Source organism: Gossypium hirsutum, chromosome D05 (genome assembly GCF_007990345.1).
Source record: "Gossypium hirsutum isolate 1008001.06 chromosome D05, Gossypium_hirsutum_v2.1, whole genome shotgun sequence".
NCBI classification, from domain to species: domain Eukaryota; kingdom Viridiplantae; phylum Streptophyta; class Magnoliopsida; order Malvales; family Malvaceae; genus Gossypium; species Gossypium hirsutum.
This window is the reverse complement of record NC_053441.1, coordinates 64500428-64641621: the sequence shown is the minus strand read 5'-3', so window position 1 is coordinate 64641621 and position 141194 is coordinate 64500428. Positions and strand designations below refer to the sequence as shown.

Below are 141194 nucleotides of genomic sequence, written 5' to 3'. Positions count from 1 at the left end.
TTTGTATTTCACTTGAACTCCCTAAAGAATGAAGAAGTGAAATAATTAGAATTGATGAGATTACAAAGTATAATGACTTGGCCTTGCTTCCTTTCTATGTATGAATGTGGAATTTGGCATAATGCCAACTTATTTTCCACGCAGAAGAAGAAATATGGTGCTCTATTCACTCCCTTTAACTTAGCAACTAAGGTCTAGCAAACAAGGCCACATATGACTTAATTCACGGGCAGTGGCCATGAAACAACAAGAAGGCCATAGCCAACCAACAAAACACGACAAAGACCCAGACTGGAATATATATATACATATATGGTCCCTAAGTGTGTAGTAAACAACACTTTAAAATTTTGGTCCCTAGCTGTTTTCCACCAGACTGGAAATTTTGTATTGCTGGAATTAATTGACTGTCATTTTCTATTATTTGCTAGAAAAATATTGTATTGCTTTAAATTCAAACAAGAAATAGGGGAAATTTTTACATGGAAAGAAATTTTGCTAATTAAATTTCCAAGTCTTTACACAAAGTTGGTTCTAAATTAAATTTAGAAAAAGAAAAGAGGTTTAAAGGTGCAAAAAGCCCTCAAACTTTTTCAAAAATAGCAACTAAACCCCTGTTCTTTTTATGCACTCATTTGGGTACTTGAACTTTCAAAATACATCAAAAAAGCCCTCAAACATTTTCAAAAAAAGCAATTAAGCCCCTACTTTTTTTCTTTTTGTTTTGCAGTCAATTGGGTACTTGAACTTTCAAAATGCATCAAAAAGACCCTCAAACTTAAAAAAAAAAGCAATTAACCCCCTAATTTTATTAAAAATTAGATAAAAAATTAAAATCAATAAAATCTATAATATTATTAAATTTTAATAAAAAATCAAATATTAAAAATTTATTAAAAATATATAAAATTGTAAAATTTTATAAAAATTTTAAAAAATTTTAAAATATATAGAAATATAAAAATTTATAAAATTTTATAAAGTTATAAGAAAATTAAACAAAATGTAAAGAAATATAAATTTTGTAAAAAAAATTTATAAAAATTATTCTACCAAAAGAAATATTTTATAAATTTTCTATAACTTTTATTGATTTTTACTTTTTTATCTATTTTCGCTACATGTCACGTTGAGTTGCGACACATAATGACTTTAATTGAAAAAAACTAGAGGTCGTTAACTTTAACGATCAATAGTTAAAGTTAATTGTTAAAACTTTTTGATGGATTTTATAATTTTTTATTTTTTGACGATTTTTCTAAAAAAATTCTAATTTTTAATCAAATTTTAAATTTTTATTAAAATTTAATAAATTTTTCTAAAATTTATTATTTTTATGATTTTTTTTCTAATTTTTAATAAGAGTAGGGGCTTAATTGCTTTTTTGAAAAAAATTTAAGGCATTTTTGATGCATTATGAAAGTTCAAGTACCCAATTGGCTTAATTGTTTCTTTGAAAAAAAATTTAAGGTTCTTTTGTTTCATTATGAAAGTTTAAGTACCCAATTGAGCGGAAAAAAAATAGGGGTTTAATTGTTTTTTTTTTGAAGAACTGTAAAGATATTTTTGATACATTTTAAAAATTTCAATTGAGTGTAAAAAAAAGAGGGACTTAAAATTTTATTTTATGTTTTGAAAATTTTGAAGTGTTTTTACGCCCTTAAGCTAATAAAAAGAACATGTATTAATTTTGATTATAATTTCAATAATCAAGAAAGAAGACATACATAGTTGCACCATACAAGATGTTACACTCGAACTAAACCCTTACAAATAGTACGAAATGCAATGAATTACAGAGGAATTGGTACAATCATAAAGACAGACACATACCAATGCAACTTTTCACCATAGGAAAAACTTTCTGACAGACTACTAAACAAGAAATTATGAAGACACAGCACAAATGCTTTAACTTCATTTGCACCAACTAGATCCTTCTTCATCCATTGATGCGATTGCTATATTTTGGTTTTCTTCTTCGCCTCTTCTCATGTTGGTCTTCAACCAAATTCACAAACCTTTTCGCCTTACCGGTTTGGAAAACAACACATCCCATGGCCGTTCCAGACACTACTTTCCAACCAAAAGCAATGTATCGAGTATTGATACCCGCGCCGAAGTATCGATACCAAATCTTTTTTACCATATATTTTTTATTCACAAAATTGGATACTTTTTTTTTACCAAAATTTTGTATTTCATTTGAACTCCCTTAACAATTGAGAAAATTAAGATTGATGAGATTACAAAGTAGATTGACTTAGTCTTCTTCCTTATAATACATAAAGAATGTGAGTGTCTATTTACTTATAATATGTAAATTCCTGTATTATTAAAAATAATCAAACCCATTCAAGTCTTCTTCCTCACACTACACCAACATCATCATACTTATAAAAATACGAAGTTGACTTACAATTTTCAAGTTTATGTACCGATTTAGATACTAAGTAGAAGTTGCCAACTTTAGGTATCACGATATATATGAACCCTTTTAAAAAATGCTATTTACTATTTAACAAAGTCACATTTTAAAAGTTTTTAATGATTTTGTAGATATTTTATTTGGATTGAACTATAAAAAACAATAATTTGATGTCATTTTCTAAAACAATAAATATTAATTTTATTTAATTCTTTTTATTAATATAAAAATTAAAATCATCCATTTTGATAATAAAAAATTAATTTAATCCAACCTCTCTTTCTAAGTATTTCACCTAAATACCAAACATGCACACACAATATTACAAGTTATTTTCGATTCTCATTCTTATTCATGAAGATCTAACATGAATAGTAACACTTTTTATTAATTTATTTGGCAATCACAAACATACATAACTTGAAATTCAATTGGCAAGCCGTACAATCAACCAATAAGTGTTACATGTAAAGATGATATTAATGCAGTGGTCTCATCATCATCATCATCTATTTGCTCATGCCTTTTTCTACCGCTGGAGCCATTGCCAGCCCTGGGTTCTTCTCCACATTTGCATGCCAACCTGCATATATAAATATACCCCCACAAAATGAATGACCTCAAACAATAATTTATCTCATCATTACCAACATATTTATTCGGAGATATTTGTTTACAGCTACTCAATTAATATACTTGAAGTTATATTAAGAATAATTAAAAGGGGTATAATATTGGTATGTAGACATACCGATACACATGTCGAATCCACGGTTCTGGAGCTCACGATACTCTTGTGTCAAAGCACAAGGCTCGCAGCAGATATGACGCATGCAATCGCCACAATCGCCTCCTTTCAAGTTATACTGCTTTCTCAGTTTGGATCGGTAGCAGCAAGAATATAAGCACCCACACCCGGTGATGAACATTATTAATGTGTATAGTGCCCCACTTGCCCCACATGCTGCACCATCCAACAGTGTTTTTCAACATTATTATTAATTACATAATATCTCTTTAAATATATATATGTCTGCAAACCTAAGATGATAAGATTTCAATTTAGAAATTAATAACTTACAAGTCGACCCTTTATCAACAATCTCAGCAATCTGGCCAAAGGTGATGCATGGGCACCAGTATGAAATGCAACCTGAAATGTCCATATATTTAATTGATAAACTAATTCATATAATTAAAAAGACACAACTGATATTGAAGAAAGAAGAAAGGGTTACAAGTTTTCAGGTCAGAGCAACAATCGCAGAATCCGGCGGACCAAGGAAGTTCATTTTGAGGCTGTCCTGATGGGTGGTTCATGGTTGAGGAATTTAGGCAGGATAAAGTTGCAATTCAAAATGAAAGAGATGAATATGAAAAGAAGGAATTTGAGCTTGTTAATTTTCTATGCATTTATGAAACTGAAGAAGACCCTTATTTATAGATGGATGAAGGAAGCTGGTGATTTAAATTGTTAGAGAGAAATACAGGTCAACAGCCGCCAGCATTGAGTGCATCTATTCCCCTGTTACACAAAGCCTCGGTGTCCCACCTCGTCTTGGAACCGTTTGCCATTGCCACTAGTTTAATATCTTCTATCAAAAAGCTTTTCGTCAATTAATATAGTTACAAGTTGCACAATCTGCCACTCACACTTGTCGACTGCTAGAGTCACCAAATGGTTAGATCTATTGGTTCCGCCTGTTGAACAGGTCAATGCTATCTTGATAGTAATCATAGTAATTTATATATTTAAGGTTTGTTTACCTTATATTATATTTTAATCACTTATGTTTGAAATGTTACGTTTTAGCCACTTACATTATCGTTTTGTTACGAAGTGGTTACTCTACTGTCAAACTCCGTTACCTCCCTAACGGCAGTCCTACGTGGCAGTCTAAATGGGTTTTAAATGCAAACTTGAATGTCCGGTTGCTGAGATGAAAATAGATTTTTAATTAAATAAATTTAATTTGGACAGCCACGAAAGACATTGAAGTTGGCATTTAAAACCCATTTGGACTATCACGTAGAATCGCCGTTAGAGAGGTAACGGAGCTTAACGGTAGAGTGACCACTTCGTACCAAAACGATAACGTAAGTGACCAAAATGTAACATTTCAAACATAAGTGACTAAAATGTAATATGAGGTAAATAAAAGTGATTGTTTTTATAGTTTATCCTATATTTAATGTAATTATATATGCTTTAATTAATGATAATAATTATACATGCGTCCTTACTTCCTATCTCTGTGGGTAATTGGATGCCTCAAACAGTTTTGGTTTTCATCACTTAATTTACAAGCAATGTGGAAATTTTGGACATTTGGGCCACAATGAAAAATACTTCCACACCATTTGCAGTATTGACTACGTTTACTTGAGGGAAAACAAAGACATGAATTCTGGAAATTTTAACTAGTTTGTACCGTCAATGAAGCTACGTACCTAAAAGCCATTTAGGATATCAATTCCTGTAATTGGATTAATCTCATCGTTGCTGCAATCTTTTGACAGTGTAATCCAATCGTAAATATGTTACTCTGCAATGCTATTGTAAATATTACTCTTAAATTTGCCGATAGATATATAGGTAAATGCAACATAAACGCATATTGCAAAAGGGCTCAAACCATACCTTTTGTTCATGAATTCTCATCATCACATGTTTATAAATGCAACTCAAACTTGAATAATTGAATCTTTTGTAATTCTACATGTATTTTTTTTATGGTGAGCAGTATAATGTTTACTAAAAATTGAAATTCAAGAAAGAAGACATACATAGTTGCACCATACAAGATGTTACACTCGAACTAAACCCTTACAAATAGTACGAAATGCAATGAAATACAGAGGAATTGGTACAATCATAAAAACAGACACATACCAATGCAACTTTTCACCATAGGAAAAACTTTCTGACAGACTACTAAACAAGAAATTATGAAGACACAGCACAAATGCTTTAACTTCTTTTGAACCAACTAGATCCTTCTTCATCCATTGATGCGATTGCTATATTTTGGCTTTCTTCTTCGCCTCTTCTCATGTTGGTCTTCAGCCAAATTCACGAACCTTTTCGCCTTACCGGTTTGGAAAACAACACATCCCATGGCCATTCCAAATGTTGGAAAAGGATTACCCCTACAGTTATATTTTGTCTCCTCTCATCAATGATATTGCGATACCCAAAGTTTGGTATCGCGATATCCACAACAGTCTTGGGGGATCCTTGAAAGTTTTGGGTATCGCGATATCTTATGACCGGTATCACGATAACACTGTTGATGGCTCAATCTTCCTTGTTTTTAACATTGTTATGGGTATTACGACTTTCATGCTTTGAAATGCGATACCCTCTTTCTAGGTAACATTTTCGCTCCTTCCGGGCCACCATGGGCCCTCTGCATCACTCACCAACCTCATTAGATTCCCCGGGTGCCATTTGGCCATCTCAGGTCTTAAAATAGCATCAAAATGCACACTAATCATTTATTAATATAAACAACTAAAACAAAATAAAAACGCAACAAAGATATCTAAATTGCTCGAAAATAAACTTTTAAGTGTGATGGAGAGCCTAATTTGACATATCAATTTACAGCAAATCATAAACATTATTTGCGGAACTTGTTAAAATTTCAGATTTCTTTATTAGTTTTCTTTCAATATTTTGTACAGTACATTTGTAGTAATATATTGCGCAGATCATAGGCTAAATTGCTTTATTAGTTTTCTATTGTTGATCTTTTTTATTATTATTAACACTACTTCCTTTTTACCATATAATTTTTATTCATAAAAATGAATAGTTGATTTACTCAAAATTTGTATTTCATTTAATACATCAAAAAAGCCCTCAAACATTTTCAAAAAAAGTAATTAAGCCCCTACTCTTTTTTTTTTTTTGCACTCAATTTGGTACTTGAACTTTCAAAATGCATAAAAAATACTCTCAAACTTAAAAAAAAAAAGCAATTACGCCCCTATTTTTATTAAAAATTAGAGAAAAAATTAAAATCAATAAAATCTATAATATTATGACAGATGGATTGTTACAAAAGTAAAGACAGATGCATGGCAATGCAACCTTTCACCATAGGAAAAAAATTGAAAGACTTCAAAACAAGAAATTATGAAGATACAACATCAACACTTGAACATCATTTCCACTAACTAGATCCTTCTTCATCCATTGCTGCGACTGCTATCCTTTGACTTTCTTCTTCGCTTCTTCTCATGTTGGATTTCAACCAAATTCACCCATTTCGGCTTACCAGTTTGGAAAACAACATATCCCACGGACATTCCGAACACCACTCCGCATCCATAACCTATCAACACCACTTTCCAACCAAAAGTAATGTTTGATTTTGAGCCATCTTTTCCAAGCACATTTGGAGGTGCTGGCTCAATGATGTTGCAACCTTTCGAGACTGGAAATCCACATAATCCCTTGTTTCCTTCATATGAATCATTTCCAAATGTGTTGAACTGTTTGCCTTGAGGAATCTGACCATGGAGTTGATTTTGAACAGGTCACTGAAGGACGAAAGAAATGGCAGATCTGCCAATCTATTTGGAATCGTCCCAGACAACCTGTTTGAAGATAGGTCCAACCATTCAAGACTTGTCAAATTCCCTATTGAGGTGGGGATACCACCATTAAGGTTATTATGAGAAAGGTTGAGCCCTTTCAGTAAGTTAAGCTTCCCAAAAACCTTTGGAATACCCTTCAAACTGATTGTTTGATAGATCAATGATCATCCACATGGTGAAAATTTTCACCAATTCCATATCTTGTCCTCTCATAACAATTCCAATGGAATAGGTATAGAAGCCACCACCTCCAAGATCATTCAACCCCATGTACGACATTGTACTCTCAATCTTCTCTAGATTTATGATAGCCTCGAAGCTGTTGATGTATCTCACTGGTAGGGGTCCAGAAAAATAATTACTCGAGAGATCAAAAATTTGGATTTTAGAGAAAAAAGGGCTAGACTTGGAGCTATTGAGACATAAGGAACCATGCATATGATTTGACTTCAATACAAGAACTTGAAAAAACGGAAGACTTCCCAACCAATGAGGAAATGTATCATTGATCTTGTTGCTACCAAGATCTAGCGCTTCCAGATCATTACAATTAAGGATGGATGGTGTCAAAGGCCCTTCTAACAGATTTCCATTTAAGTTGAAATTACTCAATTGGCATCCCTCTGCAAATGTTGGAGGAATTGTCCCATAGAACTTGTTCTTCTTCAGATTCAAGAATTGAAGGCTGTTGCTCAAATTTCCAAAACATTGCGGAATTGTTCCACTCAAGTAATTGTGGGACAAATCAAGAACTTTAATATAAGTGGCATTGCATATTAAAGAAGAGACCTCTCCATTGAAACTATTATTTGAGATCAGAAAGATTCTGATTGTCGAAGCTGGAATCGGAAGATTTCCACTGATCAAATTGGAGCTTAAGTCAAGAACTGCAATATTATTCCATGGAAAGTGCTCAACTTCTGTCAAAGAGTTGTGAGATACGTTTAAGTAAGTCAAAGAGCCATTCCCCACCTCTTGCATCCACTGTGGAATCTTGCCTTCAAGTTTGTTGCAAGAGAGGTCTAAGCTTTCCAAACTTTTAAGCCCTTTCAAAAATTGGGGGAATTCACTAAGATTGCAAGATGACAAAAATAAGCTTGTAAGATTAACAGTAGAAGTAGTATTAGATGTTAAGGATAGGCTGTTATATGAAAGGTCAAGATATTCGAGATTTGGAAGGTTTGAGAACATGCTAAACTCTATGACACCACTAAGATTATTTGAGGATAACTTGAGTCCGGTAAGATTGAGAAGTTGGAATATTGAAGATGGAAGAGGACCTTGGAGTTTATTATTCTCTAACCATATCAATTCTAGTGATTTGGATTGGAATTCTTTGATATGTCCACTGAATTGATTTTTAGAGAGATCTATTCTCTTTAAGGGGGGAGCAGTATACAACCATGACGGAAGTATTCCATTAAGTAAATTGTTATCTAAGTAAATATATTAAATTAGGAAAAGCGGTTACCTCATCTGGAATGGAACCTTCCAATGAATTTTCAGATATTTTCAAGTATTCCAACTGCGTTAGGTTTAGAATTGACGATGGAATTTGTCCACTAAATTGGTTCCCCGACAAGTCTAAATGAGTGAGTTGCAAGAGATTCCCCAGTGATCTTGGAACCGTTCCTGATAAGTTGGAATAGGAGAGATCTAAAAACTTCAAAGACACAAGATTCCCCATCGAGCCAGGCAATCCTCCAAAAAAATTTGCGTCTCCAGTAAACAAGTACCCCGATTTTGTTTTTGAGACAGACAATCGTTGAGAGAAAAAATGTCCTGATAGATCTAAGTACTTTAAGGCCTGTAGATTATCAACTGAATCAATGAATTCTGTAGAGAAGGACATGGACGACAGATCCAAATGTTCAAGATTGCTCCTCCGATTCAACTTCAAAGGATCAAGACTGAGGATTGGGTTGCTTCCCAAGTTGAGGAGATTGAGGTTTGGCAAATCAAAAATGTTTTTTGGGAATTTTCCTTGCAAATCACAATAAGCAAGACTGAGAGACCTTAGAGAAGAGGATAGATTCATGAAGACATGAGCATTAACAGAAGACATGTCCATTCCATCCAAAAACAGATGTCTGACCTCGGATAGGTTGTGAACAAGTCCCTCCAGAGCATGTTTGTCAATTGTAAATTTCTCATAGTCATAAATCGAAGAGGAGATATCAAGTGAAACCAATTTTGACAGGTGGGAGACTTGGGATGGGACTTGTCCTGCAAACCCTGTATGAGAAAGGTTGAGGTAGAATAGGCTTGTAAACCCACCGAACTCGGATGGAATTTTGGAAAGATTAAAATCATTGTAGGCAAGGTTGAGTTTTTGAAGGTGAGGAAGAAGGAAGAGAGTGGTATTGGAAGGGAAGTTGTCATGTAGCCAACAGCAGCTCAAGTCAAGGGCAATAACATGAGCATTTAGGTGGTCACAAGTGACCCCATCCCATGAGCAGCAATCTGTACCCTCCTTCCAGGAATTTGTCTTGGGATAAGATTTAAGACCAGCAATATGATCGCAATACAAAGCAGCAAACTTTGTCTGATTGATGGAAAAAGAATTCTTGAACTGGGCTAGGGAAGAACAGGAGTGAGATGCTGAAGAAGAAAAAGAAGCATAAAGATGGGGAAAGAAGCGGAATAGGCAGAGAAAGAGATAGGAGGCCATGTTATGTTGGTAGAGGAAGATGAAGGATAGGAATGGTATTTCTAGGCAACAAATAAAACCACAACATTGGTGTTACAGTCTTTTTTTTCTTTTACATTGAAAAGTTATGGATGCTTTTACCATATATTTTTCATTCTTAAAATTGGATGCTTTTTCTTTTAGCAAAATCTTGTATTTCATAAAAATGTGTATACTTATATATAGCCTTATATTAAATATATAATAATACTATAAAACATTAAAATTAACCAATTAAAAATTGACATGTAATAAAAAAAAGACTATTATTATTTATATATATAAATAGAGAGAACTAGTTCAACTAGTTTTTTTAGCTTAGTTCAACCGATTTGTTTTTGTTCGCAAGTCAATGATTCAACCCCTATTTTCGGTCCGATTTCCTATCTAACCAGTTGAATCAGTCTGTTTTTGAAAACACTAGTTTTGATCAATAAAAGAACATTTTGTATCTCCTTAGGTCAAAGAAGTAGGTGGTGAAATTCAAAACCAAAATTAATCACCAGCGTTTCGACCTCAAGTGGGCCCATTTCAAACATTATCGGCATTGTCAAAATAAAAAGTAACGGAAGAACAGTTTTAGTAGTACTTATGGCCAAAATAAAAAGTAGGTACATTGGAAAAAAGAGCATTGTTTTAGGCATTAATTTGTTGTTCGAGTCTTTCTTTTTTAAATAGACTTAACGGTTTAACTAATGAAGATACTAATTTGAAAGAGAAAAAAGTAGTTTATGTACCACTTATGACCCTAAAAATATATTATTTTAAGCATAATGACATACCAACTTGTTATTTCTACATATACTTGCTAAATAATCAATTAATTAACAGCAACTCTCATTCTGCATCAATATTGAAATTTCAAAATTTGAAAAGTATAAAGTCTTAAAATGACCCAATTGAAAAATATGGATTAAATCTATAACTGTCTACAGAGTACAAAACTAATAATTGAATTTAAATAAGCATATTTAATTATTATTTGAATTTAAATCTATAACCGTCAATGAAGCTACGTATACTAAAAGCCATTTAGGATATTAATTCCTGAAATTGGATTAATCTCATCGTTGCTGCAATCTTTTGACAGTGTAATCCAATCTTAAATCTGTTACTCTGCAATGCTGTTGTAAATATTACTCTTAAATTTGTCGATTGATATACAGGTTTGGCACAAAATTAAGAATACACAAAGGCAGGTTGAATTATTCCATGTTTGAACATCTGCAACATAAATGCATATGGCAAAAGGGCTCAAACCATACCTTATGTTCATGAATTCTCATCATCATCACGTGTTTATAAATGCAACTCAAACTTGAATAATTGAATCTTTTGTAATTCTACATGTATTTTTTTTATGGTGAGCAGTATAATGTTTACTAAAAATTGAAATTCAAGAAAGAAGACATACATAGTTGCACCATACAAGATGTTACACTCGAACTAAACCCTTACAAATAGTACGAAATGCAATGAAATACAGAGGAATTGGTACAATCATAAAAACAGACACATACCAATGCAACTTTTCACCATAGGAAAAACTTTCTGACAGACTACTAAAGTTGAATAAGAAGTCTTGCTTCCTTTCTATGTATGAATGTGGAAATTGGCATAATGCCAACTTATTTTCCACGCAGAAGAAGAAAATGGCGCTCTATTCACTCCCTTTAACTCAGCAACTAAGTTCTAGCAAACAAGGAAACAACAACAAGGCCATAGCCAACCAACAAAACACGACAATGACCCAGACTGGAATATATATATATATATGTATGGTCCCTAAGTGTGTGTATATATTAATAGATTTTAAAGTAAACAACACTTTAAAATTTTAGTCCCTATATTCAAACTTATGCCTTAAAAGTTGAAGAATGGTACTATCTAAGAACCAAATTTTCCACCTGACTGGAAATTTTGTATTGCTTGGAATTAATTGACTGTCATTTTCTATTACTTGCTAGAAAAATATTGTATTGCTTTAAATTCAAACAAGAAATAGGGGAAATTTTTACATGGACAGAAATTTTGCTAATTAAATTTCCCCAGTCTTTACTCAAAGTTGGTTCTAAATTAAATTTAGAAAAAGAAAAGAGGTTTAAGGGTGCAAAAAGCCCTCAAACTTTTTCAAAAATAGCAACTAAACCCCTTTTTTTTTTTGCACTCATTTGGGTACTTAAACTTTCAAAATACATCAAAAAGGCCCTCAAACCTTTTCAAAAAAAGCAGTTAAGCCCCTACTTTTTTTTTCACTCAATTGGGTACTTGAACTTTCAAAATGCATCAAAAAGACCCTCAAACATAAAAAAAAGAAGAGAAGAAGCAATTAAGCCCCTACTTTTATTAAAAATTAGAGAAAAAATTAAAATCAATAATATTATTAAATTTTAATAAAATTTAAAATATTAAAAATTTATTAAAAATATATAAAAATTGTAAAATTTTATAAAAATTTTAAAAAATTATAAAATATATAGAAATATAAAAAATTATGAAATTTTATAAAGTCATAAGAAAATTATACAAAATGTAAAGAAATATAAATTTTTTATTTTTTGACTATTTTTCTAAAAAAATTTCTAATTTTTTATAAGTTTTTAAATTTTTATTAAAATTTAATAATTTTCTCTAAATTTTTTATGATTTTTTTTTCTAATTTTTAATAAGAGTAGGGGCTTAATTGCTTTTTCGAAAAAAATTTAAGGCCTTTTTGATGCATTATGAAAGTTCAAGTACCCAATTGAGTAGGAAAAAATAGAGGCTTAATTGTTTCTTTGAAAAAAAATTAAGGTCTTTTTGATGCATTATGAAAGTTCAAGTACCCAATTGAGTAGAAAAAAAATAGGGGTTTAATTGCTTTTTTTTGAAGAAGTGTAAAGATATTTTTGATACATTTTAAAAGTTTAAGTGCTCAATTGAGTGTAAAAAAACGAAGGACTTAAATTTTTTTATTTTGAAAATTTTGAAGGGTTTTTACGCCCTTAAGCTAATAAAAAAAACATGTATTAATTTTGATTATAATTTCAATAATGATTTCAACATATCGTTAATTTTGTGTTTAAAAATTATGTGTTTGATTGTCAAATGATTCATCATCGTCCACCACAAACTATCTAAGCTTGCAGTGTGAAAGCAGGTACTTCCATAAAGAAATTACTAAGGAGATGGGATCCACCAATTTTGCCTAAACTCGCATCAACATTGTTTAGTGCTCCCTCAATTTCACATCAATGCATTCAAATTGAAAAATGATTTAATTTGATAAAATTGAAGTAAGGACCAAAATGAAGTAAGGGTTTGAGTAGTGAAATCTGAAACATTGATGTAGTAACTAAATTATATGATCAAGAAATATGAAGATTTAGAAAGTTGAGCATAAAATAGTAAAGTTTGAAACTATAAGGGATTAAATTGTAAAGATTTCAAAACTTGAGTTTTAGGACTAATTTACAAATTGAGACTAAAAAATGAAAGTCATGAAACAAGACATAAATAGTTGAGCCATACATAAATAGTACGTAATGCAATGAAATATAGATGAATTGTTACAATAATAAAGACAGATGCATGGCAATGCAACCTTTCACCATAGGAGAAAAAATTGAAAGACAAATTATGAAAATACAACACTAATTCTTGAACATCATTTGCAGTAATTAGATCCTTCTTCGTCTATTGCTTCGATTGCCTTTCTTTGACTTTCTTCTTCGCCTCTTCTCTTGCTGGTTTTCAACCAAATTCACCAACCATTTCGGCATACCAGTTTGGAAAACAACATATCCCACGGACATTCCGAACACCACTCCGCATCCATAACCTATCAACACCACTTTCCAGCCAAAAGCAATGTTTGATTTTGAGCCATCTTTTTCAAGCACATTTGGAGGTGCTGGCTCAATGATGTTGCAACCTTTCGAGACCGGAAACCCACATAGTCCCTTATTCCCTTCATATGAATCATTTCCAAATGTGTTGAATTGTTTTCCTTGAGGAATCTGACCATGGAGTTGATTTTGAGAAACATTGAAGGACGAAAGAAATGCCAGATCTGCCAATCTATTTGGAATCGTCCCAGACAACCTGTTTGAAGATAGGTCCAACCATTCAAGACTTGTCAAATTCCCTACTGAGGTGGGGATGCCACCATTAAGGTTATTATGAGAAAGGTTGAGCCCTTTCAGTAAGTTAAGCTTCCCAAAAACCTTTGGAATACCCCCTTCAAACTGATTGTTTGATAGATCAATGATCATCCACATGGTGAAAATTTTCACCAATTCCATATATTGTCCTTTCATAACAATTCCAATGGAATAGGTATAGAAGCCACTACCATTCCCACCATACACCCCCATGTACGACATTATACTCCCAATCTTCTCTAGATTTATGATAGCCTTGAAGCTGTTGATGTATCTCACTGGTAGGGGTCCAGAAAAATAATTACTTGAGAGATCAAAAATTTGGATTTTTGAGAAAAAAGGGCTAGACTTGGAGCTATTGACGCATAAGGAACCATGCATATGATTTGACTTCAATACCAGAACTTGTAGCTGTGGAAGACTTCCCAACCAATGAGGAAATGTATCATTGATCTTGTTGTTACCAAGATCTAGCACTTCCAGATCATTACAATTAAGGATGGATGGTGTCAAAGGCCCTTCTAACAAATTTCCATTTAAGTTGAAATTAGTCAATTGGCATCCCTCTGCAAATGTTGGAGGAATCGTCCCATAGAACGTGTTCTTCTTCAGATTCAAGAATTGAAGGCTGTTGCTCAAATTTCCAAAACATCGCGGAATTGTTCCACTCAAGTAATTGTGGGACAAATCAAGAATTCGAAGATCACTGGCATTGCAGATTAAAGAAGAGACCTCTCCATTGAATCTATTATTTGAGATCAGAAAGATTCTAATCGTCGAAGCTGGAATCGGAAGATTTCCACGGATCAAATTGGAGCTTAAGTCAAGAACTGCAATATTATTCCATGGAAAGTGCTCAACTTCTGTCAAAGAGTTGTGAGATACATTTAAGTAAGTCAAAGAGTCATTCCCCACCTCCTGCATCCACTGTGGAATCTTGCCTTCAATTTTGTTGCAAGAGAGATCTAAGCTTTCCAAACTTTTAAGCCCTTTCAAAAATTGGGGGAATTCACTAAGATTGCAAGATGACAAAAATAAGCTTGTAAGATTAACAGTAGAAGTAGTATTAGATGTTAAGGATAGGCTGTTATATGAAAGGTCAAGATCTTCGAGATTTGGAAGGTTTGAGAACATGCGAAACTCTATGACACCACTAAGATTATTTGAGGATAAGCTGAGAAGGGTAAGATTGAGAAGTTGGAATATTGAAGATGGAAGAGGACCTTGGAGTTTATTATTCTCTAACGCTATCCATTCTAGTGATTTGGATTGGAATTCTTTGATATGCCCACTGAATTGATTTTGAGAGAGATGTATTGTCTTTAAGGAGGGAGCAGTATACAACCATGATGGAAGTGTTCCATTGAGTAAATTGTTATCTAAATATAAATATATTAAGTTAGGAAAAGCGGTTACCTCATCTGGAATGGAACCTTCTAAAGAATTGTTAGATATTGTCAAGTATTCCAACTGCGTTAGGTTTAGAATTGACAATGGAATTTGTCCACTCAATTGGTTCCCTGACAAGTCTAAATGAGTGAGTTGCAAAAGGTTCCCCAATGATCTTGGAATTTGTCCACTCAATTGGTTCCCTGGCAAGTCTAAATGAGTGAGTTGCAAAAGGTTCCCCAATGATCTTGGAATTTGTCCCCTCAATTGGTTCTGCCACAAGTCTAATTGAGTGAGTTGCAAGAGATTCCCCAATGATCTTGGAATTTGTCCACTCAATTGGTTCCACCACAAGTCTAAATGAGTGAGTTGCAAGAGGTTCCCCAATGATCTTGGAATTTGTCCACTCAATTGGTTCTCCGCCAAGTCTAAATGAGTGAGTTGCAAGAGGTTCCCCAATGATCTTGGAATTTGTCCCCTCAATTGGTTCTGCCACAAGTCTAAATGAGTGAGTTGCAAGAGGTTCCCCAATGATCTTGGAATTTGTCCACTCAATTGGTTCTCCGCCAAGTCTAAATGAGTGAGTTGCAAGAGGTTCCCCAATGATCTTGGAATTTGTCCACTCAATTGGTTGTATCTCAAGTTGAGGAGATTGAGGTTTTGCAAATCAAAAATGTTTTTTGGGAATTTTCCTTGCAAATCACAATAAGCAAGACTGAGAGACCTTAGAGAAGAGGATAGATTCATGAAGACATGAGCATTAACAGAAGACATGTTAATTCCATCCAAAAACAGATGTCTGACCTCGGTTAGGTTGTGAACAAGTCCCTCCAGAGCATGTTTGTCAATTGTAAGTTGTTCATAAGTCCAACCGGAGAGATCAAGTGAAACCAATTTTGACAGGTGGGAGACTTGGGATGGGACTTCTCCTGCAAACCCTGTACATGAAAGGTTGAGGTAGAATAGGCTTGTAAACCCACCGAACTCGGATGGAATTTTGGAAAGATTAAAATCATTGAAGGCAAGGTTGAGTTTTTGAAGGTGAGGAAGAAGGAAGAGAGTGGTATTGGAAGGGAAGTTGCCATATAGCCAACTGCAGCTCAAGTCAAGGGCAATAACATGAGCATTTAGGTGGTCACAAGTGACCCCATCCCATGAGCAGCAATCTGTACCCTCCTTCCATGAATTTGTCTTGGGATAAGATTTAAGGCCAGCAAAATTATCGCAATACGAGGAAGCATCCTGTGTTATGGAAAAAGAGTCCTTAAACTGGATTACTGAAGAGCAGGAGTGAGATCCTGAAGAAGAAAAAGAAGCATAAAGATGGGGAAAGAAGAGGAATAGGCAGAGAAAGAGATAGGAGGCCATGTTATGTCTGTAGGGGAAGAAGAAGGATAGGAATGGTATTTATAGGCAACAAATAATACCACAACATTGGTGTTACAGTCTTTTTTGTCTTTAACATTGAAAAGTTATGGATGCTTTTACCATATATTTTTCATTCTTAAAATTGGATGCTTTTTCTTTTAGCAAAATCTTGTATTTCATAAAAACGTGTATGCTTTTATATGCTCTTTCTTTTAACAAAATCTTATATTTCATAAAAATGTGTTTTCTTTTATATATATATATATATAAATTTTGATTTATAAATTCAAATTTAAAATCTCATTTGTTATAAATTCTGATAAATTTATTTGTGAATAATTATTTTTCATTCGTTAATTATTTCTCTTTTAATCAAGTAAAAAATTAAAACTAAAAAGACATAATAATTTATTTGGCATTTTTTAACTTTACAAACGAAAAGTTATTTTAGCTTTCCATTTTTTTTATCTCTTTTAGCATTAAAACAAAAAGACATAATGATATATTTTGATTTTAGCTCATCTAAAAAATCAAAGGGTGAGACAGAGGATTAGAAATATTTTTTAAATATATATATTAAAATTTTTAGAATTAGAACTAAATTGCTATTTTTTGAAAATATTAAAGGTTAAATTTATTAAATTTTTTAGAATTTGAACTAAAATGACAAGTTTTGTTAATATTCAGGGCTAAATTTGTTGATTTTTTTTATATTTACGATCAAATTGATAGAATGTGTAAACATTGGAGGGCTAAATTTGTTATTAGACTAATAAAAAAAGCTCACATTAGCTTTCCGTCACTCATTTAACAACAACTAATAGGAGACTGACTAAAATATTTACTTTTGAAAAGGTTAACAACTAAATCGAAAAAATTAATAGTTGAGTAACAACTAAAGCTCAAGCCCAGCCCGGCCCGTTTTTAAGTGTATAATACTTTATATTATATAAATTAGAACATATTAAAAAAATACTTATACTAAATATATAATAATACTATAATGTAAACATTAAAATAATGTTAAAATGACTATAAAAAATTTTAATAAATAAAAATGTTTAAATTATTAATTAATATAATATAATATAAATATTTAAAAAAAATTAAAAATTATATAGGCATGCTTAAAATGAGCTTGGGTTAGTCTTTTGCAAATATGGATGAGTTCAGGCAAAATTTTAAGCTCATATTTCAGGCCGAGCCAAGCTTGAGCAAGTATAAAATACATTAATATCATACTTAGGCTTGACCTGGCTCAGCCCATGAGCACCTCTATAGTTGAGTGACTAGAATAGAACCAAAGGAATAGTTTAGTGATTATTTTTGTAATTGACCCATATGAAATTTAGGTTAATTTCTGCTATTAGTCCTTGTACTTTGCAAAAGTTGTGGACTTAATCTTTATACTTTAATTTGGTCATTTTAGTTCATGTACTTTTCAAATTTTAAAATTTTAGTCATCACCAAACAATAATCGTTAAATTTCATGTACTTTTCAAATTTATCAAATTTTAGTCATCACCTATCAACACCACTTTCCAACCAAAAGCAATGTATCGATAAACTTACCCTGAGTATTGATACCCGAGCCGAAGTATCCATACCAAATCCTTTTTACCATATATTTTTCATTCACAAAATTGGATACATTTTTTTCCCAAAATTTTGTATTTCATTTGAACTCCCTAAATAACTGAGAAAATTAAGATTGATGAGATTACAAAGTAGACTGACTTAGTCTTCTTCTTCTTAATACGTAAACAATGTGGGTGTCTATTTACTTAGAATGTATGGCTGTCAAGCAATGTAGAATTTTGCACACAAACGAACAAAATTGTGGACTACTTAAATATTCAAAGCATGTGTGGCCTATATTGATTTATTTTATTGCATAAAATTCAAGGCATGTGTGTTGAATAATTTTATCCAAGAAGCATATTTTCCACAAAACTTGAATGATTTAAGAATAGTAGAATTAAAGTGAATGGGTATTTAATATTTTTTGTGAAAGTTCAAAGACGGATTATTTATGAGATTGGATGTGGAAAAATTTGTATTTCACTTGAACTCCCTAAAGAATGAAGAAGTGAAATAATTAGAATTGATGAGATTACAAAGTATAATGACTTGGCCTTGCTTCCTTTCTATGTATGAATGTGGAATTTGGCATAATGCCAACTTATTTTCCACGCAGAAGAAGAAATATGGTGCTCTATTCACTCCCTTTAACTTAGCAACTAAGGTCTAGCAAACAAGGCCACATATGACTTAATTCACGGGCAGTGGCCATGAAACAACAAGAAGGCCATAGCCAACCAACAAAACACGACAAAGACCCAGACTGGAATATATATATATACATATATGGTCCCTAAGTGTGTAGTAAACAACACTTTAAAAATTTGGTCCCTAGCTGTTTTCCACCAGACTGGAAATTTTGTATTGCTGGAATTAATTGACTGTCATTTTCTATTATTTGCTAGAAAAATATTGTATTGCTTTAAATTCAAACAAGAAATAGGGGAAATTTTTACATGGAAAGAAATTTTGCTAATTAAATTTCCCAAGTCTTTACACAAAGTTGGTTCTAAATTAAATTTAGAAAAAGAGAAGAGGTTTAAAGGTGCAAAAAGCCCTCAAACTTTTTCAAAATAGCAACTAAACCCCTGTTCTTTTTATGCACTCATTTGGGTACTTGAACTTTCAAAATACATCAAAAAAGCCCTCAAACATTTTCAAAAAAAGCAATTAAGCCCCTACTTTTTTTCTTTTTGTTTTGCAGTCAATTGGGTACTTGAACTTTCAAAATGCATCAAAAAGACCCTCAAACTTAAAAAAAAAGCAATTAACCCCCTAATTTTATTAAAAATTAGATAAAAAATTAAAATCAATAAAATCTATAATATTATTAAATTTTAATAAAAAATCAAATATTAAAAATTTATTAAAAATATATAAAAATTGTAAAATTTTATAAAAATTTTAAAAAATTTTAAAATATATAGAAATATAAAAATTTATAAAATTTTATAAAGTTATAAGAAAATTATACAAAATGTAAAGAAATATAAATTTTGTAAAAAAAATTTATAAAAATTATTCTACCAAAAGAAATATTTTATAATTTTTCTATAACTTTTATTGATTTTTACTTTTTTATCTATTTTCGCTACATGTCACGTTGAGTTGCGACACATAATGACTTTAATTGAAAAAACTAGAGGTCGTTAACTTTAACGATCAATAGTTAAAGTTAATTGTTAAAACTTTTTGATGGATTTTATAATTTTTTATTTTTTGACGATTTTTCTAAAAAAATTCTAATTTTTAATAAAATTTTAAATTTTTATTAAAATTTAATAATTTTTTCTAAAATTTATTATTTTTATGATTTTTTTCTAATTTTTAATAAGAGTAGGGGCTTAATTGCTTTTTTGAAAAAAATTTAAGGCATTTTTGATGCATTATGAAAGTTCAAGTACCCAATTGAGCGGAAAAAAAATAGGGGTTTAATTGTTTTTTTTTTTGAAGAACTGTAAAGATATTTTTGATACATTTTAAAAATTTCAATTGAGTGTAAAAAAAAGAGGGACTTAAAATTTTATTTTATTTTTTGAAAATTTTGAAGTGTTTTTACGCCCTTAAGCTAATAAAAAGAACATGTATTAATTTTGATTATAATTTCAATAATCAAGAAAGAAGACATACATAGTTGCACCATACAAGATGTTACACTCGAACTAAACCCTTACAAATAGTACGAAATGCAATGAAATACAGAGGAATTGGTACAATCATAAAGACAGACACATACCAATGCAACTTTTCACCATAGGAAAAACTTTCTGACAGACTACTAAACAAGAAATTATGAAGACACAGCACAAATGCTTTAACTTCATTTGCACCAACTAGATCCTTCTTCATCCATTGATGCGATTGCTATATTTTGGTTTTCTTCTTCGCCTCTTCTCATGTTGGTCTTCAACCAAATTCACAAACCTTTTCGCCTTACCGGTTTGGAAAACAACACATCCCATGGCCGTTCCAGACACTACTTTCCAACCAAAAGCAATGTATCGAGTATTGATACCCGCGCCGAAGTATCGATACCAAATCTTTTTTACCATATATTTTTATTCACAAAATTGGATACTTTTTTTTACCAAATTTTGTATTTCATTTGAACTCCCTTAACAATTGAGAAAATTAAGATTGATGAGATTACAAAGTAGATCGACTTAGTCTTCTTCCTTATAATACATAAAGAATGTGAGTGTCTATTTACTTATAATATGTAAATTCCTGTATTATTAAAAATAATCAAACCCATTCAAGTCTTCTTCCTCACACTACACCAACATCATCATACTTATAAAAATACGAAGTTGACTTACAATTTTCAAGTTTATGTACCGATTTAGATACTAAGTAGAAGTTGCCAACTTTAGGTATCACGATATATATGAACCCTTTTAAAAAAATGCTATTTACTATTTAACAAAGTCACATTTTAAAAGTTTTTAATGATTTTGTAGATATTTTATTTGGATTGAACTATAAAAAACAATAATTTGATGTCATTTTCTAAAACAATAAATATTAATTTTATTTAATTCTTTTTATTAATATAAAAATTAAAATCATCCATTTTGATAATAAAAAATTAATTTAATCCAACCTCTCTTTCTAAGTATTTCACCTAAATACCAAACATGCACACACAATATTACAAGTTATTTTCGATTCTCATTCTTATTTGTTGCTGAAAGGATCGATTCGAGAACTCCGATATGACTACAAGTAAATTGACCGGAACGAAAAATAAAGTGAACACAAGGATTTACGTGGTTCGGCTTTAATGCCTACGTCCACGGGCAGAGGCGAAAAGAAATTTCACTATAACAAGATGAAGATTACAAGTGTTTTACACTCAAGACACAACCCGAGAACCTCACAACTCTCAACCCCTATAGAAAACCCGAAAGCTAAAATCCTAGCTTTCAAAGAACAAGCTTTGCTCTCTCTTTGTTTGGGATGATCAATATGGCTAATGAACCTCTCTATTTATAAGAGAGTTCAAGGACATAATTGTCCAAAACTTTGGCAAAGATTTGTGGTTGAAAATGGACACCAACAACCATCCACTAATCCACTACCACCAACAACCCACTACCAACAACAACAATCCACTACCAATTTTAAGCCATTTCTTAACAAATCTCCACCTTGGCTTGAAATTTACCAAGCTGAACATCATAGTGAATTCCTCGAACTGGATCACCTCTTCCAAACGCCTCTCTGGCGCTAATCAATCCCGAATACCTATCAAGTCCAAGCAATGCTTGAACTTATATGCAGGGATCACCTTAGTTAACATATCTGCAGGATTCTTCTCGGTAGCAACCTTGCTGATAACAATGTCACCTTGCGTAACATGTTCCCGAACAAAATGATATCTGACATCAATGTGTTTGGTCCGTTCATGAAACATCTGATTTTTAGTCAGATGTATGGCACTCTGGCTATCGCAAAATACAACAGTGAAATCCTGTTGTAAACCCAAACTGCTTACTAGACCTTTCATCCACAATGCTTCTTTCACTGCTTCTGCTAACGCCATATATTCCGCCTCAGTCGTAGATAAGGCTACGGTAGACTGTAACACAGCTTTCCAACTAATGGCTCCTCCAGAATAAGTGAAAACATAACCCGTCAGAGATCTTCTTTTGTCCAGATCTCCAGCATAATCAGAGTCCACATAGCCCGTGACACTGCTAGTGCAGTCACTCTGATCATATACCAAGCATAAATCTGCAGAACCTCTCAAGTACCTGAGAATCCATTTCACGGCCTGCCAGTGTTCCTTGCCAGGACAACTCATGTATCTGCTGACCACACTAACTGCATGTGAAATGTCTGGACGAGTGCAAACCATTGCATACATCACGCTTCCAACTGCACTCGAGTATGGAATGTGAGACATTTGCTGCTTTTCTTCATCAGATTGTGGTGACAACTCTGCAGAGAGTTTGAAATGTGGTGCCAACGGAGTACTCACAGTTTTCGCTTTATCCATGCCGAAGCGTTGAAGAACCTTTTCAATGTAGTTCTTCTGCGACACACGAAGCTTGCCCGCCTTGCGATCTCTGTGAATATCCATGCCCAAAATTTTCTTGGCAGCACCCAGATCCTTCATCTCGAACTCACCACTCAACTGCGACTTTAACTTGTTGATTTCCGACATGTTTTTGGAAGCAATTAACATGTCATCAACATACAGCAACAAATAAATGTGCGAACCATCTGAGAGCTTCCGATGATAGACACAAGCATCATAGTCACATCTTGTGTAACCATGCTGAATCATGAAGCTATCAAACCGCTTGTACCACTGCCTTGGGGATTGTTTCAATCCATATAAAGACTTCTTTAATAGACAGACATGGTCTTCTTTACCAGGAACTGTAAAACCCTCTGGTTGACGCATGTAGATTGTTTCCTCGAGCTCACCATGCAAGAACGCCGTTTTTACGTCAAGCTGCTCAAGTTCTAGATCAGACTTGGCCACCATGGCAAGTAATACACGAATGGAAGAATGCTTTACGACTGGGGAGAAAACTTCATTGTAGTCAATCCCCTCTTTCTGAGTGAAGCCTTTAGCAACCAATCGTGCCTTGAATCTAGTTGCTTCAACCTCTAGGATGCCTTCCTTTTTCTTGAAGACCCATTTGCAACCAACTATCTTCTGGTTACTTGGCGGCTTAACCAACTCCCAAGTATGGTTCTTGTGAAGAGATTCTATCTCCTCACTCATAGCAATTGCCCACTGTGCCGACTCATCACACGTGACAGCCTCATTATAACTGGAAGGTTCTATACCAATGGACTCCGCCACACTGAGCGCGAAAGACACCAGATTAGCGTAACGCGGATTTGGTTTGATTTGTCTCTTCGTTCTTCCAGTGGCAATGCTATATGGTTTTTCTTGAGGTGACTCATCTTCATCGGAATCTTGCACCTCAACTTGATCATCCTGGACTGAAGTACCTTCCGTAGGAATTGGAGCGTCCACCTGACACTCCACCTGCTTCTCAACACCGTGATCTCCCATTCTATCTGACTCCTCCTTTTCCCGGGAATTTGTGGTGGATCGAAGCATGGATGACTCATCAAAAGTCACATCTCTGCTGATGATGAACTTGGACGAAACCGGATCAGGACACCACAACCTGTATCCTTTCACCCCTTGGCCGTATCCAAGAAATATGCATTTCTTCGCCCTCGGTTTGAGTTTTCCCTCATTTACATGAGCATACGCAGGGCAGCCAAACACTCTTAAACCAGAGTAATCAGCAGGAGAACCAGACCATACTTCCTCAGGAGTCTTCAGCTCAATAGCTGTTGACGGAGATCTGTTAACCAAATAACAAGCAGTATTAACAGCTTCAGCCCAAAATTCTTCACCGAGCCCAGCATTTGATCGCATGCAACGAGCTCGCTCCAAGAGAGTTCTATTCATGCGTTCTGCAACTCCATTTTGTTGTGGTGTTCGACGAACAGTGCGGTGTCTCACTATTCCTTCATTTTTGCAGAACTCATTGAATTCACCTGAGCAAAACTCCAAGCCATTATCCGTCCGGAATCGCTTGATCTTCTTTCCTGTTTGATTTTCGATCAAAGCTTTAAATTGCTTGAAGTTGATGAGAACCTCATACTTGCTCTTCAGAAAATACACCCAAACCTTTCTCGAGTAATCATCGATAAAGGTAAGCAGATATCTGTAACCACCTTTAGAAATTGTCGGAGAAGGCCCCCAAAGGTCAGAATGGAAGTAATCCACTGTGCCTTTTGTCTTGTGAATCCCAGTGCTGAACTTTACCCGAGTCTGCTTACCGAAGATGCAGTGCTCACAGAAATTCAACTTTCCTGTACACTGCCCAGACAATAATCCTCGTTTGCTTAGCACCGATAAGCCTCTCTCGCTCATATGCCCGAGCCGCATATGCCATAACTTCGTGGTGTCAGAATCTAGATCATCTGATGATGACACTCCCGCAACACCTGTAACCGAGGAACCATCGAGGAAGTAAAGGCCCCGCTCCAAATTACCACGTATCACAGTCAAAGCACCCGAGAATACCTTGAGAACTCCACCTTCAGCAGAGTACCGAAAGCCTTTCTTGTCCAACGTACTCAAAGAGATTAAATTTTTCTTCATTTCTGGAATGTGCCGAACATCAGTTAGAGTTCTAACAATACCGTCAAACATCTTTATACGAACTGTGCCAATCCCCATGACTTGACATGCGTGGTCATTTCCCATTAGTACTGAACCAGAATGCTTCTCGTATGTTGAGAATGCATCTTTCGAAGTACTTATATGAAATGTAGCTCCCGTATCAAGAATCCATCTCCCACCAGCGTAAGAGTCGGATACTGCAAGAACGATCTCGGCATCACTTGAAGAATCTGCATCAGCTACATTCGCACGATCATTTTGTTGCTCCTGTGATTCTGATTTCTCCTTCCTTTTCGGACAATCTACCTTCATGTGCCCGTACTTCTTACAGTAGTAGCACTGTATTCTCTTCTTGGACTGCGATCTAGGATGGCTTTTACTTGAACTTCCACCCTTTGCCTTGGATCTTCCTCGAGCAACCAAGCCTTCGCCTTCATTGTTTTCGACCACCTTACCAGTGATTTTCTTCCTCAACTCACTGGAACTTAAGGCATTTTTCACCTCCTCTAGAGTCAGGTCATCACGACCGTACATCATTGTATCAACAAAATTCTCATACGAGGGAGGCAAAGAACACAAAACAATTATTGCTTGGTCCTCATCATCGATTTTGTTATCGATATTATTCAAATCCATGATAATGGAATTGAATTTATCCAGGTGCTGGGAAACAGGTGTACCTTCCTCCATCTTCAGGGCATAGAGTCTTTGCTTGAGGTAGAGCCGGTTCGTCAATGACTTCGTCATGTACTTGCTCTCTAACCGGAGCCACAAACCGGACGCGGTTTTCTCATCCGCTACTTCTCGTAGCACTTCATCTCCTAGACATAGCAGAATAGCACTATGTGCTCTTTCTAGCATGTCATCCTTTTGCTCTTCCGAAAGCGTGCTTGGTAATTTATCTTTACCAGACAATGCTTTTAGCAATCCTTGTTGAACCAGCACTGCCCGCATCTTGATGCGCCATAAACTGAAACTATTTTTCCCGGTAAATTTCTCGACATCATACTTAGTCGATGAAACACTTGTAGCCATAATTTGGAACCTTTGAATGAATGATAATATTTTCTTCCTGATGTGAAAGATCAGACAAAGCTGCAGTCACAGGGCATTTCAGAAAATATTATCACTCCTTCAACTACGCTCTGATACCAATTTGTTGCTGAAAGGATCGATTCGAGAACTCCGATATGACTACAAGTAAATTGACCGGAACGAAAAATAAAGTGAACACAAGGATTTACGTGGTTCGGCTTTAATGCCTACGTCCACGGGCAGAGGCGAAAAGAAATTTCACTATAACAAGATGAAGATTACAAGTGTTTTACACTCAAGACACAACCCGAGAACCTCACAACTCTCAACCCCTATAGAAAACCCGAAAACTAAAATCCTAGCTTTCAAAGAACAAGCTTTGCTCTCTCTTTGTTTGGGATGATCAATATGGCTAATGAACCTCTCTATTTATAAGAGAGTTCAAGGACATAATTGTCCAAAACTTTGGCAAAGATTTGTGGTTGAAAATGGACACCAACAACCATCCACTAATCCACTACCACCAACAACCCACTACCAACAACAACAATCCACTACCAATTTTAAGCCATTTCTTAACATTATTCATGAAGATCTAACATGAATAGTAACACTTTTTATTAATATATTTGGCAATCACAAACATACATAACTTGAAATTCAATTGGCAAGCCGTACAATCAACCAATTATGGAAAGCCAAGGAATTAAGTGTTACATGTAAAGATGATATTAATGCAGTGGTCTCATCATCATCATCATCTATTTGCTCATGCCTTTTTCTACCGCTGGAGCCATTGCCAGCCCTGGGTTCTTCTCCACATTTGCATGCCAACCTGCATATATAAATATACCCCCACAAAATGAATGACCTCAAACAATAATTTATCTCATCATTACCAACATATTTATTCGGAGATATTTGTTTACAGCTACTCAATTAATATACTTGAAGTTATATTAAGAATAATTAAAAGGGGTATAATATTGGTATGTAGACATACCGATAGACATGTCGAATCCACGGTTCTGGAGCTCACGATACTCTTGTGTCAAAGCACAAGGCTCGCAGCAGATATGACGCATGCAATCGCCACAATGGCCTCCTTTCAAGTTATACTGCTTTCTCAGTTTGGATCGGTAGCAGCAAGAATATAAGCACCCACACCCGGTGATGAACATTATTAATGTGTATAGTGCCCCACTTGCCCCACATGCTGCACCATCCAACAGTGTTTTTCAACATTATTATTAATTACATAATATCTCTTTAAATATATATATGTCTGCAAACCTAAGATGATAAGATTTCAATTTAGAAATTAATAACTTATGAGTCGACCCTTTATCAACAATCTCAGCAATCTGGCCAAAGGTGATGCATGGGCACCAGTATGAAATGCAACCTGAAATGTCCATATATTTAATTGATAAACTAATTCATATAATTAAAAAGACACAACTGATATTGAAGAAAGAAGAAAGGGTTACAAGTTTTCAGGTCAGAGCAACAATCTCAGAATCCGGCGGACCAAGGAAGTTCATTTTGAGGCTGTCCTGATGGGTGGTTCATTGTTGAGGAATTTAGGCAGGATAAAGTTGCAATTCAAAATGAAAGAGATGAATATGAAAAGAAGGAATTTGAGCTTGTTAATTTTCTATGCATTTATGAAACTGAAGAAGACCCTTATTTATAGATGGATGAAGCAAGCTGGTGATTTAAATTGTTAGAGAGAAATACAAGCCAACAGCCGCCAGCATTGAGTGCATCTATTCCCCTGTTACACAAAGCCTCCGTGTCCCACCTCGTCTTGGAACCATTTGCTATTGCCACAAGTTGCACAATCTGCCACTCACACTTGTCGACTGCTAGAGTCACCAAATGGTTAGATCTATTGGTTCCGCCTGTTGAACAGGTCAATGCTATCTTGATAGTAATCGTAGTAATTTATATATTTAAGGTTTGTTTACCTTATATTATATTTTAATCACTTATGTTTGAAATGTTTACCTCCCTAACGGCAGTCCTACGTGGCAGTCTAAATGGGTTTTAAATGCGAACTTGAATGTCCGGTTGCTGAGATGAAAATAGGTTTTTAATTAAATAAATTTAATTTGGATAGCCACGCAAAACATTTAAGTTGGCATTTAAAACCCATTTGGACTATCACGTAGAATCGCCATTAGGGAGGAAACAGAGCTTAACGGTAGAGTGACCACTTCGTACCAAAACGATAATGTAAGTGACCAAAATGTAACATTTCAAGTATAAGTGACTAAAATGTAATATGAGGTAAATAAAAGTGATATATTTAATGTAATTATATATGCTTTAATTAATGGTAATAATTATACATGCGTCCTTACTTCCTATCTCTGTGGGTAATTGGATGCCTCAAACAGTTTTGGTTTTCATCACTTAATTTACAAGCAATGTGGAAATTTTGGACATTTGGGCCACAATGTACAATACTTCCACACCATTTGCAGTATTGACTACGTTTACTTGAGGGAAAACAAAGACATGAATGCTGGAAATTTTAACTCGTTTGTACCGTCAATGAAGCTACGTACCTAAAAGCCATTTAGGATATCAATTCTTGTAATTGGATTAATCTCATCGTTGCTGCAATCTTTTGATAGTGTAATCCAATCTTAAATATGTTACTCTGCAATGCTATTGTAAATATTACTCTTAAATTTGTCGATAGATATATAGGTAAATGCAACATAAACGCATACGGCGAAAGGGCTCAAACCATACCTTTTGTTCATGAATTCTCATCATCACATGTTTATAAATGCAACTCAAACTTGAATAATTGAATCTTTTGTAATTCTACATGTATTTTTTTTATGGTGATAGCAGTATAATGTTTACTAAAAATTGAAATTCAAGTAAGAAGACATACATAGTTGCACCATACAAGATGTTACACTCGAACTAAACCCTTACAAATAGTACGAAATGCAATGAATTACAGAGGAATTGGTACAATCATAAAAACAGACACATACCAATGCAACTTTTCACCATAGGAAAACCTTTCTGACAGACTACTAAACAAGAAATTATGAAGACACAGCAGAAATGCTGTAACTTCATTTGAACCAACTAGATCCTTCTTCATCCATTGATGCGATTGCTATATTTTGGCTTTCTTCTTCGCCTCTTCTCATGTTGGTCTTCAGCCAAATTCACCAACCTTTTCGCCTTACCGGTTTGGAAAACAGCACATCCCATGGCCATTCCACATGTTGGAAAAGGATTACCCCTACCGTTATATTTTGTCTCCTCTCATCAATGATATTGTGATACCCAAAGTTTGGTATCGCGATATCCAGTCTTAGGGATCCTTGGGAGTTTTGGGTATCGCGATATCTTATGACCGGTATCACGATAACACTGTTGATGGCTCAATCTTCCTTGTTTTTAACATTGTTATGGGTATTATGACTTTCATGCTTTGATATGCGATACCCTCTTTCTAGGTAACATTTTCGCTCCTTCCGGGCCACCATGGGCTCTCTGCATCACTCACCAACCTCATTAGATTCCCCGGGTGCCATTTGGCCATCTCAGGTCTTAAAATAGCATCAAAATGCACACTAATCATTTATTAATATAAAGAACTAAAACAAAATAAAAACGCAACAAAGATATCTAAATTGCTCGAAAATAAAATTTTAAGTATGATGGAGAGCCTAATTTGACATATCAATTTACAGCAAATCATAAACATTATTTGCGGAACATGTTAAAATTTCAGATTTCTTTATTAGTTTTCTTTCAATATTTTGTACGGTACATTTGTAGTAATATATTGCACAGATCATAGGCTAAATTACTTTATTAGTTTTCTATTGTTGATCTTTTTATTATTATTATTAACACTACTTCCTTTTCATATAATTTTTATTCATAAAAATGAGTACCTGATTTACTCAAAATTTGTATTTCATTTGATACATCAAAAAGGCCCTCAAACATTTTCAAAAAAAGCAATTAAGCCCCTACTTTTTTTTTTGCACTCAATTGGGTACTTGAACTTTCAAAATGCATCAAAAACACTCTCAAACTTAAAAAAAAGAAGAAGAAGCAATTAAGCCCCTACTTTTATTAAAAATTAGAGAAAAAATTAAAATCAATAAAATCTATAATATTATTAAATTTTTATAAAACATTCAAATATTAAAAATTTATTAAAAAATTTATAAAAATTGTGAAATTTTATAAAAATTTTAAAAAAATTATAAAAATATATAGAATTATAAAAAAATTATAAAATTTTATAAAGTCATAAGAAAATTATACAAAATGTAAAGAAATATAAATTTTGTAAAAAAAAATTATAAAAATTATTGTACCAAAAGAAATATTTGATAATTTTTCTATAACTTTTATTGATTTTTACTTTTTTATCTGTTTTCGCTACATGTCACGCTGAGTTGCGAGACATAATGACTTTAATTGAAAAAACTAGAGGTTGTTAACTTTAACGATCAATAGTTAAAGTTAATTGTTAAAAGGACTTTTTGATGGATTTTATATTTTTTATGATTTTTATAAAATTTTATAATTTTTTTTTATTTTTTTGATGATTTTTCTAAAATTTTTTTCTAATTTTTAATAAGTTTTAAATTTGTATTAAAATTTAGTAATTTTTTCTAAATTTTTTTTATTTTTATGATATTTTTTTCTAATTTTTAATAAGAGAAGGGGCTTAATTGCTTTTTTGAAAAAAATTTAAGGCCTTTTTGATGCATTATGAAAGTTCAAGTACCCAATTGAGTGGGAAAAAAAATAAAGGCTTAATTGTTTCTTTGAAAAAAAAATTAAGATCTTTTTGATGCATTATGAAAGTTCAAGTACCCAATTGAGCAGAAAAAAATAGGAATTTAATTGCTTTTTTTAAGAAGTGTAAAGATATTTTTGATACATTTAAAAAGTTTGAATGCTCAATTAAGTGTAAAAAAAAGGGGGACTTAAATTTTTTTTCTACAATAGAGTTGTAATTCACTAGTTATTCTAGATGCTCACCAAATCTGAAAAAATCAGAGGTTATTTGTATTCCTCGGAAACCCCCACCCACATCGCCATTCAAGATTTCTTGGCCCACTATATATTGGCCAAACCACCTAGGCGCTAGGTCCAATGTGAGTATGATCGTTGAGCCATGCTTCATAATTGGAAAAACGAGCACCATGGAAATACATGCCGTTCAGCCAAAGAAAGATGATGGAGAGTTGGCCGAAATGGGCACTAAATATTTTGCGAGAGATCTCCTCCAAATCACAGGTATGGCTATCGAAATCGTGAGCATCGGCATGTAGGTTCCAGATCCAAGTGGTAGTATCGGGTCCCTTAGCTATTGTTCTTGTTTTTTTTTTTAAAAATTTTGAAGGGTTTTTACGCCCTTAAGCTAATAAAAAGAACATGTATTAATTTTGATTATAATTTCAATAATGATTTCAATATATCGTTCATTTAAAAAAAAAAAGGAAATGCAACTTAGTTTTTTAAAAAAAATTAAAGAACATGGACTACTTGATGATTAAATAAAAAAATGTAAAGCCAAAAATCTAGATTAGAATTGTATTCAAAATAATAAATAGAATGCATGTGTGCAAAAAGAACTCCATTAGTAATGTCGAATTTCAAAGACAAAGGAGGATGCTGTTTTTGTCGTGACATAACATAAATAGTAGACTACGTGGGTGGCCACATACAATGCTTCAAAGGTTCACTCTCCACCAATCCTACATGATTTGGCTTTTGCCTTATCTGATTTGGAACCAAGTTTTCACTCCATATTTACATATATGTTTCTCTGTTTCATTCTCATACACATATAATTTGCCTTGTGATATCTCCTCTTTAACAAGCTACTCCATGCCCAAAAAACATTGCCTCCTCTACCTGCCTCTAGCAAAGACCTATGGGGAATGACATTTTCCTTTTAAGAACTGCTCAAGTTGAAACTTTGAATTAGCTGCCAAGGGGGGAAAAATAACTAAAAAGATGCTTCCATGGAATAAAGGAACTGAAGAGTGTTTGGTAGGATAGAAAATCCTCACTTGTTCAAAAATTTAGTTATTATATTTTGTATATTTAACTTTCATTAAATATGTGTGGATGCAAGAGGAACCATGTTTGTAAATGTTTTCTGGCATGGGGTAGACTGAGTGCTGGATTGAAGAGGAAGTTGAGATAGGCTAATGGGTAAAGGTCTAATTGGGTTTTTTTGGGTGCTAATGGATCACATCACTGATCCAAGCTGCTTCAAGAAAATGACCAAAACCAATAATGCAAATATAAATTTACCATTTTTATATCTTATATATGTTATGGTGTAAAAAATATACATGTATAAATTTTGTTTTATCTTACTTGGATTCGATTTCGTTTTAGGTTATGTCAAAATCTAAATTTCTTTTCGAACATTTAGGGCCCTAAGTCAAGTCCATGACTTTGACAAATTTTACGATCCACTTCCATGTTCATCCATCTCATTCTTTATCATTTGGTATCAGATGTGGACGTTTTAGGTGTTCTTTTCATTTTTATAAACTGATTTCTGGGAAACAGACTCAAATTAAATAATTTTTTTACCCCGACAGTTTTTGAAAAAAATATTTTTGTCGGTAAATGATTTTCAAATGATTTCAAATTTTACATACTATTTCTTGACACTATTTTAGAGTATAAAAAAGTATTTCCCACAAAAAAAGTGATTGAAAAAGTGAAAAAATAAAATAAAATATGAAAAAAATAAAAAATAAAAAAATATTCTATGGGTTGAATTTTGTGCCAAAACTTTCCAGGTCAAATCTACATTATTTTAGAAGGTTCCAATTTAAATTTCGTGATTTTTGGAAATTGGAAACACCTCAAAAGGAGTTTGTCAATTTGCTTCGTAAATTTTCAGGTTTTCGAGTTTCAACAATTTTCATTGACTCATAATGCTATTAGGTTTGCTTTGATAGTTTGATTCAAATACATTCTGACTAATTGATATAGACACTTTTTAAAAGACTCACAAGATTAATTCTAACCTCATTGAGAATTTGGTTTTTTTTCTGAGTGCATAACAGTGAGGTTTGCTTAATTTTTCCTTTCTTGAGTGTTGTGTTCTTTTTAGGCTTTCATAATGTTTCACAATACTATGACTAGGAAGTTGAGAAGGGATTAAGAGGTTCAAAATGCTAGAGATCAGTAACGTGACACTATTCTAGACACAATTAGCAAAAATTTAGAACGTCTACATACTAAAATTGAGTGTCAGAATCGTAATTGAGAAGATAAGGATGATTAGCCTCGTCTTTTTGCAAATAATGCTCAACGTGTCTCTCATGCAAATGACGAGACTTTGGTTAATAATGACCATAGGCAACATTTTTTAGCTAAACCGAAGATCAACATTTCACCATTTCGTGTAAAGTATGATCCCGAAGCATATTGTGAGTGAGAATCAAAAATTGAACTTATGTTTCGCTACTATAAATGCTAGGAAGAGGAAAAAGTTCAATTGGCGGCCCTTTGATTTTCAGATTATGCGTTGAGTTGGTGGACTCAACTTGGAATTGATTGTCAAAGAAACCACGAAAGGGTAATTGAAACATAGGATAAGTTGAAGCAAATGATGCGAAGACATTACATTCCTTCTCATTAATAGAGAGAGATCTCAACGAGACTTCAACGCCTTATTCAAGGTAATCAATCTGTTGATGAATATTTTAAGGAGATGGAGATGTTTATGCAAAGAGCAAATATACAAGAGGATGAAGAAACTACCATGGTGCGAACATTTTGGTAGCCAATGCTCTTAATCTTCAAACTTACATTGATCTTGAGGAGATAGGACACAAGGAAATTGAGATTGAGCAACAATCTCAGCAACATCAATCTCGTCCATTTGGCGCATCACACTATTATCGAGGTACAAGTTCTAATTCTACTTTCAAGAATTTGAAACATTCTTATGCTACTAATAAGTTGCTGCCAAAACATGTTGAGACTAAACCTTTTGAGTGGAAAAGTGAGGCTCCTACAAAACATTCTTCTACATCTTTCAAGCAACTCAATTCTATTAATTTTCACCAAAACAACAAAGAGCTCTTAACATTGTAACATTGAATGTTTTACGTGTAAAGGGAGTGGACATTATAGTCGTGATTGTGCCAACACGAGACTTTCGTTGATCAAAGAAGATGGTGAACTTTGTGAACTAGAAAAAAGTGATAACGAAATTTTTTTCCCTGGATCTATAGAGTTAGATGAAATAGAAACGTAATGTTCTCCTACTGATATATATTGTACTGAATTGAATATTCATAATACTTGTGAGGGGACATGAGAAGTGAGGAAAATCATGTGGAAAGACAGAGAGAAAAGAGACCTTTAGTGATAAAAGTCTACTTAATGGTCCAAATTTGGTAAGTAAAATTCATATGAGGTAAAATTGGAGAGATCTCAAGTGAAAAAAGAAAATAAAAAGCAAGAAAATACTCATAAAAAATTGAGGAATGATTATGTTTTAACTAACTCTAACTTAAATTTGTTTAGTGGTGTTTCTTTGTTACAGGATTTCAAGGATCCATTAATGGACTCTCAATTATATTACTCTATCATTTATAGACGATTTTACTTGTGGGAAAAAGCTAAAGATTTAGGGACGAACCTTCTAGAGGAAAAGGGGAATGATGTGAGTCTCAAGGCACAATTTCAAACCCATGAATGTAATGGGTTTACAGTACCTCAAGGTCCAACAACAATGTCAAAGGCTAAGCAATCAAATCAGAATTCGATCAAATACAATATTCAAGGATGAATCTTTTTTAGGAAAAGGAGAATGATACATGCATGGATGGAGTGAAATTTATTAAATTCCAATCAGCAAAGCTTCCAATTTTTAGGCTTTGGAAATTAATAGACTTGTGACGACTTTTTGGATAGGATCTTGAAATTTCCGAGTTAAGATATCTCATCGTGTTTGAAGATATATCTCTTAGCTTCTAAATGCATTTTGAATCACTTGATTTTGAGTTAGGGAGCTCAAGTTATGACAATTTTAATGAGAACTGCATGAGCAAAATTTCTGAACGGGATTACGATAGGAATTACAAATTTTGAGCTTTTAATTCAAGTTTAAATCATATTGGGTTCGGGTTTTAGACTTAATTTTTATTATATATGATCCCAATATTGTATTTATCAGCTCTTATTATTTTATTATTATTTTATTTCAAATTTTTATAATTATTAAGTATTTTATGTTAACAAGAAAATTTAGTTTAAAACTACTTTTTGTTTAAATTAAATTAGAGTTCTAGTATACTTTTATTTAGATTTATTTAGCTAGCCTATATATAGGCCTTTGCATTGTACACAATTCACACAATTCATTATTATTCTATTTCTCTTTAAGTTAATAAATCCTCTCTTTGTTTTTTTTTTCAAGAATTTCTCTTGTTCTTTTAGAAGAGTTTTAACAAACTTTTCAAATTGTGGGGATAATCTTCTAACTTTTTCTTGCCAAGATTTCTATCTTGGTGGTGAAATTAGAGCTGCTTGAATGGGGTTGTGGATTCTTCGTGTTTCTAAGTCTTCTTAAGACTTACATTTTATCTTTCTATTTATTTTCTTTATTCTTTCCTTATTATTTGTAATCTTTGATTTATTTTTTTATTTTAGTTATTTATTTTAATTGATTTATTTAATTTTGATTTTATTTTATTTTAGGTTTTGTCAAAATCTAAATTTCTTTCCAAACGTCTAGTGCCCTAAGTCAAATTCACGACTTAGACAAAATTTATGATCCGCTTCTGTGTTCATCCGTCTCATTCTTTATGAGGAAGACTTCCCAACCAATGAGGAAATGTATCATTGATCTTGGTGTTACCCAGATCTAGCACTTCCAGACCTTTACAATTAAGGATGGTGTCAAAGGCCCTTCTAACATATTTCCATTTAAGTTGAAAATTACTCAATTGGCATCCCTTTGCAAATGTTGGAGGAATCGTCCCATAAAACTTGTTCTTATTCAGATTCAAGAATTCAAGGTAGTTGCTCAAATCTCCAAAACACTGCAGGATTGTTCCACTCAAGTTATTGTGGGACAAATCAAGAATTCGAAGAGAACTGGCATTGCTTATTAAAGAAGAGACCTCTCCATTGAAACTATTATTTGAGATCAGAAAGACTCTGATCGTCGAAGCTGGAATCGGAAGATTTCCACAGATCAAATTGGAGCTTAAGTCAAGAAATGCAATATTCTTCCATTGAGTAGATTTTCAATTAAGATTAAAGATATTAGATCAGGAAAAGCGGTTACTTCATCTGGAATGGAACCTTCTAATGAATTTCTAGCTATTTCCAAGTATTCAAGTTGCGTTAGGTTTAGAATTGACAATGGAATTTGTCCACTCAATTCGTTCGATGACAAGTCTAAAAACTTCAAGGATTCAAGATTCCCCATCGAGTCAGGCAATCCTCCACACATATTTGCTTCTGAAATAATCAAGTACTCTAACGATGATAAATTTGTGATTGAGACAGAGAATCTTTGAAAGAAAGAATTGCCTGATAGATCTAAGTACTTTAAGGCCTGTAGATTACCAACTGAATCAATCAATTCGGTGGAGAAGGATATCCACGACAGACCCAAATGTTCAAGATTGCTGCTCCGGCTGAACTTCAAAAGATCAAGATTCAGGTTTTGGTTGCCTCCCAAGTTGAGGAAATTGAGGTTTGGCAAATCAAAATGTTTTTTTGGGAATTTTCCTTGCAAATCTCAACCAGAAAGACTGAGAGACCTTAGAGAAGAGGATAGATTCGTGAAGACATGAGGATTAATAGAAGACATGTTGATTTCATCCAAAAACAGATGTCTGACCTCGGTTAGGTTGTGAACAAGTCCCTCCACAGCATGTTTGTCAATTGTTTGTTCATTAGCCCAACAGGAGAGATCAAGTGAAACCAATTTTGACAGGTGGAAGACTTGGGATGGGACTTCTCCAGCAAATTAACCATGTATAAGAAAGGTTGAGGTAGAATACGCTTGTAAACCGACCGAACTCGGATGGAGTTTTGGAATCATTGAAATCATCGAAGGAAAGGTTGAGTTTTTGAAGGTGAGGAAGAAGGAAGAGAGTGGTATTGGATGGGAAGTTGCTATATAGCCAACTGCAGCTCAAGTCAAGGGCAATAACATGAGCATTTAGGTGGTCACAAGTGACCCCATCCCATGAGCAGCAATCTGTACCCTCCTTCCATGAATTTGTCTTGGGATAAGATTTAAGGCTAGCAAAATCATCGCAACACAAAGCAGCATGGCCTGTCTGAGTGATCGAAAATGAATTCTTGAACTGGATTAGAGAAGCAGCTTCGTGGTGAGAGCAGGAGTGAGATCCTGAAGAAGAAGAAGCATAAAGATGGGGAAAGAAGAGGAATAGGCAGAGAGAGAGATAGGGGCCATGTTATGTTTGTAGAGGAAGATGAAGGATAGGAATGGTATTTATAGGCAACAAATAGAATCCAATATTAAACAAAAGATTTGATGATTAATACCACAACACCACTGTTACAGTGTTGTTTCTTTTATGGTATAAAGATTGTTATTGGAAGAGTTTGAAATGCTGACATTGAAAACCTATATTTTTCAATACTCATCAACAACCACTTCCTTTTTACCATATCTTTTTCATTCCCAAAATTGGATACATTGTTTTACCAAAATTTTGTATTTCATTTGAACTCCCTAAACAACTGAGAAAATTAAAATTGATGAGATTACAAAGTAGATTGACTTAGTCTTCTTCCTTATAATACGTAAAGAATGTGAGTGTCTATTCACTTAGTATGTATGGCTGCCAGAAAACTATCCGGTAAACTGCATCTTCTTCTTTAATCATCCCAAAATGGATTAAAAAATTAACATTTGTTAACTTTATTGACGAGACATATATATCGATATCATATAAACAATTAATTGATTTTTAAATTTTAAAATTTTAAAATAAAACATATATTAAAATTTTCTAAGCATTGCAGAAGAATGTCCAATAAACAAATTAACGCAACATTTTAGTTATTGTCTACTGTCCAATAATGCCATGTGTATTAGTACAAACATCCCCATTTCACTTTTTTTTCAGTTTCCCAAAAACTCATTTCACTCTAAGCTTTATAAAAAAAAAATTATTTTAGTCCTTAATTTATGCTGTTTTGCCTAGAAATTGTTTTGCAAATTTATTTTGTTTTATTTATTTCTAAAACCATATTTCTTTTCTACAACCCCAATTATTAGATTGTTTAGGGTTTTGACTAACTTTTGATTTTGGAATTTTAAATTTTTTAAATTTAAATATGAAGTGCCCTTCTTCTTCTCCAAACCCACAGTTTTTTTTTGCCAAATTTCAACTCAATGTTTTACTTTCAGCTATAAATAAAACATATATTATATTTATAATGATCCAAGAATAGTAGAGTCGACGCAGATCTACATGAAAAAGGAAGAAAAAAAAAAGGCAAAGAAAGATAATATGAAGAGAGCATAAATCAATAAAGCAAATGAAAAACGAGCAGAATTAAAGTAAATGGGTATTTAATATTTTTTTGTGAAAGTTCAAAGATTGATTATTTATGAGATTGGATGTGGAAAAAGTAGTTGGAAATTTTTTTTTTCTTGCACCAATTGATTTTTTATATAAAGTTTTTATTTATTTTCAGATTTTTAAATTTTGTTACAATTATTTTTATGAAAATTTAAAAATATAAAAAATACTTTTTGAACTATAATTTAAGGATCAAGTTAGCTATTAATCATTTGAATAAATAAAACATACACATGGATTAATGAATTAATCCACAAGCAATGTTGGACATTTTCATAATGCCAAATTTCACTTCAGATTTAGTTACCCATAATCATATTTAAACAAACAAAAATACAACAATCACACAAAATAGGCATAACTAGAAAACATGAGAAAAATGAGAAAAGCTTGAAAACAATTACAATGGTAGCAAAGGAAATGTAAAAAAAAAAAAAAACACTTAAAAACCAGATTTTTAATGATGAAGGGAATTGATTTATATTAAAACCAAGGATTAAGCTGAAAATACAAAGAGTTAAAGGTACTAAACAAGCAAATAAATCCTAGCTACAGTGATAATTAACTTAACTAACTACTATTATTGGAACCAAGAAAAACTAAAAGAAAAAATGAATTAAACCCTAGAGTTGTGGAGAAGAAAACTAAAACTCTAAAAATAAAGAGAAAAATTGAAAACCATGAAATGTTAAGTGTTGCCTTTTGTTCAGCCAATTTTTTGCCCTTTCTAGCAAATTACAGATCCAAAAATAGTGACCAAATTGTCCTTGATCATCTAATTTTGGTTAGGGGACATGTTGGAAAAGGATTACCCCTACTGTTATATTTTGTCTCCTCTCATCAATGATATTGTGATACCCAAAGTTTGGTATCGTGATATTCACAACAGTCGTGGGGATACTTGGGAGTTTTGGGTATTGCGATAACTTATGACCGGTTTCACAATAACACTGTTGATGGCTCAATCTTCCTTGTTTTTAACATTGTTATTACGACTTTCGTGCTTTGATATGTGATACCCTCTTTCTAGGTGACGTTTTCGCTCCTTCCGGGCCACCATTTGAACTCCCTAAAGAAAGAAGTGAAATAATTAGAGTTGATGATATTGACTTGGTCTTGCTTCCTTTATATGTATGAATGTGGAATTTGGCATAGTGCCAACTTATTTTCCACGCAGAAGAAGAAAATGGTGCTCTATTCACTCCCTTTTAACTTGACAAAATACAAGATATGCGATCCACCAATGAATGGTTGGATTCAATTTCAATGTGGAAATTGAGGTTTGACTATCTCCATCTCACTTTTTATTAATCAAGGAATATAAACTTACTATTTCAACATTTCATAAGCAAAAGATAAAATAATATTTGTTTATATATAGCTTATAAGACAAAAGTTAAAACAGCCTTCAGTTCATCTACATTCCACCTCAAATCTGCAAGCATCAAATATTAACCTTTGAACTCCATAATAATAACACCAATTTCTAACAATTGCAGAAGAATGTCCAGTCATTCCACACAAATCAACAACAATTTGCAGCATCCACTACATTCATATCAATTCCACACAAATTAAGACTGCAAATTCTAACTTGTTTATGCCCTCAATGAAGCTACCTAAAAGATATGAATTCCACTGCAAATTTTGTATTGTTTGGAATGAATTGACTGTCATTTTCTATTACTTGCCACAAAATTTTGTATTGCTCTAAATTCAAACAAGAAATAGGAGAAAAAACTACATGGAAAGAAATTTTGCTAATTCAATTTCCCAAGTCTTTACTCAAAGTTGGTTCTAAATTAAATTTAGAAAAAGAAAAGAAAACATGTCTTACTTTTATATTATACTGGTCATTCATATTATCAAGTAATAATATAAATTTTTATATGATTAATTTCTGTATATTATATTAATCAGTTTTGTTACCTTGGAATTCTGATAAGTTTATTTTGGTTAAATTGGAGTGAATATTACTATTTCCATTTTTGGAATTAAAGCAACCTATATGTACCCTTTTACAGTCTGCATTGTTCCATGTTTCAATTCATTATATCATTCCTTCAACTCTGCTATACATTATTTCTCCATATAACCAAACCTTTTACTGCTAACTTGTAAATAAATTATGAAAATACAACACAGATCATTGAGCCATTTTGTTCTCCTTTCTCCTTTACTGAGTAGTAGCAAAGATTATCGAGACTAAATTGAAAGTCATGAAAGAAGACATTACAGATAGTACGAAATGCAATGAAAGACAGAGGAATTGGTACAATAATAAAGACAGACACATACCAATGCAACCCTTCACCATAGGCAAAACGGTCTACAGACCAAGAAATTATGAAAATACAACACTAATTCTTCAACATCATTTGCACCATATGTTTTGCATGTGTGAAATAACATAAAAGTGATATACACATGATTTGAAGAATAGATCCAAGTTTATAACTCAAAAATCAGACACCTGAAATTCATAAAAACGAAAATGCATGTATAAGTCCAAAAGAAAAGAAATCTTCACCTTTTGCATATTGATGCCACTAGCTTTGCTGCGAAGTTTCTAAGTTCCCAATGATTGTCGGTGAATTTATTTCCTAACCTTTTTGCAACGAGGCAGGTAATAATAGAAGGCATCAACTGGTGTAACTGAAGAACATTTTAAAAAATCAGATAGGTGGAAAATAAACCACTAGCATATTTGCATTAGTTCGTGTACTTCTAAATGATTGAAATAATAAACTCACGTAAGGTTCTATGTGTAAGTGTTCATTCTGGAGAAGACTCCGGGCAACACGCATCAAAGCAAGCATGAGAGGGAAATTATTCAAATTCCGTGCAACCTGAGTTAAATGTGACAAAAATGTAAGCTTGAGATAACCAACCAAAAGTTCTTTGCAACACACATATATAACGAGGTATGAAAGATCTTTAAGACAACCTCATCCGCAATGAAATATGTAAAATAAGGAACTAAAGGATGTAATCCCGAGTCTGTTGCCAAACTCAGTAATGCTTGTTTAAAGAGAACTGAGACTGATTTATTCATGGTAATGTCCACGATCTTGTCAAAGTAAAGCTGCATGACAACCAAATTAGTCTTTTAATATCATTCTGTGCAAAATGTATTTTAACATAAAAATGTTGCTGAAGATGTACAACATACTTGAAGCTCTCTAGATGATACATGCTTAACAGGTAATTTGACATCAACGGAAAGCCCATCTTCTTTGTATTCAGCCTTTTTACCATCAGAACCAATTCCATGTAGAATTGAAGATAATCGAATTAGATTAAAGTGATAAAACCAGAAAAGAACATGAACCATGAGAGTCTTCAACACAAATAGCTTCGAGAGAATATTTAGGTTAGCTAAGACGGTACCTTCAATTGAAGCATTTTCTGGAATTGCTGGTTGAATGCCTTCAATCACAAGCCAGTGGGATGTAACAGATGTATCATGTGGTGCTTTTGGCAAAGGTGACTCAAGAACCTACATACGTAAGGCAACATAGAAGAATTTAAGTGAAGACTTCTTTAATAAGGCAACATACAACAGAACCTCGAATATTGTTGATCAGTTCTTACTTCTTTAAACTCCACATCTTTGTCATCAATGTAGAACAAATCCTTATGCCCAGCGGCTTTCTTGAATCGTAGTGCATCACGAGAGGCAAATCCACATATCGGCTGATGCCAGAGAAACACATAACACAAGCCAATTAACCAAAATGCAAAATCTAAAGCAGGAGGTTAAACTTAATATTCAAACTTCCAAAACTAAGTTTTCAAAATTCCACTTTTGATAAAATTTATGGATTAATACACATGAAGTAGAAATTATCACATTAGCCTAACAAATCAAGATATAGTACATCATGAAAGATTCATAAGATTCTAACAAAATTATACTAACAAATAACATTAATTAGCACTATTTTCAACTAAAAAGGAAAAAGAATAATAAAAAAATAAAAAAATTATGAGAGAAATACTGAGCACTGTTAGAGGATAGGCAAAGATTTTAGCTCCACAAAATTAAAAAGTTATAAAATTTTAAGTTAGTATAACAAATTTTACTCTTTTAAAAATTTATAATTCAATTTTAAACTTTCTAACTTCACCTATATATATTATATATGTTTTTTTTTGTTTATTAGTAGGTTAGTAGCAAAGGCTGAATTTGGGTTCCATTCTTAGCATTGAAAATCTTTGAATTAATTAGTATTAATTATTGTGGATACTTGATTTTGGTTAATAATATTTTGTAAATAATAGTTTCAAGAAATACAATTTCTTTCGATAAATAAAAGTGAAGTTGTTGGAGTTGGTGTTATGGAAAAAAAAATACATGCAAATACGTAAATGTTGTGTAGCTAGCCTTAGAAGGTTGCAGGATTCTTGGATTGCAACTATGCAAAGGTTGTAGAGTTAGTCCCGAAAGATTGGTATAATTATTGAATTGCTCCTCTATTGAGATGCCTTAAGTGCATATCTTGGAAGCTCAAAACACAGACATTGTTAAGAAGACACTTCTTAACACTTTCCTCTAATACAAGTTCTTCCCTTTCTCGTTAAACAGAAACCATATAAGTAATGCTTTGCTTACCATAAATAAGACGTGAGTGTAACCTCATTATGATATATGTGTTTTTCCTTCTTTTTGGAAACACTAAACCCTCTCAATTCTCTCCATAAACTTGAGTATTCTAACAATTCTCTCTGTACGTTTCTTTCTACAATCACGACAATCATTGTAGCTCTCACTTTTCTCAGCCCTCTATTGCTTCCAGCATCTTACTTACAACCACACTTATTTTTCAAGGTTTGTTTCAATTTTCCTCTCTATCATTTCTTCACGATACTTTATTTTACTGATTCGTAATGTTTTTTTCACTCAAGTAATAAAATTCTCTACAATTTTGAGAATTACTTTTGAGTTTATCTTATCGAAAATATTTGTTGGAAATATATATTATGATTTTTTTAATTGTCCATATCAACAAAACTAAGCAACAAACTTAAGTGATTTAACTACTTTCAGACTAAATTGGGGTTAGTTTATTACTAGATAGGAATAACTACAATTTGATATGTTAAGAAATGGCTTAAAATTGGTAGTGGATTGTTGTTGTTGGTAGTGGGTTGTTGGTGGTAGTGGATTAGTGGATGGTTGTTGGTGTCCATTTTCAACCACAAATCTTTGCCAAAGTTTTGGACAATTATGTCCTTGAACTCTCTTATAAATAGAGAGGTTCATTAGCCATATTGATCATCCCAAACAAAAAGAGAGAGCAAAGCTTGTTCTTTGAAAGCTAGGATTTTAGCTTTCGGGTTTTCTATAGGGGTTGAGAGTTGTGAGGTTCTCGGGTTGTGTCTTGAGTGTAAAACACTTGTAATCTTCATCTTGTTATAGTGAAATTTCTTTTCGCCTCTGCCCGTGGACGTAGGCATTAAAGCCGAACCACGTAAATCCTTGTGTTCACTTTATTTTTCGTTCCGGTCAATTTACTTGTAGTCATATCGGAGTTCTCGAATCGACCCTTTCCGCAACAAATTGGTATCAGAGCGTAGTTGAAGGAGTGATAATATTTTCTGAAATGCCCTGTGACTGCAGCTTTGTCTGATCTTTCACATCAGGAAGAAAATATTATCATTCATTCAAAGGTTCCAAATTATGGCTACAAGTGTTTCATCGACTAAGTATGATGTCGAGAAATTTACCGGGAAAAATAGTTTCAGTTTATGGCGCATCAAGATGCGGGCAGTGCTGGTTCAACAAGGATTGCTAAAAGCATTGTCTGGTAAAGATAAATTACCAAGCACGCTTTCGGAAGAGCAAAAGGATGACATGCTAGAAAGAGCACATAGTGCTATTCTGCTATGTCTAGGAGATGAAGTGCTACGAGAAGTAGCGGATGAGAAAACCGCGTCCGGTTTGTGGCTCCGGTTAGAGAGCAAGTACATGACGAAGTCATTGACGAACCGGCTCTACCTCAAGCAAAGACTCTATGCCCTGAAGATGGAGGAAGGTACACCTGTTTCCCAGCACCTGGATAAATTCAATTCCATTATCATGGATTTGAATAATATCGATAACAAAATCGATGATGAGGACCAAGCAATAATTGTTTTGTGTTCTTTGCCTCCCTCGTATGAGAATTTTGTTGATACAATGATGTACGGTCGTGATGACCTGACTCTAGAGGAGGTGAAAAATGCCTTAAGTTCCAGTGAGTTGAGGAAGAAAATCACTGGTAAGGTGGTCGAAAACAATGAAGGCGAAGGCTTGGTTGCTCGAGGAAGATCCAAGGCAAAGGGTGGAAGTTCAAGTAAAAGCCATCCTAGATCGCAGTCCAAGAAGAGAATACAGTGCTACTACTGTAAGAAGTACGGGCACATGAAGGTAGATTGTCCGAAAAGGAAGGAGAAATCAGAATCACAGGAGCAACAAAATGATCGTGCGAATGTAGCTGATGCAGATTCTTCAAGTGATGCCGAGATCGTTCTTGCAGTATCCGACTCTTACGCTGGTGGGAGATGGATTCTTGATACGGGAGCTACATTTCATATAAGTACTTCGAAAGATGCATTCTCAACATACGAGAAGCATTCTGGTTCAGTACTAATGGGAAATGACCACGCATGTCAAGTCATGGGGATTGGCACAGTTCGTATAAAGATGTTTGACGGTATTGTTAGAACTCTAACTGATGTTCGGCACATTCCAGAAATGAAGAAAAATTTGATCTCTTTGAGTACGTTGGACAAGAAAGGCTTTCGGTACTCTGCTGAAGGTGGAGTTCTCAAGGTATTCTCGGGTGCTTTGACTGTGATACGTGGTAATTTGGAGCGGGGCCTTTACTTCCTCGATGGTTCCTCGGTTACAGGTGTTGCGGGAGTGTCATCATCAGATGATCTAGATTCTGACACCATGAAGTTATGGCATATGCGGCTCGGGCATATGAGCGAGAGAGGCTTATCGGTGCTAAGCAAACGAGGATTATTGTCTGGGCAGTGTACAGGAAAGTTGAATTTCTGTGAGCACTGCGTCTTCGGTAAGCAGACTCGGGTAAAGTTCAGCACTGGGATTCACAAGACAAAAGGCACAGTGGATTACTTCCATTCTGACCTTTGGGGGCCTTCTCCGACAATTTCTAAAGGTGGTTACAGATATCTGCTTACCTTTATCGATGATTACTCGAGAAAGGTTTGGGTGTATTTTCTGAAGAGCAAGTATGAGGTTCTCATCAACTTCAAGCAATTTAAAGCTTTGATCGAAAATCAAACAGGAAAGAAGATCAAGCGATTCCGGACGGATAATGGCTTGGAGTTTTGCTCAGGTGAATTCAATGAGTTCTGCAAAAATGAAGGAATAGTGAGACACCGCACTGTTCGTCGAACACCACAACAAAATGGAGTTGCAGAACGCATGAATAGAACTCTCTTGGAACGAGCTCGTTGCATGCGATCAAATGCTGGGCTCGGTGAAGAATTTTGGGCTGAAGCTGTTAATACTGCTTGTTATTTGGTTAACAGATCTCCGTCAACAGCTATTGAGCTGAAGACTCCTGAGGAAGTATGGTCTGGTTCTCCTGCTGATTACTCTGGTTTAAGAGTGTTTGGCTGCCCTGCGTATGCTCATGTAAATGAGGGAAAACTCAAACCGAGGGCGAAGAAATGCATATTTCTTGGATACGGCCAAGGGGTGAAAGGATACAGGTTGTGGTGTCCTGATCCGGTTTCGTCCAAGTTCATCATCAGCAGAGATGTGACTTTTGATGAGTCATCCATGCTTCGATCCACCACAAATTCCCGGGAAAAGGAGGAGTCAGATAGAATGGGAGATCACGGTGTTGAGAAGCAGGTGGAGTGTCAGGTGGACGCTCCAATTCCTACGGAAGGTACTTCAGTCCAGGATGATCAAGTTGAGGTGCAAGATTCCGATGAAGATGAGTCACCTCAAGAAAAACCATATAGCATTGCCACTGGAAGAACGAAGAGACAAATCAAACCAAATCCGCGTTACGCTAATCTGGTGTCTTTCGCGCTCAGTGTGGCGGAGTCCATTGGTATAGAACCTTCCAGTTATAATGAGGCTGTCACGTGTGATGAGTCGGCACAGTGGGCAATTGCTATGAGTGAGGAGATAGAATCTCTTCACAAGAACCATACTTGGGAGTTGGTTAAGCCGCCAAGTAACCAGAAGATAGTTGGTTGCAAATGGGTCTTCAAGAAAAAGGAAGGCATCCTAGGGGTTGAAGCAACTAGATTCAAGGCACGATTGGTTGCTAAAGGATTCACTCAGAAAGAGGGGATTGACTACAATGAAGTTTTCTCCCCAGTCGTAAAGCATTCTTCCATTCGTGTATTACTTGCCATGGTGGCCAAGTCTGATCTAGAACTTGAGCAGCTTGACGTAAAAACGGCGTTCTTGCATGGTGAGCTCGAGGAAACAATCTACATGCGTCAACCAGAGGGTTTTACAGTTCCTGGTAAAGAAGACCATGTCTGTCTATTAAAGAAGTCTTTATATGGATTGAAACAATCCCCAAGGCAGTGGTACAAGCGGTTTGATAGCTTCATGATTCAGCATGGTTACACAAGATGTGACTATGATGCTTGTGTCTATCATCGGAAGCTCTCAGATGGTTCGCACATTTATTTGTTGCTGTATGTTGATGACATGTTAATTGCTTCCAAAAACATGTCGGAAATCAACAAGTTAAAGTCGCAGTTGAGTGGTGAGTTCGAGATGAAGGATCTGGGTGCTGCCAAGAAAATTTTGGGCATGGATATTCACAGAGATCGCAAGGCGGGCAAGCTTCGTGTGTCGCAGAAGAACTACATTGAAAAGGTTCTTCAACGCTTCGGCATGGATAAAGCGAAAACTGTGAGTACTCCGTTGGCACCACATTTCAAACTCTCTGCAGAGTTGTCACCACAATCTGATGAAGAAAAGCAGCAAATGTCTCACATTCCATACTCGAGTGCAGTTGGAAGCGTGATGTATGCAATGGTTTGCACTCGTCCAGACATTTCACATGCAGTTAGTGTGGTCAGCAGATACATGAGTTGTCCTGGCAAGGAACACTGGCAGGCCGTGAAATGGATTCTCAGGTACTTGAGAGGTTCTGCAGATTTATGCTTGGTATATGATCAGAGTGACTGCACTAGCAGTGTCACGGGCTATGTGGACTCTGATTATGCTGGAGATCTGGACAAAAGAAGATCTCTGACGGGTTATGTTTTCACTTATTCTGGAGGAGCCATTAGTTGGAAAGCTGTGTTACAGTCTACCGTAGCCTTATCTACGACTGAGGCGGAATATATGGCGTTAGCAGAAGCAGTGAAAGAAGCATTGTGGATGAAAGGTCTAGTAAGCAGTTTGGGTTTACAACAGGATTTCACTGTTGTATTTTGCGATAGCCAGAGTGCCATACATCTGACTAAAAATCAGATGTTTCATGAACGGACCAAACACATTGATGTCAGATATCATTTTGTTCGGGAACATGTTACGCAAGGTGACATTGTTATCAGCAAGGTTGCTACCGAGAAGAATCCTGCAGATATGTTAACTAAGGTGATCCCTGCATATAAGTTCAAGCATTGCTTGGACTTGATAGGTATTCGGGATTGATTAGCGCCAGAGAGGCGTTTGGAAGAGGTGATCCAGTTCGAGGAATTCACTATGATGTTCAGCTTGGTAAATTTCAAGCCAAGGTGGAGATTTGTTAAGAAATGGCTTAAAATTGGTAGTGGATTGTTGTTGTTGGTAGTGGGTTGTTGGTGGTAGTGGATTAGTGGATGGTTGTTGGTGTCCATTTTCAACCACAAATCTTTGCCAAAGTTTTGGACAATTATGTCCTTGAACTCTCTTATAAATAGAGAGGTTCATTAGCCATATTGATCATCCCAAACAAAAAGAGAGAGCAAAGCTTGTTCTTTGAAAGCTAGGATTTTAGCTTTCGGGTTTTCTATAGGGGTTGAGAGTTGTGAGGTTCTCGGGTTGTGTCTTGAGTGTAAAACACTTGTAATCTTCATCTTGTTATAGTGAAATTTCTTTTCGCCTCTGCCCGTGGACGTAGGCATTAAAGCCGAACCACGTAAATCCTTGTGTTCACTTTATTTTTCGTTCCGGTCAATTTACTTGTAGTCATATCGGAGTTCTCGAATCGACCCTTTCCGCAACATGATATGATAATCATGTATTAGAAATGGGGCATTCTTTCCCAAATTTGATGATAAATTACTACAATGACAAAAATGGACTAAAAAGAACAAGTTTATTAATAATAAATAAAAATAACAAATCTTCATCGAAAATATACAAAAATATCTTTTCATAGTTGAGTAACTAAGAAATTTATTAATAGTTGGGTGGCTACTAATATAGTTTACCCTTAAAATTTTCGGACCATTTCTGGCCCGAAAAAATTTTGGGTTGTTTAGAGTTTTAATTTTGTATTGTGTTTTCTTTTCTTTGTTGTATCAGAGAGTGCAGAAAAACATGGTAATTATGAACAAGCACATCAATGGCGGATTGTCGTGTATGTGCATGCCTTTAGCTGTCATTGGAATTGTGGTTCTGCTTGTCCTTATATACCTACTCATCAAATACTTGTAAGAGATAATATCACATTTCGTAATGGTAATTTCATAGAATGTTTAATGTGTATCTAAATTATTAATATGTGTTCTATTATAGTACATGTATTTTTTATAAAATGTCTAATGTAGTATTCGTACTTTGAAAATGTCTAATGTGGTACATGAACTATCAATATATGTTTTATTATGGTACTTAATGTTAACACCATTAATGAATTGTTAGACCAACAAATGAAAATTTGACACGCAATTTTTCTTTTTCTAATTCATCAAGTCCACATGTATAAAATAACATTATGTGAAAAACTAAATAAAACAATTAAATTAAATTTACATAACCAAAAATATTATATTCTCCATTTAAGCAAATGATCATCTTCTCCAAAGAGTTTTCCCTTTAAAATAATATTTTCAATTGATTTTTAAATAATATTTTTATTATCTTTGAAAGTACGGGTTTTTTTTATTAACCATATGTTTAGTTATTTGTTTTTTTAATTTCATTTAATTATTGTTTTATTTAGTTTTTCACTATTATATTATCCACGTGGACTTGATAATTAAAAAAAGGGTTCTATGTGTCAAATTTTCATTAGTTGATTTAGCAATTTTCTAATAGTGTTAATACCAAGTACCAATGGCAGATACTGGGAGTTGGAACTAGGTTTTTTTTTGGGGGGGGGAGGGGGCAAGTAAAATTTTCTAAAAATTTAATGGTTTAATAAGATTTTTAAAAAAAAATTTTGGGGGGTCTAATAAAAAATTTTAAATTTTTGTGAGATTAATGAGAATTTTCAAAATTTTAAAAGTGCTTAATTAAAATTTTCAAAAAAAATTAAAAGGTATAATGAAAATTTTCAAAAATTTTGGGGGCTTAATTGAAATTTTCTAAAAATTTCAAAGGAAAAAACAAAATTCTCCAAACTCTTTTTTTTTTTGCAGGGGAGACGGGACAAAGAGCCCCCTAAGCCACCATAATAGTCCGTCTTTACCAAGTATCATAATAAAACATCTATTGATAGTTTAGGTACCACATTAAACATTTTCAAAGTACATGTACCATAATAATAACACATATTGATAGTTCAGGTACCACATTATATATTTTCAAAGTACTTGTACCACTAAACATTTTATGAAAGTACAGATGCCAAAGGTGACATTATCCCTGCTTATAATAATAATATCAAAGTTAAAAGATGCTTTTAGTCCCTATATTTAAAAGGTTAGAAATTAAGTCTTTCGAACTTTTTTATTTAAAAATCTTGCAATAATCATTAAACTCGTAAGTATTTTCTGTCAAAATTTAGTAATTTAACATGTTGATAAGCTAACGGAAACTACAACCATCATAAATAATTAAACTAAAATTTTTAAATTAAGAAAAATTAACTTTTAAAGTACAGGGACTAAAACTCAAATTCTATAAACCATTGTTGTTTTATGCATGTCGTGAATGTACGGAATTTGTTTTCAATTCTGAAAAAAGCTTGTTACTTTCTATTTGGTTTTCTCTGATTTTCTCTTTACATCATTTCATTTCATGCTTTTTAATTAGGTGGTTATGATTGATTTTAGGTGGTGTGAATTTGGCTCGGGTCAATTTTAATTTAAAAATTTTCGGGTTATTTCGAGTTTATATTATATAAAATTTGGGTTATTTTAGGATTAAATTATTTTGGATTTGAGTCGGTGTAAGGTTTTTTTTTCTTTCATAGTTTAGTTCACTTGATTTGTGTTTTTGGATTGCATCATTTCGAGTTTTGTCGTTCGGGTTTGACAATTAATTCAAATCATTTCAAGATCATGTGATTTTGGATTCAAATTATCAGTTTTTATAATCAAATCGAGTTGAGTTAAGTTTAAATTCAAATTAATTAGGTTGTATTTTTATGATTCTGATATACCGGACATTTTTATCGATTCAATTTTACTACTTACTAAAACTTATGTTTCTCAAAATACTTTTTTCAAATTAAAATTTATTAATTATTTAAATTAAGATGTTATTTTTTATTCTTTATATATGTTTTATAGTCCGTGTTCAAGATCCGTGGATACCCCACACAACATTGTTATCTCCAACGCTTGAATATGCATTCTCCTTGAATTGCTTTGATTTTTTTAAAAATGGACCAATTTACTTAATATCAAAATTGAGAGGGACTAAAGAGGGTTTTCACCATCTAAAATGTTATCTAATACAAAAAACTTAACAACTATTTTTTCAATTATGAAAGGGTAAACTACATAATTAGCCACTAAACTATGGGTAAATCTTCGTTTTGGTCACTTAACTAAAAAAATTACAATTTGGTCACCCTATTGTTAAATGACACTTTTTAGTTAATATAATAACAATTTTAGTATTCTATGTTTATAATTCTTTTTGCCAATTTACCTCGATTCTATATAAAAATTATAAAAAAACTCAAAATTATTTAAAAAATATAAACTTCTATATAAAAATTCTAGAAAAATAAAATCTCGAATATGTTGTTGTTGAAGAAGTAATATGAATGGGAAATAAAAAAAATTATCATTCAATAGAATCTCATAACAAATTAAAAATAGAACAAAACAAAAAAAAAGGTTAGATCATTATATGCTTCCTCAATGTTTTTTGCAACCAAATTAGTAAAATTTTCAAGTTGAGTTTCATGCCCTTGAAGAACCTCCGTAACTAATATTACAAAAGCTTACAAAATCAACTTTGATGCCATTTTTCAAGCAAAAATATAAAACATGCCACAAAATTTTCTTTTTCAAACTCAATTCGAATTTTCAATTCATTTAAATTTATTATTAAAAACCCAAATTATAAAAGCAGATTATATACAGATAATTTTACTTAATCTTTTTTTTACTTTTTTCTATATTTTCTAAAAGAATGGATATTAGATATTTTTTACAGATAATGTAAAGAAAATTTGGAGGGTTTAAAAATAATATTTTCCTCATTTTCTCTCACTTTATTTATATTTGAAATTTTTATCTACTTTCATTTAATTTTTAATTTTTAGAATTTTGTAAAATTTAAAAAGAATTTTACTTTTGTAATCATTTTATATAATCAGAGTTAAATTGACAGAAAGTATAAAAAATTGAGGACTAAAATTATTATTATTATACCAACTAAAAAGTGTCACTTAATAGTCAGGTGACCAAAAAAGTTGTAAACTACAAAAATAGTCACCCAACTATTAAATTTTCCAATTTAGTTGCTAAACTTTTTGAAATTAAATATTTTAATCACTCTCCCTTTAGTTTTCATTAGATGAGTGACGGAAAGCTGATGTGGGTTTTTTTTATTGATCTAATAACAAATTTAACCTCTAATATTTACACATTCTATCAATTTGATCCTAAATATAAAAAATTAAACAAATTTAGCGCTTTTTACAAAATTTGTCATTTTAGTTCGAATTCTGAAAAAAATTCAATAAAGTTAGCCTTTAGCATTTACAAAATTTGTCTAATTCAAATTCTAAATTTTTAATAAAAATAAAAATATTTTTAAAAAAATCATTTTTTAACCCTTTTTACTCACCCTTTGATTGTGGCACCCACTTAGAATCTTCGAAGCTAATAAGCAGAAACCTAAATTGAAGTAAAAAAGTAAACTAAAATTGGTGAAATCACCTTAACTCAAAGAAGAAAATAATCGCTGACATGGTAGCGCCACGCCATCGCCCATTGATGACATATTAACCTTTGAGTTAAACTCAAATTACTCTTTCTTTGTTATAAATTAAGAGTATAACGAATTTTGATAAGAATGGTTACTTTTTATTAACTCAGTTTAAAGGACTATAACACGTAAAGTTTGGTCTATTGCAGAATTCACATGCAATGCGGGACATTTACATTATGCAGAATTCAACACATATATTGGAATTTTTGTATTTCCACAATTATCATGTTGTCAATGAAGCTACGTACCTAAAAGCCATTTAGGATATTAATTCCTGTAATTGGATTAATCTCATCGTTGCTGCAATCTTTTGACAGTGTAATCGAATCTTAAATGTGTTACTCTGCAATGCTGTTGTAAATATGACTCTTAAATTTGTCGATAGATATTTAGGTTTGGCACAAAATTAAGAATACACAAAGGCAGGTTGAATTATTCCATGTTTGAACATCTGCAACATAAATGCATATGGCAAAAGGGCTCAAACCATACCTTATGTTCATGAATTCTCATCATCACGTGTGTTAAGAAATGGCTTAAAATTGGTAGTGGATTGTTGTTGTTGGTAGTGGGTTGTTGGTGGTAGTGGATTAGTGGATGGTTGTTGGTGTCCATTTTCAACCACAAATCTTTGCCAAAGTTTTGGACAATTATGTCCTTGAACTCTCTTATAAATAGAGAGGTTCATTAGCCATATTGATCATCCCAAACAAAGAGAGAGCAAAGCTTGTTCTTTGAAAGCTAGGATTTTAGCTTTCGGGTTTTCTATAGGGGTTGAGAGTTGTGAGGTTCTCGGGTTGTGTCTTGAGTGTAAAACACTTGTAATCTTCATCTTGTTATAGTGAAATTTCTTTTCGCCTCTGCCCGTGGACGTAGGCATTAAAGCCGAACCACGTAAATCCTTGTGTTCACTTTATTTTTCGTTCCGGTCAATTTACTTGTAGTCATATCGGAGTTCTCGAATCGATCCTTTCCGCAACAAATTGGTATCAGAGCGTAGTTGAAGGAGTGATAATATTTTCTGAATTGCCCTGTGACTGCAGCTTTGTCTGATCTTTCACATCAGGAAGAAAATATTATCATTCATTCAAAGGTTCCAAATTATGGCTACAAGTGTTTCATCGACTAAGTATGATGTCGAGAAATTTACCGGGAAAAATAGTTTCAGTTTATGGCGCATCAAGATGCGGGCAGTGCTGGTTCAACAAGGATTGCTAAAAGCATTGTCTGGTAAAGATAAATTACCAAGCACGCTTTCGGAAGAGCAAAAGGATGACATGCTAGAAAGAGCACATAGTGCTATTCTGCTATGTCTAGGAGATGAAGTGCTACGAGAAGTAGCGGATGAGAAAACCGCGTCCGGTTTGTGGCTCCGGTTAGAGAGCAAGTACATGACGAAGTCATTGACGAACCGGCTCTACCTCAAGCAAAGACTCTATGCCCTGAAGATGGAGGAAGGTACACCTGTTTCCCAGCACCTGGATAAATTCAATTCCATTATCATGGATTTGAATAATATCGATAACAAAATCGATGATGAGGACCAAGCAATAATTGTTTTGTGTTCTTTGCCTCCCTCGTATGAGAATTTTGTTGATACAATGATGTACGGTCGTGATGACCTGACTCTAGAGGAGGTGAAAAATGCCTTAAGTTCCAGTGAGTTGAGGAAGAAAATCACTGGTAAGGTGGTCGAAAACAATGAAGGCGAAGGCTTGGTTGCTCGAGGAAGATCCAAGGCAAAGGGTGGAAGTTCAAGTAAAAGCCATCCTAGATCGCAGTCCAAGAAGAGAATACAGTGCTACTACTGTAAGAAGTACGGGCACATGAAGGTAGATTGTCCGAAAAGGAAGGAGAAATCAGAATCACAGGAGCAACAAAATGATCGTGCGAATGTAGCTGATGCAGATTCTTCAAGTGATGCCGAGATCGTTCTTGCAGTATCCGACTCTTACGCTGGTGGGAGATGGATTCTTGATACGGGAGCTACATTTCATATAAGTACTTCGAAAGATGCATTCTCAACATACGAGAAGCATTCTGGTTCAGTACTAATGGGAAATGACCACGCATGTCAAGTCATGGGGATTGGCACAGTTCGTATAAAGATGTTTGACGGTATTGTTAGAACTCTAACTGATGTTCGGCACATTCCAGAAATGAAGAAAAATTTGATCTCTTTGAGTACGTTGGACAAGAAAGGCTTTCGGTACTCTGCTGAAGGTGGAGTTCTCAAGGTATTCTCGGGTGCTTTGACTGTGATACGTGGTAATTTGGAGCGGGGCCTTTACTTCCTCGATGGTTCCTCGGTTACAGGTGTTGCGGGAGTGTCATCATCAGATGATCTAGATTCTGACACCACGAAGTTATGGCATATGCGGCTCGGGCATATGAGCGAGAGAGACTTATCGGTGCTAAGCAAACGAGGATTATTGTCTGGGCAGTGTACAGGAAAGTTGAATTTCTGTGAGCACTGCGTCTTCGGTAAGCAGACTCGGGTAAAGTTCAGCACTGGGATTCACAAGACAAAAGGCACAGTGGATTACTTCCATTCTGACCTTTGGGGGCCTTCTCCGACAATTTCTAAAGGTGGTTACAGATATCTGCTTACCTTTATCGATGATTACTCGAGAAAGGTTTGGGTGTATTTTCTGAAGAGCAAGTATGAGGTTCTCATCAACTTCAAGCAATTTAAAGCTTTGATCGAAAATCAAACAGGAAAGAAGATCAAGCGATTCCGGACGGATAATGGCTTGGAGTTTTGCTCAGGTGAATTCAATGAGTTCTGCAAAAATGAAGGAATAGTGAGACACCGCACTGTTCGTCGAACACCACAACAAAATGGAGTTGCAGAACGCATGAATAGAACTCTCTTGGAGCGAGCTCGTTGCATGCGATCAAATGCTGGGCTCGGTGAAGAATTTTGGGCTGAAGCTGTTAATACTGCTTGTTATTTGGTTAACAGATCTCCGTCAACAGCTATTGAGCTGAAGACTCCTGAGGAAGTATGGTCTGGTTCTCCTGCTGATTACTCTGGTTTAAGAGTGTTTGGCTGCCCTGCGTATGCTCATGTAAATGAGGGAAAACTCAAACCGAGGGCGAAGAAATGCATATTTCTTGGATACGGCCAAGGGGTGAAAGGATACAGGTTGTGGTGTCCTGATCCGGTTTCGTCCAAGTTCATCATCAGCAGAGATGTGACTTTTGATGAGTCATCCATGCTTCGATCCACCACAAATTCCCGGGAAAAGGAGGAGTCAGATAGAATGGGAGATCACGGTGTTGAGAAGCAGGTGGAGTGTCAGGTGGACGCTCCAATTCCTACGGAAGGTACTTCAGTCCAGGATGATCAAGTTGAGGTGCAAGATTCCGATGAAGATGAGTCACCTCAAGAAAAACCATATAGCATTGCCACTGGAAGAACGAAGAGACAAATCAAACCAAATCCGCGTTACGCTAATCTGGTGTCTTTCGCGCTCAGTGTGGCGGAGTCCATTGGTATAGAACCTTCCAGTTATAATGAGGCTGTCACGTGTGATGAGTCGGCACAGTGGGCAATTGCTATGAGTGAGGAGATAGAATCTCTTCACAAGAACCATACTTGGGAGTTGGTTAAGCCGCCAAGTAACCAGAAGATAGTTGGTTGCAAATGGGTCTTCAAGAAAAAGGAAGGCATCCTAGGGGTTGAAGCAACTAGATTCAAGGCACGATTGGTTGCTAAAGGCTTCACTCAGAAAGAGGGGATTGACTACAATGAAGTTTTCTCCCCAGTCGTAAAGCATTCTTCCATTCGTGTATTACTTGCCATGGTGGCCAAGTCTGATCTAGAACTTGAGCAGCTTGACGTAAAAACGGCGTTCTTGCATGGTGAGCTCGAGGAAACAATCTACATGCGTCAACCAGAGGGTTTTACAGTTCCTGGTAAAGAAGACCATGTCTGTCTATTAAAGAAGTCTTTATATGGATTGAAACAATCCCCAAGGCAGTGGTACAAGCGGTTTGATAGCTTCATGATTCAGCATGGTTACACAAGATGTGACTATGATGCTTGTGTCTATCATCGGAAGCTCTCAGATGGTTCGCACATTTATTTGTTGCTGTATGTTGATGACATGTTAATTGCTTCCAAAAACATGTCGGAAATCAACAAGTTAAAGTCGCAGTTGAGTGGTGAGTTCGAGATGAAGGATCTGGGTGCTGCCAAGAAAATTTTGGGCATGGATATTCACAGAGATCGCAAGGCGGGCAAGCTTCGTGTGTCGCAGAAGAACTACATTGAAAAGGTTCTTCAACGCTTCGGCATGGATAAAGCGAAAACTGTGAGTACTCCGTTGGCACCACATTTCAAACTCTCTGCAGAGTTGTCACCACAATCTGATGAAGAAAAGCAGCAAATGTCTCACATTCCATACTCGAGTGCAGTTGGAAGCGTGATGTATGCAATGGTTTGCACTCGTCCAGACATTTCACATGCAGTTAGTGTGGTCAGCAGATACATGAGTTGTCCTGGCAAGGAACACTGGCAGGCCGTGAAATGGATTCTCAGGTACTTGAGAGGTTCTGCAGATTTATGCTTGGTATATGATCAGAGTGACTGCACTAGCAGTGTCACGGGCTATGTGGACTCTGATTATGCTGGAGATCTGGACAAAAGAAGATCTCTGACGGGTTATGTTTTCACTTATTCTGGAGGAGCCATTAGTTGGAAAGCTGTGTTACAGTCTACCGTAGCCTTATCTACGACTGAGGCGGAATATATGGCGTTAGCAGAAGCAGTGAAAGAAGCATTGTGGATGAAAGGTCTAGTAAGCAGTTTGGGTTTACAACAGGATTTCACTGTTGTATTTTGCGATAGCCAGAGTGCCATACATCTGACTAAAAATCAGATGTTTCATGAACGGACCAAACACATTGATGTCAGATATCATTTTGTTCGGGAACATGTTACGCAAGGTGACATTGTTATCAGCAAGGTTGCTACCGAGAAGAATCCTGCAGATATGTTAACTAAGGTGATCCCTGCATATAAGTTCAAGCATTGCTTGGACTTGATAGGTATTCGGGATTGATTAGCGCCAGAGAGGCGTTTGGAAGAGGTGATCCAGTTCGAGGAATTCACTATGATGTTCAGCTTGGTAAATTTCAAGCCAAGGTGGAGATTTGTTAAGAAATGGCTTAAAATTGGTAGTGGATTGTTGTTGTTGGTAGTGGGTTGTTGGTGGTAGTGGATTAGTGGATGGTTGTTGGTGTCCATTTTCAACCACAAATCTTTGCCAAAGTTTTGGACAATTATGTCCTTGAACTCTCTTATAAATAGAGAGGTTCATTAGCCATATTGATCATCCCAAACAAAGAGAGAGCAAAGCTTGTTCTTTGAAAGCTAGGATTTTAGCTTTCGGGTTTTCTATAGGGGTTGAGAGTTGTGAGGTTCTCGGGTTGTGTCTTGAGTGTAAAACACTTGTAATCTTCATCTTGTTATAGTGAAATTTCTTTTCGCCTCTGCCCGTGGACGTAGGCATTAAAGCCGAACCACGTAAATCCTTGTGTTCACTTTATTTTTCGTTCCGGTCAATTTACTTGTAGTCATATCGGAGTTCTCGAATCGATCCTTTCCGCAACAACGTGTTTATAAATGCAACTCAAACTTGAATAATTGAATCTTTTGTAATTCTACATGTATTTTTTTTTATGGTGCTCTATTCACTCCCTTTAACTTAGCAACTAAGGTCTACCACACAAGGCCACATATGACTTAGAAACAAAGACCAGAGGCAGTGGAAACAACAACAAGGCCATAGCCAACCAACAAATCACGACAAAGACCCAGATTGGATGTGGAAAAATTTGTATTTTCCACCAGACTGGAAATTTTCTTTACACAAAGTTGGTTCTAAATTAAATTTAGAAAAATAAAAGAGGTTTAAGGGTACAAAAAGAAACGTTTTCAAAAATAGCAACTAAACCCCTGTTCTTTTTTTTTAACACTCATTTGGGAACTTGAACTTTCAAAATACATCAAAAAGGCCCTCAAACATTTTCAAAAAAAGCAATTAAGCCCCTACTTTTATTAAAAATTAGAGAAAAAATTAAAATCAATAAAATCTATAATATTATTAAATTTTAATAAAAAATTCAAATATTAAAAATTATTAAAAAATATATAAAAATTGTAAAATTTTATAAAAATTTAAAAAATATATAGAAATATAAAGAATTATAAAATTTTATAAAGTCATAAGAAAATTATACAAATTGTAAAGAAATATAAATTTGGTAAAAAAAAATTTATAAAAATTATTGTACCAAAAGAAATTTTTTATAATTTTTCTATAACTTTTATTGATTTTTACTTTTTTATCTATTTTCGCTATATGTCACGTTGAGTTGCGACACATAATGACTTTAATTGAAAAAACTAGAGGTCGTTAACTTTAACGATCAATATTTAAAGTTAATTGTTAAAAGGACTTTTGATGGATTTTTTTATGATTTTTATAATTTTTTAGTTTTGACTATTTTTCTAAAAAAATTCTAATTTTTAATAAGTTTTTAAATTTTTATTAAAATTTAATAATTTTTTCTAAAATTTATTATTTTTATGATTCTTTTTATAATTTTTAATAAGAGTAGGGGCTTAATTGCTTTTTTGAAAAAAATTTAAGGCCTTTTTGATGCATTATGAAAGTTCAAGTACCCAAATTGAGTGGGGAAAAAATAGAGGCTTAATTGTTTCTTTGAAAAAAAATTAAGGTTTTTTTTATGCATTATGAAAGTTCAAGTACCCAATTGAGTGGAAAAAAAAAGGGGGGTTTAATTGCTTTTTTTGAAGAAGTGTAAAGATATTTTTGATACATTTTAAAAGTTTAAGTGCTCAATTGAGTGTAAAAAAAAAACAGAGGGACTTAAATTTTTTTTTAAAAATTTTGAAGGGCTTTTACGCCCTTAAGCTAATAAAAAAACATGTATTAATTTTGATTACAATTTCAATAATGATTTCAATATATCATTAATTTTGTGTTTAAAAATGGTATGTTTGATTGTGAAATGATTCATCATCGTCCACCACAAACTATCCAAGTTTGCAGTGTGAAAGCAGCTACTTCCATAAAGAAATTACTAAGGAGATGGGATCCACCAATTTTGCCTAAACTCGCATCAACATTGTTTAGTGCTCCCTCAATTTCACATCAATGCATTCAAATTGAAAAATGATTTAATTTGATAAATTTGAAGTAAGGATTTGAGTAGTGAAATCTGAAATATTGATGTAGTAACTAAATTATATGATCATGAAATATGAAAATTTAGAAAGTTGAGCATAAAATAGTAAAGTTTGAAACTATAAGGGGTTAAATTGTAAAGATTTCAAAACTTGAGTTTTAGGACTAATTTACATTATTCGAGAATTTACAATTTTGAACAATAGAATACGAAAGTTTAACTGTTCAAAATCAATGGCTAATTTTTGAAAATTTTGACATGGTCTTGTTTCCTTCCTTGATATGTATAGCTGTCAACCGAAGGTAATCTACCAGCATTGTGGAAATTTGCAGAATGCCAAATTATTTTCCACACGGAAGAAATTGTGTTTAACTCGAGAAAAAGATGATGAGATGAGCATGAAGATTATTGATCCACCAATTAATAAGCTGACAAAATCTTGAATGCAGAGATTATTGAGACTCAAAAATCAAAGTCATGAAAGAAGACATAATACTGCATAATGCAGTGAAATATAGATGAATGGTTACAATAATAAAGACAGATGCATGGCAATGCAACCTTTCACCATAGGAAAAAAATTGAAAGACTTCAAAACAAGAAATTATGAAGATACAACATCAACACTTGAACACCATTTCCACTAACTAGATCCTTCTTCGTCCATTGCTGCGGCTGCCATCCTTTGACTTTCGTCTTCACTTCTTCTCATGTTGGATTTCAACCAAATTCACCAACCATTTCGGCTTACCAGTTTGGAAAACAACATATTCCACGGACATTCCGAACACCACTCCGCATCCATAACCTATCAACACCACTTTCCAACCAAAAGTAATGTTTGATTTTGGGCCATCTTTTTCAAGCACATTTGGAGGTGCTGGCTCAATGATGTTGCAACCTTTCGAGACCGGAAATCCACATAATCCCTTGTTTCCTTCATATGAATCATTTCCAAATGTGTTGAACTGTTTGCCTTGAGGAATCTGACCATGGAGTTGATTATCAGAAACATTGAAGGACGAAAGAAATGGCAGATCTGCCAATCTATTTGGAATCGTCCGAGACAACCTGTTTGAAGATAGGTCCAACCATTCAAGCTTTGTCAAATTCCCTATTGAGGTGGGGATACCACCATTAAGGTTATTATGAGAAAGGTTGAGCCCTTTCAGTAAGTTAAGCTTCCCAATAACCTTTGGAATACCCCCTTCAAACTGATAGTTTGATAGATCAATGATCATCCACATGGTGAAAATTTTCACCAATTCCATAAATTGTCCTTTCATAACAATTCCAATGGAATAGGTATAGAAGCCACCTTGAGGATCATTCATCCCCATGTACGACATTGTACTCCCAATCTTCTCTAGATTTATGATAGCCTTGAAGCTGTTGATGTATCTCACTGGTAGGGGTCCAGAAAAATAATTACTTGAGAGGTCAAAAATTTGGATTTTAGAGAAAAAAGGGCTAGACTTGGAGCTATTGACACATAAGGGACCATGCATATGATTTGACTTCAATACAAGAACTTGTAGCTGTGGAAGACTTCCCAACCAATGAGGAAATGTATCATTGATCTTGTTGTTACCAAGATCTAGCACTTCCAGACCCTTACAATTAAGGATGGATGGTGTCAAGGGCCCTTCTAACAGATTTCCATTTAAGTTGAAATTAGTCAATTGGCATCCCTCTGCAAATGTTGGAGGAATCGTCCCATAAAACTTGTTCTTCTTCAGATTCAAGAATTCAAGGCTGTTGCTCAAATTTCCAAAACATTGTGGAATTGTTCCACTCAAGTTATTGTGGGACAAATCAAGAATTTGAAGAGAACTGGCATTGCATATTAAAGAAGAGACCTCTCCATTGAATCTATTATTTGAGATCAGAAAGACATTGATTGTCGAAGCTGGAATCGGAAGATTTCCACTGATCAAATTGGAGCTTAAGTCAAGAAATTCAATATTCTTCCATGGAAAGTGCTCAACTTCTGTCAAAGAGTTGTGAGATAGTTTAAGAAAGTCAAAGAGTCATTCCCCATCTCTTGCATCCACTGTGGAATCTTGCCTTCAATATTGTTGCAAGAGAGGTCTAAGCTTTCCAAACTTTTCAGCCCTTTTAAAAACTGGGGAATTCACTAAGATTGCAAGATGACAAAAATAAGTCTGTAAGATTAACAGTAGAAGTAGTATTAAATGTTAAGGATAGGCTGTTACATGAAAGGTGGAGATATTTGAGATTTGGAAGGTTTGAGAACATGCTAAACTCTATGACACCACTAAGATTATTTGAGGATAAAGCAAGCGATGTAAGATTGAGAAGTTGGAATATTGAAGATGGAAGAGGACCTTGGAGTTTATTATTCTCTAACCATATCCGTTCTAGTGATTTGGATTGGAATTCTTTGATATGCCCACTGAATTGATTTTGAGAGAGATATATTGTCTTTAAGGAGGGAGCAGTATACAACCATGACGGAAGTGTTCCGTTGAGTAAATTGTCAGATAAGCCTAAATATATTAGGTTAGTAAATTGTCAGATAAGCCTAAGTATTCAAGCTGCGTTAGGTTTAGAATTGATAATGGAATTTGTCCACTCAATTGGATCCCCGACAAGTCTAATTGAGTGAGCTGCAAGAGGTTCCCCAATGATCTTGGAATTTGTCCACTCAATTGGTTGCCTCCCATGTAGAGGAGATTGAGGTTTGGCAAATCAAAAATGTTTTTTGGGAATTTTCCTTGCAAACCACAACCAGCAAGACTGAGAGACCTTAGAGAAGAGGATAGATTCATGAAGACATGAGCATTAACAGAAGACATGTCCATTCCATCCAAAAACAGATGTCTGACCTCGGTTAGGTTGTGAACAAGTCCCTCCAGAGCATGTTTGTCCATTCTATATTGCATAGAGAAAGCAGGCCAAGAGGAGAGATCGAGTAAAACCAATTTTGACAGGTGGGAGACTTGGGATGGGACTTCTCCTACAAACCCTGTATAAGAAAGGTTGAGGTAGAATAGGCTTGTAAACTGACCGAAATCGGATGGAATTTTGGAAAGATTAAAATCATTGCCGGCAAGGTTGAGTTTTTGAAGGTGAGGAAGAAGGAAGAGAGTGGTATTGGAAGGGAAGGTGCCATATAGCCAACTGCAGCTCAAGTCAAGGGCAATAACATGAGCATTTAGGTGGTCACAAGTGACCCCATCCCATGAGCAGCAATCTGTACCCTCCTTCCATGAATTTGTCTTGGGATAAGATTTAGGGCCGCAAGACGAATAAGCAGCCTCTGTTATGGAAAAAGAGTTCTTGAACTGGATTAGTAAAGAGCAGGAGTGAGATCCTGAAGAAGAAAAAGAAGCATAAAGATGGGGAAAGAAGAGGAATAGGCAGAGAAAGAGACAGGGGGCCATGTTATGTTTGTAGAGGAAGATGAAGGATAGGAATGGTATTTATAGGCAACAAATAATACCACAACATTGGTGTTAGTCTTTTTTTTCTTTAACATTGAAAAGTTATGGATGCTTTTACCATATATTTTTCATTCTCAAAATTGGATGCTTTTTCTTTTATTTCATAAAAACGTGTATACTTTTATATGCTTTTTGTTTTAGCAAAATTTTGTATTTCATAAAAATGTGTATACTTATATATATATATAGCCTCATAATTCAAATCTAAAATCTCATTTGTTATAAATTTTGATAAATCAAAGGGTGATAAATTAGGCCCGTTTAAAATATGAGCTGGGTTTAGGCTTGAACATTCAAAGCTCGAGCCCAGCCCGGCCCATTTTTAAGTGTATAATACTTTATATTTTATAATTTAGAACAGATTAAAAAATAAACTTATATTAAATATATAATAATACTATAATGTAAACCTTAAAATAATGTTAAGATGACTATATAAAAATTTTCAATAAATAAAAAATATTTAAATTATTAAATATTAAAATAATATAATATAAATATTTAAAAAAAAAACTAAAAATTATATGGGCATGCCTAAAATGAGCTTGGGTTACTCTTTTGCAAATATGGATGAGTTTAGGCAAAATTTTAAGCTCATATTTTGGGCCGAGCCGAGCTTGAGCAAGCATAAAGTACGTTAATATCATGCTTAGGCCTGACCTGGCCAGGCTCATGAGCACCTCTATAGTTGAGTGACTAGAATAGAACTAAAGGAATAGTTTAGTGATTATTTTTGTAATTGACCCATATGAAATTTAGGTTAATTTCTGCTATTAGTCCTTATACTTTGCAAAAGTTGTGGTCTTAATCTTTATACTTTAATTTGGTCATTTTTAGTTCATCTACTTTTCAAATTTTAAAATTTTAGTCATCACCAAACAATAACCGTTAAATTTATTAAGTTTTGTTATTTTCAAAAAATGATGCGACAAATATATTAGGCTTAACTCATAAATCGGTATCTAAATTATACTCATTTTCCCATGTTGGTACCTAAACTTATTTTTGGTCACAAGTGGTACATAAACTACTTTTTTTTCCCAAGTTACTACTGCCATTAGTCAAAAGTCTATTTTAGAAATAGGCTTAACCCATAAATTGGTACCTAGACTAAAATTTGGTACCTCCGTCATTAGTCAAACCGTTCAGTTTATATGAAAAAAAAAATTAACCAATTAAAAATTGACATGTAGTAAAAAAAACTATTATTATTTATATAAATATAAATGGAGAGAACTAGTTCAACCGATTTGTTTTTGTTCGCAAGTCAATCGATTCAACCCCTATTTCCGGACCGATTTCCTATCCAACTAGTTGAATCAATCTGTTTTTGAAAACACTAGTTTCCCTCAGGTCAGAGAAGTAGGTGGTGAAATTCAAAACCAAAATTAATCACCAACGTTTCGACCTCAAGTGGGCCAATTTCAAACATTATCGGCATTGTCAAACATTATAAAGGAATAAGAAAGAAAAATATAAAAAATTAATTAATTAATAATTATTTTTAAAAGTTTATATGACATACAATCTATTATTTGTTGGAATCTTTTTAGCCGATATAACATTTTGGTGTAAAATGAGTAATGGAAGAATAGTTTTAGTAATACTTATGGCCAAAATAAAAATTAGGTACCTTGGGAAAAGGAGCATTGTTTAGGTATTAATTATTATTAATATTATTTGAATCAAGACTAAAATTTCAAAATTCAAAAAGTAAATGGTTTAAAATTGACCAATTCAAAAAATACAATGACTAAAATTGATCAAATTAAGGTATAAGGACTAAATCCATCATTTTCGTAAAGTACAGAGACTAATAGCAGAATTTAACCTAAATTTTAATATAAATAAAATCCAAAGTAGAATATATTTTTTGATAACTACAATACATTTATGAGCAAGGAAAAAAGGAAGACTTACAAAGATAAACACAGTAAGAATGAAAAGAATATGGGGATAATTTACACAAATTCCTTCAAAAACCATAGCTTTTGGAGGTGAAATTTAATCAAAGGAAGAATGAAAGCTCAGGTTTGGGAGTAAATGATAACATACTTTCACCAAAAAGTTCAAATAATGATGCTAACAAGTTCCCCGGGTCTGTGTCTTCCTTCCAAGCCTGAGCTAGAACGGTTGATGTCTTTGAAACTCGACCCCCAACCTCCCTTCCTAGCATGTTTTCGTTTGATAACGGCCGTGACATTGATGATACACCGATATTGGAACCTCCTACGGTGGTAGAAAAGCCGCTAACTGCCCCTTGTAAATCAGTTTGCGTGGAATTTATCGGCATCATACCTATTGCACTCTCAGTTGCTATTTTCTTGGCAGGTGGTTGCTGCTGCATCAAGGTGTCCGTGCTTGCTTTTCGTTTATCTTGATTGATCAGAAAAAGGAATATCGTAAAGGGGGAGAAGAGACTTGTGGATTAAGTGTAAATATGATGGTTCGAAGAAATCATACTTGTCGCAACTTTGTTGTTGCTTTTCCAGATGGGACGAGTTGGGGGTGCTAGCAAACTGGGGAACATTTTAAGCCGATCATACATGCACAGTCCAGCTGCACGCTGTTAGTGGAAATTTTATGCAGTGTTGTTAGTTCTACAGCAAATAAATGAAACGATGCTCATAAACTGGTACCAAATTTGATGTTAAACTTACCAGCAGGGCCCCATAAACACACCAGGCCTCGTGTCTTTTTATTTCAGGTTCAAGAAGCTGCAAATACGCTTCAAAGCAAACATGAGAGGGAAATTATTCAAATTCCGTGCAACCTGAGAAATGTGGCAAAAATGTAAGCTTGAGATAACCAACCAAAAGTTCTTTGCAACACACATATATAATGAGGTATCAAAGATCTTTAAGACAACCTCATCCGCAATGAAATATGTAAAATAAGGAACAAAAGGATGTAATCCCGAGTCTGTTGCCAAACTCAGTAATGCTTGTTTAAAGAGAACTGAGACTGATTTATTCATGGTAATGTCCACGATCTTGTCAAAGTAAAGCTGCATGACAACCAAATTAGTCTTTTAATAACATTCTGTGCAAAATGTATTTTAACATAAAAATGTTGCTGAAGATGTACAACATACTTGAAGCTCTCTAGATAATACATGCTTAACAGGTAATTTGACATCAACGGAAAGCCCATCTTCTTTGTATTCAGCCTTTTTACCATCAGAAGGTGCTGCATGGAAAGCAAACTACCAATTCCATGTAGAAATGAAGATAAGTCGTATTAGATTAAAGTGATAAAACCAGAAAAGAACATGAACCATGAGAGTATTCAACACAAATAGCTTCGAGAAAATATTTAGGTTAGCTAAGACGGTACCTTCAATTGAAGCATTTTCGGGAATTGCTGGTTGAATGCCTTCAATCGCAAGCCAGTGGGATGTAACAGATGTATCAAGTGGTGCTTTTGGTAAAGGTGACTCAAGAACCTACATACATAAGGCAACATAGGAATTTAAGTGAAGACTTATTTAATAAGGCAACATACAACAGAACCTCGAATATTGTTGATCAGTTCTTACTTCTTTAAACTCCACATCTTTGTCATCAATGTAGAACAAATCATTATGCTTCTTGAATCGTAGTGCATCACGAGAGGCAAATCCACATATCGGCTGATGCCAGAGAAACACATAACACAAGCCAATTAACCAAAATGCAAAATCTAAAGCAGCAGGTTAAACTTACTACGATTGGATTGCATCATTTTAACCAGCGTTTTTGGATTGCATCATTTCGAGTTTTGTCGTTCGGGTTTGACAATTAATTCAAATCATTTTAAGATCATGTCATTTTGGATTCAAATTATCACTTCTTTATAATCAAATCGAGTTGCGTTAAGTTTAAATTCAAATTAATTCAGTTTTACTACTTACTAAAACTTATGTTTCTCAAAATAATTTTTTCAAATTAAAATTTATTAATCATTTAAATTAAGATGTTATTTTTTTATTCTTTATATATGTTTTACAATTCGTGTTCAAGATCGGTGGATACCGCACACAACATTATTATCTCCAACGTCTGAATACGCATTATCTCCTTGAGAATGTAATATGATTTGCCACTACGCCAAACACTTGTTGGTATCTAAAATGGATAAAAACACATTTCTCGTCCCTCTCAATTTCTATATTGAACAAATTGATTCCTCTCAGAAAATTAGAGCAATTTAATCATTATCAATTTTGAATGGGAGCAACTAAGAACAATTAATCATTGTGTTAATACTTTCTGTAAATTGTATATATTTTTTATTGATATAATAACAAAATAAGCTCTCGATGTTTATATATTATATGTAAATGTTAATAGAATATGTAATTGTTGCGGGATAAATTTGTTAAATCAAGATCAAATTAACAGAATATGTAAACAAGTTTATAAACTTGTTATTATACCAATAAAAATATGTACAATTGATGGAAAATATTGACATTGTGATTAATTGTTCTTAGTTGCTCACTTTCGAAATTAACAAAGATTAAATTGCTTTAATTTTTTTTAAAATGGACCAATTTACTTAATATCAAAATTGAGAGGGACTAAAGAGGGTTTTTACCATCTAAAATGTTATCTAATACAAGAAAAACTTAACAACTATTTTTTAATTATGAAAAGGTAAACTACATAATTAGCCACTGAACTATGGGTAAATCTTCGTTTTGGTCACTTAACGAAAAAAGTTACAATTTGGTCACCCTATTGTTAAATGACACTTTGTAGTTGCTATAATAACAATTCTAGTATTTTGTTTTTATAATTTTTTTTGCCAATTTAAAAAATATAAACTTCTGTATAAAAATTATAAAAAAAACTCAAAATTATTTTTAAAAAATATAAACTTCTATATAAAAATTCTAGAAAAATAAAATCTCGAATATGTTGTTGTTGAAGAACTAATATGTATGGGAAATAAAAAAAATTATCATTCAATAGAATCCCATAACAAATTAAAAACAGAACAAAACAAAAAAAAGGTTAGATCATTATACGCTTCCTCAATGTTTTTTGCAACCAAATTAGTAAAATTTTCAAGTTGAGTTTCATGCCCTTGAAGAACATCCGTAACTATATTACAAAAGCTTACAAAATCAACTTTGATGCCATTTTTCTAGCAAAAATATAAAATATACCACAAAATTTTCTTTTTCAAACTCAATTCGAATTTTCAATTCATTTAAATTTATTTTTAAAAACCCAAATTATAAAAGCAGATTATATACAGATAATTTTACTTAATCTTTTTTTTTTTACTTTTTTCTATGTTTTCTAAAAGAATGGATATTAGATATTTCTTTACAAATAATACAAAGAAAATTTGGAGGGTTTAAAAATAATATTTCCCTCATTTTCTCTCACTTTATTTATATTTGAACTTTTTATCTACTTTCATTTAATTTTTAATTTTTAGAATTTTGTAAAATTTAAAAAGAATTTCACTTTTGTAATCATTTTATATAATTAGAGTTAAATTGACAGAAAGTATAAAAATTGAGGATAAAAATTATTATTATACCAACTAAAAAGTGTCACTTAATAGTCAGGTGACCAAAAAAGTTGTAAACTATAAAAATAGTCACCCAACTATTAAAATTTCCAATTTAGTTGCTAAACTTTTTGAAATTAAATATTTTAATCACTCTCCCTTTAGTTGTCGTTAGATGAGTGACGGAAAGCTGATGTGGGTTTTTTTTAATTGATTTAATAACAAATTTAACCTCTAATATTTACCAATGCAACTTTTCACCATAGGAAAAACTTTCTAACAGACTACTAAACAAGAAATTATGAAGACACAGCAGAAATGCTTTAACTTCATTTGAACCAACTAGATCCTTCTTCATCCATTGATGCGATTGCTATATTTCGGCTTTCTTCTTCGCCTCTTCTCATGTTGGTCTTCAGCCAAATTCACGAACCTTTTCGCCTTACCGGTTTGGAAAACAACACATCCCATGGCCATTCCACATGTTGGAAAAGGATTACCCCTACCGTTATATTTTGTCTCCTCTCATCAATGATATTGCGATACCCAAAGTTTGGTATCGCGATATCTACAACAGTCTTGGGGATCCTTGGGAGTTTTGGGTATCGCGATATCTTATGACCGGTATCACGACAACACTGTTGATGGCTCAATCTTCCTTGTTTTTAACATTGTTATGGGTATTACGACTTTCATGCTTTGATCTGCGATACCCTCTTTCTAGGTAACATTTTCGCTCCTTCCAGGCCACCATGGGCTCTCTGCATCACTCATCAACCTCATTAGATTCCCGGAGTGCCATTTGGCCATCTTAGGTCTTAAAATAGCATCAAAATGCACACTAATCATTTATTAATATAAAGAACTAAAACAAAATAAAAACGCAACAAAGATATCTAAATTGCTCGAAAATAAACTTTTAAGTGTGATGGAGAGCCTAATTTGACATATCAATTTATAGCAAATCATAAACATTATTTGCGGAACTTGTTAAAATTTCAGATTTCTTTATTAGTTTTCTTTCAATATTTTGTACGGTTCATTTGTAGTAATATATTGTGCAGATCATAGGCTAAATTGCTTTATTAGTTTTCTATTGTTGATCTTTATTATTATTATTAACACTACTTCCTTTTTACCATATAATTTTTATTCATAAAAATGAAGAGTTGATTTACCCAAAATTTGTATTTCATTTGAACTCCCTAAAGAATGAAGAACTGAAATAATTAGAAATTATTTTGACTTGCTCTTGCTTCCTTTCTATGTATGAATGTGGAAATTGGCATAATGCCAACTTATTTTCCACGCAGAAGAAGAAAATGGTGCTCTATTCACTCCCTTTAACTCAGCAACTTTGTAATCATTCTATATAATCAGAGTCAAATTGACAAAAATTAGTATAAAAATTGAGGAATCAAATTATTATTATGCCAACTAAAAAGTGTCACTTAATAGTCAGGTCACCAAAAATGTTGTAAACTATAAAAATAGTCACCCAACTATTAAATTTTCCAATTTAGTTGCTAAACTTTTTGAAATTAAATATTTTAATCACTCTCCCTTTAGTTGTCGTTAGATGAGTGACGGAAAGCTGATGTGGGTTTTTTTATTGATCTAATAACAAATTTAACCTCAAATATTTACACATAGGAAAAAAATTGAAAGACTTCAAAACAAGAAATTATGAAGATACAACATCAGCACTTGAACATCATTTCCACTAACTAGATCCTTCTTCGTCCATTGCTGCGACTGCCATCCTTTGACTTTCTTCTTCGCTTCTTCTCATGTTGGATTTCAACCAAATTCACCAACCATTTCGGCTTACCAGTTTGGAAAACAACATATCCCACGGACATTCCCAACACCACTCCGCATCCATAACCTATCAACACCACTTTCCAACCAAAAGTAATGTTTGATTTTGAGCCATCTTTTTCAAGCACATTTGGAGGTGCTGGCTCAATGATGTTGCAACCTTTCGAGACCGGAAATCCACATAATCCCCTGTTCCCTTCATATGAATCATTTCCAAATGTGTTGAACTGTTTGCCTTGAGGAATCTGACCATGGAGTTGATTTTCAGAAACATTGAAGGACGAAAGAAATGGCAGATCTGCCAATCTAATTGGAATCGTCCCAGACAACCTGTTTGAAGATAGGTCCAACCATTCAAGATTTGTCAAATTCCCTATTGAGGTGGGGATACCACCATTAAGGTTATTATGAGAAAGGTTGAGCCCTTTCAGTAAGTTAAGCTTCCCAATAACCTTTGGAATACCCCCTTCAAACTGATTGTTTGATAGATCAATGATCATCCACATGGTGAAAATTTTCACCAATTCCATATCTTGTCCTTTCATAACAATTCCAATGGAATAGGTATAGAAGCCACTACCACGAGGATCATTCACCCCCATGTACGACACTGTACTACCAATCTTCTCTAGATTTATGATAGCCTTGAAGCTGTTGATGTATCTCACAGGTAGGGGTCCAGAAAAATAATTACTCGAGAGATCAAAAATTTGGATTTTAGAGAAAAAAAGGCTAGACTTGGAGCTATTGACACATAAGGAACCATGCATATGATTTGACTTCAATACAAGAACTTGCAAAAATGGAAGACTTCCCAACCAATGAGGAAATGTATCATTGATCTTGTTGTTACCAAGATCTAGCACTTCCAGACCAATACAATTAAGGATGGATGGTGTCAAAGGCCCTTCTAACAGATTTCCGTTTAAGTTGAAATTAGTCAACTGGCATCCCTCTGCAAATGTTGGAGGAATCGTCCCATAAAACTTGTTCTTCTTCAGATTCAAGATTTCAAGGCTGTTGCTCAAATTTCCAAAACATTGCGGAATTGTTCCACTCAAGTTATTGTGGGACAAATCAAGAATTCCAAGAGAAGTGACATTGCAGATTAAAGAAGAGACCTCTCCATTGAAACTATTATTTGAGATTAGAAAGACATTGATGGTCGAAGCTGGAATCGGAAGATTTCCACGGATCAAATTGGAGCTTAAGTCAAGAAATTCAATATTCTTCCATTGAAAGTGCTCAACTTCTGTCAAAGAGTTGTGGGATACATTTAAGTAAGTCAAAGAGCCATTTCCCACCTCTTGCATCCACTGTGGAATCTTGCCTTCAATTTTGTTGCAAGAGAGGTCTAACCATTTCAAACTTTTAAGCCCCTTTAAAAATTGGGGGAATTCACTAAGATTGCAAGATGACAAAAATAAGCTTGTAAGATTAACAGTAGAAGTAGTATTAGATGTTAAGGATAGGCTGTTATATGAAAGGTCAAGATCTTCGAGATTTGGAAGGTTTGAGAACATGCGAAACTCTATGACACCACTAAGATTATTTGAGGATAAAAGGAGTTGGGTAAGATTGAGAAGTTGGAATACTGAAGATGGAAGAGGACCTTGGAGTTTATTATTCTCTAACCATATCAATTCTAGTGATTTGGATTGGAATTCTTTGATATGCCCACTGAATTGATTTTGAGAGAGTTTTATATCCTTTAAGGAGGGAGCAGTATACAACCATGACGGAAGTGTTCCATTGAGTAAATTGTCATATAAGTCTAAATATATTAGATTAGGAAAAGCGGTTACCTCATCTGGAATGGAACCGTTTAATGAATTTTCAGATATTCTCAAGCTTTCCAACTGCGTTAGGTTTAGAATTGACGATGGAATTTGTCCACTCAATTGGTTCTGCGACAAGTCTAAAAGAGTGAGTTGCAAGTGGTTCCCCAATGATCTTGGAATTTGTCCACTCAATTGGTTCCCCGACAAGTCTAAATGAGTGAGTTGCAAGAGGTTCCCCAGTGATCTTGGAACCGTTCCTGATAAGTTGGAATTGGAGAGATCTAAAAACTTCAAGGACACAAGATTACCCACCGAGTCTGGCAATCCTCCAAAAAAATTTGCGCCTGAAATTATCAATTGCTCCAAAGATGATAAATTTGTGATTGAGACAGACAATCCTTGAAAGAAAGAATTTCCTGATAGACCTAAGGACTTTAAGGCCTGTAGATTATCAACTGAATCAATGAATTCTGTAGAGAAGGACGTCCATGACAGATCCAAATGTTCAAGATTGCTGCTCCGATTCAACTTCAAAGGATCAAGATTGAGGTTTTGGTTGTTTCCCAAGTTGAGGAGATTGAGGTTTGGCAAATCAAAAATGTTGTTTGGGAATTTTCCTTGCAAATCACAACCAGCAAGACTGAGAGACCTTAGAGAAGAGGATAGATTCATGAAGACATGAGCATTAACAGAAGACATGTTCATTCCATCCAAAAACAGATGTCTGACCTCGGTTAGGTTCTGAACAAGTCCCTCCAGAGCAAGTTTGTCAATTGTAAATTGTTCATCACCCCAATAGGAGAGATCAAGTGAAACCAATTTTGACAGGTGGGAGACTTGGGATGGGACTTCTCCTGCAAACCCTGTACGAGAAAGGTTGAGGTAGAATAGGCTTGTAAACCGACCGAACTCGGATGGAAATTTGGAAAGATTAAAATCATTGTAGGCAAGGTTGAGTTTTTGAAGGTGAGGAAGAAGGAAGAGAGTGGTATTGGAAGGGAAGGTGCCATATAGCCAACTGCAGCTCAAGTCAAGGGCAATAACATGAGCATTTAGGTGGTCACAAGTGACCCCATCCCATGAGCAGCAATCTGTACCCTCCTTCCATGAATTTGTCTTGGGATAAGATTTAGGACCTGTAATATGATCGCAAGACCAAGAAGCACCCTCTGTTATGGAAAAAGAGTTCTTGAAGTGGATTAGTGAAGAGCAGGAGTGAGATCCTGAAGAAGAAAAAGAAGCATAAAGATGGGGAAAGAAGAGGAATAGGCAGAGAAACAGATAGGAGGCCATGTTATGTCTGTAGGGGAAGAAGAAGGATAGGAATGGTATTTATAGGCAACAAATAATACCACAACATTGGTGTTACAGTCTTTTTTGTCTTTAACATTGAAAAGTTATGGATGCTTTTACCATATATTTTTCATTCTTAAAATTGGATGCTTTTTCTTTTAGCAAAATCTTGTATTTCATAAAAATGTGTATACTTATATATATATAGCCTCATAATTCAAATCCAAAATCTCATTTGTTATAAATTTTGATTAATTTATTTGAGAATAATTATTTTTCTTTCGTTAATTATTTTTCTTTTAATCAAGTAAAAAAATTAAAACTAAAAAGACATAATGATTTATTTAGCATTTTTTAACTTTACAAACGAAAAGTCATTTTAGCTTTTCATTTTTTTTATCTCTTTTAGCATTAAAACAAAAAGACATAATGATATATTTTGATTTTAGCTCATCTAAAAAAATCAAAGGGTGTGACAGAGGATTAAAAATATTTTTTTAAATATATATATTAAAATTTTTAGAATTAGAACTAAATTGCTAATTTTTGAAAATATTAAGGGTTAAATTTATTAAATTTTTTAGAGTTTGAACTAAAATGACAAGTTTTGTTAACATTCAGGGCTAAATTTGTTGATTTTTTTTATATCTAGGATCAAATTGATAGAATGTGTAAACATTAGAGGGCTAAATTTGTTATTAGACTAATAAAAAAGCCCACATCAGCTTTCCGTCACTCATTTAACAACAACTAACAGGAGAGTAACTAAAATATTTACTTTCGAAAAGGATAACAACTAAATCGAAAAAATTAATAGTCGAGTAAACTTGTTCTTGAGTTGGGCTACTTGCCAAGGCCCAAGGGCCTCCCAAAATTTGGAAGGGTTTGGATAAAAATATTAGGCCTGAAAAATGGGTTAATTTGGATAAAAAATTAGGCCCGTTTAAAATATGTGCTGGGTTTAGGCTTGAACATTCAAAGCTCGAGCCCAGCCCGACCCGTTTTTAAGTGTATAATACTTTATATTATATAATTTAGAACAGATTAAAAAAATAAACTTATACTAAATATATAATAATACTATAATGTAAACATTAAAATAATGTTAAGATGACTATATAAAAATTTTCAATAAATAAAAATGTTTAAATTATTAAATATTAAAATAATATAATATAAATATTTAAAAAAACTAAAAACCTTATGGGCATGCCTAAAATGAGCTTGGGTTAGTCTTCTGCATATATGAATGAGTTTAGGTGAAATTTTAAGCTCATATTTCGGGCTGAGCCTAGCTTGAGCAAGCATAAAGCACGTTAATATCATGCTTAGGCCTGACCTGGCCCGGCTCATGAGCACCTCTATAGTTGAGTGACTAGAATAGAACCAAAGGAATAGTTTAATTAGTGATTATTTTTGTAATTGACCCATATGAAATTTAGGTTAATTTCTGCTATTAGTCCTCGTACTTTGCAAAAGTTGTGGACTTAATCTTTATACTTTAATTTGGTTATTTTTAGTTCATGTACTTTTCAAATTTTAAAATTTTAGTCATCACCAAACAATAACAGTTAAATTTATTAAGTTCTGTTATTTTCAAAAAATGATGCGACAAATATATTTTTCATATATTTTGGTCATGTTGTTAGTGATCAACAACTACTTCCTCTTTACCATATATTTTTCATTCATAAAATTGATTACTTTTTTTTACTAAAGAAGTAAAATAATTAACATTCATGAGATTACAAAGTCTTCTTCCTTATAACACGCCAAGTTTGGTCCCAAATAATTTTCCACACAAAAGAATAAAGAGGAAGAAGACTGCTACAGATTTAACTATTCATTGTCTATTGACTATACTTTTAACTCGACAAAAAAAGACTAAGACTATCAATTGTCTATTGACTTCACACTTGCTGTTGCTTCCTCCCATCTCTCTCACCCAAACTTAATTTACAAGCAATGGGGAAATTTTGGACATTTGGGCCACAATGTACAATACTTCCACACCATTTGCAGTATTGACTACGTTTACTTGAGGGAAAACAAAGACATGAATGCAGGAAATTTTAACTCGTTTGTACCGTCAATGAAGCTACGTACCTAAAAGCCATTTAGGATACCAATTCCTGTAATTGGATTAATCTCATCGTTGCTGCAATCTTTTGACTGTGTAATCCAATCTTAAATATGTTACTCTGCAATGCTATTGTAAATGTTACTCTTAAATTTGTCGATAGATATATAGGTTTGGCACAAAACTAAGAATACACAAAGGCAGGTTGAATTATTCCATGTTTGAATATCAGCAACATAAATGCATATGGCAAAAGGGCTCAAACCATACCTTATGTTCATGAATTCTCATCATCATCACGTGTTTATAAATGCAACTCGAACTTGAATAATTGAATCTTTTGTAATTCTACATGTATTTTTTTTTATGCTGAGCAGTATAATGTTTACTAAAATTGAAATTCAAGAAAGAAGACATACATAGTTGCACCATACAAGATGTTCCACTCGAACTAAACCCTTACAAATAGTACGAAATGCAATGAAATACAGAGGAATTGGTACAATCATAAAAACAGACACATACCAATGCAACTTTTCACCATAGGAAAAACTTTCTGACAGACTACTAAACAAGAAATTATGAAGACACAGCAGAAATGCTTTAACTTCATTTGCACCAACTAGATCCTTCTTCATCCATTGATGCGAGTGCTATATTTTTGCTTTCTTCTTCGCCTCTTCTCATGTTGGTCTTCAACCAAATTCACGAACCTTTTCGCCTTACCGGTTTGGAAAACAACACATCCCATGGCCATTCCAAACACTAACCCGCATCCATAACCTATCAACGCCACTTTCCAACCAAAAGCAATGTATTGATAAACTTACCCTGAGTATTGCTACCCGGGCCGAAGTATCCATACCAAATCCTTTTTACCATAAATTTTTCATTCACAAAGTTGGACACATTTTTTTTTCAAAATTTTGTATTTCATTTGAACTCCCTAAACAACTGAGAAAATTAAGATTGATGAGATTACAAAGTAGATTGACTTAGTCTTCTTCCTCATAATACGTAAACAATGTGGGTGTCTATTTACTTAGTATGTATGGCTGTCAAGCAATGTAGAATTTTGCACACAAACGAACAAAATTGTGGACTACTTAAAAATTCAAAGCATGTGTGGCCTATATTCATTTATTTTCCACAAAACTTTAATGATTTAAGAATAGTAGAATTAAAGTGAATGGGTATTTAATGTTTTTTTGTGAAAGTTCAAAGACGGATTATTTATGAGATTGGATGTGGAAAAATTTGTATTTCACTTGAACTCCCTAAAGAAAGAAGAAGTGATGAGATTAGAAAGTATATTGACTTGGTCTTGCTTCCTTTATATGTATGAATGTGGAAATTGGCATAATGCCAACTTATTTTCCACGCAGAAGAAGAAAATGGTGCTCTATTCACTCCCTTTAACTTAGCAACTAAGGTCTAGCAAACAAGGCCACATATGACTTAGAAACAAAGACCACAGGCAGTGGAAACAACAACAAGACCATAGCCAACCAACAAAACACGACAAAGACCCAGACTGGAATATATATATATATGGTCCCTAAGTGTGTATATATTAATAGATTTTCCACCAGACTGGAAATTTTGTATTGCTTGGAATGAATTGACTGTCATTTTCTATTATTTGCTAGAAAAATATTGTATTGCTTTAAATTCAAACAAGAAATAGGGGAAATTTTTACATGGAAAGAAATTTTGCTAATTAAATTTCCAAGTCTTTACTCAAAGTTGGCTCTAAATTAAATTTAGAAAAAGAAAAGAGGTTTAAGGGTAAAAACTTTTTCAAAAATAGCAACTAAACCCCTGTTCTTTTTATGCACTCATTTGGGTACTTGAACTTTCAAAATACATCAAAAAGGCCCTCAAACATTTTCAAAAAAAGCAATTAGGCCCCTACTTTATTTTTTGGCACTCAATTGGGTACTTAAACTTTCAAAATGCATCAAAAAGACCCTCAAACTTTAAAAAAAAGCAATTAAGCCCCTACTTTTATTAAAAATTAGAAAAAAAATTAAAATCAATAAAATCTATAATATTATTAAATTTTAATAAAAAATCAAATATTAAAAATTTATTAAAAATTTTAAAAATTTTAAAAATTTTAAAAATATATTGAAATATAAAAAATTATAAAATTTTATAAAGTCATAAGAAAATTATACGAAATGTAAAGAAATATAAATTTTGTAAAAAAATTTATAAAAATTATTGTACCAAAAGAAATATTTTATAATTTTCCTATAACTTTTATTGATTTTTAATTTTTTATCTGTTTTCGCTACATATCAAGCTGTGCTGCGACACATAATAACTTTAATTGAAAAAACTAGATGTCGTTAACTTTAACGATCAATAGTTAAAGTAAATTATTAAAAGGACTTTTGATGGATTTTATTTTTTTATGATTTTTATAAATTTTTATAAATTTTTATTTTTTGACTATATTTCTAAAAAAAATTCAAATTATTAATAAGTTTTAAATTTTATTAAAATTTAATATTTTTTTCTAAAATTTATTATTTTTATGATTTTTTTCTAATTTTTAATAAGAGTAGGGGCTTAATTGCTTTTTTGAAAAAAAATTAAGGCCTTTTTGATGCATTATGAAAGTTCAAGTACCCAATTGAGTGGGAAAAAAATAGAGGCTTAATTGTTTCTTTGAAAAAAAAAATTTAAAGGTTTTTTTTATGCATTATGAAAGTTCAAGTACCCAATTGAGCGGGAAAAAAAAAGGGGTTTAATTGCTTTTTTTGAAGAAGTGTAAAGATATTTTTGATACATTTTAATAGTTTAAGGGCTCAATTGAGTAGAAAAAACAAGACTTAAATTTTTTTTTTGAAAATTTTGAAGGGTTTTTACGCCCTTAAGCTAATAAAAAGAACATGTATTAAATTTGATTATAATTTCAATAATGATTTCAATATATCGTTAATTTTGTGTTTAAAAATTATGTGTTTGACTGTGAAATGATTCATCATCGTCCACCACAAACTATCCAAGTTTGCATTGTGAAAGCAGGTACTTCCACAAAGAAATTACTAAGGAGATCAGATCCACCAATTTTGCCTAAACTCGCATCAACATTGTTTAGTGCTCCCTCAATTTCACATCAATGCATTCAAATTGAAAAATGATTTAATTTGATAAAATTGAAGTAAGGACCAAAATGAAGTAAGGGTTTGAGTAGTGAAATCTCAAATATTGATGTAGTAACTAAATTATATGATCATGAAATATGAAAATTTAGAAAGTTTAGCATAAAATAGTAAAGTTTGAAACTATAAGGGGTTAAATTGTAAAGATTTCAAAACTTGAGTTTTAGGACTAATTTACATTATTTGAGAATTTACAATTTTAAAAAATAGAATACGAAAGTTTAACTGTTCAAAAATCAATGGCTAATTTTTGGAAATTTTGACATGGTCTTGTTTCCTTCCTTTATATGTATAGCTGTCAACCAAAAGTAATCCACAAGCATTGTGGAAATCTGCAGAATGCCAAATTATTTTCCACATAGAAGAAATTGTTATAGTATTGACTGTGTTTAACTCGAGAAAAAGATGATGAGATGAGCATGAAGATTATTGATCCACCAATTAATAAGCTGACAAAATCTTGAATGCAGAGATTATTGAGGCTAAAAAATGAAAGTCATGAAAGAAGACATAAATAGTTGAACCATACACCCTTACAAATACTACGTAATGCAATGCAACCTTTCACCATAGGAAAAAAATTGAAAGACTTCAAAACAAGAAATTATGAAGATACAACATCAACACTTGAACACCATTTCCACTAACTAGTGTCACGGGCCAAAGTGCAATGCCCGTGACCATGCCGCAAGAAGTGCCCCATGGAGGTCTATCGATTAGATGGGGGACATTCAGCCCACAAGAACTGGCCCGATTCAAAGAGCTACTAAAGAAGCCTATCAGATTGAAGCCTGGTTGGCCCAATGATGAAGACATGGCAACTTAGGAAATTTTGGTAACTAATCTTAGAAGATAGAATAGAATCATATCTTGTAAGATTAGATTAGATTTGATATGGTAAATCTTGTAAATCCCTAAAATCAAGGGATATAGTGAATCTCATCTGTCGATGTACATGTATCTTGACTGTCGGTTTTGGGGGAGCTCAACTATAAATAGAGAGCCTCCCCCTCATTTGTAAATCATCCATTGTAACTTGAATTCTTAAGAGTAATAGAATTCTTGAGCATTTACTCAAACGCTTTGTGTGCTTTCTTTCTTTAGCTTTCTATTGTTCTCTTGTGGCTTCTTTTGGCACAATCGCTTCCGCTATATAAATTGGTGCCTTGGAGGAGTTCTAAAAGAATCCTCTCTTTTGGGAGTTAAGGCTGACTTGGGCGAATTTGGACGAACGGATCGCCTAAGGCCGCACGGATTGCGAGACGAAACGTCTAGCCCCGTGACAAGTGGTATCCGAGCCAAGTTTTGAACCAAGTTATTCGAGTGGTTCGAAGGCACTGTTGGGATGTCAAAAGAAGTCGTTGGTCAGAGTGAGCCAATGGAGACCCGTGGGAGGGCTAGAAAAGCCAGTCGCTCGAGGGAATTGCTGACAGCTTTGGAGAATCGAGTGGTCAATCTTGAGGAATCCGTAGGGAACGTGAAAGAGACGCTTGAATTGGTCGAGGGACGCACAGATGGGTTAGACTCAATGGAGGAGCAACTCAGAGATTTTGTGTTGGATTCTCTCGGTGCAAATAGGGAAAAGATAACGGAATTACTCGAGTCCACTGAGGTAAAGCTGGCAGAGAGGGATGAAGCTCTCGAGGATATGGTGCTAGCCATGCAGAAAGAAATGGAGGAGCTCAAAGGGGAGCTCGCGATTTACAAAGCCGCTTTGAGTAATGGGATGTTGTCTTCAAGGCCGAAGCAGCATGCAATGGATGTTCCCAAACCGGAGAAGTTTAAGGGTGCACGATCCGCGAGGGATGTGGACAACTTCTTGTGGGAAATGGAGCAATACTTCCGAGCGATGGGCATCGAGGATGATGGCATTAAGGTAAACACTGCTTCGATTTACTTTTCTGATGTTGCTCTCTTGTGGTGGCGACGTAGGTCCACGGATGAGAAACGTGGAGGAACGGCTATTGGAACTTGGGAGGAGTTTCAAGAAGAGTTGAAGAAGCAGTTTTACCCTCAGTTTGCCGAGAAGGAGGCTCGAGCAAAGTTACGTCGTCTCACGCAACAAGACACTGTTCGGGAGTATGTGCAGGCATTTAGCGAGTTGATGCTTCAAATCTCCGACTTGAGCGAGAAAGAAGCATTCTATTGGTTCGAGGATGGGTTAAAGCCGTGGGCAAAGCAGGAGTTGCGAAGGCAAGGAATCACCGAACTTACTGTAGCCATGGTCGAAGCAGAGTCCTTTGTTGAGCTTGATCCGGCGGGAGACAAGCTTGAGGCATCTAAGCCCAATGGAAGGGGCAATGGTGAGAGAAACCATGAAGAAGATGAAAGGGGACATAGCGATGGGGGCAACAGTACTGATAGCATAAGTGGCAATGGGAAACCACGAGATGCGAAGCGGGGATTAGACAACCCAAGGGACAAGAGGAAGAAGATGAAATGCTTCCTTTGTCAAGGACCACACATGGCGCGTAAATGTCCAAATAAAGTGATGATTTCGGCAAAGAATGATGAGCCGAAGGAGGAGGCGAAGCCTACCGAGGGAAACACATCGAAAGTCAATTCGATGGTGCTCATTCCTGGGAAGAGGAATGGAAATGGGTTGATGTTTGTGGACGTCAACATTGCGGGTCAGAAGCGGAGTGCTCTTATTGATACGGGAGCATCGGACTTGTTCATGTCGGAAAAGGCTGTGAAGAAGCTTGGTCTGTCGATTAGGAAATCGAATAAGAAGATCAAGGTAGCAACTTCTGAGAAAGCCCCAACTGTAGGAGTAGTTCGTGATGTGGAAATACAAATCGGCGAATGGAAGAGCAAGGAAGAATTCGAGGTAATCCAATTAAGTGATTACGATTTTGTGCTTGGCTTAAACTTCCTTGTTAGGATTCAGGCAACTCTGCAACTAGGGGCCGATCAAATCCATATTGCCACCGGTCCATCAACAAAGAGTATTGTGCCGGTGCATCGGGATGTGAAAGTTGGGACTAAGGTGTTATCGTCAATCCAACTAGTCGAAGATGTTTCGTATGGGAGAAACATTAAATCGGCAAAACGGAATGCTATGAAAGCCTCTTCGGAAGCGTTAGTGGCGCAAGGGACCGATATGAAGCCTGCGGGATCGACTGTGGAGCTGACACCTTTGGGAAATGTGGGTTGTGCATCGGGCTTCAAGGAAAAAGGAGCGATGCAAGGACAGTCGAGACGAGTAAATGCTACGAGTAAGGTACATTGCAAACACTCTGATAGTGTTTTGAATTCTGACTTGTTGGCTTGGCAAGGTCGTAGGGGCCCTTTCAAAGTTCATAAGCGAGGAGGCCAAGGAACTGTGGGCGGTACGAAGCCGAGGTATGAGAATCGAGGGGATTCCAACAGAAACAAGTCAAAATTGGGGCAAGTTAAAGTGGAGACTACTTGCCAACAGAATGTACCAACGAGTGGAACGGTTCAAGATAAGAGGCGACGGAAGTCGAGGCATAAGTTCCGAAGGAAGGGACAACCTGATCGCAAGACGAGTCAGGAAGAAGCCGAGGCAATGAAAGAGTTTCACAGTGAATCAAGTCAGTGTTATCCAGAAAACGCAACGAGGGCGTTGCGAGATTGGGTGGGGGAAAATGTCACGGGCCAAAGTGCAAAGCCCGTGACCATGCCGCAAGAAGTGCCCCATGGAGGTCTATCGATTAGATGGGGACATTCAGCCCACAAGAACTGGCCCGATTCAAAGAGCTACTAAAGAAGCCTATCAGATTGAAGCCTGGTTGGCCCAATGATGAAGACATGGCAACTTAGGAAATTTTGGTAACTAATCTTAGAAGATAGAATAGAATCATATCTTGTAAGATTAGATTAGATTTGATATGGTAAATCTTGTAAATCCCTAAAATCAAGGGATATAGTGAATCCCATCCGTCGATGTACATGTATCTTGACCGTCGGTTTTGGGGGAGCTCAACTATAAATAGAGAGCCTCCCCCTCATTTGTAAATCATCCATTGTAACTTGAATTCTTAAGAGTAATAGAATTCTTGAGCATTTACTCAAACACTTTGTGTGCTTTCTTTCTTTAGCTTTCTGTTGTTCTCTAGTGGCTTCTTTTGGCACAATCGCTTCCGCTATATAAATTGGTGCCTTGGAGGAGTTCTAAAAGAATCCTCTCTTTTGGGAGTTAAGGCTGACTTGGGCGAGTTTGGACGAACGGATCGCCTAAGGCCGCACGGATTGCGAGACGAAACGTCTAGCCCCGTGACACTAGATCCTTCTTCGTCCATTGCTGCGACTGCCATCCTTTGACTTTCTTCTTCGCTTCTTCTCATGTTGGATTTCAACCAAATTCACCAACCATTTCGGCTTACCAATTTTGAAAACAACATATCCCACGGACATTCCGAACACCACTCCGCATCCATAACCTATCAACACCACTTTCCAACCAAAAGTAATGTTTGATTTTGAGCCATCTTTTTCAAGCACATTTGGAGGTGCTGGCTCAATGATGTTGCAACCTTTCGAGACCGGAAACCCACATAGTCCCTTATTCCCTTGATATGAATCATTTCCAAATGTGTTGAATTGTTTTCCTTGAGGAATCTGACCATGGAGTTTATTTTCAGAAACATTGAAGGACGAAAGAAATGACAGATCTGCCAATCTATTTGGAATCGTCCCAGACAACCTGTTTGAAGATAGGTCCAACCATTCAAGACTTGTCAAATTCCCTATTGAGGTGGGGATACCACCATTAAGGTTATTATGAGAAAGGTTGAGCCCTTTCAGTAAGTTAAGCTTCCCAAAAACCTCTGGAATACCCCCTTCAAACTGATTGTTTGATAGATCAATGATCATCCACATGGTGAAAATTTTCACCAATTCCATATCTTGTCCTTTCATAACAATTCCAATGGAATAGGTAAAGAAGCCACCAATTCCAGGATTATTCACCCCCATGTACGACATTGTACTCCCAATCTTCTCTAGATTTATGATAGCCTTGAAGCTGTTGATGTATCTCACAGGTAGGGGTCCAGAAAAATAATTACTCGAGAGATCAAAAATTTGGATTTTAGAGAAAAAAGGGCTAGACTTGGAACTATTGACGCATAAGGACCCATGCATATGATTTGACTTCAATACCAGAACTTGTAGCTGTGGAAGACTTCCCAACCAATGAGGAAATGTATCATTGATCTTGTTGTTACCAAGATCTAGCACTTCCAGACCAATACAATTAAGGATGGATGGTGTCAATGGCCCTTCTAACAGATTTCCATTTAAGTTGAAATTAGTCAATTGGCATCCCTCTGCAAATGTTGGAGGAATCGTCCCATAGAACTTGTTCTTCTTCAGATTCAAGAATTGAAGGCTGTTGCTCAAATTTCCAAAACATCGCGGAATTGTTCCACTCAAGTTATTGTGGGACAAATCAAGAATTTTAAGATAAGTGGCATTGCAGATTAAAGAAGAGACCTCTCCATTGAAACTATTATTTGAGATCAGAAAGACATTGATCATCGAAGCTGGAATCGGAAGATTTCCACGAATCAAATTGGAGCTTAAGTCCAGAACTGCAATATTATTCCACGGAAAGTGCTCAACTTCTGTCAAAGAGTTGAGAGATACATTTAAGTAAGTCAAAGAGACATTCCCCACCTCTTGCATCCACTATGGAATCTTGCCTTCAATTTTGTTGCAAGAGAGGTCTAACCAATACAAACTTTTAAGCCCTTTTAAAAACTGGGGGAATTCACTAAGATTGCAAGATGACAAAAATAAGCTTGTAAGATTAACAGTAGAAGTAGTATTAGATGTTAAGGATAGGCTATTATATGAAAGGTCAAGATATTCGAGATTTGGAAGGTTTGAGAACATGCTAAACTCTATGACACCACTAAGATTATTTAAGGATAAAAGGAGCCAGGTAAGATTGAGAAGTTGGAATATTGAAGATGGAAGGGGACCTTGGAGTTTATTATTTTCTAGATCTAAATATTCTAGTGATTTGGTTTGGAATTCTTTGATATGCCCACTGAATTGATTTTGAGAGAGAATTATACCCTTTAAGGAGGGAGCAGTATACAACCATGACGGAAGTGTTCCATTGAGTAAATTGTCATATAAGACTAAATATATTAGATTCGGAACAGCGGTTACCTCATCTAGAATGGAACCTTCTAAAAAAATTTTAGCTATTTCCAAGTATTCCAACTGCGTTAGGTTTAGAATTGACAATGGAATTTGTCCACTCAATTTGTTTGATCTCAAGTCTAAATAAGTGAGTTGCAAGAGGTTTCCCAGTGATCTTGGAAGCGGTCCTGATAAGTTGGAATTGGAGAGATCTAAAAACTTCAAGGACACAAGATTCCCCATCGAGTCAGGCAATCCTCCACAAAAATTTGCGCCCCTAAGAATCAAGTACTCCAAAGATGATAAATTTGTGAATGAGACAGACAATCCTTGAAAGAAAGAATTTCCTGATAGATCTAAGTACTTTAGGGCCTGTAGATTATCAACTGAATCAATTAATTCTGTAGAGAAGGACACGGACGACAGATCCAAATGTTCAAGATTGCTGCTCCGATTGAACTTTAAAGGATCAAGATTGAGGTTTTGGTTGCCTTCCAAGTTGAGGAGATTGAGGTTTGGCAAATCAAAAATGTTTTTTGGGAATTTTCCTTGCAAATCACAACGAGCAAGACTGAGAGAACTTAGAGAAGAGGATAGATTCATGAAGACATGAGCGTTAACAGAAGACATGTTCATTCCATCCAAAAACAGATGTCTGACCTCGGTTAGGTTGTGAACAAGTCCCTCCAGAGCATGTTTGTCAATTGTTTGTACATAACCCCCAGAGGAGAGATCAAGTGAAACCAATTTTGACAGGTGGGAGACTTGGGATGGGACTTCTCCTGCAAACCCTGTATTGGAAAGGTTGAGGTAGAATAGGCTTGTAAACCGACCGAACTCGGATGGAATTTTGGAAAGACTAAAATCATTGTAGGCAAGGTTGAGTTTTTGAAGGTGAGGAAGAAGGAAGAGAGTGGTATTGGAAGGGAAGTTGCCATATAGCCAACTGCAGCTCAAGTCAAGGGCAATAACATGAGCATTTAGGTGGTCACAAGTGACCCCATCCCATGAGCAGCAATCTGTACCCTCCTTCCATGAATTTGTCTTGGGATAAGATTTAAGACCAGCAACACGATCGCAATAGAAAGAAGCATACTCTGTCTGAGTGATGGAAAAAGAATTCTTGAACTGGATTAGTGAAGAGCAGGAGTGAGATCCTGAAGAAGAAAAAGAAGCATAAAGATGGGGACAGAAGAGGAATAGGCAGAGAAAGAGATAGGGGGCCATGTTATGTTGGTAGAGGAAGATGAAGGATAGGAATGGTATTTATAGGCAACAAATAATACCACAACATTGGGGTTACAGTCTTTTTTTTCTTTTACATTGAAAAGTTATGGATGCTTTTACCATATATTTTTCATTCTTAAAATTGGATGCTTTTTCTTTTAGTAAAATCTTGTATTTCATAAAAATGTGTATACTTATATGTGTCTCATAATTTAAATCTAAAATCTCATTTGTTATAAATTCTGATAAATTTATTTGGGAATAATTATTTTTCATTCGTTAATTATTTCTTTTTTAATCAAGTAAAAAATTAAAACTAAAAAGACATAATGATTTATTTAGTATTTTTTAACTTTACAAACGAAAAGTCATTTTAGCTTTTCATTTTTTTAATCTCTTTTAGCTCATCTAAAAAATCAAAAGGTGGGACAGAGGATTAAAAATATTTTTTAAATATATATATTAAATTTTTTAGAATTAGAACTAAATTGTTAATTTTTGAAAATATTAAGAGTTAAATTTATTAAATTTTTTAGGATTTGAACTAAAATGACAAGTTTTGTTAACATTCAGGGCTAAATTTGTTGATTTTTTTTATATCTAGGATCAAATTGATAGAATGTGTAAACATTGGAGGGCTAAATTTATTATTGGACTAATAAAAAAAGCCCATATCAACTTTCCGTCACTCATTTAACAACAACTAACAGGAGAGTGACTAAAATATTTACTTTCAAAATGGTTAACAACTAAATCGAAAAAATTAATAGTTGAGTAAACTTGTTCATGAGTTGGACTACTTGCCAAGGCCCAAGGGCTGCCCAAAATTTGAGAGGGTCTAGATAAAAATATTAGGCGCAAAAATTGGGTTTGGGTAAAAAAATTAGGCCCGTTTAAAATATGGGTTGGGTTCAGGCTTGAACATTCAAAGCCCCAGCCCAGCCAGGCCCGTTTTTAAGTGTATAATACTTTATATTATATAAATTAGAACAGATTAAAAAAATAAACTTACACTAAATAGATAATAATACTATAATGTAAACATTAAAATAATGTTAAGATGACTATATAAAAATTTTCAATAAATAAAAAAGTTTAAATTATTAAATATTAAAATAAAATAATATAAATATTTAAAAAAACTAAAAATTATATGGGCATGCCTAAAATGAGCTTGGGTTAATCTTTTGCAAATATGGATGAGTTCAGGTGAAATTTTAAGCTCATATTTCGGGCCGAGCCTAGCTTGAGCAAGCATAAAGTACGTTAATATCATGCTTAGGCCTGACCAGGCCCGGCTTATGAGCACCTCTATAGTTGAGTAACTAGAATAGAACCAAAGGAATAGTTTAGTGATTATTTTTGTAATTGACCCATATGAAATTTAGGTTAATTTCTGCTATTAGTCCTCGTACTTTGCAAAAGTTGTGGACTTAACCTTTATACTTTAATTTGGTCATTTTTAGTTAATGTACTTTTCAAATTTTAAAATTTTAGTCATCACCAAACAATAATCGTTAAATTTATTAAGTTCTGTTATTTTCAAAAAATGATGCGACAAATATATTAGGCTTAACTCATAAATCGGTATCTAAATTATACCCATTTTCCCATGTTGGTACCTAAACTTATTTTTGGTCACAAGTGGTACATAAACTACTTTTTTTTTCCCAAGTTACTACCGCCATTAGTCAAAAGTCTATTTTAGAAATAGGCTTAACCCATAAATTGGTACCTAGACTATAATTTGGTACCTCCGTCATTAGTCAAACCTTTTAGTTTATATGAAAAAAAATTAATCAATTAAAAATTGACATGTAGTAAAAAAAAGACTATTATTATTTATATATATAAATGGGGAGAACTAGTTCAGCCAGTTTTTTTAGCTTAATTCAACTGATTTGTTTTTGTTCGCAAGTCAATCGATTCAACCCCTATTTCCGGACCGATTTCCTATCCAAGCAGTTGAAATCAGTCTGTTTTTGAAAACACTAGTTTTGATCGATGAAAGAACATTTTCGATCCCATCAGGTCAGAGAAGTAGGTGGTGAAATTCAAACCAAAATTAATCGCCAACCTTTTGACCTCAACTGGGCCATTTTCAAACATTATCGGCATTGTCAAACATTATAAAGGAATAAGAAAGAAAGATATAAAAAATTAATTAATTAATAATTATTTTTAAAAGTTTATATGACATACAATCTATTATTTGTTAGAATCTTTTTAGCCGATATAATATTTTGGTGTAAAATGAGTAACGGAAGAATGGTTTTAGTAGTACTTATGACCAAAATAAAAATTAGGCACCTTGGGAAAAAGAGCATTGTTTAGGAATTAATTTGTTGCTCGAGTCTTTTTTTTTAACGGTTTAACTAATGAAGATACTAATTTGAAGGAGAAAAAAAGTAGTTTAGGTACCACTTATGACCCCAAAAAAATTTAGGTCCCCAGATGGAAAAAGAGATAATTTAGGTGGGTTAAGACAATATATTATTTTAAGTATAATGACATACCAACTTATTATTTCTACATGTACTTGCTAAAAAAATTAATTAATTAATATCAACTCGCATTCTGCATCAATATTGAAATTTCAAAATTTAAAAAGTATAAAGACTTGGAACGACCCAATTGAAAAATATGGATTAAATCTATAATTTTCTACATAGTACAAAACTAATAATTAAATTTAAATAAGCAGATTTAATTATTAATATTATTTGAATCAATACTAAAATTTTAAAATTCAAAAAGTAAATGGTTTAAAATTGACCAATTCAAAAAATACAATGACTAAAATTGATCAAATTAAGGTATAAGGACTAAATCTATCATTTTCATTTTCGTAAAGTACAGAGACTAATAGCAGAATTTAACCCAAAATTTAATATAAATAAAATCCAAAGTTATATTTTTTGATAACTACAATACATTTATGAGCAAGGAAAAAAAAAGAAGACTTATAAAGATAAACACAGTAAGACTGAAAAAAACTATGGGGATAATTTACACAAATTCCTTCAAAAACCATAGCTTTTGGAGGTGAAATTTAATCAAAGGAAGAATGAAAGTTCAGGTTTGGGAGTAAATGATAACATACTTTCACCAAAAAGTTCAAATAATGATGCTAACAACTTCCCTGGGTCTGTGTCTTCCTTCCAAGCCTGAGCTAGAACGGTTGATGTCTTTGAAACCGACCCCCAACCTCCCTTCCAAGCATGTTATCATTTGATAACGGCCGTGACATTGATGATACACCAATATTGGAACCTCCTATGGTGGTAGAAAAGCCGCTAACTGCCCCTTGTAAATCAGTTTGCATGGAATTTATTGGCATCATACCTATTGCACTCTCAGTTGCTATTTTCTTGGCAGGTGGTTACTGCTGCATCAAGGTGTCAGTGCTTGCTTTTCGTTTATCTTGATTGATCAAAAAACGAATATCGTAAAGGGGGAGAAGAGACTTGTGGATTAAGTGTAAATATGATGGTTCGAAGAAATCATATTTGTCGCAACTTTGTTGTTACTTTTCCAGACGGGACGAGTTGGGGTGCTAGCAAACTGGGGAACATTTTAAGCCGATCATACATGCACAGTCCAGCTACACGCTGTTAGTGGAAATTTTATGTAGTGTTGTTAGTTCTACAGCAAATAAATGAAACGATGCTCATTAACTGGTACCAAATTTGATGTTAAACTTACCAGCAGGGCCCCATAAACACACCAGGCCTCGTGTCTTTTTATTTCAGGTTCAAGAAGCTACAAATACGCTTCAAGATTTGGTAGTATAAGTAAACGAACCTACATATGGAAGAAGAAGCATTAGCCAAACATATGAAAGACAAACTTTACAGATGCACGCTCGCACCATTTGTTTTGCATGTGTGAAATAGCATAAAAATGATATACACATGATTTGAAGAATAGATCCAAGTTTATAACTAAAAACTCAGACACCTGAAATTCATAACAACGAATATGCATGTACAAGTCCAAAAGAAAAGTGATGGATGTCGAATCCACCAATATAAACCTACGCCTAATTTGCAATTTAAGCAGTATAGGGAGTACGGTCGATCCCTCAGAGACTGGGTTTACTGCGAATTGTTTCTCTTTCTCGACCAAATTTTTGTCAGGGCAGTTGTCGTGCCCAAGAAGTTCGGGGGGAGAATAAAGTTGAAAATCTGGAACCTAGACTAAACAGGGAAAAAATGCGTGAAAAGTAAAGGCTGAAAATAAAATAATAAAATCAGTTAAATAAATATGAAGAAAAATTAATTAGAATAAGCTCAGCTTTAGGCACGGGTTTTTCCTCGTCTTTGAACCGATCCTCGAAATTAGATGAACTCCTCTTTTCCAATAAGCTAGTTATAGCTACCAAGGACGCCTCGGACACCAACTCTTCATTGTGTAAATTAGTATGGAACGTCCAATAACTAACCCTTACCGATCGAACAACCACGAAACGTTCGTGATTTAGAACTCCAACAGCTTTGTGTTCTAGAAGAGCCTAGCTCGAACCAATGTCCTCAACCGCGTGGGACATTTAAATCCGATTACTACTTCCCTTGACGGAACCAAACAACAATCTCCACTTGGCACGCCAATGTGTTCACAGAAAACTGATTAGAAACGTTCCTTTTGAAATTCCAACTGTACGTCTAACCACACTAAATCAGACGACGTCTTTTTTGACTAATGTTAGTCTGACTTTGTGAGTTGACAAAATCATACTCTTAATCCGGAGAAATAATAAGTACTAGAATTTTGGGAGTTAATTTGCTCGGGTTCGTAACTCACGGGTTTTGACGAGGCTAATTCCGGCCTAAAGCTGAAAATGGGTTTAGTTAACTAAGGTTTGGGGCATGTTGGTTATTGGATAAAATAAGGTAAAATGGGAGGCTGGCTACTGGAAATGAAAAGGGAATTTGGAAAAGAAGTTGTAAATGGTAAGTGGTAACAAGCTGGAAATTTAGGAATTGAAAGTAAAGGTAACTAAAGGCAATAAATAAATTCGTGAATAGTTGAAAATAAAGGTGGTTGGCTACTGAAATTTAATAAATTGAAGGAAAAGAAACTAATGGCAGCAAATGAATTCATGACAGGAAAAGAGAAAATGTATTGAGAGATGAAAGCTTAATATTTTGATTGATACTTAAAATGAACAATATAGCATCTATTTATACTAATGGCCTTACTAAATTAAGAGCCACCAACATAGAAAATCAAGGGAAAATATTCCATGATATAAAATAAATCCCAAAATAATCTCCCACTAAGTCAACAAAAATTTCAGCTAATTAATTTCGGAAAAATTCTACTTTGGCCCTCCTTCTTTGCTTCTTTCTTCAATCTAGCCCAATTGTTTCCTTTTTTTCTATTTAGCCCCAAATTGCATCCCTGCACAAAATTCAATATAAACATGGAAAAATTAGTGGTGCACTCTCATAAATTAACCAATTTAATTACATAAAATATGTAACTTTAGCATTTAATCAAATCCCCCTACTTAGTCCATGCTAGTCCTCGAGCATTATGCATGTATCTGCAAAAGAAAAAAAATTTCCTCCATAATAGGACTTGACCCCCATGGTTTGCACAATTCAACAATTTAGTCATTACATATTAACCTAGCTTAAGAAATAAGGAAGAGTGCCCCTCATTTTATTTATTTTTGTACTTAGGACATTTTCAAATTTTTTGACGCGAGACATGATGACAAACCAAGCACCATGTTCCGGTTACTCAATTCAAATGTCTCTAAGCGGGTTATTTCGCCCTACTCGTGATACTTAGTTAGTGGAGTAAGTACAAAGAAATTGGGCAATCACACAGACCTTTTTACGCGAGACATGATGACAACCCAAGCACCATATTCCGGTTACTTTGTCCGGTGTACAACCCCAATTTTCACTCTTAACATTAATATCAGAGAAGTATTATTTTTCTTTTATTTTCTTTTTTTATTTCTTCTTTTTTTTTCTTTTTTTCCTTCTTTTTTTTGTTTTTTTTTTTCACTTTCCAAGCTATTGGAAAGTTTATACAAATCATTATGCTCGAAATTAAGTCCAAAAGAATATGCATGTATAAGTCCAAAAGAAAAGAAATCTTCACCTTTTGCATATTGATGCCACTAGCTTTGCTGCGAAGTTTCTAAGTTCCCAATGATTGTCGGTGAATTTATTTCCTAACCTTTTTGCAACGAGGCGGGTAATAATAGATGGCATCAACTCGTGTAACTGAAGAACATTTTAAAAAATCAGATTGGTGGAAAATAAACCACTAGCATATTTGCATTAGTTCGTGTACTTCTAAATGATTGAAATAATAAACTCACGTAAGGTTCTATGTGTAAGTGTTCATTCTGGAGAAGACTCCGGGCAACACGCATCAAAGCAAACATGAGAGGGAAATTATTCAACTTCCGTGCAACCTGAGATAAATGTCGCAAAAATGTAAGCTTGAGATAACCAACCAAAAGTTCTTTGCAACACACATATATAATCAGGTATGATATATCTTTAAGACAACCTCATCCGCAATGAAATATGTAAAATAAGGAACTAAAGGATGTAATCCCGAGTCGGTTGCCAAACTCAGTAATGCTTGTTTAAAGAGAATTGAGACTGATTTATTCATGGTAATGTCCACGATCTTGTCAAAGTAAAGCTGCATGACAACCAAATTAGTCTTTTAATATCATTCTGTGCAAAATGTATTTTAACATAAAAATGTTGCTGAAGATGTACAACATACTTGAAGCTCTCTAGATAATACAGGCTTAACAGGTAATTTGACATCAACGGAAAGCCCATCTTCTTTGTATTCAGCCATTTTACCATCAGAAGGTGCTGCATGGAAAGCAAAATGCCAATTCCATGTTCCAATAACATCTACTATCCATACAGACATCGGGACGGATAAGGGATGTTGAAATGTTCAATTGAAAAAGAAAAGTTGATGAATGAATGTTGAGTTGACAAAAAAAATTGAAGCAAATCCCTGTGTAAAAGAAAAGCCACGTACTTTCGGAGTAAAAGTACCATGAAGGCCCTTGTGTCAATTAATGCTTGGAATTAATTGACTGTCATTTTCTATTACTTGCTAGAAAAATATTGTGTTGCTTTAAATTCAGACAAGAAATAGGGGAAAATTTTTTCATGGAAAGAAATTTTGCTAATTCAATTTCCCAAGTCTTTACTCAAAGTTGGTTCTAAATTAAATTTAGAAAAAGAAAAGAGGTTTAAGGGTGCAAAAAACCCTCAAACTTTTTCAAAAATAGCAACTAAACCCCTGTTCTTTTTTTTAAAACTCATTTGAGAACTTGAACTTTCAAAATACATCAAAAAGGCCCTCAAACATTTTCAAAAAAAGCAATTAAGCCCCTCCTTTTTTTTGCACTCAATTGGGTACTTAAACTTTCAAAATGCATCAAAAACACCCTCAAACTTAATAAAAAAAACCAATTAAGTCCCTACTTTTATTAAAAATTAGAGAAAAAATTAAAATCAATAATATTATTAAATTTTAATAAAAATTCAAATCTTAAAAATTTATTAAAAAATATATAAAAATTGTGAAATTTTATAAAAATTTTAAAATATATAGAAATATAAAAAATTATAAAATTTTATAGTCATAAGAAAATTATACAAAATGTAAAGAAATATAAATTTTGTAAAAAAAAATTTATAAAAATTATTGTACCAAAAGAAATATTTTATAATTTTTCTATAACTTTTATTGATTTTTACTTTTTTATCTGTTTTCGCTACATGTCATGTTGAATTGCGACACATAATGACTTTAATTATGCTTTTTACCGACAAAATCTTGAATGCAGAGATTATTCAGATAAGAAATCATGAAGACAAAGCACAAATGCTTTAACTTCATTTGCACCAACTAGATCCTTCTTCATCCATTGATGCGAGTGCTATATTTTGGCTTTCTTCTTCGCCTCTTCTCATGTTGGTCTTCAACCAAATTCACAAACCTTTTCGCCTTACCGGTTTGGAAAACAACACATCCCATGGCCATTCCAAACACTACCCCGCATCCATAACCTATCAACACCACTTTCCAACCAAAAGCAATGTATTGATAAACTTACCCTGAGTATTGCTACCCGGGCAAAAGTATCCATACCAAATCCTTTTTACCATAAATTTTTCATTCACAAAATTGGATACATTTTTTTTTCAAAATTTGTATTTCATTTGAACTCCCTAAACAACTGAGAAAATTAAGATTGATGAGATTACAAAGTAGATTGACTTAGTCTTCTTCCTCATAATACGTAAACAATGTGGGTGTCTATTTACTTAATATGTATGGCTGTCAAGCAATGTAGAATTTTGCACACAAACGAACAAAATTGTGGACTACTTAAAAATTCAAAGCATGTGTGGCCTATATTCATTTATTTTCCACAAAACTTGAATGATTTAAGAATAGTAGAATTAAAGTGAATGGGTATTTAATATTTTTTTGTGAAAGTTCAAAGACGGATTATTTATGAGATTGGATGTGGAAAAATTTGTATTTCACTTGAACTCCCTAAAGAATGAAGAAGTGAAATAATTAGAATTGATGAGATTACAAGGTATATTGACTGTGGAAAAATTTGTATTTCACTTGCTTCCTTTCTATGTATGAATGTGGAATTCGGCATAATGCCAACTTATTTTCCACGCAGAAGAAGAAATATGGTGCTCTATTCACTCCCTTTAACTTAGCAAACAAGGCCACATATGATTTAATTCACAGGCAGTGGCCATGAAACAACAACAAGGCCATAGCCAACCAACAAAACACGACAAAGACCCAGACTGGAATATATATATATGGTCCCTAAGTGTGTATATATTAATAGATTTTAAAATAAACAACACATTAAAAATGTAGTCCCTATATTCAAACTTATGCCTTAAAAGTTGAATAATAGCATCTAAGAAACAAATTTTCCACCAGACTGGAAATTTTGTATTGCTTGGAATGAATTGACTGTCATTTTCTATTACTTGCTAGAAAAATATTGTATTGCTTTAAATTCAAACAAGAAATAGGGGAAATTTTTACATGGAAAGAAATTTTGCTAATTAAATTTCCCAAGTCTTTATTTTTTGGCACTCAATTGGGTACTTGAACTTTCAAAATGCATAAAAAAGACCCTCAAACTTAAAAAAAAAAAACAATTAAGCCCCTACTTTTATTACAAATTAGAAAAAAAATTAAAATCAATAAAATCTATAATATTATTAAATTTTAATAAAAAATCAAATATTAAAAATTTAAATACCCAATTGAGCGGAAAAAAAGGGGTTTAATTGCTTTTTTTGAAGAAGTGTAAAGATATTTTTGATACATTTTAAAAGTTTAAGTGCTCAATTGAGTGGAAAAAAAAGAGGGACTTAATTTTTTTTTTGAAAATTTTGAAAATTTTGGAAAAAAAATATTGTATTGCTTTAGATTCAAACAAGAAATAGGGGAAATTTTTACATGGAAAGAAATTTTGCTAATTAAATTTCCAAGTCTTTACTCAAAGTTGGTTCTAAATTTAATTTAGAAAAAGAAAAGAGGTTTAAGGGTGCAAACTTTTTCAAAAATAGCAACTAAACCCCTGTTCTTTTTATGCACTCATTTGGGTACTTGAACTTTCAAAATACATCAAAAAGGCCCTCAAACATTTTCAAAAAAAGCAATTAGGCCCCTACTTTATTTTTTGGCACTCAATTGGGTACTTGAACTTTCAAAATGCATCAAAAAGACCCTCAAACTTTTAAAAAAAGCAATTAAGCCCCTACTTTTATCTGTTTTCGCTACATATCAAGCTGAGTTGCGACACATAATAACTTTAATTGAAAAACTAGACGTCGTTAACTTTAACGATCAATAGTTAAAGTTAATTATTAAAAGGACTTTTGATGGATTTTATTTTTTTTATGATTTTTATAAAATTTTATTTTTTGACTATTTTTCTAAAAAAAATTTAAATTATTAATAAGTTTTTAAATTTTATTAAAATTTAATATTTTTTTCTAAAATTTATTATTTTTATGATTTTTTTCTAATTTTTAATAAGAGTAGGGGCTTAATTGCTTTTTTGAAAAAAAATTAAGGCCTTTTTGATGCATTATGAAAGTTCAAGTACCCAATTGAGTGGGAAAAAATAGAGGCTTAATTGTTTCTTTGAAAAAAAAATTAAGGTTTTTTTATGCATTATGAAAGTTCAAGTACCCAATTGAGCGGAAAAAAAATAGGGGTTTAATTGCTTTTTTTGAAGAAGTGTAAAGATATTTTTGATACATTTTAAAAGTTTAAGTGCTCAATTGAGTAGAAAAAAAAGTACTTAAATTTTTTTTTTTTGAAAATTTTGAAGGGTTTTTACGCCCTTAAGCTAATAAAAAAAACATGTATTAATTTTGATTATAATTTCAATAATGATTTCAATATATCGTTAATTTTGTGTTTAAAAATTATGTGTTTGACTGTGAAATGATTCATCATCGTCCACCACAAACTATCCAAGTTTGCATTGTGAAAGCAGGTACTTCCACAAAGAAATAACTAAGGAGATCGGATCCACCAATTTTGCCTAAACTCTCATCAACATTGTTTAGTGGTCCCTCAATTTCACATCAATGCATTCAAATTGAAAAATGATTTAATTTGATAAAATTGAAGTAAGGACCAAAATGAAGTAAGGGTTTGAGTAGTGAAATCTCAAATATTGATGTAGTAACTAAATTATATGATCATGAAATATGAAAATTTAGAAAGTTGAGCATAAAATAGTAAAGTTTGAAACTATAAGGGGTTAAATTGTAAAGATTTCAAAACTTGAGTTTTAGGACTAATTTACATTATTTGAGAATTTACAATTTTAAAAAATAGAATACGAAAGTTTAACTGTTCAAAAATCAATGGCTAATTTTTGGAAATTTGGACATGGTCTTGTTTCCTTCCTTTATATGTATAGCTGTTAACCAAAGGTAATCCACAAGCATTGTGGAGATTTGCAGAATGCCAAATTATTTTCCACACAGAAGAAACTCGAGAAAAAGATGATGAGATGAGCATGAAGATTATTGATCCACCAATTAATAAGCTGACAAAATCTTGAATGCAGAGATTATTGAGACTCAAAAATGAAACTCATGAAAGAAGACATAAATAGTTGAAATGTTACATTTAAAACAAACCCTTACAAATAGTACCAATAATAAAGACAGATGCATGGCAATGCAACCTTTCACCATAGGAAAAAAATTGAAAGACTTCAAAACAAGAAATTATGAAGATACAACATCAACACTTGAACACCATTTCCACTAACTAGATCCTTCTTCGTCCATTGCTGTGACTGCCTTCCTTTGACTTTCTTCTTCGCTTCTTCTCATGTTGGATTTCAACCAAATTCACCAACCATTTCGGCTTACCAGTTTTGAAAACAACATATCCCACGGACATTCCGAACACCACTCCGCATCCATAACCTATCAACACCACTTTCCAACCAAAAGTAATGTTTGATTTTGAGCCATCTTTTTCAAGCACATTTGGAGGTGCTGGCTCAATGATGTTGCAACCTTTCGAGACCGGAAACCCACATAGTCCCCTATTCCCTTGATATGAATCATTTCCAAATGTGTTGAATTGTTTTCCTTGAGGAATCTGACCATGGAGTTTATTTTCAGAAACATTGAAGGACGAAAGAAATGACAGATCTGCCAATCTATTTGGAATCGTCCCAGACAACCTGTTTGAAGATAGGTCCAACCATTCAAGACTTGTCAAATTCCCTATTGAGGTGGGGATACCACCATTAAGGTTATTATGAGAAAGGTTGAGCCCTTTCAGTAAGTTAAGCTTCCCAAAAACCTCTGGAATACCCCTTCAAACTGATTGTTTGATAGATCAATGATCATCCACATGGTAAAAATTTTCACCAATTCCATATCTTGTCCTTTCATAACAATTCCAATGGAATAGGTATAGAAGCCAATAGCATTCCGATTATACACCCCCATGTACGACAATGTAATCCCAATCTTCTCTAGATTTATCATAGCCTTGAAGCTGTTGATGTATCTCACTGGTAGGGGTCCAGTAAAATAATTACTTGAGAGATCAAAAATTTTGATTTTTGAGAAAAAAGGGCTAGACTTGGAGCTATTGACGCATAAGGACCCATGCATATGATTTGACTTCAATACCAGAACTTGTAGCTGTGGAAGACTTCCCAACCAATGAGGAAATGTATCATTGATCTTGTTGTTACCAAGATCTAGCACTTCCAGACCATTACAATTAAGGATGGATCATGGATGGTGTCAAAGGCCCTTCTAACAGATTTCCATTTAAGTTGAAATTACTCAATTGGCATCCCTTTGCAAATGTTGGAGGAATCGTCCCATAAAACTTGCTCTTCTTCAGATTCAAGAATTCAAGGCTGTTGCTCAAATTTCCAAAACATTGCGGAATTGTTCCACTCGAGTTATTGTGGGACAAATCAAGAATTCGAAGAGAACTGGCATTGCATATTAAAGAAGAGACCTCTCCATTGAAACTATTATTTGAGATCAAAAAGACATTGATGGTCGAAGCTGGAATCGGAAGATTTCCACTGATCAAATTGGAGCTTAAGTCAAGAAATTCAATATTCTTCCATGGAAAGTGCTCAACTTCTGTCAAAGAGTTGTGAGATACGTTTAAGTAAGTCAAAGAGACATTCCCCACCTCTTGCATCCACTGTGGAATCTTGCCTTGAATTTTGTTGCAAGAGAGGTCTAACCTTTCCAAACTTTTAAGCCCTTTTAAAAATTGGGGGAATTCACTAAGATTGCAAGATGACAAAAGTAAGCCTGTAAGATTAAGCAATATATGATTAACACTAGAAGTAGAATTAGATGTTAAGGATAGGCTGTTATATGAAAGGTGAAGATATTTGAGATTTGGAAGGTTTGAGAACATGCGAAACTCTATGACACCACTAAGATTATTTGAGGATAAAACGAGGTGGGTAAGATTGAGAAGTTGGAATATTGAAGATGGAAGAGGACCTTGGAGTTTATTATTCTCTAAGCTTATAACTTCTAGTGATTTGGATTGGAATTCTTTGATATGCCCACTGAATTGATTTTGAGAGAGAGATATTCTCTTTAAGGAGGGAGCAGTATACAACCATGACGGAAGTGTTCCATTGAGTAAATTGTCATATAAGCCTAAATATATTAGGTTAGGAAAAGCGGTTACCTCATCTGGAATGGAACCTTCTAAAGAACTTTTAGCTATTCTCAAGTATTCCAGCTGCGTTAGGTTCAGAATTGACAATGGAATTTGTCCACTCAATTGGTTCCACGACAAGTCTAAATGAGTGAGTTGCAAGAGGTTTCCCAGTGATATTGGAACCGTTCCTGATATGTTGGAATCGGAGAGATCTAAGTACTTTAAGGCCTGTAGATTATCAACAGAATCAATGGATTCTGTAGAGAAGGACATGGACGACAGATCCAAATGTTCAAGATTGCTGCTCCGATTGAACTTCAAAGGATCAAGATTGAGGTTTTGGTTGCCTCCCAAGTTGAGGAGATTGAGGTTTGGCAAATCAAGTATGTTTTTTGGGAATTTTCCTTGCAAATCACAACCAGCAAGACTGAGAGACCTTAGAGAAGAGGATAGATTCATGAGGACATGTTCATTCCATCCAAAAACAGATGTCTGACCTCGGTTAGGTTGTGAACAAGTCCCTCCAGAGCATGTTTGTCAATTGTAAATGGCTCATAGTCATGAATCCAAGAGGAGAGATCAAGTGAAACCAATTTTGACAGGTGGGAGACTTGGGATGGGACTTCTCCTACAAACCCTGTATTGGAAAGGTTGAGGTAGAATAGGCTTGTAAACCGACCGAACTCGGATGGAATTTTGGAAAGATTAAAATCATTGTAGGCAAGGTTGAGTTTTTGAAGGTGAGGAAGAAGGAAGAGAGTGGTATTGGAAGGGAAGTTGCCATATAGCCAACTGCAGCTCAAGTCAAGGGCAATAACATGAGCATTTAGGTGGTCACATGTGACCCCATCCCATGAGCAGCAATCTGTACCCTCCTTCCATGAATTTGTCTTGGGATAAGATTTAGAGCCGCAAGACAAATAAGCATCCTCTGTCTGATTGATGGAAAAAGAGTCCTTAAACTGGATTAATGAAGAGCAGGAGTGAGATCCTGAAGAAGAGAAAGAAGCATAAAGATGGGGAAAGAATAGGAAAAGGCAGAGAAAGAGATAGGAGGCCATGTTATGTTGGTAGAGGAAGAAGAAGGATAGGAATGGTATTTATAGGCAACAAATAATAACACAACATTGGTGTTACAGTCTTTTTTTTCTTTTACATTGAAAGTTATGGATGCTTTTAACATATATTTTTCATTCTTAAAATTGGATGTTTTTTCTTTTAGCAAAATCTTGTATTTCATAAAAATGTGTATATATAACCTCATAATTCAAATCTAAAATCTCATTTGTTATAAATTTTGATAAATTTATTTAGAAATAATTATTTTTCATTTGTTAATTATTTCTCTTTTAATCAAGTAAAAAATTAAAACTAAAAAGACATAATGATTTATTTAACATTTTTTAACTTTACAAACGAAAAGTCATTTTAGCTTTTTATTTTTTTTATCTCTTTTAGCATTAAAACAAAAAGACATAATGATATATTTTGATTTTAGCTCATCTAAAAAATCAAAGGGTGAGACAGAGGATTAAAAATATTTTTTTAAATATATATATTAAAATTTTTAGAATTAGAACTAAATTGCTAATTTTTGAAAATATTAAGGGTTAAATTTATTAAATTTTTTAGAATTTGAACTAAAATGACAAGTTTTGTTAACATTCAGGGCTAAATTTATTGATTTTTTTTATATTTAGGATCAAATTGATAGAATGTGTAAATATTGAAGGGCTAAATTTGTTATTAGACTAATAAAAAAAGCCCACATCAGCTTTCCGTCACTCATTTAACAGCAGCTAACAGGAGAGTGACTAAAATATTTACTTTAGAAAAGGTTAACAACTAAACCGAAAAAATTAATAGTTGAGTAAACTTGTTCATGAGTTGGGCTACTTGCCAATGCCCAAGGGCCGCCTAAAATTTGGGAGGGTATAGGTAAAAATATTATGCCCGAAAATTGGGTTTGGGTAAAAAAAATTAGGCTCGTTTAAAATATAGGCTGGGTTCAGGCTTGAACATTCAAAGCCCGAGTCCAGCCCAACCCGTTTTTAAGTGTATAATACTTTATATTATATAATTTAAAATAGATTAAAAAAACTTATACTAAATATGTAATAATACTCTAATGTAAACATTAAAATAATGTTAAGATGACCATATAAAAATTTTCAATAAATAAAAAATATTAAAAGTATTAAATATTAAAATAATATAATATAAATATTTAAAAAAACTAAAAATTATATGCGCATGCCTAAAATGAACTTGGGTTAGTCTTTTGCAAATATGGATGAGTTTAGGCGAAATTTTAAGCTCATATTTCGGGCCGAGCCAAGCTTGAGCAAGAATAAAGTACGTTAATATCATGCTTAGGCCTGACCTGGCCCGGCTCATGAGCACCTCTATAGTTGAGTGACTAGAATAGAACCAAAGGAATAGTTTAGTGATTATTTTTGTAATTGACCCATATGAAATTTAGGTTAATTTCTACTATTAGTCCTTGTACTTTGCAAAAGTTGTGGACTTAATCTTTATACTTTAATTTGGTCATTTTTAGTTCATGTACTTTTCAAATTTTAAAATTTTAGTCATCACCAAACAATAACCGTTAAATTTATTAAGTTCTATTATTTTCAAAAAATGATGCAACAAATATATTAAGCTTAACTCATAAATCAGTATCTAAATTATACTCATTTTCCCATGTTGGTACCTAAACTTATTTTTGGTCACAAGTAGTACATAAACTACTTTTTTTTCCCAAGTTACTGCCGCCATTAGTCAAACTGTCAAAAGTCTATTTTAGAAATAGGCTTAACCCATAAATTGGTACCTAGACTATAATTTGGTACCTCCGTCATCAGTCAAACCTTTCAATTTATATGAAAAAAAAATTTAACCAATTAAAAATTGACACGTAGTAAAAAAAAGACTATTATTATTTAAATATATATATAAATAGGGAGAACTAGTTCAACCAGTTTTTTTAGCTTAGTTCAACTGATTTGTTTTTGTTCGCAAGTCAATCGATTCAACCCCTATTTCCGAACCGATTTCCTATCCAACCAGTTGAATCAGTCTGTTTTTGAAAACACTAGTTTTGATCGATGAAAGAACTTTTTCTATCCCCTCAGGTCAGAGAAGTAGGTGGTGAAATTCAAAACCAAAATTAATCGCCAGCGTTTCGACCTCAAGTGGGACAATTTCAAACATTTTCGGCATTGTCAAACATTATAAAGGAATAAGAAAGAGAAATATAAAAAAAATAATTAATTAATAATTATTTTTAAAAGTTTATATGACATACAATCTATTATTTGTAGGAATCTTTTTAGCCGATATAACATTTTGGCGTAAAATGAGTAATGTAAGAATAGTTTTAGTAGTACTTATGGCCAAAACAAAAATTAGGTACCTTGGGAAAAAGAGCATTGTTTAGGTATTAATTTGTTGTTCGAGTCTTTCTTTTTTAAATAGACTTAACGGTTTAACTAATGCAGATATTAATTTGAAGGAGAAAAAAAGTAATTTAGGTACCACTTATGACCCCAAAAAAATTTAGGTCCCAAGATGAAAAAAAAGACATAATTTAAGAGGGTTAAGCCAATATATTATTTTAAGTATAATGACATACCAACTTATTATTTCTACATGTACTTGCTAAAAAAATCAATTAATTAATAACAACTCGCATTCTGCATCAATATTTAAATTTCAAAATTTGAAAAGTATAAAGACTTGGAATGACCCAATTGAAAAATATGGATTAAATCTATAATTTTCTACATAGTACAAAACTAATAATTAAATTTAAATAACAGATTTAATTATTATTATTTGAATCAAGACTAAAATTTCAAAATTCAAAAAGTAAATGGTTTAAAATTGACCAATTCAAAAAATACAACGGCTAAAATTGATCAAATTAAGGTATAAGGACTAAATCCATCATTTCCGTAAAGTACAGAGACTAATAGTAGAATTTAACCCAAAATTTAATATCAATAAAATCCAAAGTAGAATATATTTTTTGATAACTACAATACATTTATGAGCAAGGAAAAAAAGAAGCCTTATAAAGATAAACACAGTAAGACTGAAAAAAACTATGGGGATAATTTACACAAATTCCTTCAAAAACCATATAGCTTTTGGAGGTGAAATTTAATCAAAGGAAGAATGAAAGCTCAGGTTTGGGAGTAAATGATAACATACTTTCACCAAAAAGTTCAAATAATGATGCTAACAAGTTCCCCGGGTCTGTGTCTTCCTTCCAAGCCTGAGCTAGAACGGTTGATGTCTTTGAAACTCGACCCCCAACCTCCCTTCCTAGCATGTTATCGTTTGATAACGGCCGTGACATTGATGATACACCGATATTGGAACCTCCTACGGTGGTAGAAAAGCCGCTAACTGCCCCTTGTAAATCAGTTTGCATGGAATTTATTGGCATCATACCTATTGCACTCTCAGTTGCTATTTTCTTCGCAGGTGGTTGCTGCTGCATCAAGGTGTCCGTGCTTGCTTTTCGTTTATCTTGATTGATCAGAAAAAGGAATATCGTAAAGGGGGAGAAGAGACTTGTGGATTAAGTGTAAATATGATGGTTCGAAGAAATCATACTTGTCGCAACTTTGTTGTTGCTTTTCCAGACGGGACGAGTTGGGGGTGCTAGCAAACTGGGGAACATTTTAAGCCGATCATACATGCACAGTCCAGCTGCACGCTGTTAGTGGAAATTTTATGCAGTGTTGTTAGTTCTACAGCAAATAAATGAAACGATGCTCATAAACTGGTACCAAATTTGATGTTAAACTTACCAGCAGGGCCCCATAAACACACCAGGCCTCGTGTCTTTTTATTTCAGGTTCAAGAAGCTGCAAATACGCTTCAAGATTTGGTAGTATAAGTAAACGAACCTACATATGGAAGAAGAAGCATTAGCCAAACATATGAAAGACAAACTTTACAGATGCCATAATAAAGATACCTATAGAGAAACCACATATTTACACTTTTGGACTATAGATTTCCAATTTCTTTCTTTCTTCGGATCTTGCAGAAAAGAGTGACAAAACAGTTTTCTGAAAGAAATGGGCTTAAAAAGATAGCTATCATTGCAATATCTTTGACCAATTGATCCCACAAATAAGTATCTTATTGTGTTGCTAGTAAATATTTGAGATTAGAATTATACCACACTGGGTCCAAGGGCTGCTAACCCTTGAATTGCTCCGTAATGCTGGGGAAATGTTTTCGTTGGGTCCAAAAAAGCGTGGAGCAGTGTCCTTGTCACACGTGGCTGAAGATTGTGATAAACATGCCCAAATCTATAAAATATTGACTTGTAAGAAATGCACGTAAAATCTGCATATCCAAGACAAATCATTATGCTGGAAATTAAGTTCTAATCTTTTCCACATTCAACCTAAAAGCAAAGCATATCGAAAATTGGATCATGTAAAAAAAGGTAGCCACACACAATCGTCAAACATAGGCAGGCTTAATGATCCACACGTAATTAATCTATGTATTCTGCATATAACATGCACACTCGCACCATTTGTTTTGCATGTGTGAAATAGCATAAAAATGATATACACATGATTTGAAGAATAGATCCAAGTTTATAACTAAAAACTCAGACACCTGAAATTCATAAAAACGAATATGCATGTATAAGTCCAAAAGAAAAGAAATCTTCACCTTTTGCATATTGATGCCACTAGCTTTGCTGCGAAGTTTCTAAGTTCCCAATGATTGTCGGTGAATTTATTTCCTAACCTTTTTGCAACGAGGCAGGTAATAATAGATGGCATCAACTGGTGTAACTGAAGAACATTTTAAAAAATCAGATTGGTGGAAAATAAACCATTAGCATATTTGCATTAGTTCGTGTACTTCTAAATGATTGAAATAATAAACTCACGTAAGGTTCTATGTGTAAGTGTTCATTCTGGAGAAGACTCCGGGCAACACGCATCAAAGCAAACATGAGAGGGAAATTATTCAAATTCCGTGCAACCTGAGATAAATGTCGCAAAAATGTAAGCTTGAGACAACCAACCAAAAGTTCTTTGCAACACACATATATAATCAGGTATGAAAGATCTTTAAGACAACCTCATCCGCAATGAAATATGTAAAATAAGGAACTAAAGGATGTAATCCCGAGTCGGTTGCCAAACTCAGTAATGCTTGTTTAAAGAGAATTGAGACTGATTTATTCATGGTAACGTCCACGATCTTGTCAAAGTAAAGCTGCATGACAACCAAATTAGTCTTTTAATATCATTCTGTGCAAAATGTATTTTAACATAAAAATGTTGCCGAAGATGTACAACATACTTGAAGCTCTCTAGATAATACATGCTTAACAGGTAATTTGACATCAACAGAAAGCCCATCTTCTTTGTATTCAGCCTTTTTACCATCAGAAGGTGCTGCATGGAAAGCAAAATACCAATTCCGTGTAGAAATGAAGATAAGTCGTATTAGATTAAAGTGATAAAACCAGAAAAGAACATGAACCATGAGAGTCTTCAACACAAATAGCTTCGAGAGAATATTTAGGTTAGCTAAGACGGTACCTTCAATTGAAGCATTTTCTGGAATTGCTGGTTGAATGCCTTCAATCGCAAGCCAGTGGGATGTAACAGATGTATCAAGTGGTGCTTTTGGTAAAGGTGACTCAAGAACCTACATACATAAGGCAACATAGAAGAATTTAAGTGAAGACTTCTTTAATAAGGCAACATACAACAGAACCTCGAATATTGTTGATAAGTTCTTACTTCTTTAAACTCCACATCTTTGTCATCAATGTAGAACAAATCCTTATGCCCAGCGGCTTTCTTGAATCGTAGTGCATCACGAGAGGCAAATCCACATATCGGCTGATGCCAGAGAAACACATAACACAAGCCAATTATCCAAAATGCAAAATCTAAAGCAGGAGGTTAGACTTAATATTCAAAGTTTTCAAAATTCCACTTTTGATAAAATTTATGGATTAATACACATGAAGTAGAAATTATCACATTAGTCTAACAAATCAAGATAGTACATCATTAAAAATTCATAAGATTCTAACAAATTTATACTAACAAATAACATTAGTTAGCACTATTTTCAACTAAAAAGGAAAAAAATAATAAAAAAAATACAGTAAACAGAAAATTTTCGAAACTTGAAAATGTACCTCCACGTTTCTCAGATTAAGAGCACTGTCAACGTCATCAGCTGTCAAAACCGTCCGCCGTGAGTGGCGCATGCATTTAATTGCCTCCTATACTATGACTTGAATTAGAAAAATGATCCAAACATTTGAATTTATACAAAGACAAAAGGCAAAATTGAAAATCACCTGCATGATTTCTTGAACTCGATATTCAACATCAGGAGCCAAAGAAAGGGCGACATCTGGGGACAAATTGGTAATTCCAATGCTCTGTGCTATCACTTCAATGGCTTCTTTTGGAACGTTACTCATTCTTCTTTTTTTTACTTCAAATTGAATCGTGATTCTAACTTCAAATTTGGGGGAAAAGGTGAGAGATGAATTGGGATTTTTAGGGCTAATTGATGAAGGGGATTAACGACAATGCTGCTTCTTTTTGGGGCCTAAATTGGGCTGTAACTTAAGCCCATTATACCATTTCATAAAGGGTAAATTTCACCCTTAGTCACTAAACTATAACTAAATTAAAAATAATAATAGTTGGACAACCAAAATAGAACAAAAAGCATAATTAAATGACTATTTTGTAATTTACCCGGTTCATATTCACAATTCTTCTTTTAGATGCTAATTACCAATCACAGATTTTGTTCTTATATATACATGCGTGTGTGTCTCTGTCTGTGAGGATGCATTATTTGGGGGTGAAAAAGCAACAATTAACAAGAGATGCCATATATTTTATTTCAAGCAATTATTATTTTATCAAAATTACACATAGTTGATACAACAACATTAAAATTTATAAAAATTTAATAAAATGATAAAAATATAACAAATGAGAAACTAATAACACTAGGTCTTAGATTGCATTTTGCTTCCTCTACTAAAAAAAATGGGCAAATTAGCTCCTGTACATTAGATTAGAGAGCAAACTAATCCTTTCTGTTAAAAAATTCTTCCATTTCTACTGTCAAAAACTGGTATGGCTGACAGAATAACCAAACAATGACACATGGCAAGCCACATGTACCTTATACCAGTTTTTTACAGTAGAAATGGTTGAATTTTTTAGTTACTTGAATTTTGAAATTTATATTTGAAATTTTTATCTACTTTCATTTAATTTTTAATTTTTAGAATTTTGTAAAATTTAAAAAGAATTTCACTTTTGTAATCATTTTATATAATCAGAGTTAAATTGACAGAAAGTATAAAAATTGAGGACTAAAATTATTATTATACCAACTAAAAAGTGTCACTTAATAGTCAGGTGACCAAAAAAGTTGTAAACTATAAAAATAGTCACCCAACTATTAAATTTTCCAATTTAGTTGCTAAACTTTTTGAAATTAAATATTTTAATCAGTCTCCCTTTAGTTGCGTTAGATGAGTGACGGAAAGCTGATGTGGGTTTTTTTTGTTGATCTAATAATAAATTTAACCTCTAATATTTACACATTTTATCAATTTGATTCTAAATATAAAAAATTCAACAAATTTAGAGCTATTTATAAAATTTGTCTAATTCTAATTCTAAATTTTTAATAAAAATAATTTTTTTTTAAAAAAAATCATTTTTAACCCTTTTTACTCGCCCTTTGATTGTGGCACCCACTTAGAATCTTCGAAGCTAATAAGCATAAACCTAAATTGAAGTAAATAAACTAAAATTGGTGAAATCACCTTAACTCAAAGAAGAAAATAATCGCTGGCATGGTAGCGCCACGTCATCGCCCATTGATGACATATTAACCTTTGAGTTAAACTCAAATTACTCATTCCTTTGTTATAAATTAAGAGTATAACTAATTTTGATAAGAATGGTTACTTTTCATTAACTCAATTTAAAGGACTATAACACGTAAAGTTTGGACTATTGCAGAATTCACATGCAATTCGGGACATTTACATTATGCAAAATTCAACACATATACGGGAATTTTTGTATTTCCACAATCATCATGTTATTAGTGATCAACAACTACTTCCTCTTTACCATATATTTTTCATTCATAAAATTAATTACTTTTTTACCAAAGAAGTAAAATAATTAACATTCGTGAGATTACCAAGTCTTCTTCCTTATAACACGTCAAGTTTGGTCCCAATTGTCTATTGACTATAAATTTAACTCCACAAAAAGGGCTAAGACTATCAATTGTCTATTAACTACACTTTAACTCGACAACAAAAGACTAAGACTAAGACTATCAATTGTCTATTGACTTCAAACTTAATTTACAAGCAATGGGTAAATTTTGGACATTTGGGCCACAATGTACAATACTTCCACACCATTTGCAGTATTGACTACGTTTACTTGAGGGAAAACAAAGACATAAATGCTGGAAATTTTAACTAGTTTGTACCGTCAATGAAGCTACGTACCTAAAAGCCATTTAGGATTCCAATTCCTGTAATTGGATTAACCTCATCGTTGTCATATAATTTTTATTCATAAGAAAGAAGAAGTGAAATAATTAGAATTGACTTGGTCTTGCTTCCTTTCTATGTATGAATGTGGAAATTGGCATAATGCCAACTTATTTTCCACGCAGAAGAAGAAAATGGTGCTCTATTCACTCCCTTTAACTTAGCAACTAAGGTCTAGCAAACAATGCCACATATGACTTAGAAACAAATACCACAGACAGTGGAAACAACAACAAGGCCATAGCCAACCAACAAAACTCGACAAAGACCCAGACTGGAATATATATATATATGGTCCCTAAGTGTTAATAGATTTTAAAGTAAACAACACTTTAAAAATGTAGTCCCTATATTCAAACTTATGCCTTAAAAGTTGAATAATAGTATCTAAGAAACAAATTTTCCACCAGACTGGAAATTTTGTATTGCTTGGAATGAATTGACTCTCATCTTCTGTTACTAGCTACAAAAATATTGTATTGCTTTAAATTCAAACAAGAAACAGGGGAAATTTTTACATGGAAAGAAATTTTGCTAATTAAATTTCCCAATTCTTTACTCAAAGTTGGTTCTAAATTAAATTTAGAAAAAGAAAAGAAGTTTAAGAGTATAAAAAGTCCTCAAACTTTTTCAAAAATAGTTGAACCATACAAAATGTTACATTTAAAACAAACCCTTACAAATACTACGTAATGCAATGAAATATCGATGAATTGTTACGATAACAAAGACAGATGCATGGCAATGCAACCTTTCACCATGGGAAAAAAATTTGACAGACTTCAAAACAAGAAATTATGAAGATACAACATCAACACTTGAACATCATTTCCACTAACTAGATCCTTCTTCGTCCATTGCTGCGACTGCCATCCTTTGACTTTCTTCTTCGCTTCTTCTCATGTTGGATTTCAACCAAATTCACCAACCATTTCGGCTTACCAGTTTGGAAAACAACATATCCCACGACCATTCCAAACACTACTCCGCATCCATAACCTATCAACACCACTTTCCAACCAAAAGAGATGTTTGATTTTGAACCATCTTTTTCAAGCACATTTGGAGGTGCTGGCTCAATGCTGTTGCAACCTTTCGAGACCGGAAATCCACATAATCCCTTGTTTCCTTCATATGAATCATTTCCAAATGTGTTGAACTGTTTGCCTTGAGGAATCTGACCATGGAGTTGATTTTGAGAAACATTGAAGGACGAAAGAAATGGCAGATCTGCCAATCTATTTGGAATCGTCCCAGACAACCTGTTTGAAGATAGGTCCAACCATTCAAGACTTGTCAAATTCCCTATTGAGGTGGGGATACCACCATTAAGGTTATTATGAGAAAGGTTGAGCCCTTTCAGTAAGTTAAGCTTCCCAATAACCTTGGGAATACCCCCTTCAAACTGATTGTTTGATAGATCAATGATCATCCACATGGTGAAAATTTTCACCAATTCCATATCTTGTCCTTTCATAACAATTCCAATGGAATAGGTATAGAAGGCACTACCTCTCTGAGCATACACCCCCATGTACGACATTGTACTCCCAATCTTCTCTAGATTTATGATAGCCTTGAAGCTGTTGATGTATCTCACTGGTAGGGGTCCAGAAAAATAATTACTTGAGAGATCAAAAATTTGGATTTTAGAGAAAAAAGGGCTAGACTTGGAGCTATTGACGCATAAGGAACCATGCATATGATTTGACTTCAATACCAGAACTTGTAGCTGTGGAAGACTTCCCAACCAATGAGGAAATGTATCATTGATCTTGTTGTTACCAAGATCTAGCACTTCCAGACCATTACAATTAAGGATAGATGGTGTCAAAGGCCCTTCTAACGGATTTCCATTTAAGTTGAAATTACTCAATTGGCATCCCTCTGCAAATGTTGGAGGAATCGTCCCATAAAACTTGTTCTTCTTCAGATTTAAGAATTGAAGGCTGTTGCTCAAATTTCCAAAACATTGCGGAATTGTTCCACTCAAGTTATTGTGGGACAAATCAAGAATTCGAAGAGAACTGGCATTGCATATTAAAGAAGAGACCTCTCCATTGAAACTATTATTTGAGATCAAAAAGAGATTGATGGTCGAAGCTGGAATCGGAAGATTTCCACGGATCAAATTGGAGCTTAAGTCAAGAACTTCAATAATATTCCATGGAAAGTGCTCAACTTCTGTGAAAGAGTTGTGAGATACGTTTAAGTAAGTCAAAGAGACATTCCCCACCTCTTGCATCCACTGTGGAATCTTGCCTTGAATTTTGTTGCAAGAGAGGTCTAAGCTTTCCAAACTTTTAAGCCCTTTTAAAAACTGGGGGAATTCACTATGATGTTCAGCTTGGTAAATTTCAAGCCAAGGTGGAGATTTGTTAAGAAATGGCTTAAAATTGGTAGTGGATTGTTGTTGTTGGTAGTGGGTTGTTGGTGGTAGTGGATTAGTGGATGGTTGTTGGTGTCCATTTTCAACCACAAATCTTTGCCAAAGTTTTGGACAATTATGTCCTTGAACTCTCTTATAAATAGAGAGGTTCATTAGCCATATTGATCATCCCAAAACCAAGAGAGAGCAAAGCTTGTTCTTTGAAAGCTAGGATTTTAGCTTTCGGGTTTTCTATAGGGGTTGAGAGTTGTGAGGTTCTCGGGTTGTGTCTTGAGTGTAAAACACTTGTAATCTTCATCTTGTTATAGTGAAATTTCTTTTCGCCTCTGCCCGTGGACGTAGGCATTAAAGCCGAACCACGTAAATCCTTGTGTTCACTTTATTTTTCGTTCCGGTCAATTTACTTGTAGTCATATCGGAGTTCTCGAATCGATCCTTTCCGCAACAAATTGGTATCAGAGCGTAGTTGAAGGAGTGATAATATTTTCTGAATTGCCCTGTGACTGCAGCTTTGTCTGATCTTTCACATCAGGAAGAAAATATTATCATTCATTCAAAGGTTCCAAATTATGGCTACAAGTGTTTCATCGACTAAGTATGATGTCGAGAAATTTACCGGGAAAAATAGTTTCAGTTTATGGCGCATCAAGATGCGGGCAGTGCTGGTTCAACAAGGATTGCTAAAAGCATTGTCTGGTAAAGATAAATTACCAAGCACGCTTTCGGAAGAGCAAAAGGATGACATGCTAGAAAGAGCACATAGTGCTATTCTGCTATGTCTAGGAGATGAAGTGCTACGAGAAGTAGCGGATGAGAAAACCGCGTCCGGTTTGTGGCTCCGGTTAGAGAGCAAGTACATGACGAAGTCATTGACGAACCGGCTCTACCTCAAGCAAAGACTCTATGCCCTGAAGATGGAGGAAGGTACACCTGTTTCCCAGCACCTGGATAAATTCAATTCCATTATCATGGATTTGAATAATATCGATAACAAAATCGATGATGAGGACCAAGCAATAATTGTTTTGTGTTCTTTGCCTCCCTCGTATGAGAATTTTGTTGATACAATGATGTACGGTCGTGATGACCTGACTCTAGAGGAGGTGAAAAATGCCTTAAGTTCCAGTGAGTTGAGGAAGAAAATCACTGGTAAGGTGGTCGAAAACAATGAAGGCGAAGGCTTGGTTGCTCGAGGAAGATCCAAGGCAAAGGGTGGAAGTTCAAGTAAAAGCCATCCTAGATCGCAGTCCAAGAAGAGAATACAGTGCTACTACTGTAAGAAGTACGGGCACATGAAGGTAGATTGTCCGAAAAGGAAGGAGAAATCAGAATCACAGGAGCAACAAAATGATCGTGCGAATGTAGCTGATGCAGATTCTTCAAGTGATGCCGAGATCGTTCTTGCAGTATCCGACTCTTACGCTGGTGGGAGATGGATTCTTGATACGGGAGCTACATTTCATATAAGTACTTCGAAAGATGCATTCTCAACATACGAGAAGCATTCTGGTTCAGTACTAATGGGAAATGACCACGCATGTCAAGTCATGGGGATTGGCACAGTTCGTATAAAGATGTTTGACGGTATTGTTAGAACTCTAACTGATGTTCGGCACATTCCAGAAATGAAGAAAAATTTGATCTCTTTGAGTACGTTGGACAAGAAAGGCTTTCGGTACTCTGCTGAAGGTGGAGTTCTCAAGGTATTCTCGGGTGCTTTGACTGTGATACGTGGTAATTTGGAGCGGGGCCTTTACTTCCTCGATGGTTCCTCGGTTACAGGTGTTGCGGGAGTGTCATCATCAGATGATCTAGATTCTGACACCACGAAGTTATGGCATATGCGGCTCGGGCATATGAGCGAGAGAGGCTTATCGGTGCTAAGCAAACGAGGATTATTGTCTGGGCAGTGTACAGGAAAGTTGAATTTCTGTGAGCACTGCGTCTTCGGTAAGCAGACTCGGGTAAAGTTCAGCACTGGGATTCACAAGACAAAAGGCACAGTGGATTACTTCCATTCTGACCTTTGGGGGCCTTCTCCGACAATTTCTAAAGGTGGTTACAGATATCTGCTTACCTTTATCGATGATTACTCGAGAAAGGTTTGGGTGTATTTTCTGAAGAGCAAGTATGAGGTTCTCATCAACTTCAAGCAATTTAAAGCTTTGATCGAAAATCAAACAGGAAAGAAGATCAAGCGATTCCGGACGGATAATGGCTTGGAGTTTTGCTCAGGTGAATTCAATGAGTTCTGCAAAAATGAAGGAATAGTGAGACACCGCACTGTTCGTCGAACACCACAACAAAATGGAGTTGCAGAACGCATGAATAGAACTCTCTTGGAGCGAGCTCGTTGCATGCGATCAAATGCTGGGCTCGGTGAAGAATTTTGGGCTGAAGCTGTTAATACTGCTTGTTATTTGGTTAACAGATCTCCGTCAACAGCTATTGAGCTGAAGACTCCTGAGGAAGTATGGTCTGGTTCTCCTGCTGATTACTCTGGTTTAAGAGTGTTTGGCTGCCCTGCGTATGCTCATGTAAATGAGGGAAAACTCAAACCGAGGGCGAAGAAATGCATATTTCTTGGATACGGCCAAGGGGTGAAAGGATACAGGTTGTGGTGTCCTGATCCGGTTTCGTCCAAGTTCATCATCAGCAGAGATGTGACTTTTGATGAGTCATCCATGCTTCGATCCACCACAAATTCCCGGGAAAAGGAGGAGTCAGATAGAATGGGAGATCACGGTGTTGAGAAGCAGGTGGAGTGTCAGGTGGACGCTCCAATTCCTACGGAAGGTACTTCAGTCCAGGATGATCAAGTTGAGGTGCAAGATTCCGATGAAGATGAGTCACCTCAAGAAAAACCATATAGCATTGCCACTGGAAGAACGAAGAGACAAATCAAACCAAATCCGCGTTACGCTAATCTGGTGTCTTTCGCGCTCAGTGTGGCGGAGTCCATTGGTATAGAACCTTCCAGTTATAATGAGGCTGTCACGTGTGATGAGTCGGCACAGTGGGCAATTGCTATGAGTGAGGAGATAGAATCTCTTCACAAGAACCATACTTGGGAGTTGGTTAAGCCGCCAAGTAACCAGAAGATAGTTGGTTGCAAATGGGTCTTCAAGAAAAAGGAAGGCATCCTAGGGGTTGAAGCAACTAGATTCAAGGCACGATTGGTTGCTAAAGGCTTCACTCAGAAAGAGGGGATTGACTACAATGAAGTTTTCTCCCCAGTCGTAAAGCATTCTTCCATTCGTGTATTACTTGCCATGGTGGCCAAGTCTGATCTAGAACTTGAGCAGCTTGACGTAAAAATGGCGTTCTTGCATGGTGAGCTCGAGGAAACAATCTACATGCGTCAACCAGAGGGTTTTACAGTTCCTGGTAAAGAAGACCATGTCTGTCTATTAAAGAAGTCTTTATATGGATTGAAACAATCCCCAAGGCAGTGGTACAAGCGGTTTGATAGCTTCATGATTCAGCATGGTTACACAAGATGTGACTATGATGCTTGTGTCTATCATCGGAAGCTCTCAGATGGTTCGCACATTTATTTGTTGCTGTATGTTGATGACATGTTAATTGCTTCCAAAAACATGTCGGAAATCAACAAGTTAAAGTCGCAGTTGAGTGGTGAGTTCGAGATGAAGGATCTGGGTGCTGCCAAGAAAATTTTGGGCATGGATATTCACAGAGATCGCAAGGCGGGCAAGCTTCGTGTGTCGCAGAAGAACTACATTGAAAAGGTTCTTCAACGCTTCGGCATGGATAAAGCGAAAACTGTGAGTACTCCGTTGGCACCACATTTCAAACTCTCTGCAGAGTTGTCACCACAATCTGATGAAGAAAAGCAGCAAATGTCTCACATTCCATACTCGAGTGCAGTTGGAAGCGTGATGTATGCAATGGTTTGCACTCGTCCAGACATTTCACATGCAGTTAGTGTGGTCAGCAGATACATGAGTTGTCCTGGCAAGGAACACTGGCAGGCCGTGAAATGGATTCTCAGGTACTTGAGAGGTTCTGCAGATTTATGCTTGGTATATGATCAGAGTGACTGCACTAGCAGTGTCACGGGCTATGTGGACTCTGATTATGCTGGAGATCTGGACAAAAGAAGATCTCTGACGGGTTATGTTTTCACTTATTCTGGAGGAGCCATTAGTTGGAAAGCTGTGTTACAGTCTACCGTAGCCTTATCTACGACTGAGGCGGAATATATGGCGTTAGCAGAAGCAGTGAAAGAAGCATTGTGGATGAAAGGTCTAGTAAGCAGTTTGGGTTTACAACAGGATTTCACTGTTGTATTTTGCGATAGCCAGAGTGCCATACATCTGACTAAAAATCAGATGTTTCATGAACGGACCAAACACATTGATGTCAGATATCATTTTGTTCGGGAACATGTTACGCAAGGTGACATTGTTATCAGCAAGGTTGCTACCGAGAAGAATCCTGCAGATATGTTAACTAAGGTGATCCCTGCATATAAGTTCAAGCATTGCTTGGACTTGATAGGTATTCGGGATTGATTAGCGCCAGAGAGGCGTTTGGAAGAGGTGATCCAGTTCGAGGAATTCACTATGATGTTCAGCTTGGTAAATTTCAAGCCAAGGTGGAGATTTGTTAAGAAATGGCTTAAAATTGGTAGTGGATTGTTGTTGTTGGTAGTGGGTTGTTGGTGGTAGTGGATTAGTGGATGGTTGTTGGTGTCCATTTTCAACCACAAATCTTTGCCAAAGTTTTGGACAATTATGTCCTTGAACTCTCTTATAAATAGAGAGGTTCATTAGCCATATTGATCATCCCAAAACCAAGAGAGAGCAAAGCTTGTTCTTTGAAAGCTAGGATTTTAGCTTTCGGGTTTTCTATAGGGGTTGAGAGTTGTGAGGTTCTCGGGTTGTGTCTTGAGTGTAAAACACTTGTAATCTTCATCTTGTTATAGTGAAATTTCTTTTCGCCTCTGCCCGTGGACGTAGGCATTAAAGCCGAACCACGTAAATCCTTGTGTTCACTTTATTTTTCGTTCCGGTCAATTTACTTGTAGTCATATCGGAGTTCTCGAATCGATCCTTTCCGCAACAGTTTGCAAGATGACAAACGTAAGTCTATAAGATTAGGCAATATATGGTTAACACAAGAAGTAGTATTAGATGTTAAGGATAGGCTGTTATATTAAAGGTCGAGAAGATTTAGATTTGGAAGGTTTGAGAACATGCGAAACTCTATGACACCACTAAGATTATTATTGTTTAGAAATAAATATTCTAGTGATTTGAGATTTGGAAGGTTTGAGAACATGCTAAACTCTATCACACCACTAAGATTATTATTGTTTAGATATAAATATTCTAGTGATTTGGATTGGAATTCTTTGATATGCCCACTGAATTGATTTTGAGAGAGATCTATAACCTTTAAGGAGGGAGCAGTATACAACCATGACGGAGGTGTTCCATTGAGTAAATTATCAGATAAGTCTAAATATATTAGATTAGGAAAAGCGATTACCTCATCTGGAATGGAACCTTTTAATGTATTTCCAGCTATGCTCAAGTATTCAAGCTGCGTTAGGTTTAGAATTGACAACGGAATTTGTCCACTCAATTGGTTCCTCGACAAGTCTAAATGAGTGAGTTGCAAGTGGTTCCCCAATGATCTTGGAATTTTTCCACTCAATTGGTTGCCTTCCAAGTAGAGGAGATTGAGGTTTGGCAAATTAAAAATGTTTTTTGGGAATTTTCCTTGCAAATCACAACCAGCAAGACTGAGAGACCTTAGAGAAGAGGATAGATTCATGAAGACATGGGCATTAACAGAAGACATGTTGATTCCATCCAAAAACAGATGTCTGACCTCGGTTAGGTTGTGAACAAGTCCCTCCAGAGCATGTTTGTCAATTGTAAATGGCTCATAGTCATGAATCCAAGAGGAGAGATTAAGTGAAACCAATTTTGACAGGTGGGAGACTTGGGATGGGACTTCTCCTACAAACCCTGTATTGGAAAGGTTGAGGTAGAATAGGCTAGTAAACCGACCGAACTCGGATGGAATTTTGGAAAGATTAAAATCATTGTAGGCAAGGTTGAGTTTTAGAAGGTGAGGAAGAAGGAAGAGAGTGGTATTGGAAGGGAAGTTGCCATATAGCCAACTGCAGCTCAAGTCAAGGGCAATAACATGAGCATTTAGGTGGTCACAAGTGACCCCATCCCATGAGCAGCAATCTGTACCCTCCTTCCATGAATTTGTCTTGGGATAAGATTTAGGACCCGTAATATGATCGCAAGACCAAGAAGCACCCTCTGTTATGGAAAAAGAGTTCTTGAAGTGGATTAGTGAAGAGCAGGATTGAGATCCTGAAGAAGAAAAAGAAGCATAAAGATGGGGAAAGAAGAGGAATAGGCAGAGAAAGAGATAGGAGGCCATGTTATGTTTGTAGGGGAAGACGAAGGATAGGAATGGTATTTATAGGCAACAAATAATACCACAACATTGGTGTTACAGTCTTTTTTGTCTTTAACATTGAAAAGTTATGGATGCTTTTACCATATATTTTTCATTCTTAAAATTGGATGCTTTTTCTTTTAGCAAAATCTTTTATTTCATAAAAATGTGTATACTTATATATATATATAGTCTGATAATTCAAATCTAAAATATCATTTGTTATAAATTTTGATAAATTTATTTAGAAATAATTATTTTTCATTTGTTAATTATTTCTCTTTTAATCAAGTAAAAAATTAAAACTAAAAAGACATAATGATTTATTTAGCATTTTTTAACTTTGCAAACGAAAAGTCATTTTAACTTTTTATTTTTTTTATCTCGTTTTGATTTTAGCTCATCTAAAAAAATCAAAGGGTGAGACAGAGGATTAAAAATATTTTTTTAAATATATATATTAAAATTTTTAGAATTAGAACTAAATTGCTAATTTTTGAAAATATTAAGGGTTAAATTTATTAAATTTTTTAGAGTTTGAACTAAAATGACAAGTTTTGTTAACATTCAGGGCTAAATTTGTTGATTTTTTTATATCTAGGATCAAATTGATAGAATGTGTAAACATTGGAGGGCTAAATTTGTTATTAGACTAATAAAAAAGCCCACATCAGCTTTCCGTCACTCATTTAACAACAACTAACAGGAGAGTGACTAAAATATTTACTTTCGAAAAGGATAACAACTAAATCGAAAAAATTAATAGTCGAGTAAACTTGTTCATGAGTTGGGCTACTTGCCAAGGCCCAAGGGCCACCCAAAATTTGGAAGGGTTTGGATAAAAATATTAGGCCTGAAAAATGGGTTAATTTGGGTAAAAAATTAGGCCCATTTAAAATATGTGCTGGGTTTAGGCTTGAACATTCAAAGCTCGAGCCCAGCCCGACCCGTTTTTAAGTGTATAATACTTTATATTATATAATTTAGAACAGATTAAAAAATAAACTTATACTAAATATATAATAATACTATAGTTCAAATTATTAATTCTTAAAATAATATAATATAAATATTTTTTAAAAAAAAACTAAAAATTATATGGGCATGCCTAAAATGAGCTTGGGTTAGTCTTTTGCAAATATTGATGAGTTTAGGCGAAATTTTAAGCTCATATTTCGGGCCGAGCCAAGCTTGAGCAAGCATAAAGTACGTTAATATCATGCTTAGGCCTAACCTGGCCCGGCTCATGAGCACCTCTATAGTTGAGTGACTAGAATAGAACCAAAGGAATAGTTTAGTGATTATTATTGTAATTGACCCATATGAAATTTAGGTTAATTTCTGCTATTAGTCCTTGTACTTTGCAAAAGTTGTGGACTTAATCTTTATACTTTAATTTGGTCATTTTTAGTTCATGTACTTTTCAAATTTAAAAATTTTAGTCATCATCAAATAATAACCGTTAAATTTATTAAGTTCTGTTATTTTCAAAAAATGATGTGGCAAATATATTAGGCTTAACTCATAAATTAGTATCTAAATTATACTCATTTTCCCATGATAGTACCTAAACTTATTTTTTGTCACAAGTGGTACATAAACTACTTTTTTTTCCCAAGTTACTACCGCCATTAGTCAAAAGTCTATTGTAGAAATAGGCTTAACCCATGAATTGGTACCTAGACTATAATTTGGTACCTCCGTCATTAGTCAAACCGTTCAGCTTATATGAAAAAAAAAATTAACCAATTTAAAATTGACATATAGTACAAAAAAAGACTATTATTATTTATATATATATAAATGGAGAGAACTAGTTCAACCAGTTTTTTTAACTTAGTTCAACTGATTTGTTTTTGTTCGCAAGTCAATCGATTCAACCCTTATTTCCAGACCGATTTCCTATCCAACCAGTTGAATCAATCTGTTTTTGAAAATACTAGTTTTGATCGATAAAAGAACATTTTCTATCCCCTTAGGTCAAAGAAGTAGGTGGTGAAATTCAAAACCAAAATTAATCACCAGCATTTTGACCTCAAGTGGGCCAGTTTCAAACATTATCGGCATTGCCAAACATTAGAAAGGAATAAGAAAGAAAAATATAAAAAATTAATTAAATAATAATTATTTTTAAAAGTTTATATAACATACAATCTATTATTTGTTGGAATCTTTTCAGCCGATATAACATTTTAGTGTAAAATGAGTAACGGAAGAATAGTTTTAGTAGTACTTATGGCCAAAATAAAAATTAGGTACCTTGAGAAAAAGAGCACTGTTTAGGTATTAATTTGTTGTTCGAGTCTTTCTTTTTTAAATAGACTTAACGGTTTAACTAATGAAGATACTAATTTGAAGGAGAAAAAATGTAATTTAGGTACCACTTATGACCCCAAAAAAATTTAGGTCCCAAGATGGAAAAAAATACATAATTTAGGAGGGTTAAGCCAATATATTATTTTAATTACATACTTTCACCAAAAAGTTCAAATAATGATGCTAACAAGTTCCCTGGGTCTGTGTCTTCCTTCCAAGCCTGAGCTAGAACGGTTGATGTCCTTGAAACTGGACCCCCAACCTCCCTTCCTAGCATGTTATCGTTTGATAACGGCCGTGACATTGATGATACACCGATATTGGAACCTCCTACGGTGGTAGAAAAGCTGCTAACTGCCCCTTGTAAATCAGTTTGCATGGAATTTATTGGCATCATACGTATTGCACTCTCAGTTGCTATTTTCTTCGCAGGTGGTTGCTGCTGCATCAAGGCGTCCGTGCTTGCTTTTCGTTTATCTTGATTGATCAGAAAAAGGAAAATCGTAAAGGGGGAGAAGAGACCTGTGGATTAAGTGTAAATATGATGGTTCGAAGAAATCATACTTGTCGCAACTTTGTTGTTGCTTTTCCAGACGGGCCGAGTTGGGGGTGCTAGCAAACTGGGGAACATTTTAAGCCGATCATACATGCACAGTCCAGCTGCACGCTTTTAGTGGAAATTTTATGCAGTGTTGTTAGTTCTATAGCAAATAAATGAAATGATGCTCGTAAACTGGTACCAAATTTGATGTTAAACTTACCAGCAGGGCCCCATAAAAACACCAGGCCTCGTGTCTTTTTATTTCAGGTTCATGAAGCTGCAAATACGCTTCAAGGTTTGGTAGTATAAGTAAACGAACCTACATATGGATGAAGAAGCGTTAGCCAAACATATGAAAGACAAACTTTACAGATGCCATAATCAAGATAGCTATAGAGAAACCGCATATTTACACTTTTGGACTAAAGATTTCCATGTTCTTTCTTTCTTCGGATCTTGCAGAAAAGAGTGACAAAACAGTTTTCTGAAAGAAATGGGCTTAAAAAGATGGCAATCATTGCAATATCTTTGACCAATTGATCCCACAAACAAGTATCTTATTGTGTTGCTAGTAAATATTTGAGATTAGAATTATACCACACTGGGTCCAAGGGCTGCTAACCCTTGAATTGCTCCGTAATACTGGGGAAATGTTTTCGTTGGGTCCAAAAAAGCGTGGAGCAGTGTCCTTGTCACACGTGGCTGAAGATTGTGATAAACATGCCCAAATCTATAAAATATTGACTTGTAAGAAATGCATGTAAAATCTGCATATCCAAGACAAATCATTATGCTGGAAATTAAGTTCTAATCTTTTCCGCATTCAACCTAAAAGCAAAGCATATCGAAAATTGGATCATGTAAAAAAAGGTAGCCACACACAATCGTCAAACATAGGCATGCTTAATGATCCACATGTAATTAATCTATGTATTCTGCATATAACATGCACGCTCGCACCATTTGTTTTGCAAGTATGAAATAGCATAAAAATGATAAACACATGATTTGAAGAATAGATCCAAGTTTATAACTAAAAACTCAGACACCTGAAATTCATAAAAACGAATATGCATGTATAAGTCCAAAAGAAAAGAATCTTCACCTTTTGCATATTGATGCCACTAGCTTTGCTGCGAAGTTTCTTAGTTCCCAATGATTGTCGGTGAATTTATTTCCTAACCTTTTTGCAACGAGGCAGGTAATAATAGATGGCATCAACTGGTGTAACTGAAGAACATTTTAAAAAATCAGATAGGTGGAAAATAAACCACTAGCATATTTGCATTAGTTCGTGTATGTTGAGTTTAGTTCCCATGCAAAGGTGGCCATGCAAGAAGAAATGGCAGCAGGCAATCGAGCCATGGTGTGCAGCAGCTGAAGCTTCAAGTTACTGAACCACTTGTTGTTTTAGTTGTATTTTAATCATTTTGTAATCTAGTTCACATTGAACTAAGCAGGTGAATGTTTTGGTGTAATTTTGATGTTGATTGACTGAAATATCAGCAATGTAATGTTTGCAAGCTAATTTTGTAAGTTTCAATGCATATTAGTGGTGTTAGGTAATTAATTAGGTGATTACTTGTTTATTTGACAAGTTAACTGATATATGTAATGGCAATATGCCTTGTTGTAATGTTAATGAACAACTCAGCTTGTTTTTCATTCAAATTCTCTCCTTGTTTTCTTGTTTTTCCAACTGCAAGCTTCATTTTTGCTTTCTGCTGAGATTGTTTCTTCTACAAGGCTCGAGGCTTGCTGTATAAGCAAGCTTAAATCAGTTTGCTTCTGCCCTTTTACACCAACAATTGGTATCTAGAGCCCTTTTCTTAGTGGACCTGTTGCTTCAAATCAAGAAACCTGATGGCTTCTTCAGGATTTTCACCAGCAGTCCCACCAGTCTTCAATGGAGAAGGTTTTCACATATGGCTGGTAAATATGAAGACTTACCTGCAGGCCTTTGATCTGTGGGAAGTTGTCAACACAGTGTGAAAGCAGATACTTCCTTAAAGAAATTACTAAGGAGATGGGATCCACTAATTTTACCTAAACTCGCATCAACATTGTTTAGGCTCCCTCAATTTCACATCAATGCATTCAATTTCAACCAAACTTGATCGACTAGCTGTAAGGAAATTTCACTCTTTTGCAGCATAATGTACAAGAATTCCAGACCCACAAAATAATTTACAATATGGGCTAAGACTCCGTTTGTTTCACTAAAAATAGTTTTTAAAAAATAATTTTTAGAAAATAATTTTGGTTTCTGAAAAAGTTAATATTTATTTTGATATTTGGATAAATTGTTTTATTAGTTTTCTATTGTTAATCTTATTATTATTATTAACAAGACTTCCTTTTACCATATAATTTTTATTCATAAAAATGAAGAGTTGATTTACCAAAATTTTGTATTTCATTTGAACTCCCTAAAGAAAGAAGAAGAAGTGATGAGATTACAAAGTATATTGACTTGATCTTGCTTCCTTTATATGTATGAATGTGGAATTTGTCATTTTCTATTACTTGCCACAAAATTTGACATATCAATTTACATCATATCATAAACATAATTTGCGGAACCTTGTTAAAATTTCGGATTTCTTTATTAGTTTTCTTTCAATATTCTGTACGGTACATTTGTAGTAATATATTATGCAGATCATAGACTAAATTGCTTTATTAGTTTTCTATTGTTGATCTTTATTATTATTATTAACACCACTTCCTTTTTACCATATAATTTTTATTCATAAAAATGAAGAGTTGATTTAACATATCAATTTACAGCAGATCATAAACATAATTTGCGGAACATTGTTTAAATTTCGAACTTCTTTATTAGTTTTCTTTCAATATTCTGTACGGTACATTTGTAGTAATATATTGTGCAGATCATAGACTAAATTGCTTTATTAGTGTTCTATTGTTAATCTTTTTATTATTATTATTATTATTAACACCACTTCCTTTCTACCATATAATTTTTATTCATAAAAATGAAGAGTTGATTTACCAAAAATTTGTATTTCATTTGAACTCCCTAAAGAAAGAAGAAGAATTGATGAGATTACAAAGTATATTGACTTGCTCTTGCTTCCTTTATATGTATGAATGTGGAAATTGGCATAATGCCAACTTATTTTCCACGCAGAAGAAGAAATATGGTGCTCTATTCACTCCCTTTAACTTAGCAACTAAGGTCTAGCAAACAAGGCCACATATGACTTAGAAACAAATACCACAGACAGTGGGAACAACAAGAAGGCCGCCATAGCCAACCAAGAAAACACGACAAAGACCCAGATACTCAAAAAAATACACACATGAATTCCAACAATTGAACAACCCCAACTTCAACACTAATTCCTTTTACTCTAATCTGTAATGCCAACACTTTTATTTTCCATTTCAATTAACTTGACAAAATACAAGACATGTGAAGAGCAACTAAGGTCTAGCAAACAAGGCCACATATGACTTAGAAACAGAGACCACAGGCAGTGGAAACAACAACAAGGCCAGAGCCAACCAACAAAACACGACAAAGATCCAGAATGGAATATATATATATATATGATATATATATATATGGTCCCTAAGTGTGTATATATTAATAGATTTTAAAATAAACAACACTTTAAAAATTTAGTCCCTATATTCAACCTTATGCCTTAAAAGTTGAATAATAGTATCTAACTAACAAATTTTCCACCAGACTGGATATTCTGTATTGCTTGGAATTAATTGACTGTCGTTTTCTGTTGCTAGCTACAAAAATATTGTATTGCTTTAAATTCCAACAAGAAATAGGGGAAATATTTACATGGAAAGAAATTTTGCTAATTAAATTTCCCAAGTCTTTACTCAAAGTTGGTTCTAAATTAAATTTAGAAAAAGAAAAGAGGTTTAAGGGTGCAAAAAGCCCTCAAACCCTTTTCAAAAATAGCAACTAAACCCCTGTTTTTTTTATGCACTCATTTGGGTACATGAACGTTCAAAATACATCAAAAAAAGCAATTAAGCCCCTACTTTCTTCTTGCACTCAATTGGGTACTTGAACTTTCAAAATGCATCAAAAAGACACTCAAACTTAAAAAAAAAAAGCAATTAAGCCCCTACTTTTATTAAAAATTAGAAAAAAAAAGAGGGACTTAAATTTTTTTTTTTTTGAAAATTTTGAAGGGTTTTTACGACCTTAAGCTAATAAAAAGAACATGTATTAATTTTGATTATAATTTCAATAATGATTTCAAAATATCGTTAATTTTGTGTTTAAAAATTATGTGTTTGATTGTCAAATGATTCATCATCGTCCACCACAAACTATTCAAGTTTGCAGTGTGAAAGCAGGTACTTCCATAAAGAAATTACTAAGGAGATGGGATCCACCAATTTTACCTAAACTCGCATCAACATTGTTTAGTGGTCCCTCAATTTCACATCAATGCAGTCAAATTGAAAATTGATTTAATTTGAAAAAATTGAAGGACCAAAATGAAGTAAGGGTTTGAGTAGTGAAATCTGAAATATTGATGTAATAACTAAATTATATGATCATGAAATATGAAGATTTAGAAAGTTGAGCATAAAATAGTAAAGTTTGAAACTATAAGGGGTTAAATTGTAAAGATTTCAAAACTTGAATTTTAGGACTAATTTACATTATTTGAGGATTTACAATTTTGAAAAATAGAATACGAATGTTTAATTGTTCAAAAATGAATGACTGATTTTTGGAAATTTTGACATAGTCTTGTTTCCTTCCTTTATATGTATAGCCGTCAACCAGAGGTAATCCACAAGCATTGTGGAAATTTGCAGATTGCCAAATTATTTTCCACACAGAAGAAATTATTATAGTATTGACTGTGTTTAACTCGAGAAAAAGATGATGAGATGAGCATGAAGATTATTGATCCACCAATTAATAAGCTGACAAAATCTTGAATGCAGAGATTATTGAGACTCAAAAATCAAAGTCATGAAAGAAGACATAAATAGTTGAACCATACAAAATGTTACATTTAAAACAAACCCTTACAAATTCTACGTAATGCAATGAAATATAGATGAATGGTTACAATAAAAAAGACAGATGCATGGCAATGCAGCCTTTCACGATAGGAAAAAAATTTGACAGACTTCAAAACAAGAAATTATGAAGATACAACATCAACACTTGAACATCATTTCCACTAACTAGATTCTTCTTCGTCCATTGCTGCGACTGCCATCCTTTGACTTTCTTCTTCGCTTCTTCTCATGTTGGATTTCAACCAAATTCACCAACCATTTCGGCTTACCAGTTTGGAAAACAACATATCCCACGGACATTCCGAACACCATTCCGCATCCATAACCTATCAACACCACTTTCCAACCAAAAGTAATGTTTGATTTTGAGCCATCTTTTTCAAGCACATTTGGAGGTGGTGGCTCAATGATGTTGCAACCTTTTGAGACCGGAAATCCACATAATGCCTTGTTTCCTTCATATGAATCATTTCCAAATGTGTTGAACTGTTTGCCTTGAGGAATCTGACCATGGAGTTGATTTTCAGAAACATTGAAGGACGAAAGAAATGGCAGATCTGCCAATCTATTTGGAATCGTCCCAGACAACCTGTTTGAAGATAGGTCCAACCATTCAAGACTTGTCAAATTCCCTATTAAGGTGGGGATACCACCATTAAGGTTATTATGAGAAAGGTTGAGCCCTTTCAGTAAGTTAAGCTTCCCAAAAACCTCTGGAATACCCCTTCAAACTGATTGTTTGATAGATCAATGATCATCCACATGGTGAAAATTTCACCAATTCCATATCTTGTCCTTTCACAACAATTCCAATGGAATAGGTATAGAAGCCACTACCTCGAGGATCATTCACCCCCATGTACGACACTGTACTACCAATCTTCTCTAGATTTATGATAGCCTTGAAGCTGTTGATGTATCTCACTGGTAGGGGTCCAGAAAAATAATTACTTGAGAGATCAAAAATTTGGATTTTAGAGAAAAAAGGGCTAGACTTGGAGCTATTGACACATAAGGAACCATGCATATGATTTGACTTCAATACAAGAACTTGTAGCTGTGGAAGACTTCCCAACCAATGAGGAAATGTATCATTGATCTTGTTGTTACCAAGATCTAGCACTTCCAGACCCCTACAATTAAGGATGGATGGAGTCAATGGCCCTTCTAACAGATTTCCATTTAAGTTGAAATTAGTCAATCGGCATCCCTTTGCAAATTTTGGAGGAATCGTCCCATAGAACTTGTTCTTCTTCAGATTCAAGATTTCAAGGCTGTCGCTCAAATTTCCAAAACATTGCGGAATTGGTCCACTCAAGTTATTGTGGGACAAATCAAGAATTTGAAGAGAACTGGCATTGCATATTAAAGAAGAGACCCCTCCATTGAAACTATTATTTGAGATCAAAAAGAGATTGATGGTCGAAGCTGGAATCGGAAGATTTCCACGGATCAAATTGGAGCTTAAGTCAAGAACTGCAATATTCTTCCACGGAAAGTGCTCAACTTCTGTCAAAGAGTTGTGAGATACGTTTAAGTAAATCAAAGAGTCATTCCCCACCTCCTGCATCCACTGTGGAATCTTGCCTTCAATTTTGTTGCAAGAGAGGTCTAACCAATACAAACTTTTAAGCCCTTTTAAAAACTGGGGGAATTCACTATGATTGCAAGATGACAAACGTAAGACTATAAGATTAGGCAATATATGATTAACTGTAGAAGTAGTATTAGATGTTAAGGATAGGCTGTTATATGAAAGGTCAAGATATTCGAGATTTGGAAGGTTTGAGAACATGCGAAACTCTATGACACCACTAAGATTATTTGAGGATAAAAGGAGTTGGGTAAGATTGAGAAGTTGGAATACTGAAGATGGAAGAGGACCTTGGAGTTTATTATTCTCTAACCATATCAATTCTAGTGATTTGGATTGGAATTCTTTGATATGCCCACTGAATTGATTTTGAGAGAGATCTATATACTTTAAGGAGGGAGCAGTATACAACCATGACGGAAGTGTTCCATTGAGTAAATTGTTTGTTAAGACTAAAGATATTAGATTAGGAAAAGCGGTTACCTCATCTGGAATGGAACCTTCTAAAGAATTGTTATATATTGCCAAGTGTTCCAGCTGCGTTAGGTTTAGAATTGACAATGGAATTTGTCCACTCAATTGGTTCCCCCACAAGTCTAAATGAGTGAGTTGCAAGAGGTTCCCCAATGATCTTGGAATTTGTCCACTCAATTGGTTGCCTCCCAAGTTGAGGAGATCGAGGTTTGGCAAATCAAAAATGTTTTTTGGGAATTTTCCTTGCAAATCACAACCAGCAAGACTGAGAGATCTTAGAGAAGAGGATAGATTCATGAAGACATGAGCATTAACAGAAGACATGTTAATTCCATCCAAAAACAGATGTCTGACCTCGGTTAGGTTGTGAACAAGTCCCTCCAGAGCATGTTTGTCAATTGTTTGTACATAATCCCGAGAGGAGAGATCAAGTGAAACCAATTTTGACAGGTGCGAGACTTGGGATGGGACTTCTCCTGCAAACCATGTATTAGAAAGGTTGAGGTAGAATAGGCTTGTAAACCGACCGAACTCGGATGGAATTTTGGAATGATTGAAATTATTGTAGGCAAGGTTGAGTTTTTGAAGGTGAGGAAGAAGGAAGAGAGTGGTATTGGAAGGGAAGTTGCCATATAGCCAACTGCAGCTCAAGTCAAGGGCAATAACATGAGCATTTAGGTGGTCACAAGTGACCCCATCCCATGAGCAGCAATCTGTACCCTCCTTCCATGAATCTGTCTTGGGATAAGATTGATCATCGCAAGACAAATAAGCAGCGTTTGTCTGATTGATGGAAAAAGAGTTCTTGAAGTGGATTAGTGAAGAGCAGGAGTGAGATCCTGAAGAAGAAAAAGAAGCATAAAGCTGGGGAAAGAAGAGGAATAGGCAGAGAAAGAGAAAGAGATAGGAGGAGGCCATGTTATGTTGGTAGAGGAAGATGAAGAATAGGAATGGTATTTATAGGCAACAAATAATACCACCACATTGGTGTTACAGTTTTTTTTGTCTTTTACATTGAAAAGTTATGGATGCTTTTACCATATATTTTTCATTCTTAAAATTGGATGCTTTTTCTTTTAGTAAAATCTTGTATTTCATAAAAACGTTTATACTTTTATATGCTTTTTCTTTTAGCAAGTATTTCATAAAAATATGTATGTTTATATACATATATATATATAGCTTCATAATTCAAATCTAAAATCTCATTTGTTATAAATTCTGATAAATTTATTTGGGAATAATAATTATTTTTCATTCGTTAATTATTTCTCTTTTAATCAAGTAAAAAATTAAAACTAAAAAGACATAATGATTTATTTGGCATTTTAGCTTTTCATTTTTTTTATCTCTTTTAGCGTTAAAACAAAAAGACATAATGATATATTTTGAGTTTAGCTCATCTAAAAAATCAAAGGGTGAGACAGAGGATTAAAAATATTTTTTAAATATATATATTAACATTTTTAGAATTAGAACTAAATTGTTAATTTTTGAAAATATTAAGGGTTAAATTTATTAATTTTTTTAGAATTTGAACTAAAATGACAAGTTTTGTTAACATTCAGGGCTAAATTTGTTGATTTTTTTTATATCTAGGATCAAATTGATAGAATGTGTAAACATTGGAGGGCTAAATTTGTTATTAGACTAATAAAAAAAGCCCACATCAGCTTTCTGTCACTCATTTAACAACAACTAACAAGAGAGTGATTAAAATATTTACTTTCGAAAAGGTTAACAACTAAATCGAAAAAATTAATAGTTGAGTAGACTTGTTCATGAGTTGGGCTACTTGCTAAGGCCCAAGGGCCGCCCAAAATTTGTGAGGGTCTGGATAAAAATATTAGGCCCGAAAAATTGAGTTTGGGTAAAAAAAATTAGGCCCGTTTAAAATATGGGCTAGGTTCAGGCTTAAGCATTCAAAGCTCGAGCCCAGCCTGACCCGTTTTTAAGTGTATAATACTTTATATTATATAATTCAGAACAGATTAAAAAAATAAACTTATACTAAATAGATAATAATACTATAATAAAACCATTAAAATAATGTTAAGATAATTATATAAAAATTTTCAATAAATAAAAAATGTTTAAATTATTAATTATTAAAATAATATAATATAAATATTTTAAAAAAAAACTAAAAATTATATGGGCATGCCTAAAATGAGCTTAGGTTAGTATTTTGCAAATATGGATGAGTTTAGGTGAAATTTTAAGTTCATATTTCGGGCCGAGCCAAGCTTGAACAAACATAAAGTACGTTAATATCATGCTTAGGCCTGACCTGGCCCGCCATTAGTCAAAAGTCTATTTTAGAAATAGGCTTAACCTATAAATTGGTACCTAGACTATAATTTGGTACCTCCGTCATTAGTAAAACCATTCAGTTTATTTGAAAAAAAATTAACCAATTAAAAATTGACATGTAGTAAAAAAAGAACTATTATTTATATATATATAAATGGAGAGAACTAGTTCAACCAGTTTTTTAGCTTAGTTCAACCGATTTGTTTCTGTTCGCAAGTCAATCAATTCAACCCCTATTTCTGGACCGATTTCCTATCCAACCAGTTGAATCAGTCTGTTTTTGAAAACACTAGTTTTGATCGATGAAAGAACATTTTCTATCCCCTCGGGTCAGAGAAGTAGGTGATGAAATTCAAAACCAAAATTAATCACCAGCGTTTTGACCTCAAGTGGGCCAGTTTCAAATATTATCGGCATTGTCAAACATTATAAAGGAATAAGAAAGAAAAATATAAAAAATAAATTAAATAATAATTATTTTTAAAAGTTTATATAACATATGATCTATTATTTGTTGGAATCTTTTCAGCTGATATAACATTTTGGTGTAAAATGGGTAATGGAAGAATAGTTTTAGTAGTACTTATGACCAAAATAAAAATTAGATACCTTGGGAAAAAGAGCACTGTTTAGGTATTAATTTGTTGTTCGAGTCTTTCTTTTTTAAATAGATTTAATGGTTTAACTAATGAAGATACTAATTTGAAGGAGAAAAAAAATAATTTAGGTACCACTTATGACCCCAAAAAAATTTAGGTGCCAAGATGGAAAAAAAGACATAATTTAGGTGGGTTAAGCCAATATATTATTTTAAGTACCAACTTATTATTTCTACATGTACTTGCTAAAAAAATCAATTAGTTAATAGCAACTCGCATTCTGCATCAATATTGAAATTTCAAAATTTGAAAAGTATAAAGACTTGAAATGACCCAATTGAAAAATATGGATTAAATCTATAATTTTCTACATAGTACAAAACTAATAATTAAATTTAAATAAGCAGATTTAATTATTATTATTATTTGAATCAAGACTAAAATTTCAAAATTCAAAAAGTAAAAGGTTTAAAATTGACCAATTCAAAAAATACAATGACTAAAATTGATCAAATTAAGGTATAAGGACTAAATCCATCATTTTCATAAAGTACAGACACTAATAGTAGAATTTAACCTAAAATTTAATATAAATAAAATCCAAAGTAGAATATATTTTTTGATAACTACAATACATTTATGAGCAAGGAAAAAAAGAAGACTTATAAAGATAAACACAGTAAGACTGAAAAAAACTATGGGGATAATTTACACAAATTCCTTCAAAAACCATAGTTTTTGGAGGTGAAATTTAATCAAAGGAAGAATGAAAGCTCAGGTTTGGGAGTAAATGATAACATACTTTCACCAAAAAGTTCAAATAATGATGCTAACAAGTTCCCTGGGTCTGTGTCTTCCTTCCAAGCCTGAGCTAGAACGGTTGATGTCTTTGAAACTCGACCCCCAACCTCCCTTCCTAGCATGTTATCGTTTGATAACGGCCGTGACATTGATGATACACCGATATTCGAACCTCCTACGGTGGTAGAAAAGCCGCTAACTGCCCCTTGTAAATCAGTTTGCATGGAATTTATTGGCATCATACCTATTGCACTCTCAGTTGCTATTTTCTTGGCAGGTGGTTGCTGCTGCATCAATGTGTCCGTGCTTGCTTTTCGTTTATCTTGATAGATAAGAAAAAGGAATATCGTAAAGGGGGAGAAGAGACTTGTGGATTAAGTGTAAATATGATGGTTCGAAGAAATCATACTTGTCGCAACTTTGTTGTTGCTTTTCCAGACGGGACGAGTTGGGGGTGCTAGCAAACTGGGGAACATTTTAAGCCGATCATACATGCACAGTCCAGCTGCACGCTGTTAGTGGAAATTTTATGCAGTGTTGTTAGTTCTACAGCAAATAAATGAAACGATGCTCGTAAGCTGGTACCAAATTTGATGTGAAACTTACCAGCAGGGCCCCATAAACACACCAGGCCTCGTGTCTTTTTATTTCAGGTTCAAGAAGCTGCAAATACGCTTCAAGATTTGGTAGTATAAGTAAACGAACCTACATATGGAAGAAGAAGCGTTAGCCAAACATAGGAAAGACAAACTTTACAGATGCCATAATAAAGATACCTATAGAGAAACCGCATATTTACACTTTTGGACTATAGATTTCCAATTTCTTTCTTTCTTCGGATCTTGCAGAAAAGAGTGACAAAACAGTTTTCTGCAATATCTTTGACCAATTGATCCCACAAACAAGTATCTTATTGTGTTGCTAGTTAATATTTGAGATTAGAATTATACCACACTGGGTCCAAGGGCTGCTAACCCTTGAATTGCTCCGTAATGCTGGGGAAATGTTTTCGTTGGGTCCAAGTTCTTTTGGAACGTTATTCATTCTTCTTCTTTTTTTACTTCAAATTGAATCGTGATTCTAACTTCAAATTTGGGGGAGAAGGTGAGAGATGAATTGGGATTTTTAGGGCTAATTGATGAAGGGGATTAACGACAATGCTGCTTCTTTTTGGGGAATTGGGCTCTAACTGAAGCCCATTATACCATTTCATAAAGGGTAAATTGCACCCTTAGTCACTAAACTATAAGTAAGTTTTTGTTTTGGTAACTTAACTAAAAAAACTTACAATTTAGTCATTAACTTTTTTGGGTAAACTACAAAAATAATCTCCAAACTATACCTTTGCTTCTTTTCTGGTCGCTCAACTATTAATTTATTTGTTTTAGTCACTAAACTTTTTGAAATTAAATATTTTAGTCGCTTACCCGTTAATTGTCATTAGATGAGTGATGTAAAATTGACATGGGCTTTTTTATTGGTCTAATAACAAATTTAACCCTCTAATATTTACACATTCTATTAATTTGATCCTAAATATGAAAAATTTACAAAATTAAAAAATTAATAAATTTAACCTTCAACATTTATAAAAATTATCTATTTAATTCTAATACTAAAAATTTTAAAAATATATTTTTAACCCTTTATCGCACACTTCGACATTTTGGGTGAGCTAAAGTCAAGATCAAAGCTGGCAGCATGTCACCGAGGAATTCATATATTCTCTTCTCTAAGTTAAGGTAATTTCACCATTTTTTTTTATCTCACTCTTGATTTGTTTTTTCCTTTAAAAATTTATCGTTAGGTTCAAGTCATTTCTGCTAATTTTTCTTGTGTTTTACGATCTAATTCATTATTCTTTGAATTTCTTTTTTAAAACAATTTTTGAGTACTATATGTTAACTGACATCTTTGAGGTAAAGGCGATACTGCAACTATAGATTTATCGTCGGTGGTGTTGTACCGCCGCAATTTCATTCTCCGACTAGCTAGGGCTTGTTTATGTTCGAGTTAGGAAAAAAGAAACAAAAAGTGCTTCCGATGCTAAAATATCAAAAGGTGAGTTAAAAAGGCAAAAAATTATTTTTTTTAATATATATTTTTTTAATTTTTAAAATTAGAACTAAATTGACAAATTTTGTAAATGTTGAGGGCTAAATTTATTGATTTTTTTTTTAAAATTTAAACTAAAATGACAAATTTTGTAAGTATTGAAAGTTAAATTCTTTGAATTTTTTTATATTTAACATCAAATTAATAAAATCTATAAACAATAAAGTACTAAATTTATTATTAAACCAATAAAAAAATCTCATAACTAAAATATTTAATTTCGAAAATTTTAGTTACTAAATTAAAAAAATTAATAGTTGGATGACCAAAATAGAACAAAACAGCATAATTAAATGACTATTTTGTAATTTACCCGGTTCATATTCACATTTCTTCTTTTAGATGCTAATTACCAATCACAGATTTTGTGCTTGTATATATATATATATATATATCTGTATGAGTGTGCATTATTTGGGGGTGAAAAAGCAACAATTAACAAGAGATGCTATATATTTTATTTCAAGCAATTATTATTTTATAAAAATTACACATAGTTGATAGAACAACATTAAAATTTATAAAAATTTAATAAAATGATAAAAATATAACAAATGAGAAACTAATAACATCAAAGAACCAACACCATTCCAAATCAAAGCACATACAAAATCAACATATGAGAGCACACTGAATCATCCATTCCATTAAACAATGAAATTCAGGTATTCCCTCAATGGCCAAAATTCATAATTGCTGATTTACTGATAACCTTCCAAATGATTTTTGTGCAATATATATACACACACACATACACACTTCACTCTCCTTCACTTAAAATGGGGACAATGAGTGGTTTCATTTGTGCTAGATATACAATTGCCCACCTATCAAAAGCAAATGAAATTTAACATCATAAAACTAGCAAGACAATGAAATAATAAGACATGTGATGCATTATGTTACACAAAACTCCTGTGTGAGTGTCAGATGCAAGTATGTTTAGTTTTTTCTGAGATTTTCGTGTATTTGGAGAGTTCTTGAAGGATCATCTCCGGTAAAAATACCATGGAGGCCCTTGTACTAGGTCTTAGATTGCATTTTGCTTCCTCTACTAAAAAAATGGGCAAATTAGCTCCTGTACATTAGATTAGAGAGCAAACTAATCCTTTCTGTTAAAAAATTCTTCCATTTCTACTGTCAAAAATTGGTATGGCTGACAGAATAACCAAACAATGGCACATGTCAAGCCACGTGTACCTTATACCAGTTTTTTACAGTAGAAATGGTTGAATTTTTTAGTTACTTGAATTTTGAAATATGAGAAGTAGACACTAAATTAGAATTAGGTTTTTAGGGGATCGAAACTTAGTAATATGCCGCAATGCAGAACTAGAATTAGAATATATCCTAAGACAAAAAAGTAGTTTGTCACAGCAGAAATACATAGAAAAGGCACTGGCATTATATTCTTCATCCAACAAAAGTTGAAATGACAACATAGCCAAAAGATGCCCTCTAATACGTATGTATGTGTTTGTGTGTATATATATATGTATAAACAGTATGTATGTGTTTGTGCATACATATATGAAACTAAACATAAACTTACATCATCCAACAACAGACAGTTGCTGTAATGACCAATGTTAGATGTAACCTGTATGATAAAACAAGGAAAAACCGGTTTGTTCAATGAGAGCAAAGAAAATATAGGGAATCATGGCAGGAGATGATAATCAAACAAAAGTGAACTTCCCTAGTCTCTAGATAACAAACCAAGCTATACTAAATCATGATGAAAATCCGGGAATATCGGTTTCCGAGGACCACCAATCTCCTATCCAAATCAATAAGGTTCATTCAAGTTCAGAGTATACAACCATGGCAGGACATGATAATCAAACAAAAGTAACTTCCCTAGTCTCTAGATGACAAACCAAACTATACTAAATCACGATGAAAATCCAGGAATATCTGAAGATCACCGTTCTCCTATCCAAACTGATAAGGTTCATTCAAGTTCAGAGTACACAACAATGGCAGGAGACGACAATCAAACAAAAGTGAACTTCCTAGTCCTAGATGCCAAACGAAGCTACACTAAATCACGATGAGAAATCAGGAATATCTGTTTCCAAGGATCACTGATCTCCTATCCAAATTGAAAGGTTCATTCAGTTTAGAGTAAACAAACATGGCAGGAGATGACAATCAAACAAAAGTGAACTTCCCTAGTCTCTAGATGACAAACCAAGCTATACTAAATCACAATAAAAATCCGGGAATATCGGTTTCCGAGGATCACCAATCTCCTATCAAAATCGATAAGGTTTATTCAAGTTCAGTGTAAACAACCATGGCAGGAGACGACAAGCAAACAAAAGTGAACTTCCCTGGTCTCTAGATGATAAACCAAGCTATATACTAACTCAAGATGAAAATCTGGGAATATTGGTTTCTGAGGATCACCAATCCAAATCGATAAGGTTCATTCAAGTTCAGAGTAAACAACCATGGGAGGAGATGACAATCAAACAAAAGTGAACTTCCTTAGTCTCAAGATGAAAAACCAAGCTATACTAAATCACGATGAAAATCCGAGAATATAGGTTCCGAGGAACACCGATCTCCTAACCAAAAAGATAAGGTTCATTCCAGTTCAGAGTAAACAACCATAGCACAAAAAATTTTCAGTAATTGGTTCACAATGCTAACTATTCAATCTAAAAGACCTACTTATACAGTATACCAACTTAAACATATATCAATCACAATACAACAGATTGTACAAGGACTACAAATTTTAGCATATGAAATTTAAACAAAAAAAAAGGGGAGAAATTTTTAAAAGGGTACTTACAGATTAGCAGAGGGACCTCTGTTACAGCAGATTCTGGTACAAAGTGATGCAATTACCCCAATCACAGAAAAAATTAGGGTTGTTACTAAGAAACCCATATTCCAGATCTCGATTTTACACAAAATTTCCTGACAAAAAAACAAAAAAGAGATGAGTACTTTAAAATAAAAAAGGACCAATTTGAGTTCAGCAAAGCCAAATAGTAAATTCGGATCAGATATAATTTCGCTTACCTTCTGTTTGGTTTATGAGAAAATGCAAGAAAATAACAGTAATTGGGATTTTTTTGTTGGGTAGAATCAAATGGGATCTTAGAATTAACTCTTTATAATTGAAAGTAAAAAATTAAACATTTCCCTGGAGAAATCTGGTTTCATTAACAAAAGCTTGAGTCCTGTTCGGAAAATAATCAAATTTGGTTCAATTATTGTACGTGAGATCAAAGAATAAATTGATTTTATTAAAAATTTCATCTATTTTTACTCGTATTTAAGCATGAAATATATATGATATGTCATGTATATCTATCTACTTATTTAATCAGCCACATCAATATTTTATTATAAAAATAAATTAATTTTTTAAATAAAAAATACCAAATTACTCTTTGATTAAACCCTTACGATAATTTTACCTTTGAGTGGTTTTAGTGTGATGATATACAAGGTGTCAACTTCTTTTAATATAAATACGAAGTTTTATTTTTGAAGTTATAACACTATGATTACATTCCATTATTACAAGCACTTAATTAAATAATTAATTTAATAACTAAATTGAATAATTAAGTATCCAACTACTAAACTAACTAGTTAACTATAACTAATTAAGAGAACTCACAGATTTTACCAATGTTTGTGGAAATTGATAAGTGATCGAATCGGTTAAGCTATTGATTCTTAGCTCGATTAGTTTTAATTGTTCAAAACAAATAAATTTTTAAAAATTAAAAAATAAAGTGTTCATCTATCAGTTTAATTGGTATCTACAAATTTCATATCTCTCAAAACCTTCAACCAATGGACATGATTCATACAACAGTAAATTTTACATAAAATAATATTAGAGTAAAATTAATTATTATAAAACATAAATCCAAGAATTGGATATGGTGTATCATTAAAAAGAAAATTGAAAGGGGAAATTGAAAAAATAAACAAGAAATTTGGGGTCAAATTTGAAATTTTCTTTAAATACGACACGTAAACAAGCAAAATATCAAAGCAGCAGTGACACCAAAAAACGAAACTGACTTGCCCAGTTAACAAAATCATCCCGAGATTCTCAGATTTTGGGGTTTAGGGTTTTAGCCTTTGAAATCTCGGCTTTATACGATTTCTAGGCTTCCCAAAACAAAATGTCAGACCTAGACAGGCAAATAGAGCAGCTAAAGAAGTGTGAGCCTTTGAAAGAATCCGAAGTGAAAGCTCTTTGCCTTAAAGCCATGGAAATCCTCGTTGAAGAAAGTAATGTTCAAAGAGTCGATGCCCCTGTTACTGTAAGTATATTCATTAAATGGGTTTTTGTTAATTTGTTATGATTATGTTTTGTTTCTGGCTATTAGGGGTTTGATTTATTGAAAGTAAAGAGTTTTTTTAGGTTAGTATGAATCCATTGATTCGTCAATGGGTTTTTAGCTTTTTTTTCTGTTATTTTTGTGTATTTGTATTTTGGGAACAAGAAATGTAATGGAACTGATTAGGGTTTTGAAGGTGAATTAATTGAAGAATTTAACAATGGTGGAAGGGTCTTTCAAATTTTGGTCAAATTTGGATTCTATATTGAATGGAACAGTGTTGCCGATCGCATTTCAGGTTCTAAACTTGATGCTATCTTTTCCTTTATTGTAACTTAGAGCTTGTAGGATGTGGTGCTCGATCAGTGTAAGTCCTAGGCATAAACGTTAGTGCATCTTTTCTGGTTGTTTCGAAAACTTGATCAGGGAATAAAGCTAACTCGAAATAGTTTATCGAACCTTTGACGACATTTTTAATTTAGATGAATGCCTATGCAGTTCGGAATACTTACAACTCTTTGATGGTTTTTCCGTAGATATGCGGCGATATCCATGGGCAGTTCTATGATATGAAAGAGCTTTTTAAAGTAGGAGGCGATTGCCCTAAGACAAATTATTTGTTTCTCGGAGATTTTGTTGATAGAGGGTTTTACTCGGTGGAAACCTTTCTACTTCTGCTAGCTTTGAAGGTAATCTATATATATACATGTGTGTATTCGAAAGGTGCGTTGAAAGTTTCTTCTTTTGATAATTTGAGGATCATCAGGTGAGATATCCGGATCGCATAACACTCATTAGAGGGAACCATGAAAGTCGTCAAATCACACAGGTTAAACAATTTTATTTGGCTACTCTGTTGAATTATCGTGTTTTACGGAGTACTGAATCACTGTTGTATCTTATCAGGTATACGGATTCTATGATGAGTGCCTGCGTAAGTACGGCTCGGTGAATGTTTGGAGATATTGTACTGACATATTTGATTATTTAAGGTTTGCCCATTTCCATTATTAGAAAATATAATCAGCGGCATCTGTAGGTTGGAGGGCGAGTAATGTTTCCGATTGTCAAGGGCGAGTTTTAAGTACCGTATCTGATGATCTTTTATGTTGTCATCGATTATTGTATGTTAGTCTTTCAGCCCTTATCGAGAACAAAATTTTTAGCGTCCATGGTGGCCTCTCTCCTGTAATATCAACTTTGGATCAGGTCAAAGAAGTACTATCTTAAATTATTCATTTATTATCTGAAGCTTTATATGGGCGGTACTGATATGTTATTTCTTCCAGATTCGGATAATTGATCGGAAGCAAGAAGTACCTCATGATGGTGCCATGTGTGATCTGTTGTGGTCAGACCCAGAGGAGAATGTCGACGGTTGGGGTTTGAGTCCCCGTGGTGCAGGCTTCCTCTTTGGCGGCAGTGTTGTTACTTCGTTCAACCACGCAAACAATATTGACTATATATGCCGTGCGCATCAGTTGGTTATGGAAGGGTACAAATGGATGTTCAATAACCAGATAGTCACAGTCTGGTCCGCTCCCAATTACTGTTACAGGTAGATGACCAACTCGAGATCTTTTTCTCTTCCATTGTGCCATGGCTTAATGGTTGGTTCTTGCTCGTGTTACAGATGTGGTAACGTTGCTGCAATTCTTGAGCTGGATGAGAATCTTAACAAGCAATTCCGGGTTTTTGATGCAGCACCACAGGTTTGTACATAACATACTTCCAACCGACTGCCAAATGCAAAAATCACATGAAACAATAACTAATTCGATTTTTTGCATTAGAAATATGCTATAATCAGTAAAAGTATTATGGAGGCCCTTGTATTAGGAGTCGGATTGCATTTTGCTCCCTCTACTCAAAAAATGACAAATCAGTCCCTATGAGTAAATTGGTCTTTCTGTTAAAAATTTTATCCATTTCTACCATTAAAAATTGGTCTCTTTATGTCAACATGAGGTACACATGGCACGCCACATGTCACTGTTTGGTTATTCAGTCAATCATGCTAGGTTTTAACAGTAGGAATAGATGACAATTAACTCTTTGATCTAATGTAGAGGGGTTAAATTGCCCATTTTTTAGTAGAGGGGGCAAAATGCAATCTGACATATAGTACAGGAGCCTCCATGGTATTTTTACCGTTACAATTTAATGTCTGAACCATATTTTCCTCCTACCGAGCAGCGTATCCTCAAAGTTCATCTCCCTAGCCATTCACTTTCATTTAAATAGGTTACATCATACAGTTTATCGGACTTACCCAATGTTTATTACCAAATGTAGGACTCAAGAGGCACTCCGGCCAAACGACCTGCACCCGATTACTTTCTATGAACCAGATGTGAAATCCTACCTTTAGTTGTCCGCTCCACTTAAATCGATCGAGAGGATATAGTCACTTTGTGCATACATTCTCCTACGATAGTAGAAAAAAATCAACGACAATGATGAACAGGAATTGTGATGAGATTGTTTCAAACGGCTTGCCGTTGTTTTTCGATTGATATGTGCTTTTTATTTTTTTCAATTGTTGGTATAGATGATTCTTAAACTAGAGATTGTATAGGAACAACACGGAGGCTGAATTGTCAAAACTACAATTCTTAAAAGGTCTAATTTTGGTTTTGGTCCCTTCACCATCCATAAACCCTCTTCAAACTCCTAAATTGGAGGATATTATGCGCATAAGTGTGTTCTACTTTTATAATTTAGTTTTATTGAACTGCTAACATGGAGGTTTTTTCTTTTCCTAACACACAAAATCTCTTAGGAAGATGAATGGGAACGGATGCTTTTTTTAATATTAAAAATTCCATTTATTATTAAGTGGAATATTGCAAATTTGAGCATTATAGGGGGATAAATTATAAT

The 141194-nt window shown here is 34.0% G+C and overlaps 19 protein-coding genes, 1 long non-coding RNA gene and 1 pseudogene across 23 annotated transcripts; 1 reads left to right on the top strand and 20 right to left on the bottom strand.

Moving 5' to 3' along the window:
- Positions 1–2791: 2791 nt before the first annotated feature.
- LOC107957244 (protein PLANT CADMIUM RESISTANCE 2) lies at positions 2792–4019 on the bottom strand. The gene is made up of 4 exons (XM_016892719.2): positions 3667–4019; positions 3510–3581; positions 3180–3392; positions 2792–3011 (listed from the first exon to the last, which is right to left on the bottom strand). The coding sequence occupies exons 1-4, from the start codon at positions 3746–3748 to the stop codon at positions 2938–2940; spliced, it is 441 nt and encodes a 146-aa protein (XP_016748208.2). The 5' UTR covers positions 3749–4019; the 3' UTR covers positions 2792–2937.
- Positions 4020–6448: 2429 nt separating this feature from the next.
- Positions 6449–9771, bottom strand: LOC107957242 (receptor-like protein 7). Of its 2 annotated transcripts, none has more exons than XM_016892715.2 (2): positions 8505–9771; positions 6449–8079 (listed from the first exon to the last, which is right to left on the bottom strand). In XM_016892715.2, exons 1-2 carry the CDS (start codon positions 9702–9704, stop codon positions 8056–8058), a joined length of 1224 nt encoding a protein of 407 aa, XP_016748204.2. In that variant the 5' UTR covers positions 9705–9771; the 3' UTR covers positions 6449–8055. The 2 variants fall into 2 exon arrangements, with proteins under 2 accessions (XP_016748204.2, XP_016748206.2); XM_016892717.2 differs by having other exon boundaries at positions 6449–8102; positions 8505–9770.
- LOC121217312 (receptor-like protein 9DC3) lies at positions 6623–7057 on the bottom strand. The gene is made up of 2 exons (XM_041092833.1): positions 7034–7057; positions 6623–6946 (listed from the first exon to the last, which is right to left on the bottom strand). Exons 1-2 carry the CDS (start codon positions 7055–7057, stop codon positions 6623–6625), a joined length of 348 nt encoding a protein of 115 aa, XP_040948767.1.
- Positions 7139–8014, bottom strand: LOC121203188 (receptor-like protein 52). Its single transcript, XM_041092832.1, has one exon. It carries the CDS (start codon positions 8012–8014, stop codon positions 7139–7141), a length of 876 nt encoding a protein of 291 aa, XP_040948766.1.
- Positions 9772–13221: 3450 nt separating the features above from the next.
- On the bottom strand, positions 13222–16651 carry LOC107960535 (receptor-like protein 7). Its single transcript, XM_041092536.1, has 2 exons — positions 15861–16651; positions 13222–15716 (listed from the first exon to the last, which is right to left on the bottom strand). Exons 1-2 carry the CDS (start codon positions 16619–16621, stop codon positions 13382–13384), a joined length of 3096 nt encoding a protein of 1031 aa, XP_040948470.1. The 5' UTR covers positions 16622–16651; the 3' UTR covers positions 13222–13381.
- A 9831-nt stretch (positions 16652–26482) lies between these two features.
- On the bottom strand, positions 26483–27706 carry LOC121217004 (uncharacterized). The gene is made up of 3 exons (XR_005913201.1): positions 27392–27706; positions 26905–27306; positions 26483–26736 (listed from the first exon to the last, which is right to left on the bottom strand). It is a non-coding gene; the product is annotated as an uncharacterized lncRNA (long non-coding RNA).
- An 8034-nt stretch (positions 27707–35740) lies between these two features.
- On the bottom strand, positions 35741–38826 carry LOC107960543 (receptor-like protein 43). The gene is made up of 4 exons (XM_016896878.1): positions 38823–38826; positions 36959–37311; positions 36235–36594; positions 35741–36175 (listed from the first exon to the last, which is right to left on the bottom strand). The coding sequence occupies exons 1-4, from the start codon at positions 38824–38826 to the stop codon at positions 35741–35743; spliced, it is 1152 nt and encodes a 383-aa protein (XP_016752367.1).
- A 26694-nt stretch (positions 38827–65520) lies between these two features.
- On the bottom strand, positions 65521–69429 carry LOC107956081 (transcription initiation factor TFIID subunit 6b-like; annotated as a pseudogene).
- A 1184-nt stretch (positions 69430–70613) lies between these two features.
- Positions 70614–73917, bottom strand: LOC107900042 (receptor like protein 22). Its single transcript, XM_041092537.1, has one exon. It carries the CDS (start codon positions 73915–73917, stop codon positions 70750–70752), a length of 3168 nt encoding a protein of 1055 aa, XP_040948471.1. The 3' UTR covers positions 70614–70749.
- A 5711-nt stretch (positions 73918–79628) lies between these two features.
- On the bottom strand, positions 79629–100810 carry LOC107903486 (receptor-like protein 33). Its single transcript, XM_041092539.1, has 2 exons — positions 97769–100810; positions 79629–79731 (listed from the first exon to the last, which is right to left on the bottom strand). Exon 1 carries the CDS (start codon positions 100204–100206, stop codon positions 98830–98832), a length of 1377 nt encoding a protein of 458 aa, XP_040948473.1. The 5' UTR covers positions 100207–100810; the 3' UTR covers positions 79629–79731; positions 97769–98829.
- LOC107902199 (receptor-like protein 9DC3) lies at positions 83416–86514 on the bottom strand. The gene is made up of 2 exons (XM_041092831.1): positions 85218–86514; positions 83416–84761 (listed from the first exon to the last, which is right to left on the bottom strand). Exons 1-2 carry the CDS (start codon positions 86512–86514, stop codon positions 83416–83418), a joined length of 2643 nt encoding a protein of 880 aa, XP_040948765.1.
- LOC121217002 (transcription initiation factor TFIID subunit 6) lies at positions 91172–93859 on the bottom strand. Its single transcript, XM_041092541.1, has 5 exons — positions 93274–93859; positions 93049–93186; positions 92855–92950; positions 92632–92756; positions 91172–91917 (listed from the first exon to the last, which is right to left on the bottom strand). The coding sequence occupies exons 1-5, from the start codon at positions 93427–93429 to the stop codon at positions 91899–91901; spliced, it is 534 nt and encodes a 177-aa protein (XP_040948475.1). The 5' UTR covers positions 93430–93859; the 3' UTR covers positions 91172–91898.
- Positions 97855–98549, bottom strand: LOC121217310 (receptor-like protein Cf-9 homolog). The gene is made up of 2 exons (XM_041092830.1): positions 98401–98549; positions 97855–98278 (listed from the first exon to the last, which is right to left on the bottom strand). Exons 1-2 carry the CDS (start codon positions 98547–98549, stop codon positions 97855–97857), a joined length of 573 nt encoding a protein of 190 aa, XP_040948764.1.
- Positions 100811–103727: 2917 nt separating the features above from the next.
- LOC107944495 (transcription initiation factor TFIID subunit 6) lies at positions 103728–107437 on the bottom strand. Its single transcript, XM_041092538.1, has 12 exons — positions 107117–107437; positions 106952–107038; positions 106545–106646; positions 106341–106449; positions 106099–106193; positions 105874–106011; positions 105680–105775; positions 105457–105581; positions 104948–105080; positions 104571–104669; positions 104374–104476; positions 103728–104286 (listed from the first exon to the last, which is right to left on the bottom strand). The coding sequence occupies exons 1-12, from the start codon at positions 107240–107242 to the stop codon at positions 103919–103921; spliced, it is 1581 nt and encodes a 526-aa protein (XP_040948472.1). The 5' UTR covers positions 107243–107437; the 3' UTR covers positions 103728–103918.
- A 2661-nt stretch (positions 107438–110098) lies between these two features.
- Positions 110099–110870, bottom strand: LOC107944497 (receptor-like protein 9DC3). The gene has a single exon (XM_016878318.2). It carries the CDS (start codon positions 110841–110843, stop codon positions 110205–110207), a length of 639 nt encoding a protein of 212 aa, XP_016733807.2. The 5' UTR covers positions 110844–110870; the 3' UTR covers positions 110099–110204.
- A 4-nt stretch (positions 110871–110874) lies between these two features.
- LOC107903482 (receptor-like protein 9DC3) lies at positions 110875–122351 on the bottom strand. The gene is made up of 8 exons (XM_016829544.2): positions 122165–122351; positions 121657–121789; positions 121280–121378; positions 121083–121185; positions 120675–120995; positions 117270–118114; positions 111087–111686; positions 110875–110949 (listed from the first exon to the last, which is right to left on the bottom strand). Exons 1-8 carry the CDS (start codon positions 122275–122277, stop codon positions 110875–110877), a joined length of 2289 nt encoding a protein of 762 aa, XP_016685033.2. The 5' UTR covers positions 122278–122351.
- Positions 122352–126003: 3652 nt separating this feature from the next.
- On the bottom strand, positions 126004–129085 carry LOC107903481 (receptor-like protein 9DC3). Its single transcript, XM_016829543.2, has 2 exons — positions 128174–129085; positions 126004–127669 (listed from the first exon to the last, which is right to left on the bottom strand). The coding sequence occupies exons 1-2, from the start codon at positions 129080–129082 to the stop codon at positions 126851–126853; spliced, it is 1728 nt and encodes a 575-aa protein (XP_016685032.2). The 5' UTR covers positions 129083–129085; the 3' UTR covers positions 126004–126850.
- On the bottom strand, positions 126262–126709 carry LOC121217309 (receptor-like protein 9DC3). Its single transcript, XM_041092829.1, has 2 exons — positions 126686–126709; positions 126262–126600 (listed from the first exon to the last, which is right to left on the bottom strand). The coding sequence occupies exons 1-2, from the start codon at positions 126707–126709 to the stop codon at positions 126262–126264; spliced, it is 363 nt and encodes a 120-aa protein (XP_040948763.1).
- A 2583-nt stretch (positions 129086–131668) lies between the features above and the next one.
- LOC107903484 (transcription initiation factor TFIID subunit 6b-like) lies at positions 131669–132889 on the bottom strand. The gene is made up of 4 exons (XM_016829545.2): positions 132828–132889; positions 132484–132582; positions 132287–132389; positions 131669–132199 (listed from the first exon to the last, which is right to left on the bottom strand). Exons 3-4 carry the CDS (start codon positions 132369–132371, stop codon positions 131832–131834), a joined length of 453 nt encoding a protein of 150 aa, XP_016685034.1. The 5' UTR covers positions 132372–132389; positions 132484–132582; positions 132828–132889; the 3' UTR covers positions 131669–131831.
- Positions 132890–134493: 1604 nt separating this feature from the next.
- On the bottom strand, positions 134494–137196 carry LOC107903480 (V-type proton ATPase subunit e1). The gene is made up of 4 exons (XM_016829541.2): positions 137029–137196; positions 136796–136923; positions 135545–135592; positions 134494–134819 (listed from the first exon to the last, which is right to left on the bottom strand). Exons 2-4 carry the CDS (start codon positions 136891–136893, stop codon positions 134753–134755), a joined length of 213 nt encoding a protein of 70 aa, XP_016685030.1. The 5' UTR covers positions 136894–136923; positions 137029–137196; the 3' UTR covers positions 134494–134752.
- Positions 137197–137994: 798 nt separating this feature from the next.
- On the top strand, positions 137995–140954 carry LOC107903479 (serine/threonine-protein phosphatase PP-X isozyme 2). 3 transcript variants are annotated; one of them, XM_016829537.2, is made up of 9 exons: positions 137995–138293; positions 138523–138609; positions 138848–139000; positions 139078–139140; positions 139218–139303; positions 139445–139520; positions 139601–139869; positions 139945–140023; positions 140607–140954. In XM_016829537.2, the coding sequence occupies exons 1-9, from the start codon at positions 138153–138155 to the stop codon at positions 140655–140657; spliced, it is 1005 nt and encodes a 334-aa protein (XP_016685026.2). In that variant the 5' UTR covers positions 137995–138152; the 3' UTR covers positions 140658–140954. The 3 variants fall into 3 exon arrangements, with proteins under 3 accessions (XP_016685026.2, XP_016685027.2, XP_016685028.2); XM_016829539.2 differs by having other exon boundaries at positions 138151–138293; positions 138498–138609; XM_016829538.2 differs by lacking the exon at positions 138523–138609 and having other exon boundaries at positions 138004–138293.
- The last annotated feature ends 240 nt before the right edge of the window (positions 140955–141194 follow it).

Bases quoted from the DNA above. Each gene is read 5' to 3' on its own strand.
- LOC107903486 (XM_041092539.1), bottom strand. From the start codon at position 100,206: ATGAATCTATCCTCTTCTCTAAGGTCTCTCAGTCTTGCTGGTTGTGAT.
- LOC107903482 (XM_016829544.2), bottom strand. From the start codon at position 122,277: ATGCCATCTATTATTACCTGCCTCGTTGCAAAAAGGTTAGGAAATAAA. The intron at 121,790-122,164 runs GTGAAGATTCTT...AATATTTTATAG, and splicing joins GTGGCATCAATATGCAAAAG to ATTTGGGCATGTTTATCACA. The intron at 120,996-121,082 runs GTATGATTTCTT...TGATCAATCAAG, and splicing joins CAACAACAAAGTTGCGACAA to ATAAACGAAAAGCAAGCACG.
- LOC121217309 (XM_041092829.1), bottom strand. From the start codon at position 126,709: ATGGTTGGACCTATCTTCAAACAG. The intron at 126,601-126,685 runs GTTGTCTGGGAC...CTCCATGGTCAG, and splicing joins TTGGACCTATCTTCAAACAG to ATTCCTCAAGGCAAACAGTT.
- LOC107903484 (XM_016829545.2), bottom strand. From the start codon at position 132,371: ATGTATGATCGGCTTAAAATGTTCCCCAGTTTGCTAGCACCCCCAACT. The intron at 132,200-132,286 runs GTATGATTTCTT...TTATCTATCAAG, and splicing joins CAACAACAAAGTTGCGACAA to ATAAACGAAAAGCAAGCACG.
- LOC107903480 (XM_016829541.2), bottom strand. From the start codon at position 136,893: ATGGGTTTCTTAGTAACAACCCTAATTTTTTCTGTGATTGGGGTAATT. The intron at 135,593-136,795 runs GTAAGTACCCTT...TTTATCATACAG, and splicing joins AGAGGTCCCTCTGCTAATCT to GTTACATCTAACATTGGTCA. The intron at 134,820-135,544 runs GTAAGTTTATGT...TGCTTTTGATAG, and splicing joins ACTGTCTGTTGTTGGATGAT to GTGGGCAATTGTATATCTAG.
- LOC107903479 (XM_016829537.2), top strand. From the start codon at position 138,153: ATGTCAGACCTAGACAGGCAAATAGAGCAGCTAAAGAAGTGTGAGCCT. The intron at 138,294-138,522 runs GTAAGTATATTC...AATTAATTGAAG, and splicing joins GAGTCGATGCCCCTGTTACT to AATTTAACAATGGTGGAAGG. The intron at 139,521-139,600 runs GTCAAAGAAGTA...TATTTCTTCCAG, and splicing joins TAATATCAACTTTGGATCAG to ATTCGGATAATTGATCGGAA.
- LOC107902199 (XM_041092831.1), bottom strand. From the start codon at position 86,514: ATGGCCCCCTATCTCTTTCTCTGCCTATTCCTCTTCTGTCCCCATCTT. The intron at 84,762-85,217 runs GTATAATTCTCT...ACTCTTTGACAG, and splicing joins TACTGCTCCCTCCTTAAAGG to AAGTTGAGCACTTTCCGTGG.
- LOC121217312 (XM_041092833.1), bottom strand. From the start codon at position 7,057: ATGGTTGGACCTATCTTCAAACAG. The intron at 6,947-7,033 runs GTTGTCTGGGAC...CTCCATGGTCAG, and splicing joins TTGGACCTATCTTCAAACAG to ATTCCTCAAGGCAAACAGTT.
- LOC107957242 (XM_016892715.2), bottom strand. From the start codon at position 9,704: ATGGCCTCCTATCTCTTTCTCTGCCTATTCCGCTTCTTTCCCCATCTT. The intron at 8,080-8,504 runs GTAACCGCTTTT...AATTTTTGAAAG, and splicing joins AAGGTTCCATTCCAGATGAG to GGCTTAAAAGTTTGGAAAGC.
- LOC107944497 (XM_016878318.2), bottom strand. From the start codon at position 110,843: ATGAAAGGACAAGATATGGAATTGGTGAAAATTTTCACCATGTGGATG.
- LOC121203188 (XM_041092832.1), bottom strand. From the start codon at position 8,014: ATGCAAGAGGTGGGGAATGGCTCTTTGACTTACTTAAACGTATCTCAC.
- LOC107957244 (XM_016892719.2), bottom strand. From the start codon at position 3,748: ATGAACCACCCATCAGGACAGCCTCAAAATGAACTTCCTTGGTCCGCC. The intron at 3,582-3,666 runs GTAACCCTTTCT...TGGACATTTCAG, and splicing joins TTGCTCTGACCTGAAAACTT to GTTGCATTTCATACTGGTGC. The intron at 3,393-3,509 runs GTAAGTTATTAA...TGGATGGTGCAG, and splicing joins TGTTGATAAAGGGTCGACTT to CATGTGGGGCAAGTGGGGCA.
- LOC107900042 (XM_041092537.1), bottom strand. From the start codon at position 73,917: ATGGCCTCCTATCTGTTTCTCTGCCTATTCCTCTTCTTTCCCCATCTT.
- LOC121217002 (XM_041092541.1), bottom strand. From the start codon at position 93,429: ATGTCTGTATGGATAGTAGATGTTATTGGAACATGGAATTGGCATTTT. The intron at 93,187-93,273 runs GTATGTTGTACA...GTTGTCATGCAG, and splicing joins TATTATCTAGAGAGCTTCAA to CTTTACTTTGACAAGATCGT. The intron at 92,951-93,048 runs GTTGTCTTAAAG...CATTTATCTCAG, and splicing joins CATATTTCATTGCGGATGAG to GTTGCACGGAAGTTGAATAA.
- LOC107960543 (XM_016896878.1), bottom strand. The intron at 36,595-36,958 runs GTATTCTACCTC...GATCTTTTGAAG, and splicing joins AGTTCGGTCGGTTTACAAGC to TTCAGCCGGAGCAGCAATCT. The intron at 36,176-36,234 runs GTAACCGCTTTT...ACTCAATGGAAG, and splicing joins AAGGTTCCATTCCAGATGAA to AATATTGCATTTCTTGACTT.
- LOC107903481 (XM_016829543.2), bottom strand. From the start codon at position 129,082: ATGGCCTCCTCCTATCTCTTTCTCTTTCTCTGCCTATTCCTCTTCTTT. The intron at 127,670-128,173 runs GTAACCGCTTTT...AAGATTCCACAG, and splicing joins AAGGTTCCATTCCAGATGAG to TGGATGCAGGAGGTGGGGAA.
- LOC107944495 (XM_041092538.1), bottom strand. From the start codon at position 107,242: ATGAGTAACGTTCCAAAAGAAGCCATTGAAGTGATAGCACAGAGCATT. The intron at 106,194-106,340 runs GTACCGTCTTAG...CTTTCCATGCAG, and splicing joins AGAAAATGCTTCAATTGAAG to CACCTTCTGATGGTAAAAAG. The intron at 105,776-105,873 runs GTTGTCTTAAAG...CATTTATCTCAG, and splicing joins CATATTTCATTGCGGATGAG to GTTGCACGGAATTTGAATAA.
- LOC121217310 (XM_041092830.1), bottom strand. From the start codon at position 98,549: ATGGGGGTGTATAATCGGAATGCTATTGGCTTCTATACCTATTCCATT. The intron at 98,279-98,400 runs GTTTTTGGGAAG...ATCTTCAAACAG, and splicing joins TTTGAAGGGGTATTCCAGAG to GTTGTCTGGGACGATTCCAA.
- LOC107960535 (XM_041092536.1), bottom strand. From the start codon at position 16,621: ATGGCCTCCTATCTCTTTCTCTGCCTATTCCTCTTCTTTCCCCATCTT. The intron at 15,717-15,860 runs ATCATTGGGGAA...ACAAATTCCAAG, and splicing joins TTGAGTGGACAAATTCCAAG to ATCATTGGGGAACCTCTTGC.